Source organism: Paramormyrops kingsleyae, chromosome 5 (assembly GCF_048594095.1).
Source record: "Paramormyrops kingsleyae isolate MSU_618 chromosome 5, PKINGS_0.4, whole genome shotgun sequence".
NCBI classification, from domain to species: Eukaryota; Metazoa; Chordata; class Actinopteri; order Osteoglossiformes; family Mormyridae; genus Paramormyrops; species Paramormyrops kingsleyae.
The window spans coordinates 26,756,931-26,901,109 of record NC_132801.1 but is presented as its reverse complement, the minus strand read 5'-3'; the positions used below and the strand labels follow the sequence as shown (position 1 = coordinate 26,901,109).

The 144,179-nt window shown below is 47.4% G+C and overlaps 1 protein-coding gene and 2 long non-coding RNA genes across 4 annotated transcripts; all 3 read left to right on the top strand.

The window, feature by feature from the left end:
• The first annotated feature begins 16,042 nt into the window (after nucleotides 1–16,042).
• On the top strand, nucleotides 16,043–25,904 carry LOC111850857 (uncharacterized). 2 transcript variants are annotated; one of them, XR_011991796.1, is made up of 6 exons: nucleotides 16,043–16,249; nucleotides 16,980–17,071; nucleotides 17,658–17,758; nucleotides 23,873–23,945; nucleotides 24,556–24,598; nucleotides 24,823–25,904. It is a non-coding gene; the product is annotated as an uncharacterized lncRNA (long non-coding RNA). The 2 variants fall into 2 exon arrangements; XR_002839896.2 differs by lacking the exon at nucleotides 24,556–24,598.
• Nucleotides 25,905–56,310: 30,406 nt separating this feature from the next.
• LOC140590993 (uncharacterized) lies at nucleotides 56,311–90,008 on the top strand. The gene is made up of 3 exons (XR_011991876.1): nucleotides 56,311–56,429; nucleotides 64,839–64,944; nucleotides 89,680–90,008. It is a non-coding gene; the product is annotated as an uncharacterized lncRNA (long non-coding RNA).
• Nucleotides 90,009–102,506: 12,498 nt separating this feature from the next.
• Nucleotides 102,507–142,399, top strand: LOC111850869 (xylosyltransferase 1). The gene is made up of 11 exons (XM_023825215.2): nucleotides 102,507–102,923; nucleotides 123,709–124,252; nucleotides 127,231–127,403; nucleotides 127,989–128,191; nucleotides 131,357–131,437; nucleotides 131,636–131,852; nucleotides 132,087–132,263; nucleotides 134,062–134,327; nucleotides 136,576–136,774; nucleotides 139,789–140,122; nucleotides 141,105–142,399. Exons 1-11 carry the CDS (start codon nucleotides 102,657–102,659, stop codon nucleotides 141,425–141,427), a joined length of 2,784 nt encoding a protein of 927 aa, XP_023680983.2. The 5' UTR covers nucleotides 102,507–102,656; the 3' UTR covers nucleotides 141,428–142,399.
• Nucleotides 142,400–144,179: the final 1,780 nt, after the last annotated feature.

Below are 144,179 nucleotides of genomic sequence, written 5' to 3'. Positions count from 1 at the left end.
AGTTCACCATCAAAACAAGCCCCAAGTTTCACAGTTAGCTCTGGAAACATTGTGCACAGTAACCCTTGAGTTTCCATCTCTTCCTGTACCTCAAAACCAATCGACTCAGCTATTTGGAAGCTGTACCTTTTGCTTTTCCTTTCCCTGCTTTTCCCTTTATCTGTGGAGGTCAGCCTTTTCCCTGCAGTTTTTAGGCAGTTGTTTGCCTTTTGCCATTCTGTTGGCTCACAGTGCTCACTTCTGAACCCTTGGGAAACAGGAAACTGTTGCCAAATGTAAAGTCAACTGACCTAAGCATAGATGCTGATGGAAGTTGCTTAAATTAATTGCTCTTAATATGGTGTTGGTTAATGTAAACTTTATTATTAAGTGTGTGAATAAAAAGGGAAGCGATGGTATATATCCTTCAGAGCTGGTATTTGCCAGTGTATTTCTGAACTTTAAATGAGCAACTAGTTCTCTACCATCGTAAAACTAGCTTACTGGCATATTGTATGACATTTATCAAGACCCTGCTCATCGCTGGTGTTTACCATCACTAAAATGACTCATTTACATGGGGCCCCTGTGGTTTCGGGGCCCCCTGTTGGCCACAAACAGTCACTACACTAGGGATGGCAAGGGTCGGGACACTAAAACGGTTAATGGGAAAAAGCTTAATGTGATCTCATGTACCAAAACAGCAACCAATAATCACCAAATATCTCTCAGACATATCTGGTCATAAAGACTTTCACCTGAAAAAAAAATCAAAACCAAAATGCTAGGAATATGGACTTTATCTCACGTTAAGCGTTTTCCTCTCCATTGATGCCCATTATAGGGAAAAAGAAAGTGTGAAAAAGACAATAATAAATAGACAATGGACTGTAAGATGTTTACATATTTAATTTTTTAAAATTATTTGCAGACGCCCTCTACTGAGTACAGGAACCTCTATGTAGGAACCCCCCCCCCCCTCCCCCGGACTTGTGCTGAGCTACAATCGATACCCCAACTGGCGTCCATCCAAACGCCGTCCTCATTTTGTTATTCTTTGGCTGCGTAGGTGCTTAATTTGGTCCCACGTTAAACCTTTTCCTTATAATGGGAATCAGTGGAGAGAAAAACACGTGAGATAATCCTTATTCCTAGCATTTCGATTTGTTGGAGTGAAATGTGGTGATTATTGGTCGCTGTTTTGGTACATTTAGCCGCATTAAGCTTTTTCACGTTAAGCGTTTTAGAATGTCCCTGAGGGGCCCAAAAGTGACTTCAGTGGGGCCCCATAAACAAGAAGAGCCACCCCAGAGGAGAGTAAGTTGCCGATATCTAAGTCTGTTTACCTAATTTTATAATTATTCCCTTCACTGTGATATAGCTGTTATTAGCACGCTCCTAAATACGGTGCCATGTGTTAATTTGTCATTTAATTCGTATGTTGTCAGGTGATAAGTAATAATTACTGCAAACAGTCCTCCTGGTTTTGAACACCTGTATACACTGAGAAAGCTGTATAGGAATATGGACACAGATGAGTAATTTTTGTTTTTTAGCAAGGTGATCTGTGGCATACTATAGTTACATATTTAGGATTAATGATGAAGGGTTTCCATTTACATCCAAAGACCCAGCTTTTGTATGTAAGAATCACAGCAATAATGTGTAAATGCACAGTGGAACCAAACAAGCACAGCTGCAAGCAGTCAATATCATGCCTCGTCCTGTAGAGGGCACTATTCCCAGAGAGCGATGGCTAGTCTAATAGACGGTTTCGGTAACTGCTGATCTGAGATGGTTTGACGCGTGGGATCGCTACTCCCTAACCCCATTTGCTAGCTAGGAGTGGGAGCTGTGCGTGTGTCCGTGTGTTTGTCCATGTGTGCACGGATGCACGCGTGTGAATACACTGGGGTATCTCTCTGCAAGCAACCAGAGAGGGGAGCTCCAATCCCTTTCGCCGAGCTGCGCAGCAAACGGCCCTAATAAGACAACCTGATGAGTGTCCCCCCCCCACCCCCCGCCCCTCCCACTGCCTCGGCTTCAGCAGTGTCAGAAGGGAAAATCCGCCTTAATTGAATCCCTCTAATTTACATCCTGCAGATGGTGGCTTGTCACACCATACCCCTGAAGTACAAAGCAAATTTATGATTAATTTATATTTACGCTGCGCTCCTAAACAAATAAGGTTGTGTAAATTTGCTGTGGGACCGCGGCCCTGTTTAACGGGCCGAATTGATCATCTGCGCAGAAAGGCGGCTCTTCGGTTATGGGGCCGAGGGCCAAAGCAAAGCGGTTTTCCCGAAGACGGATCCGTGGGTGTAGCTGCATCCTGTGGGGGGGTAGGATACAGAGCCCATTTGTTGGGGGTAATCAGTTTCTTGTAGCCCATTAATCTCATTTCATCCTAAATTCAGAGACTGGTTAAGTGTATGGCAGGGGGGCTGCGTGTGATTGTGATCAGCCCCCGCCCCTCCCCGCCTTCTCTGATGGGCCTCTGTCTGGCTCAGGGTCAGCCCCGCGTGTGAATAATGAGCGCCTGGTTTATTTCCCAGACCCACACTTCCAGCCATTCCTGCTGATGTATGCTTTATATCATTTAGTATATATGCCGTGTGGGTTTGGATGGTGGAATGTGTCACTGTATTGCCAGCCACAGCCTGTCTCACACCTTCTAAGACTCTTGTTTTTGTTTCTTTTCTTCCTCTTTGTATCTCCTGCACCTTCCCCTCTCACTCCTCTCTCTCTCTTCTTGGCTTTCTTCTCCTCCATCCTTCGTTCCAGTCCATTTCTTACCAGTCCGCTCTTCTCAGCTTCACCCTCCTCTCCTGGCTGTATTTCCCCCCTCCCCATGACACCCCCCCCCCCCCATATGAACAGTGTGTTCTATCCCAGTGGCCCCTAAACTCCTCGGCACGGAACGAGGTGTCGCTCGAGTGGTCTGTTACTGTGCTTCTGTAGAAACCGTTAATAACCATTAAAATGCTTTTTAGTCAGGTGTGTGTGTGTGTGTGTGTGGGTTATGTATATATTACATAAAAAACTGAATGTCTCGCATTTTGTTTAATCAAACCATTACTTATGGCTAAGGTTAGGGCTGGGTAGGGGATAAGCTCGTCATGTTGGGATTAGAGTTTTCCCCATAGAAATGAATAGACGATCCCCACAAAATGAGTGTGTGTGTGTGTGTGTGTGTGTGTGTGTGTGTGTGTGTGTGTGTGTGTGAATGAGTGAGTGAGAGAGAGTGAGAGAGAGTAGGCAGTTAATAGGTACAACTCTACAGAATTTCATTTGGGGAATGAATTTGCTGATGATAGGGAAGCTTCTCATGTCAGGTGTAATTTCCCAAAGCTACACACACATCTTTTTGAAAGTAACTATTCTAATTCATTATAAACATTCAAATGTGTGTGACCAGCTCCTTTTATTTAGCTTATGTCAAACTTAATATCAAAAATTGCAAGTGGTCGAAAGCAGTGTTATGCGTTTAATATCATACATAACCAAAGAAATGGTTGCTCCTTTACTCTAAATTGTCTTCACACGCTTGCACTGCAGAGATTTATCCATCAATAAATCGTTGGCTTTGCTTAAAAGAGAAATAACAGGTGTTTGGTCCGGTGAGCACCCAGGGCCCTAACAATCACTGAAAGGAGCGGTAACACAATGGAATGCAGGGTATAGTGCAGCTATGACAGACCTGGGCTGTATGATGTTTATCTCAGGGGGACAGGTGCCAATGCAAGTCTCTCTAAATGTCTGTAAGTGATCCAGCAGGCTGTGGAATCCAAGGTGTTCAGATGATGTCGTCACGCCGCTGTGATTAGACACTCTGCCGCTGAGAGCCACTGATGAACTTGGTGGTTTGATGAGAATTGCGTGGTTCCTCGAGGGTATGCAGGGTCATAACATCTGTCATGGAGCAGCAGGGAGTCGGGAAGGCAGATGGGCAGATGATTCGCAGTTGGGGGATGTTGGCAGGGGGGGGGGACTTTAATAACCAGTCCTCTTAGGCTCCTGTTAAGGGCCTTGTGATGTTATCCTAAAACGCAGCAGGTGCAGATGCCTGCCGACACTGATGGTCAGAGTGGATCCAGGATCACAGGCTGAGAGACAGGAAGCCTCTCGAGTTGAGGCCTCTTGTGTCGTCAGGCGCTGATCGTTCCCAGCTATCGCGCTATTAGGGAAATAATGGCCCAGCACTGACATCACGGAGCAGCTCGTGTGTGTGTGGGCTCTATTACCCCAAAGTGTGATGCCGATGGCTTGCCTTAGCGAGGGGGCCCCCAAGAACAGGCTCTCGCCAAAAGTGCGTCTTCTCCTCAAATGGCCGAGCCCCACACAGCGAATGAGACGCAGCCACCTTTAATATCCCCAGCGGTCCCCGCTAGGCCATTAAGCATAATCCATAACAAAAATATTTCCTCCGGCTATTCCAATGCCGGTCGATATTAGCCTCCGTTCCCCTAAGCGAGGAAAACATCATTCTGTGGGTGAAGGTAACTGGAGAAGGCAACCAGGACCTTCAGCATCCCAGTTAAACCTGTACGACAGCGTTTTTTCTTCTCCCAACAGCTGTGCACGTGTGATATGAACAGAGAACTTTATAATACTGCGTCTTCAGGTTTGAATCCGCATGGATGGCACGGCCGCTCCACGTTTGCTTACGTAATTCTCACGTCGAGATGTCGCTCCTGCCGTGTGTCAGCAGGACCCTGTCTTCAGGACCTCCAGGGTAGGGGTGGGGTTCAGTTAACCCAGGGGAGACCGGAGAGACCATCAGCAGCTTCAAACACATGATCTGATGTTGGTTGGGTTGCATTTAAAGTTGCATGGTGTTAGCATAACATGAAGTGTGTACACGGTGTAAACAAACTCTGTGTGACTCCATCTCCAAGGAGCCTCCATTGATAACCACACACATCCTTAAATTTAGGCCCTTTATTGGTTTTGTGATACATGATATGCAAAGTGCTGGTGATGAAAAGGAGGGAACTGGTTTTGGGAGTAATTTCCTATATTTGTTAGTCCAAAATTCACCATCTCATCTAAATGATATTTTTTTGCAGTGGTCTTCAGTACCATTAAGAGGATTTAATCATTGAAGACTCCTTGATTGTTGCTTAGCATGTATACCTTCTCTCTATAACCCAGCCTGATGTCTGCATTAAAGGAGGTGGCTTGGGGGCGGAGCCTTATTAGTGAGCACTTTGTACCTCAGTGCAAAGGAATTTCTGAGCTGCCTGGGTCCTTCCGGCTGATTTATCCTCCACTGCGGCCTTATCGCAGCGGCATGGCAGCAAGGAGCCTTCGGGCATTAATCAGTGTCGGCGATGTCGATGCCCACAGCAGTGGGTAACGCTGCCCTCTGTGAGTTCCTGCACCTAGGAGACTTTTCATCACACCTCATTTCTGTTCGTTCCAATGTTACGGTGACGGGAAGCCTGACATTGTAATTGCCTGCCAACTTGTGGGAGGCTTCCGGCTAGCAGAAAGACACCGGGAGGGATCCTGCTGGACTGGGAAGGCTCCAGCTAAATGGGAGACAGCTGGAGGGCTCCGGCTAGCTCAGATGAGCCTGAAGGGACTCTGTTGGGAAGGATCTGGCTAGCATGGAGATGCTGGGAGAGCTCTGGCCAGCTTGGATAGGCTGGGGGGGGGATACGGCCAGCGTGGGTAGGCCGTGGGGGGGATACGGCCAGCCTGGGTAGGCCGTGGGGGGGATACGGCCAGCCTGGGTAGGCCGTGGGGGGGAATCGGCCAGCCTGGGTAGGCCGTGGGGGGTGGGGGGATACGGCCAGCGTGGGTAGGCAGGGGCGCGATACAGGTAGCACAGATAGGTAGGCCTGGGGGGGGGACAGCTAGCACAGATAGGTAGGCCTGGGGGGGGGGCAGCTAGCACAGATAGGCTGGGGGGGCTCTGGCATGTTGTGCTGCCGTTTGTTGCTATGGGTGATTTTAAAAACTAATGTGACAATTAAAAAAAAAAAAAAAAAAGGTAAACGGTGTAAATTGAATTAGTGTTAATAGAATGAACAAAAATTGTATTAAGCAAATTGTCTGCTGTATATTGCAGACTGCCACTAGACTGCAGGTGTTTTGTGAGGTAAATTAAGGGGGACCCAGAAGAATGGAAAGCCGACGCTGACAGCCAGTGCGCTCAGAGCCGACCCAGGGGATGTCGGCGGTGTATAAATAAATCCCTTGGGCACGGCGCTTACAAAGCGGCCGGCTGCACAATCAGAGGCAGCTCTCAGCGTGAGTGACAGGCTGCCAGATAGTGGGCCTCCATCCATCAGCGGGGTGGGGGGGGGGGGCATTAGGGGTGGGGGGCAACACCGGCTACCGGTCATGTGATTCTGGTGATTCCTGCTTTCTGTCCTTTCTCAAAACTGGGAGAATTTTCATTAATAACACGTTGCTGTTGAATGCCGCTTCAGTCATCGTCTTCCGTGATGTCAGGTGGACAGAAATCTCCTAAAGCTGCCCAAACACTGGATTTCTCCCCTGAAGAATAAAATGCGTTTTAGACACTGTCAGAAAATGAGGGTACCAGTTTGTTCCTTTTCTTGTCACTGGGGCTGAACTCTCAAGGGTCTGTCAATTGTACCCTAGCTGTAGGTAAATGTACCTTTTAGACTAATTTAAGGTACAGAAATGGGGTTTGAGGAACATCCCTAAGGTACAAACAATATTAATGTACCCCCAATGGCACAGAACTTTTCTTCATAATCAATTTCTGTAACTTAATAAGGTGCATTTACCCTTGAGGGTGCAGTCCCAGTCACAACGAGCAGGCCACTGTAACACTGTCCCAGTCACAACGAGCAGGCCACTGTAACACTGTCCCAGTCGTGTCATGGTGGTGTTATGATTAACAGTGGAACGCAATAATCAGGTCGAACAAAAGAAACAGCACAGTAAGCCATATGAGAAGGTATTTAATATGGTATATAACATAGTATATAACGAGAGTGCATCGCTGTGTACCTCTGGTGGTGTGGTTCACTTCCAGCTCGGGCCGGCGCTGCCGCTTGCCGCGTGAGGGTTTAAAGGGAGTTCACACTATTAAAGATAGATGACACTACATGAGGACTCCTATTGATCGCACCTACACCCCCCGCCCCCACCTGCTCCACAACTCCCCCGGTAATAAACAGGCCTGCGTGGCCTCCCTCCAAAACCAGGCGGACGCCGTATTTCTCCGGAATGAGAAAAGCTGAGAGCGTATGAAGATGAAGCTGCAGCAGAGTGATGCAGCTGCGATGCTTCGCGTCCGCGGCCGGCGCTGACCGAGGTATGACTCAGGCCGGCTTCCTGCACGCTTTGTAGGCCCATTTCCCAGCTCGCGGTTCTTGCGGCTTGTCTTTGCTGTTGTTTGTCCATGAGAAGGAAATCCTTAAGATTCAGTTAATCTTCAGCCGCTGGAAGTTCGGCTGGGACGTTTTTCGCCTCTCCGAACGCTACATTGACCCCGCCCTACTGGCTCTCGAACTAAACTAGGATTTGACTTGTCAGCTAAACAGGAACAAGTGGGCAGGCCATTGGGGGAAATGAGTCCGGGTTCGAATGCCCAAAGTGATGATCAAGTGAACTAATTTAAAGGAAATTATGGGCTCGGGTACAATGAGATTTCCTTACATCAGATTAACAGTAATGGGTTTCTGTCTTTAATCTCAGATATATTGTTTTCAGAGCATGTGGTAATCGTGATGTTGAGATCTTCTGTTTGCTTACTGCATGATTCAGCATACCTCCCGTTTAATCAGATAATTCCTTCCTTTCGTGTCCTGTGATGAATTTCAGAAGTAATTTGGAATTTGCTTAGACAGGTTAATGTCATGCTTCAGTGAGTAAGCAAATCATGATCCTCCGCTGTACAATATATTTATTTCTTTTAACAGATGCTTTTATCCAAAGCGGTGCATAATTGAGAAATCGGGGCCGGCCAGTGCCTGGAGCGGTTGGGCGTTAAGGACTTTGCTCAGGGATTTGAACCGGTGACCTTCTGATTACAGATACAGTGCCCTAACCTGCATAACCACGCACTGCCTCTGCTATGGGCTTCATCACTGAAAGCAGAGTTTGGAGAGTTGAGTGTCACAGGGCAAAATAATCAAATAAGTTGTCATATGTGCCGAGGGAGGGTGGGGGTGGTTGAGGGCTGACTGACCTTAGGCAGTCTGCCCTTAGGCAGTCTGCCCAGAACAGCGAGCCGTCCATTTTCTTTTGTTTTAATCTTGTAACTAAAGAGATTTTCCTGATTGAGCTCTGCTGTACATTAACAGCTGTGATTGACTGTAAGACTTAATTACAATTCTTTGTGGTGGAGGGATTTCATTAAAGGCTTTTACCATTTAATTAGTGTTGTTTTGTTGCAAGGCATTGTTGTACAGAAAATGATTTGCGTTCGAAGAATCACCTGTGTAATTACAATACAGGGTTACTCACATGGAGCATTTCACTTATGTGCAGCAACTAAAATCCATCCATCCTTCTACTCTGGATACTGGTCACACCTAAAATCATAGTTACTACTTTCTTCTTTATATCATAGAATTAGGTTCAAAACTGTTGATCAGCATAATTTTGATGTACTTTAAAGTAGTTTTTCCTCTATGTAGTGAAAAGCCTTAGTTGCTGCTATTATTTGGTAAACAGAAATTTACAACAGTTTATTTGGTGTTTACAGATTTCACCTTCTCTGAAGTTTTACTTTTCTTTTCAGAATCACTGATCCCACCCATTCAGGTCAGCACTTGTTCTAGAAACGCTGTCAATCTTGGGGAGCCTGAATAAAGCAGAACTTGAATGGGTCCCTTTCCCCTTGAGCTGCCTCCTACCACCACACCCCAGTACTACGTCACCACTGCTATCACACTCCGACATGGAGTATTATTATTATTATTATTATTATTATTATTAATATCCTTAAGAAAAATCTGTCGTAGGAGACATTTACAGTATATAGCCACCACTCTGCAGTAACAAATCCATTATTTATTTATTCATTGTAGTTTAAATTGATGCTTTATAGTAATTAAAAATTATTCAAATATCAGCTTCTTTTAAGTACTAACGGAACAGTAACATACGTGCTTCAGTATGTGTGAGTGTGTGGTGCTGTGACTCCCGTGTGTCTGATCGATATGTGTGTGTGTGTGTGTGTGTGTGTGTATGTATATACAGTGTGTATATATATATATATGACACTATGCAGGCTGATCACTGGCCCTGCATTTCCATGGATTCAAACTTTCATGGAAATTTGAAGTGAGGGTTGTCATGGGAACATGCCATCCAGCTGCCAGGTTGCTGGGCGTGAGGTGTGGCAACAGGGCTTGAAGTCATGGATGTGTGACGTTTCACGTTAATCCCACACTGAGTGATGGGTGAGGAGTTTAATGAAAACATCCCTTAAACCTGGACATGTATGTCTTCAGTGTAGTTGTAGAGCAACGTTTCCTGATTGGACAGTCCACGTTTTTGCTGCCTCTCTTTGCAGCCAGACAGTCCACATTGGGAGTTGGGAGGGAGTGATATGTGGACTATCTGCGGGTTTCTGGAGACTGGACCGGGAGACACTGATTTAAGGAGCAGTGCATGGTAACTGGATGTTTTCTGCTCAGGAGCTGGTGCTACCAGCTACTCCTACTTGACTGGCATACTTTGGGTCTTTGGCTAAACTGCCACAATGTTTTTTGTCAAATGACCTAAATCTCATGTTAACCCCAAATTCTAAAATCTCTTATGAACTACATTTTATAAATAATGGTATGTTAAAAAAAAATGCTTGATTTTAAACTCGAGTACTGTCTGTGCATGGGTGGCATTTTCTTATTCTATTTGTGAGGATTGCTTTCTATTTTAATATTTTAACACCAATGTTTTGTGTGCCAGCATCTCAAACAGTCTGATCCTTGTGTGAATCCTGCGCTTTCTGGCAGGAAACTTCTCCGTTCTGTAAGTTGTTATTTCGAGGCCCGCAAGCCTCCGCACTGGCACTGCACATCACAGCCCCCGTCAGGCCGTGTTCCTGGAACCTGGCGCCGCGCCCGCAGCTCTGCGTCTCGCCCGCAGCTCTGCGTCTCGCAGGCTCGGGGTCGCGTCTGGGCCACAGGGGCGGCGGTGGGGCCTGTCCTGATGGGGAAGCCCTCCCCCAGTGGGAATGGGATCTCATCACCGCCCCTGTCACCCGAATCGCCTGTGGATCGATTTCCCACATTGTGAGGCTTCTGCTCTCGGCAGACGGACCCGATCGTGATTGAGCCCGTGTGTGGTGAGAAGGCCATGAACCCCCTCGTTCTCCCTCTGCCTTCTGAGGCCGATATAGCGCCACCTGACACTAATGGGGTTCAGAAACGGTCACATTGGTTATTTTAAAAATGCTATTGATAGGTGTTTCTCACAAAGAGGGCTGTGTGTTTGGGTTGAAGGGTTCTACCCTTGATTTACAGGGTGTTACAGCCAGTAATCACTGTGTTGGAGACATTTATTTTTAAATCTTGCTTTTCTAAGTTTAATGATGGGACAGGAGAACCTGGAAGTTGGGAGTGCTATACCTGTCGTTTTTCGCGCAGTGTGCCGCGACCAATCCCAAGGCGGCGGTTTCCGCCCGATGTGTCGTGGCCAGTCGACCAATCCCAAGACAGTGGTTTTCACATGATGTGCCATGGCCAATCCCAAACTGTCATTTTCCGCCCAATGTGCCGTGGCCAATCCCCAGCCTGCGTTTTATGCCCAGTGTGCTTCAGTCAATCCCAAGCCTGCCTTTTCCGTAGGCAGCAGAATCAATACGGAGATTTAATCCATAGAGTGGCGCAGGCTCTCTGTCACTAAATCTGAAATGTCAATGTCCTTGTAATTAACTGTGATACAGATCAAATTATACACTTCATCTGGGATTCGGAAAGACAACATCCAGTACTGCTGGCACAGACCTTGAAAAGCTGCTGGTCTAAATTTGCAGGATCATCAGAGCCTTTTCCTCGCGACCCTGACCGGGATTAGTGGTTACCTGGTGGATGGATCAAAGGCTTCTGTGATGAGTTCCAGGCCTGCTTGTTTCTTCCTTTAGTTCCAGTGCCTTCTGTTGTTTCATGCATGTGTTTGATTGTGGTTAGCACAGAGCTAATAAGGCCAAGGCGTTGTGGGTTCGCAGTAACTCATCTTGAGAAAATTCTGCCGTATAAATGTGCAGTGTAAAACCCTATTCCCGTCCAGGGTGTACCCCACCTGGCGCCCTCTGCTGCCTGGGAATGGCTCTACGCCACCACCGCGACCCTGTACTGGATAAGCCGCTGGAAGATGGATGGATGTAAAATCCTAAGCCGTTGCTTTCAACGCGTGTTGCTTTCAATATTACATATAAATGATGGTAACATGAATGCAAAGGCATAATTTAATAATTCTGCAAGTCTTAAGGACTTAGAGCCTAATTCCTCTTAAAGTTTGTCAAAGATGCATTCCCTGGATTGTGGGAATGGACAGTTTTTTAATCTGATTTTCCACAAACTACTTACATTCCTATATTTCTGTTTGGTTCAGATTTGCAGTCCATTATCTGGTTAAGTTGTATTTGACCTACTTCTTCCCCTCCAAGCCCCTATTGGGCACAAACCACTGATACATACTTATTTCACATTATTTTATACATTTTATTACCAGTAAAAGGTGTTTCCTCAGCTGGTTCCTCTGGTCTGTGCCTCCGTTCACGGTGCCGTGTGATTTGCTGAGCGTAGTCAGGTGACCAGCCCGTCCCGGGGCAGCTGTTCCTCTTTGGCCATGGGATGGTTAAGTCTAACACTATCCAAGCAACTGAAAGACGTGGAAATAAGAGATCTGATTGTTGGTCCTGCCTCCTCTACTATCTGATTGGTTATCTCTCTGAATCAATCATTTTTTGTTCTGCCCTCAGAACATTTTTGCGTATGTAAAACTCCCATGAGCAATATGGGCCATGCTGTAGTTATTTTAATCAATTAAAATGAGCATTATGATAGCACCCCCCCCCCCCCCCCCCCCCCCCATCCGGCCTCCATGATGTATGGTGACCTTTGTCTGGTGGCTGTTTTACTTACTGAGCTCTCATTCTGGGTACCTATGCCATCTTCCCCACTATTTCCAAATTCAAGAAAACCATTTACTTTCTATTGTTTCATCATTCCAAATAACATTCATGCAGTGTTTTTTAATTACAAATTAAAATTCCAGTGCTGTTCTGCTTAAGATACAAACTTTTTTTTTATTGATTTCTTTGGCAGACAGGAATTTATTGCAGCCTGACTGGAACAAAATCATCCAAACTACAATAAAAATAACAGAAAAGTCTCAGGTTAACTCTTGATTACTCAGGAAGTGTGTGTTTGTCAAAATGGCCTGATTGGATGTGCTCAGTATTACTCACTATAATGTGGTGAATCATGGTAAACAAACCCACGTGGGGAGCATTCATGCTCTGCTATTATCTGCACTGCTAATGGCCCAGCTATTAAAATGTAAACAATCACGCTTACGGCAGAATAAGCCCAACAAACCCATAAAATGCATAGATGTTTCCATCATCTCATTGCTTTGGATGTAAAGGCATTTTATGTCAGGATAATTATACTACTGTCTGCTATTTGTTCTCATACATATTTTACAGAAACAGTGCGTGAGGATGAATTTTCTATATTTTTATTTAATCACGAAAAGGATTTTGAGTGATTTGAAAATAAATGGAAAATAACTCATTGGAGGCAAATAAGATTTCTACAGTTTTTGTAATATTTTGTTTTATTTCAGAATTGTGTCAGCGCTGATATAACGTACACAGCGTAACTTAATGCATATACCCAGATGGTGAGGACCTCGTATTTCCTGTGCCTTCAGGTCTTAGTGATGCTGTGAATTCCAGATGGTAAACAAGCCTATTTTACACATCCCTTATATGCTGAACCCGTAATTTCCTGAATAATTTTGTTTTTTTTTTCCAAACGGGGACATGAATCTCTTTCGGTTAGACCATTCTATCCCAGTTTTCTTACACCCCCTTTCTGCATTTATGGTGCCTCCCTGATATGCCCCAGTCTCCTAAAATGGATGGGGGGATGGAGGGTATGTAGTCTGGCTGGGTGTTGGGCAGCATCAGCACGTAGCTCTGCAGATGGAGAGAGGCAGCGTGGTCAACCAGCTTTACGGTCCAACCACCATAACCCCCCTGATCCAACTCTCCCTTTCCAGATCCTTTTTTTTTTCAGAAAATGAGGTGAAGCTTTGCTTTGACGAGCCGCTGGTGTCACAATGACCCCATCACTGTTCATCAGTCCTGCGTGGTGCCTTGTAGGGATTTCGACCTCTTCCTCTTTTCGGGTCTGCTTTAACTGCTTGACACTCTTGGCTGTCTGATGTGAGCTTCTCGCTTTGGGCTATGTCTCAATATTTGAATTGGTTTAAGTTTGGGGCTTTTGAAAAGGCAAATTCCATCTTCCTCAGCTATTGTGCTGTAGACTTACTTTTGTACTTAGGATCTTTGTCAGGCTGCATGACCCACTTTCTGTTCGCGCCCTGCTAACGGGCAGATCCCCTGACATTCTGCTGCAGATTTCCTTGTTATAATCCACTAGTCATTGTTCCATCAATAGCTGCAAGCTGTTTGCGTCTTGGGGCTGCTAACCATGTGATTCCCATGACCATGTGGCCTGGTTAGAATAAGGTCATTCTGCTGGTTTGTGCACTTTCATTCTTCTGACATTTTTAAATCAATGCCAAAATGTTCCACTTCTATTACATCTATTCAGAAGAGTTCTCCTATAACCCCCTGGATCATCCAGTAGATCTTTTGGGAAATCTCGGCACGAGCGACACTTTTCTCCTGTGGAAGCAGATTTATTTTTCTTTGTTTTTGTTAGTGTGGCGTCTTCATGCTCTTTCACTTGGGCTTCCTCACACTATGCACTTATTTCTGGTGTTTTTTTCATACCTTGCTGGGAATCTTGACCACATTTTTCCAGAATTTTTTAATACTGTAATTTGGTGTTACGACTTAGTGGGTTTGGACCTTCTGTCTGTGTGTCATGGCTTCAAATCCTGTGGTCGCCAGAGAAACCATATCATTGGCCCCTTGATTCGCACCTTTAACCCCTGTTGCTCCAGGGACTGGCTGGCCCTGCTTTCTGAATTGTACATCACTTTGGATAAAGGTGCCTGCTAAATAAATAAATGTGATGTAAATGTGATTTTCCACATCTCTGTGAGCGGTAGCACGCATTATGAAAGCTGGGTGATCATATGGACACTAAGGAAAATATTTTGTTTTTGTTTTGGTACGTAGTTTAGAGAAATGTGCCACAGTGACTGTCCTGTGCAGCCACGCGTGTGACATCATCGGCAGAGGTGTCCTCGCTGTGCCCGATTCCGTGTGACATCATCGGCAGAGGTGTCCTCGCTGTGCCCGATTCCGTGTGACATCATCGGCAGAGGTGTCCTGGGTGTGCCCGATTCCGTGTGACATCATCGGCAGAGGTGTCCTCGGTGTGCCCGATTCCGTGTGACATCATCGGCAGAGGTGTCCTCGGTGTGCCCCATTTCGTGTGACATCATCGGCAGAGGTGTCCTCGCTGTGCCCGATTCCGTGTGACATCATCGGCAGAGGTGTTCTCGCTGTGCCCGATTCCGTGTGACATCATCGGCAGAGGTGTTCTCGCTGTGCCCGATTCGGCTTCGGCACGCTGCGAGAGGCCCTTTGGCTCCTTGAACTTCTCAGCATGTTCATGGCAGACATCAGGAGAGGAAAAGGAGCCGGCAGGGAGCAGAGTGGGGGGTGGGGAGTAATTGGTGCAGCCGACAGTCACTGGCAGGATGGAGGGGGTGCTTAGCTATAGCTCATTAAGTGAAGCCTGTTAGGTCTAAAATAAATTGGGTGAAATTCAGAGCGGCTGAGAGCCGTTTGCTCAATTTCCGCGAAGAATAGATGGTTCGACGAGTGCGAGGGGCTCGCGGTCCGCAGCCAGGCCTAACCTCGCCTCCGAGGTGTGACCCCCCCCCTCCCCGTGCTCTAAGCCCCAGCTCCGGGTCGCACTCCTTCCTGCATCCTGTACTAAATGTGCCCTCCACCGTGCAGAAACACACCCATCTTTTCTTGCTTGGCCGGGAAGGTGAAACGTCTCCGCCCCCATTTTACTGAGACAGTGACATCGCTACCCTGTCAACCCCGGCTTCAGCACCGCAGCCTCGAGGGGGAGACTCTGTCCCGGATGTGCCCACACGGTGAGGCAGGCTGCAGGTCGTCTCGGCAAGCGCTCCCGCACGTGCTGATGCATTCCCGAGGAGCCGGAGCAGATTGGGAGCCCCCGGCGGCAGCAGCCTGGCAGGCGTAGGCTAGCGGCAGCATGCGCTAATTGGATTTGTCAGACATGAGCTGATCTGTGTGGGGAGAGACTGAGTGAAATCTGTGATTTAGTACGCCTCTTTTAGCCTCTCTTCATGCCCTCCTGCAGGGGGTGCTCTTGCCCTTCCGCACTCTGCACTGGTCATCAGGGTATTGGGTTCTCAGCTTTCTCTCAATGCCTTCCTGCTGGGGGCGCTCTTGTCCCTCCTCACTCTGTACTGGCCATTATGGGTCTGGGTCCTCAGTCTTGTGGTCTATGCAGGCTGCAGAAGGTTTAAGGGCTGATGGCTGGAGAAGTGTCACGTTGTGAAGCACACAGGTTCCACATCAGGCTCCCACACGCGTGATGTGCTGTGTTGGGCTCCCACACGCGTGATGTGCTGTGTTGGGCTCCCACACGCGTGATGTGCTGTGTTGGACTCCCACACGCGTGATGTGCTGTGTTGGGCTCCCACACGCGTGCTCGTCTTGCTCTTCTGCATGTGACTCGTCCCCATGAAGCATGAGCTCCCCTGTGCTTAGATCACCTATCAGGACACGGCCTTGCTGCTGCAGAGCTCCTCCCTCCCACGTCTGTCTGCTCCTCACGGACGATAATGGGCGCAAGCTGTCATTAATGAAGAGTGAATGTCTGCTCGCGTTCCTCAGCGGGGATCTTGTAGTTGAACGAATTACACCTGAATTAAAGCTTATCTGATCAGATTTAAGCCCCTTTAAATGAAGAAGTCTGGGCTGCGTACACTGACTGACAGCAAATCTGGCGGTTTAGTTCCTTTCATCTGATCTGGCAAACATTAGGCTTAACTAACAGCAGGAGACAGGGAGGCAATTGGCTTACTTTTAATTAACTGCAATCACTGGAGATATCTATTGAGCTCGCTGGCTGTAAGCGGCACGGAGGTATGCCTGTATCCGGGGCTACTCTGCTGTATATCCTGAAGAGAATCCTGGTTTTTATTGACAGGGTTTGGTCTGATGTTTTGGCACATGGGGATATGAGGGTTAAGGTATTAGAATGGATTTCACCCCCACTTCCATAGCCAGAATGGCTTGCCGTGCTTAATTAGAGAGCTGGTATAATCCATGTGAGGCTTTAGTGCCTCCATGAACTTTGGCAACCTGGTAAATGTAAGCGAGAGAGTGTGCGATCTATAGTAAGGGTCATGAAATGATTCAGGATAAGGAGAGACTGGGCAGGTGACACAGGAAGGGTGTTCATGGCTGATGCCAGCAGGTGTTTTCAACCTGTTTGGCTGAGCGTCTTGTGGAGGAGAAGAAGGGAATGTCCCCCTGATTACTGTAAGCTGACATGATCGGGGGGAATTTTCACATCTCCAGGCCTGATGAATTACTATCCAGCTCTTGCATTTTTGGCTGTCGTTTCCACTTAGCCAAATGCTTTCTGATTTTTTTCACTCCCTCACCTTCATATCACTTTCATCCTTTCTGCATTTTTAGTCTTATTTTAATGAATTACTGATTGATAGGTTTTGTAATTTCTTTTTGTAAGTGGAATTGATATATGATATATTATATAGCAACATATGATAACGTATCACCAGTATTGTCATCTGATTTGTAAAGACAACACACCTATTAATGCTTTTTGTATTTTTTTTTCTCTGGTCAGCTGCTATTATGGGGATGACGCTCTTTTCCAAGCAGTGGTCGTCTATTCTGAGGCAGATTTTTGAACATTTGGTGGTGTGGAACATTTTTCCTGTAAGTAATTTCTCCTATATGGTGTCGGGGAAAAGCATTTTTCATTTACAACTGTTCAGCTTTCAAGTTGGTTTTAGGTCAGGAATTGGGTTCATAAATCGAGTCACAGGTGTACTTGGCTTTTGTTGTCTGTCCCAGTCCTCGTTTTCTCGCCTGCACATTTCCCTGCTGCTAACACCAAACTTGTGACTCTTTTTTTGCTTCCTCCACTCCCTTTTCTCTCAAAACCATTCTTATCTCTCCGGGTGCTTCTGTTTGTAAGCTGAAATGTCCACAGCTAAAAGGAAATAAATATGTATTTATTTCCTGAGGATATATAACATATTTATCTGCAGCCTTGCCTGTTGCTCTTTATTCCATCTTCTGGTCCATAATTGAAGCTCCCGCTTTTGAAAAGCCCATGGGTTTCGGGGAGCTCGGCTTATGCTGGTCCAGAAGGTCATCATTAGAAATTAGATTGAGTGTCAATTATTGCCCTTCAACAAACTGTGATCCAACTTACATTAATAAATAGCCAAGTTTTAGATGTTTAATTTTGAAATAAAATTTAGCGACTGCTTCTGACAGCATGTCTTTCTCTTCTCAGAGCCAAGCATCAAATCCCACCTAAATGTTTTCAGTCTCTGCTAAAGAAAAGAATGAAGTAAAGAAATGCTGTAATGTTTTTGGGGGATTTAGTGGTTTTATGTAAGTATTTGGATTGCTGTAGGTAATTTTACTTGGCTCATTGTAGGTGGGCCTTTGTAAACATGACGTAACTTCGGTGAGGTGTCCCCTGCCCCCTTTGTTTGGTTTTCCGAGGCATGTCCGTGTAGGTCGTCCCCCCCTGATCAGCACACCGTTATGCTGTTGGCCCGGTGCCTCTGGGGGCCGAGCTGGCCCATCTCTGGGGAAGTGGCCTGGGGCAGAGTTGGTGTGAGTGGCCTGCTAATTGCCGGCCGCCGTGGGGGGGGATGCAGGGGAAGGTGGGACAGCTTGATAAGTCACGGCATGCGGTCGGCGCCAAGCCGGCGGAAGGAAGCGGGTTGGGCGCAGCTGCCGCTTTACCGCATCTCCCGACACGCTCCCACGCCCCCACCCCCCCGCCGTCTGTGTCTGTTTGGAGGCCCTCCATGCATTCTCTCTTTAATCTTTGTTTTTGTTTCGAGTTACGGCCCGGAATGGGAAACGCCACGCTAGTGTCTGCCTTAATGGCCGAGGCGGAGGCGCCGCAGCGCGAGTCGGTCCGGCCGTGTGGGGGACGTGCTGATAGAAAAGGCCGCTTTGACTTAATCGCTTTTCCTCGTTCTGAAATGAATGCGCAGTGGGCCTATAAATCACACTATCAGCCTGACTGATCCTGTCTCCTGACAGATACACTCACAGCTCCTAAATCACATGGCATCACCATAAAGAAAATCCACACGTCTTACGTCAACCTTTCAAAATCCTACACTTTCAATCTCAGCAGCCCGGAGTGTGTGTTTGGAATGAGGGATACTTCACTTGCCTGCCGCTTAATGTTTTATTTTAATTATGATCCAAATTAAATTAGATGTTTATTTTTACTTAACTATAGTGATTATTGTTACTGTAATTGATGGACATTAAATTGTTGCTATTTTCTCCGATATCTATTTTCTTTCATATGGATTTGAGTCGGTCGAGTTTGCATAAAAACTGCCAGGACATGATGATATTATAGACGCTAGAAAAAAACTTTTAAAGATAGGATTCATGTTACGTTTCAGTTTATCATCCTGTTCTGTGGCTTAAGACGCCTGCTTGGATGTAAATCATGAAGCTCAGTATTAATTTTTTCAGGGTGATGTGTAAACATGAGGAAAACCTGAAGTGGATTGAACATTCTAAGTATTCCAACATCCATCAAAGCAATGTCTAACTGATTAAGATAGAAAATGAACTTATCAAAAAGCTAACCAAATTCATAATGCAGGTTAATACTTACGTCTGCCTTTTGGTGGTTATTTGTCTTATAGGTTTCATGGGGAAAAATCATATATAGCATGGTGTTCCTGTTGTAACATTTTAAGGTCAAAAAGATGCCAGCTTTATGTTGCTGAAAGTATAGTTCTTATTAGTTTTAGCCTAGAAGCCACTGAAGATTTTAAATACAATGATGAATAATTTCAAATTGATGGATTAAAATGAAAAATTGATTGGAGCAGCAGGGCATTTCAAAACAAAGAAACAAAATGTTCTCATTTTCTGTACTCATGGCATCTTTGCGGCTAAGTTTAACCAAAGTGGTTTATGTTTTTAATTCTCCAGTGTTCTCCGAGATGAAATCAATGCGGTATGTATGGGCAGAAAAGACATCAAATAATAAGGCTGTAAATGTGTGTGCATTATCTTTTAGAGGGAAATACAGTGTCTTGCTGAATTTTATTACACCTTTTCACAACGACATTTATCTTAAATAGAGTGTTTACCCAAAATGGGAGTCATGATCAATGTCAGCCACTGAGTCTCCTTGCATCCTTAACAGTTGGGGCTTCATTAAGGTTTGCATGCATGGATTCAGATGAATGTCTGTGCGTCTGGCAGTGAGGGAGAAAGTGACGCAGCAGGAAGTTTGCGGGAATGAGGCAGGTCTGGATGTCTGTGATCCAACATCAGCCAGGGAAAATGTTTAAGGGAGAGACCATAAGAGGCCATTACGAAGTAGATAAGCCATTCAGTCCATCTTCCACGTCTGCACGTTTCATCTAAAATTCTTCAGTGTTGAAAAAGAGACTCTGATACAACCCCATGAGTGTTATACCAAAACTCCACATATCGCTCTCATATCTACTGGTCTCCAAAGTCTCTCTAGTCATCAGGTTTTTGCAGGTTTGACTTATTTGTTCCTCTCTGAGGTTTTTGCCCTCATCCCAGCGGTTTCCCTAGAACTATAGAGATTTAATGTTTACAATATGCCTGTCCTGCTATCCCAGGGTCCGTGGCTGTTCTTTGTTGAATGTACTTTAAAGCAGTGTTTTGCAAACAGGACTTTTTTTGCAAAATGTGGACTATCTGGCCGGGAGCTGAGAGGGAGCAAAAAGGTGGACCATCGCCTATAGGGGATAACTGTGCCACAAGGCCCCCACCGGGTATGCCGAAGGGCATTCTACAGGGCATGCTGCATGTCACGCGGCATGGCATTCTACAGGACACGCCACAGGGCTCTCTGCCGAGCATCCCACAGGGCACTCTACAAGGGAGCAAAATGATGCACCATTGCCTATAGGAGATAACTGTGCCACAAGGACCCCACAGGGCAGGTCACAGGGCACTCTGCAAGGCATGCCGCAAGGCAATCTACAGGGCACGCCGCATGGCTCTCTGCTGAGCATGCCGCAGGGCAATCTACAGGGCACGCCGCATGGCTCTCTGCTGAGCATGCCGCAGGGCAATCTACAGGGCACGCCGCATGGCTCTCTGCTGAGCATGCCGCAGGGCAATCTACAGGGCACGCCGCATGGCTCTCTGCTGAGCATGCCGCAGGGCAATCTACAGGGCACGCCGCATGGCTCTCTGCTGAGCATGCCGCAGGGCAATCTACAGGGCACGCCGCATGGCTCTCTGCTGAGCATGCCGCAGGGCAATCTACAGGGCACGCCGCATGGCTCTCTGCTGAGCATGCCGCAGGGCAATCTACAGGGCACGCCGCATGGCTCTCTGCTGAGCATGCCGCAGGGCAATCTACAGGGCACGCCGCATGGCTCTCTGCTGAGCATGCCGCAGGGCAATTTACAGGGCACGCCGCATGGCTCTCTGCTGAGCATGCCGCAGGGCAATCTACAGGGCATGCCACAAGGCATAGAGCAGGGCACTCTACTAGGTACGCCACAGAGCATTCTACAGGGCACTCTACTAGGTACGCCACAGAGCATTCTACAGGGCACTCTACTAGGTACGCCACAGAGCATTCTACAGGGCACTCTACTAGGTACGCCACAGAGCATTCTACAGGGCACTCTACTTGGTACGCCACAGAGCATTCTACAGGGCACTCTACTAGGTACGCCACAGAGCATTCTACAGGGCACTCTACTAGGTACGCCACAGAGCATTCTACAGGGCACTCTACTAGGTACGCCACAGAGCATTCTACAGGGCACTCTACTAGGTACGCCACAGAGCATTCTACAGGGCACTCCACAAAGCCATGTCCAGGTATTCAGCTCAGAGTTTGATGTTGTCAGGGATCTGGGGGGGGGGACAGTGAATTGGACAGCGCCACCTGCATCCTGGCATCTCTGCTCATACTATTGATACCTAGAGTCTAGAGTCGAGCAGAAAATGCCAGGTGTGCTGGATCCCAGCAGCTCAGCGGACCGATCCATCAGAGGGACAGAGCGATGCTCGATGGCTGCAGTTGGCGGGCAGGTTGCAGGGCGCGATGGATCGATTCGGGAGAAAAGTGCTGAGCCGGACCTCGGCTCCGGGTCTCTCCAGATCCCTGCCTCTGAAGCCCTGCTGGCTGTCCGACTTTAAAACAAGCGAGATGAAAGCACCGTAATGTAAATGCTCATATCTGAAAGTGAACGTGTCGTCTGCCTGGCCCTCGTGAAAACACTGCAACAGGACCATTCTGTTCAAGATTTCATTTCACTGCTAGAATTCGAAGCTTAAATCCAGCTGTGAAAGGCTACAGACAAAGGGGGCTGAGAACGGCCCCTTATCAGCCTCGTACATCTCAGCCTGCTTTCTTTCAAGACGAATTGTGAGTGATTTTGAAGACGTGACGATTCACCATTATAGCCCTGACCTTTGTCTAGCACTCTGTTATTTCGGGAAAACACATTCTTTGGTTTTTGATTGCTTTTCATATCTCATCTGTCCAAAATGTCAGAAGTGGGCATGAAGTTCACCTGTTCCCTGGTTAACAGTGACCTGATGACCATGCAGGGACCTTGGAGGTCCAGTGATTGCACAATAAAAATACAGTTATTAATGAATATTATACATGTTTACTGACAGTGTGCAGTGTAAAAGTTGTTATAGCAGAGCTACCACAGTATCTTTGAACCAAATGTTTTCTGCAGCGACTTCATTTATATTTTAAAATATATGTATGATCTAGTAAATCAGCTTTACAGAACATGGTGATATTTTATCAATATTAAATATTCTTCCTTCAAATAGCCACAAATTTTTATGTCATATTTATTGCACTAAATGAACAGGGATGGTAACCGAAAGGGTCCATTTCAGACTGAGTCACATCAATCTTAAAAATGATGAATGCCCTCTAATGCAAGAATGAATTTAGTGGTGGGGTTAAAAAAAAAAAAAAAGAAAGAAAGTATCACAGCTATATTTTAGAGCATAGCATTCCGGGGCTGTTCCTTCTGAAAATATTACCTTCATTTTGGAATTTGCTGACATCTTAACGTTTGCAGGCTATAAGAACACATGTTTATGGCTCACAGAGTGGTCCTCCGTTTTAAAACGTATCTTTACGGTGTCTCTGCCTCTCTAAGTGGCTGCTTTTGACTGGAATGTGTCATTTTACATTTATCCTGTTCTCCAGCGAACACATTTTGCCCATAAGTCTAATATAACAGTTTAATCTACACGGTATAAAGGGGGTCAGCGTGGGGGCTGTCCAGGGTGCTACTGTGTTGCCGCAGGATCAGCTTTATTTTAAAGCCAGATTGTAACTTCAGTTTACAGAGCAGGTTTTACTTTTCTATCATTTTAATTTCCGCAGTGGGGAAGGCTGCAGAATTTTAATTAAAAGTGTCCAAACGATGTCTAGTAAATGGATGGTTTTCATCTCTGAGCATTTCTGCATAACATTCAGCAAACTGACAGGTAGGTTAATCCTCTCTGGGAAGAAAAAAAAAAGTGCATTTCCGCAATCATATTCATCCTGAAAGGAACTAAACATGCAATTAGTATTTCAGGTGAGGTGGGGTAAGGAAGGCATGCACAAATGAGGTAAAATGGAATCTGCTCTGGGGGAGAGTTTGGAGCTGTACTGGTGCTCTCTGATGGATGAGATCAGACTTTAAGTTGATTCCTTTTATAGTTCCTCACAGCAGAAAAGAGCTGTCAATATATTAAACTGGTCAAGGTGCTGCTGTTTTACAGCCAGTGAGAATTGGGAGCTAATAGCATAGCCTTTTAGTTTAGTAATCTTAAGTGAAATTGTTAGTAGAGGCATTCTTTGGCAAAAAGTCTTCCTCTCCACAGTGTAATGTGTTAACTGTAATGGCTTATCTGTGACCCTGCTCCTCTTCCAGTATCTACATATACTATGTGGAGCAGAATAGATCTTCTGTCTACAAAACAGCAGTGTTCCCTCTTTGCTCACCCTTTCCTTCCTGCCTGTCTGCTCTAGCACAGTGCAGCTTGTGCATTTGTAGTACATTTATTGTTAGGCAAACAGCACAAAGGACCAGATCTGTTGGTGATCTCTCTGAGAAACGATGTTTGTTCCAGGACAATGCGATGGATTAGGGGTTAGGAAGCTGGAGCCAAAATACAACTGCTACTCTTGTGTTTCTGCTCATCCCCAGCTTCGAGAATATATCCTGAACACCAGTCTTTAGATAGATCAAACAAAAGAGTTATCTTCAAGATCTCTGACTAGGTCTAACTGAAGATTCAATAATCCTTCTGCAAGAGGAATTTCACATCAAAAATACTGATTGATGGAAGGACTGAGCTTACTATTCCAGGAGTGTATGTGTGGAACTGGTGAGACTCTGGGTAAATGGAGCAGTTATTGCATTTGTCACTACATTTGATCTCCGAGGTCTGGTCTTTACGGATCTGAAGCAGCTTTGACGGGTTTGTCTGTAATCTCAGATCCCAGGCTCCAGCATCTGATTCTCCAAGATATGCTCTATACGGAATACAGCACTCGGAGAGGAATCCATGTGTGAGTTACATCTCTCATATCCTTAACACATGTTTCTGCTTTTACTGCATTACTTCATCTGCTTCATGTCTAAAGTTCTGGGTGTTTTTTTGATCCCTAACCGATTTAGGCTTCTCAAAGGCCGGACACAAACCCTGCTCACATGTGCTTTGTGTATATTATGTGGCTGAAACAGGTGTGATAAATATCACTGGGCTCATAGTGACCCCGTGACCTCAACCAGAATCAGAATCATAAAGAAGCCCCCCCCATCAGGATGAGTTAACACCCACCCACTGACTGTGGGCACATGCAGTATGTCACTTCCCATATGGGGCCCATCACTCTTGTATGAAGTTATTTTTCTTTGCATGCTGCGTAATTTACATTCACCATCATGTTTAAACAATAAATTATCAGAAACCACCACTATTCAGTACTACGGGATTTACTGTAGAATCAATACTCTGTATCTGCCATCATGTGCATTTATTTACATGGATTATTCCAAGTACCCAGTATGACAAGTGTGCCAGAATGCTCAGTGAGGCCGGGGTGCACAACTGATGATGTTGTCGTCTTTGATGGGGTGACTTTGATGATGACCAATTAGTGATAATTCAACCAACAGATCACCAACCCAACTGGAAGCAAGTGCTGTGCTGAATTGTCAGGTATCATAACACATAGACCTATTAAGCAAACTGTAACTATCATCTCAGCCATTTAATTGAAAACAATTATGCATAAATTGGTGAAATGGTTGTCAAAATACTTTTTCCATTTGACCATCATACTTTTTATGGTATTTAATGTACTTACTTGATTGTGTGCTGTATTTACCAACTGATGAGTTAGTGTGATGAATAATCCTCATTATTCATGCTGTTTGTTATAGGAGAAGTTGCGGATACTGTATAGTCCAGGTAGAGTGGAAAGGGGAAAAGTGGCTGTGATCGTTTATCAGTCAGGGGAAGCTGAAGACACCCAAAGGTCATTCTGCTTGAGCACGCGGCCCAGAACGCCTTTGTGAAGAAAGCAGCCCTCGGATCAGCCCGACATCAACCTGGTGCTTCATGAATGCACATTCTCTTCCTCTCTCTGTCCGGTCACCAGATCAGTTTGTTTGCGTATTTCATTGTATTGAAGTCTGCCAATGAGTACTGCTAAGGATTTCAGATATCTTATGTGTATTAGATGTGTTCATTCTAGAATATTTTGGCCCTTCTGGGTTACGGGAAGGTGAATATTAACTCTGCCAAGGTCACACGATTACCAGGGTAGGTGTCCATCATTACGTCTGAACCTTGCTCCACTCCACATGTGAACTTCTTGGGGGATAGAGACATGTCAGAGACAGAGACGTCTTGGAGGAAATGATGTGTGGCCCTTATTAGGTGATAACAAAGTTAATGTCATTAAACACTTGACTCCATGTTGTACCAACAAGCTGAACTAAAGGATGTGCGGCAAGGAGCAGATGATGAAGACGGCCCTCTGGGAACAAGGAAGTGTCCTGTCTGCTGTAAAGCCTGCTGTGCATGACCCCTGTGAACCTAGATGAGCCTGTGTGATGAAACAATTCCTGAAAATGCCACCATCTGCTTTCACAGAAAACTGTGCCCTTGAATATTAATCTCTTTCAGGGCTGTTTATTCATTATTGTTTTCCTTCAATTTGGTCACCTCTTTCCATGCTGCGATGAATTTATTTGCTGTCATGGAAACAGTGTGAAATGAATCCAGCCTGTTTATGCCCCCTGCCCCCCTCCCCTTATTTCTTGTTTCCTTTCTCGGATTTAATTGCTATGTTTCTTATCAAGTTTTTGTCTGCAGTTAGATTATTTTGCAATTGCTTTCCTTTCCATTTCCTTGCTTTTCATCTTCCAGGATGTTCCAAATTTGTTTCTCTGGTTGTATTTTACCAATTTGAGAATGTGACTGCGGTAAAGGCTGGTACACTTGATGGCTGGTTTGTGTTGATGGGGAGATGTTTAGTAAAGTATATCTGATCTCATCTTGTGTATTGCAATGTCGTTTCCAGGCTCCTGTATCATCTTAAGTTAAAAATTTAGATCATTTCCAACAAAAACAGTCACCAGACAGCTTACTTCTTGATATCAGAATGAGACAAATCATAAGACATACACTGTAGATGCTGAACCCTGATGTTAAATCAGTACAAGCTTTGTTAAGACATATTTTTGAGTACAGAATTTTCTTTTTTTTTTATTGAGTTAGGTGATCAATTAACCAGAAATTGTAACGTGTGAACTGACATATACCAGAGCAGTGCAGCATCATGGGGATACCCAGGACAGTGTCATGGCCACAAGGGACGCAAGCCAGGGATGAACAGCTAGGCCAGTCCATGGAATCAGGTATCGTTTTATGGAAAACGTGACCCCATTTGCTGGATTTTCTATGGTGGTATTAGTAGATCATACCAGTAACAAGCTGATTCACGTCTTTACACAAACCCCTAGGGGTGGTCCTTCTTGTCCTGGCTGTCGTTAGGAGTCGGACCCCCCACATCTTTGTGCCGCCTGTTATTGTTGTAATTTTATATTTTGTCCTTATAAGAGGCACTAAATGTTCTCTCTCCTCATCCCCCCCCCCCCCTTAGAGCCAGCTGCCCACTTACTTTTAATACATTTCATCACTGTTTCCCCACCAAAAGTGCCTTTGGGAGGGCTGTTTGTGGGATTATTACTACTTTTATTGACGTTGCCTAATTACACGAGTTGTGTCGAGTTATTTTTAACATGCCTGTCTGCTGGGGCTTTCATTTCACGTGGAATGGCTGAACTCGCTAAATTCACAGCTGAAGCAGCTTTTACTGTTAATTACTCTTAATGTTTAATTACTGCGAAGGAGTCACCAGGCTGCTCCGCGCTCGCTACACTAAGCCCGGTTTTTGGCAGATGTGTCCCGGCCGCGGGAGGGAGGCTGCTGCTGTTTTTCATCTGTGCTTCTGACAGTCAGTGGGCTGACCGTTGCTTGGTGGTGAAGGCAGCATCCAGAGATCCCACCAAAGCTGTGCATGATTAGCTTTGCGTTTAGCTGTGAGAATCCCCGGTCTGTGTTGTCTGGAGGTTCCGTGCGAAACAGTTTTCAGGCCCCCCGCTGGTTTCCATGCACGTCACTTTTTGGAAGCGCATCTCGAAACCTGGCATCACGGAGCCTGAAGGCTCTCTGTAGACGTTCATGATATTTCTTCACAGTACCTGTCGAGTACAAAGATCTGGATCTGACTGTACGCATGTCATTGCCTTGTCTAGCTCCACCACAGTTGCCATGTTTGTAATTAGTAGCGGCGGTGTGTAGACTCGCTGTATGCTCTGTGGGTGTAGGTATTGCAGGAGAAGCGGCCGGTGTTGTCCTGCTGCATCGACCGCAAACTCAGTCGATTGAAAAGTTGAGGCTGCTGCTCAGAAAATAGAGGAGGCCTCTTGTCAGGTCGGCTGTTTGATCAGGATTTAGTCGGCTGTGAGAGACGGTTTACTGTGCGCCTCATTATCCCTCCATTGACTCAACCTTCCTTGTGGTATCTTCATCGTGTGGGTGCTTCTCTGTGTGGGTGCGAGTTTCTAAACTTCTTAAATTTCACCCTGGGATGTTTGTTCCCTGTTCTTTCTGTTCTGATGGCAGATTCAGACTTATTCTTCCCTAAGCATCTGCAGGCAAAATTACTTTACAAGGCAAACTTATGTACAGACGCTCCTCTACTTACAAACTTATGGACTTTCAGACATATGAACGAAGAGGACTGTAAGTCCAAATCGTGTTCCTTGGGCTCCCGTGTCCTGTCCGCAAATATTTTTTCTGCCCGCCAATTCCGCCTAGGTCTGCGGAATTGTTAATGTGCCTCTTCAGTCTGAGGAATGTTTCAACCTTCATAAGGTATTTTACTCAATTAATTTAATTCATTTTAATTTGGTTTATTTTTATATAGTGCCTTTCACAACAGAGTGCCCCCAAGGCACTCGAGAAGGGTGTGAGGGAATTCATTATTACATCTTTTATACAGAATAATGGTGCATGAAACGGGGAAAAGGAAAGATATGAAGAGTGACATAACAACGGAGGAGACTTCATTTTAGTTCAGTATGTAATCTGATGAGTCTATACTTCATTTACATTTTAATAAATTCATATCAGAATAGCTGATAAAATGTAAAGAGGTGCATCCATTATCAATAATCACTTAAGAAATAACAGATTCACTTTCATATGGTTGATATGGAGCCTGTTTGTCAAGGGAACTTACACAATCCTACGTCAGCTCTCAGGCTAAGAGCAGTTTGCAGGCCCCTGGACTGAGGACACTCTCCTGAGTTCCTGGCTAAATCCCATGAACAGCCCTGGGACAAACAGCTGGGAGCCAGACCTGAGCATGGGGGTCTGGTGGAGAAGGAGATGATGTCTGCTGAGGGAGCATCGTGCCGCAAGCAAGAAGGTCATCATTATGACTGCATTTCTGCTCTTCATTCAACTGGAAAGTTTGGGTTAAAAAAATATAAATTGTGTTTATTCCAGCAACATTTCTGGCAAAGACTTCTCTGTCATAGCGCTGCATTAATTATAGGAGCGATTTAGCAGTACCATCGACAAAATGTGCAGGTACCTCACTCAACTTTTAGTAAAACATGAAAGTAAACGATTTGTGCATAGACCATATATTTGCATATATATATATATATAAAATTCAAAAATACTGATAACTAATGGAGTTAGATAACAGTTGCACAGAAATGTTTCAAACAATGCAAGACTATTGCAGCTGCAAACCAGCATACAGCATGATTATGCCTTAATGACAATGGATCCGCATCAAAATCCCCACCTCGCAGTAACACAGCAAAACCCCTCTGCCCTCTTCACGGCCGTTCCCACGCATCTGATCTTAATAGTTTATTCTATAGACACGCATGACTAAAGGCACACATCGCATGGTACAGCAAAATAGACTGCATGAAAAGTGTAACAGCACGCCAGCCCTCGTAAGCTGGATAATTGGAAGTGCAGCTGGCTGGCTGCTGTTCGGCTTTGGGGTTATGTACCAATTATTCAACATTAATTAATTTTTAATTTAACATTTATGGGACCTGAAGTGCTGTGCCCCCACCTCTAGGTCCCTTCGGGAAGTGATATAAATGTATATAGGGCAGTGGAACCCACAGCGAAGACCCAGATGATGATCTTTCATCATAATCCTGTTACTGCTGAATAATTCATACCCCCTTCGCCGTCATTCATTTCCTTCCTCACCACTGAGTATTATTAGGATTAATGTAGATTGACCAGGCCTTTCTGGCTGCTGAGGTGGCTTGAGTGAGGCTGGAGCGCATGTACATGTGTGTGGCTCATCCATATTGTGTCACATTAAATTATAGTGCACATTTCTTTGGTTTCAGAGGCATTAGTATAGTTCAGTATAGCTGAGTCACAGGATCTCCGCCATATAGGTGAAGTGTGTCATAAGGATGCACTGTCCATAATTTCAAAGTTCAAACGTTGCACTTCTCATTGCATTATCTTATTAGGTTCTCGCTTTGTTGGTAGTTGTTGTGTAGCTCTTGCTCCAATACTGCTTATGTTTGTACCTGGGCATTCATTGAAAGCTCAATGCAATTATGCCTAAATGACTCCTCAACAGCACATATATTTGTAATGTGCTATTTTCCTCACTTGTGCAGTGCTTTGGACAAAAGTGTCTGCTAAAGAAAAAGAAATGGACACTGTGAACGATTTTGATGAAAGCACATTTTAACGTGTGAAAGTGATACACCTTTTTTTGTTGTTTTTTTTTATTATCTTTTCTGAAATCATTGACAATCAATAGCAATTATTACGTGTGATTTTGTGTGAAGTGTTTCTGAATGCACAGACTTTTCTAACCTGGCTGTTATAGCCTAAAACATCTCATCAGCAATATTTTCTCCTACATGCTCTATGAGAAACGTATCGGTCCATCGCACTTTGATGGTACAGGAGCAACACAAACTCTTTATCAGACCGAGAGGCTCCTGTTGGGGTTAGTCACTCGCCCAAGAGCCCCTACAGTGATTATCAAAGGGATCTTCTGCAGAGGGGACGTGCTGTGATCTTTCACGGAAGGTTATTGTGCGTCATTATTGTCTCTGAGGCAATTGGAAGTTCATGTCTACATCACAATATAGACCGATATCATGCTATGAGACAAGATGAAATAGGTATACAGTTTATTGACCACTACTGAGGACATTCTCATCCCCGAGAGCTCTGTCCATTGGCCTCAGCTCTTCATACCAATGCTGTATGCATTACTCATCTTATTCTGTGACTCTGTTGATTAGTATTGAATGGTACATGGCAGTGGAATAAATAAATTTGATCAGGAATTATTATATCTGGCTCATGTGTGCATGCTTCATATATTGACCTTGTTTCAGTTGCTGTGAAGTTTTATTTTTATATGCTTTCAGTTTCAGGTAATAAATACACCAGCAGTGGTGACGTTGAATGAACATCAGTTTACCTTCACTCTGTCCCTCTAAGGGGAAATAAAGAAAAACTATCCTTGTGCCAAAAAACTCATACATTTTTAATGGTTTTGTAAAAGAATACGTCGTAAATAAATTATAAATCCGATAAATCTAACAACAGAATGAAATGCTGCATTTTCTGTGCTACTGTGCAGTGCTTCACGGGCGTGGAAGGCCAGCTTCCCGGGCATGGACGGCCAGCTTCACAGACGCTCCCTTCATGTGCACCTCTGCTTTTCCTGGGTTTATCTGACGAGCGGCATTTTTGCCTTTTGCTTTTCGGATGAAAGGTTGCATGATGGCTGTTCAAACATTTTACTAAAACGGACCCTGTGAGGTGCATTTGTATAATTTTTTTGACAGATGTACAAATTGCAGCTTTCATGCTCTATGTGGAGAAAGCAAAGTTTGTTTTTTGCCATTAAGGTTTTTCTTATATCAGCATGTAGACAGCCACTCGGTGGAGTCTAAGGCAGGTTTTTAAAAACCCTGAATTTAGTTTTAGTGTTTTTGGTTTTTTTTAATGGTTATATGGTTGTTAGCCATTGAGCGGTGTATGGTTCAGTGATTTGGACTCTATACCTGTGATCAGAAGGTCACCAGTTCAAACCCCTGACTCAACAGAATGATGTCACTGTTGGGGTCCTACGCGAGGCCCCTAACCCCAATCACTCCCATCCCCGGCTGACCCTGTGGGGCCCTAAGCGAGGCCCCTAACCCCAATCACTCCCATCCCCGGCTGACCCTGCGGGGCCCTAAGCGAGGCCCCTAACCCCAATCACTCCCATCTCCGGCTGACCCTGCGGGGCCCTAAGCGAGGCCCCTAACCCCAATCACTCCCATCTCTGGCTGACCCTGCGGGGCCCTAAGCGAGGCCCCTAACCCCAATCACTCCCATCCCCGGCTGACCCTGCGGGGCCCTAAGCGAGGCCCCTAACCCCAATCACTCCCATCTCCGGCTGACCCTGCGGGGCCCTAAGCGAGGCCCCTAACCCCAATCACTCCCATCTCCGGCTGACCCTGCGGGGCCCTAAGCGAGGCCCCTAACTCCAATCACTCCCATTCCCGGCTCCCCCTGCTTTCTCAATTGTATGTTGCTTTGGATAAAAACATCTGATAAATAAATAAATACAAGTTAGCCTCATTTTCTGCTGCTGAATGACACTTGCGCATGACTAATTTGAGAATCAACTTTGGTGTCGCCCTTTATAGAAATGTACGGAGGCTGAGCCCATCACAAGGGACTCTGTCTTAGTGTCAGCCGTTACGCACATGTCCTTCTGATTCTCCAGCTCTTAGTGGTGCCTCACGCTGGCACGTGCTGGCATGGCGCTCACACACACACACACACACGCCCCGGCCTGGTTCTGCATCTGCTCGCTAAGCTGCGCTCATGCCCAGCAGGTCTCAGGGTCACACATTAATGAGCATGGAGCCAAACAGGCCAGTGTCAAATTAGGCCGCTGTCAGCCCGAAGGGCTCCGGAGTCACATTTATAAATGCGGTGGTCACACTGAGGATGACCGTGCTGTGATTAAAGGAACGGGCAAGTCCTGGGGACGACGAAGGTGCCGGAGGGGGGGCGCTAATGAAGAGTCTAAATGGCAATGGCACTGGGTTACCCCCAAAGGTGCAACATGCTAACAGGAGAGGCCCTAGTGCAGCACAACTCCAAGTGGTGCTCAGCTTTAAATATCTGCCCCCATAGGTCTGATGCAGATCAGCTTAGTTGTGAAGCCTGTCGCAGAGAAACAGGAAAGTCAGCGGCCATGTCCCAAACAGCATGTGCCACTAAGCCATTCGGATGTAACGGGTCAGCCTGGTGGATGCAGTACAATCATGTTCTGTATCTCGCACACACAAAAATCAGAGTGTGATGAGAGATACTAGAAGAAGCACTGCAAGGCAAATAAAGGCTGGTGTTAGAGCAAAGCTGACCGTTCTGCATGTTCTTGCCTCTCTACATTTATCCTGATTTGAAGGCCTGTGCCTTTCAGGGACACTGTAAAGCCGCGCCCAATAAAATCTCCATACGAGCAGAAACAGCGTGAGCGGATGGCCAGACCCCCATAGACATCCTGCCTCAGTTCCTCTAGCTCAGGCTCATACCGTGGGCAGCCATTCCCGATCTTCCGTCTCCGCTGAGGATGGCCGGTCATCTCATGAATCCAGGAAATCACAGTCATCTGATATAGCAGCAGAGAATCTATCCGCTATTGGGACGCATATCATCCGGTTTTGGTCCCCGGAGACGGGGTGATTCAGCCCGATTACCACGCCCCACCCTGTGCCCGCCCTCTGTTCGATGCAGGCTGAGGAGTTTATGCAAAGCGTGCGAGAGTCCCTGTCAACATCTTCCAGGTTTGTACCACAGATCTGCTGCTGTTAGAATGAATCTTAAACAAGCACTCTGTAAGCTTTAGCTTTGTTGGAAAAATGACTGTGGTTTGATATTGTAACAGTCGCTGATGCCAAGGGCCAAACGTATCATTCAAATATTAACTTCATATTGAGATGGAGATTCGGACAATGGCGTGATTTACTGGGCCACCTGCCACAGCTAGGCCAAAACCTGAGATCCGCCCCCCCACACACACACGGCTAGGCCACGCCCCATGACCCCCGCTTCAGCCACACCTCAGGGCAGCCCCGTTAGCCCCTGCACACCCCCATGTTGGCAGGCGTGGCGTCGCTCTTCCACCCCCCCTGCAGCACGAGGTGTCGCAGATCGCTTGTGCTGACGCCTGGAAGCTTCTCTGTTTACTCGGGATGGATGTTGAACCGGGCAGATCCCAGCAAGGCTCAGCGCCACGTCGCATCCAGCGACATGCTGGGCCTTTCGTTTTCCCAGGGAGGAAAAAAGGCGTTAGGGTTAGGGGTAGAGTGCCAGGAAGTCGAATGAGACCCATCCAATAAGCTTTACGAGCAGAACCTAGACCCCTTCTTCCTTCTGCAAAGATGGTGTCGAATGAAGATCAACGGAGCGCTGACATCCCTGATGTGATCGCACAGATTCGGTGCCCCTCGTCAGATTAAATGAAACAGCAAAATCATGAGAAATATGACAGTTACACAGAGGCACCCTGCAGGTATATCGCATGTCTGCATTAATAGCCATTCTCCTCAGTTACACATCCACAGAGTCTGCTACCTCCTGGCACATTCAAATGCTAATCCTCGCTTGGCTGTGAAGTATATGGAAATGGTGTGTCATTAGTGGGCCTGATTTCAGACAAGCTGATGTGCAGCTTTCTGCATTGAGGAACGATCGGAAATGTTCTTGCATTGTGGCGGCTTTTCTTATTTTATCCAGTTATTGTGTATAATGATAGTAGCTAATGACAGAAGCTACAATTTGCTGTGCATTTAGTCTCCTTAATCTATACATGTGTTTAATTTTACTATTCTTGTTTTTTTTTTCTTTAAATCCTCAAAATGGGCTTATGTTTGAAGGGTTAACAGAAGCGGTCTGCCCTGGGTCTGGTTATTCCCCCTGGTGGTGGGAGGTGGTACAGCACGATCTCGGTGGTCTGTGGTCATGCTGGCAGCGATGGTGTGAGGCAGGGAGAGTGTTTTCAGCAGCATTGTCCCACAGCGGTGTCTTTTCTATCCCGGATGAATGCCAGATGCCTCATTTGCATATCTGTCTGGCTGGCATGGACGGCCGGCCACCTCGCCGCAATCGCATTGTGTTAAAGCGCGCTGCTATGCATTAAGCCATTTCCCCGAGCGTTATACAGCTCCGTGCTTCGTGCAGGGAGTCCACATCCAAACAAAAGCTTACAGCAGTCTCTGGGAGGCTCTCTGATAACTCGCCATTTCACTGTTGCCCTCCTATTCCATTGTAATGCCAACATTAGACTGCTAATGTGCATTTATTTATTTATTTGTTTGTTCATTCATTTATTTTTAGCTTAGGATCTAGGATCTCAGTATGTCTAAATATGGATAATTAAATAGGAACAACATGTAAAATAATGGTACCTTTGATAAAAGAAGGTATTTTTCCTGGAGAGAGATTGGAAGTTTAACTAATTGCCTTTACACAAAATGAGGTTCTGCGTAAACACAGGTTCTCTGACTATTTTTGTGTTACTCTGCGTGACTCTGTACCAGTGGCTCCTTTAAAAGCTGGCTTCTGTGGAATCTATAGTGAGGCCCCTTGAAGCTCCTTGAGGTGAACATAAAATGATTCATCCTGCTGTGATGGACATTTTGCCTTTGGCTTACTGTTTTTTTTTTTTTCTTGAGTGAACTGAGGAGATGTCAAGATTCAGTGAAAGAAAAACAAGGGAAATCACTCGTTGCCTGTTTTATGTATTGCAAGCACATGATTATCTGTGGAATGAAGAAACACCGGATGTTGTTAGTGTCATGTGAAATAGGAACTCTTTTTAATTGTCTATGGTAATACAATATCCCATATACCAAAGATATCGTAATGCCAGATTAGTGAGCATGCAGGATTTCATAAGTGGACATTTCAGGTCCAGAAAGTAAAAATCCAAACCAGGATTCTGTTTCAAACAACCAGTTGAGTATAAAGAGTCACAGTCACAGAGTACTCAACTGGTTGATTGAAACAAAATCTTTGTCTGAATTTTTACTTTCTGGACCTGAATTGTTCACCTCTGCCTATGGGTAATACAAATAGCTCAATTCTAGTAATTGTTATTATCTATGGCATAACCAGCTGTCCAACTGTTCTCTGATTATTTATCTCCTATTCGCTTATCCAGTACAGGGTCACTGTGAGCAGGGGTGGATAATTCATATCTTAAATGTAAAAATCCAGACCAAGATTTTGTTTCAACCAACCAGCTGAGTACTCTGTGACTGTGACATGTTTTTATCTGGTTGGCTGAAACAAAATCTTGGTCTGGACTTTTACTTTCTAGCCCTGAAATTTCCCCTTTGCCTGCAGGTCTGAAGCCCATGCCAGGCAGCACAGAGCACATGGCAAGGGGCACCTTGGATGGAACGAGAGTCCATCTCACTCACTATGGGCAATCTGCCGATGTGTTTTCCTCCCTGTATGTCTTTGGACTGCAGGAAGAAGCCGGAGTGCCTGAAGGAGACTCACGTAACAAATAGAGGACATGCGAACTCCCCGCACACGCAGAGTGCAGCATTCAGACCTCGGAGGTGTGAGGCAACAGCACATCTCACTGAGCCACAGTGCCGTCTATCAACAACCCTAACTGTTCCCGGATTGCCAATGAATCAACATTTCATTAAATAAATCTGTCCGGACTGCTATGAAATCACTGTAAATTGAAATCGACAACACAGAAAAGATTCACTTTATCTCAGAATAACAGCGACCATTTAAGCTTTCCATAAGTTGATAATATTCTTTCCAATAGTGTTCTATTACCAGAAAAATGCAAGATTTCGTAGAGTAATAATGTTATATGAATGTTAATTTTTTTTTGCTTTGTTAATATATCAGAGGTCACAGCACTTGTAGTTTGCTCTCAAATCATGGTACGGTTTTATTATGTTACAGATGAAGCCGCTGTTAGATGGTGGATCATTTGCTTTCAAAAATCCATAAAATCCTTCCGGTTAATTTCAAACCACAGCTGCTGATAGTGAGTTAATACATATAATGCTAATTTATAAAAAGCACTACACAAAATGTACCATTCAAGCACGTTCCTCTGAAATGACATACAGGTCAGTGCATATGTTAGCGTAGAAAACAAAGTACAGAAACAAATGTCAGCGAGTGCAGTAAACCTTTTTGTGGGATTGCTATAGAAACTAACTGCAGGGAAATGCTGCAGTGTAATATGGGAAAACTACTTTCTATAAAACACCATCTCAATGAATACAGTGAGATGCTCTAAATTAATCTCTGAGCCAAATAGACTTTCTCATCATAAAGCCAATAACAGTAGCTAAGAATGGACTTGCAGGCAAGAGCTCGATGGATTAGACCGGTGAAAATTAATGGATCAGACGCGCATGTGGGCACATGCAGGGGGCGATGGTGAACCCATCCGTAAGTAAGAGTGCGAAGAATCCCTGAATGTGATTGTGGGAGAGCGGCCCCTTGACTGAAATCAGTGCGCAGGCAGGAATCCAGACCTGAAGTGCAATCTGAAGAGATGAGTTTCGAGTCTGTACTTGAGGAGCGGCGGGGGTCCTGCATTTCTGCGGCAGAGGGGAAGCTCATTCCCACTTGCTGGGCCAAGGTCTCAAACAGACAGGCAGCATTTTGATTTCTGAGCTCTCAGAGCTGGAACTGTCAGGCGGTCTGATACGCGGGACTGCTGTGACCTTGGGGGAGTCTGTGACACGATGAAGGCTCCTACGCCTGGTGATGTTCCCTCTGCTTCTGATGTGAAACTGGCTCCGTCTCATAGCATGTAACAAATGCCAAAAGTGCTGGGGAAAGTTAAACAGAACCGGCATAGCCGGGTCATTCTGTCCAACTTGTGCCAGTTTAACGATACCAGCTCGCCTAGATACACAGTGATAATGGGCAGGGGGAGCAGCTGGCTTGACAGGGCAAGACAGGTTGGATATAACGTGATAGGACTCTGCGTACAAACACACAAAGGAAGAGGGGCGACTGGAAGGCAGCCTGAGGGTGCTTCAGAAGAAGCGCGCCGTCAACGACGGAAGACGTCGCGGTGCCATATAACGGCAGCGTGACCTCGAAGCCGAAGCTGCCCACTGCTGCTGAGATGGAGGCTCTCAGTGTCGGGGGAGTCGATGGACACCGCAGAGGAGAAGAGGAGTGTGGCATTCGGCTCTTAAATAATTATTTCCTTCAGCTATTGTATGACAACAGGCAGGTCAAATGAGTCTATAGATTTGGTCTGACTTGATTTACTTTTCAAAGCTGTGACTATGGCACAGTCATCCATCCATCCATCTTGCCGCAGCTTATCCTGATCAGGGCCGTGGGTGGACTGTGTGCAGTATGTGTTACATTCTGATAGACCGATTTTTGCCGTGGTTCTGTTTCGACACTGCAGATGAGCGAATGTAGTAGGGAATGTTGTTTTTCATGTGCTGTTTCTGCTGCCGTGCTGACCCATAAAAGGCACTCAGTAACAGAATTAGAAATTGGGAATAATTCCTCTGCATAAATGGGGACAGAATGTCGCTGATATTATAGCCAACATGCAATTAAAATCCACATCTGAAACCAACACCGAAACTAATATTTTTCAAATTCCTTCAGGAATGAACCTTTTAAGATTTCTGCCCCTCTTGCAAATTGTACATCTTATACTGGTAAGTACATTATTTTACAGTGATTCTTTGGATTTCAAACTGTCCTTGACATATCAGAATCCCTTTCTTTGCCCATTACAAAAACACAACATTTGTTTTTGTGCAGGTACTGGCATGACAATTACAATTAAATATACCATCACCAAAACAATAAATAGAATAATAATAAAATATAGATAGAAGAAAAATGTGCTTCAATAAATAAGCATACAGGCATATAAATAAAGGTGAGTAGGGTGACCAGATAATCCATGTCAGGGAAGACACTCTGAGCTCCTTCAAGTTTTACACAATGAAACTGAAAGGCTCCTGTGCTCAGCTAAATAGTTCAGTTCTTCTTGTGCTTTAACTGATTTGTTTCCTTGATTGAAAGACTCATCCAGCCATTTCATATTAACATTATTGACACATGCATGATTATAGAAGACTCAATCAATACATAGCAAGTACTTAAGTAAAATCCAGGTCCTATTAAGTGAAATGGTAGTTTACAAATCCTGTGCTAGCTCAAAGTGTCCTTCCTGACATGAGTTAGCTGGTCATCCTAAAGATGAGACACCTTCAAGCACAGGAATCTCGGCTTCCCCATAAAATTAGCAAACGAATTGAATGTAAATAAATTTTATTTGTGATTAAAATAGAATTTATCTTACTAACTGAAAATCAGCAGTGATAGTTTTGCAGGCATTGCTTTTAACAAAATATACATGAATTTACCCTTTGAGGCCGGAATAAATACAGCCCAGAGATGCCCACTGATGTCGTGTTTCACTGGAAATCTATGGAAGATTCTTGTACACTTCGTTTACATGGAAAATAGCTTAAAGCTTATTAGTGAATATGCCCTGATTACATGCCTTTGGGGCCTGCCCAGACACCATACTTCACTGGGTGTCTGAGAGCTTCATACATAGTTTTTGTTTAGGCAACATTGATTGCACAGATAGACTTGCAGTCAGATATTTTAGACCCGCCTGGGAGGCAGTCTTCCCTGCATGGTGATTGGGAGACATCTCAACAAGACAGGATTAACTACCAATAATATTGATGCTCATGACATTCACATGGCGCTTGTCTTGTTGGCTTGCAGAAGTCATTGTCAAATGCAGGTATGCAGATGCATTTAATTGAAATGAGTAATGGTTTATCGATTTGTATATTATCTTTAACCATTGGCATTTGTAAATACAGACACTCCTCTACTTAAAAACTTTCAACTTACGAACTTTCAGATATACGAACGAAGAGGACTGTAAGTCCAAATTGTGTTCCTTGGGCTCCCGTTTCCTGTTCGCAGCATAATTTTTTTTTCTGCGTGCCAATTCTGCCTAGTATGACTTCTGGCCGCTACTCCCGCCGCGCAGCAGTGTAGTGTGCGTACTCCCAGCATCCTAGTTCTTTGTACTTGCGTATACCCTTAAAATGATATTGAATACGAACATTTCAAGTTATGAACGGCCGTTCGGAACGTAACTCATTCGTAAGTAGAGGAGCATCTGTATTGTAAATAAAGTCGTTGATATGTTTTGAGTTTGATTGTTCGTTTTAATTTCAGGGATTTATAGTAGACTTGCTTGGTAGTTACCTTGCTAATTAAGTGTTGTGTGTGTATTCAAGCTGAGTTTGTAGCTTTGAAACAACATGGCAGACACTGTAGCTAATATTGCTAACTTCATTCTAAAGAAGCTCTTTGATAAAAGAGAGCAGGATTTAGATATATATAGCTGACTGACTAAAATAAAAAGCCCCCTTTTTAGTCACTATGCCAACTGTCCAGTGTGCTACTCCCGTTTTAAAAAACACCACCCGCCACTGGAGACAACATAAGTAGCTAATGCAGCAGCAACTTTTTTCTATTTATTTTTATTGAAGTCTTGCATTAAGAGTTGAAGGTGTGACCAGAACAAAGGTCCTCTGACAGAGATGGAATAGACGATGACTTATTGAATTTGAGCACTGGAAAGGTCTTGTGAGGGTTAGTGCATCAGGGGGTACCTGCAATGCTCTTGTTCCTTTGACCTCAGTCCAGTAAAACGGAGGAGTGTCTTTGCACACCGTCCTTGTGCTCTGCTCACGTTTATCACCTGATCTTCTCCTTGTCACCACAGGCAGTGGTCACCATAACATAGGGCTGATATAAATCTCTCAGAAATAATTAAAACATCTTCCTCAGACACGTAGCGGACGTGTCCCGCACCACGACCTCCCCCCCTATTCCACTTGGAGAGCTCCTCTACTTCTTGCATGGAAAAAACATGTTAATTACTCCCTGCTGGTGATAAATCTCTTTGCGTTGGGCACCGAGGGAAGCTCTCTTTCCCTCGCCCAATCAAAGTTCTCCCCGGGCTTGTCGGTGCGGCATCGCCTGTTGTGACGGAGCTCAGGCATATCTGCTTATACTGCAGCAACAGGCAAGCATCGCGAATGGCTCCGGCGTGCATTCATTGGGAAGCATCATGTGAAGAATTGAGCACGATTTACTGATCATTCCTGCTCCTAATGACATAGAGCTAATGTCGAACTAATTTCCCGTTCTGGGGGCCAAGAGGAAATGATTCATCATCAGCAGGAGGCGTTTAACTAAACAAGATGAGCTTAATTCTATCTGCCAAGTGAGGAAGCAATAGTGGCGTCCACCCAAGTAAAGCACACGTTGCCCGAAATGGACTCGTTTTATTAATTTAGCAGACACATTTTTCCAAAGTAACATACAACTGACAGAGTAGGGTCAACAGGTCCCTGGAGCAATTGGGATTAAGGGCCTTGTTCAAGAACCCAATGGTTGAATTTGAACCAACACCCTTCCAGTTCCAGACAGACCTTCCCAACCCACAGACTCACACACCATCCCAAAGGACATGCTGCTTATAAGTCATGGTAGCTGTTCTTACAAATCATCAAAAAATAATAACTTGTGTTATTCCGGCATGATGGGTCAGCTTCAAGGTTGGGGGCTTGAGTTGTGGCATTAACGCTATATCCATGTGGGTTTCCCCTCGCTGTCCATGTTGTTAGTAGGTAGAGTATCTGGCTGTGGGTCGGTGTTTGTGCCCCGTGATGAACAGGCATCCCAGTCAGGTAGGGACATGGCTAGAAATTCTGGAACCCCTGACAAAATGTAACCTCGCCATGGTCCCCCTGGTAGATCTTACTGGAAGTGGGTGAAATCAGTACAGTGCTGGGCCCCCTGAATCCGCCAGGGTTTCCATGCCCCTGCAAAGAGGGGTACCCTTTGCTTCCTGAGAAGGAAAGCTGGAAAATGGATGGATCACTGAGGCCTTTTTAAAGTGCACCTCTTCACTTAGTTGGAAGCTGAACGAGGCGCTCATGCCGCCATTAGCTGTAGTCAGGCAGGGTTGAGCTCGCCGGGCACTCAGGTGGGGGACCTTTGGGGAAAAAGGCCGAAGTGCAGCCCCGTGCGGCTGGTGGGAGGTTGGCTGGAGGGGGGCACCTCTCAGGGATGAATGAAAGAGCAGTGTGAAGAGGACACTCTTCCTCACGGGGTGCTTTTACAACATTAAATTATAACAGTTTGTCATAATGCGGACCTGAAGAGTCACTTAAACACATTTAACATGGTGTAAAAAGGCTATAAAATAAATAAATAATACGGCTGGCCTCCATCCAAGCTGTTAGGAGAATCCCTGTTGGGGTTTTTAAGTAAAGTTCATGATGTGCTCCTTTTTACACATACGCATTGTACCCATCCATCTCTCTCAGGTTGCACTGTGGCTGAGTGGATAGTACTATCGCATCATCCGTCCAGGCTCCGAATCCTGCACAGCGTGTGTGAAGTTTGCGTGCTTTTCCCACGTCCCGTGGGTATCCTCTCTGTTCCCCTGGTTCCTCCCACAGTCCTAAGCCATGGAATTAGACTAGCTGGCATATCTACACTGTCTGCATTGTGAACGTGTATGTGTGATGGAGGCGTCCATCTTCCATAACCACCTAGCAAGTCCAGGGTTGTGCTGAGCCTGGAACCTATCTGAAAGACACAGGGTATGAGGCAGAGGACACCCGCAGCATCTGACACAACAAGCAATTCAAAGGCACCTTTTTGGCTAAAATGTACAGCAGCAGTAGCCCAATGCAAACACAGGGAGAGGATGGAAACACGCAGCTAGGGAGGAGAATCTAACCTCCAACGCGGGAGGCGTGAGGCTACTGAAGCACTATCCTGGGCCCTCATAATTATGTACTGTTAATGAATTTAAACATCCAAACATTTGCAAATGTGCTGGTGAATAAAAACATTTGGAATGCAAACAAAAGCTCAGAATGGTGACGACCACTGGACTTTTGCTCAGTCTGCTCTATATGTAACCCTGTGTGATTAAAAAAACACATAACTCAGTTGATCAGATGGATTTTCTGGATGAGAGAAGCCTTGTTGACCAACTAAATCATTTGCAATCCCTTTCAAAGGTAACAGGAATATTTAGCTAACCTAGTGAACTGCTAGAAACATTGAAAAGTATTGTTATGTAATTATGTATTTGTCAATCAAGCACCTGAATTTCTCCCTTCATTTCCCGTACTCAAATTTCATTATATTAGATGCTATTTGACTGACCTGGCAATAAGGTACTACTCATGAATAATTCACAAACAGCCCGTTCCTGTCCCATGAGAAAATATAATGTCTGTAATCTCCTAGGGCACACATGCTGCTGTTTGGTGTGCAAGCTGGGTATATATGAATTACCTACATTTGGCAGATAACGTCACACTTCATTTTGTAGGTGACTGTACGAGACCCTCTGTTAGAAGAGCATACACCATACAGAAATGTATTAAATATGAAAACGCCTTTCCTGCCATGTCTGCATTAAATGGACATTGTGTTCCCTTGGATATGCAGTCCTGATATCGCTTCTCCCCCTGGGGACACAAGCATAGGATCAAATGGAGCGTGCAATTTCAGGGCAGTGGTTTGAAGGTCCAAGTTAAGACATGTACACACAGAGAGGACGTTGCGTCCTGAACACGAGCACATGGAGCCTTTAAATGATTTAACCATTCTTCACACAGTGGAAACTTGCAGAACAGATGGATCATGAGGCCATACGTCGTTTTTTTGCACGGTGCTATGAGGCTGAGTCACCGTACTGTGTCCCTGAGGGATGGCAATGTCATGGAAAGGTGACCAAACATACTGAGAATTGACAACTGCCGTATTTGCTTGGATCTGATAACATTAACTGGGTCATCAGGCAGCCGAGCCTTTTCTGGGCTGTGAAATTTGAAAATGTTCATGTCCTGGTTGGAAATGCATGTTCTCCTGATTTCCTGCTAACGAATGCATTGGCCTCTTCACTGTAGGGTTCAGAATTTCCCCTTTCTTGGTTCCTGTGGTTCCTTGCACGTGTTCCTCTGATTGTGAAACTGCTTTAAGGCACAAAATGGACACATCCTTTCAGATATGGGATATGGAAGAATACTGAAAACTAAAAGAAATCCTCACTGTGGAGTTATATTCCTGCATATGGTTTATTTAAAGGCTGGTAGTCCGGATGTGTCACGAAGTATTAACAGTAAAACATTGCATAGTCTTTGTTGTTGTAGACTTACAGAGACATCAGCGGGAAAATGAGCATCCTTTCTAGGTGATGCCTGAAAACAGCCCACCCTATAGGTGAATGATGTAACCCTAGGTGCTCTGGAAAGCCCTCTCACCCACTGTGTCCTTAGAGTCCATAAACCTCCCTGCAGTCTAGTTAGTTGGTTCATTTCCCCCAGCGTATCCCGTAAACAGAAGCCAAGGTGTAAGGGTTGCTCAGACTAGTTGACAGGTCTACTATATTTCTCTGCGATGATGCTTTAAGTTTGACGTCGACTAGTGGCTGATCACGTCATTATGGCACGAACATCACAGAGAATACCAGTGTAGGGAAAAGAGCAAAAATTGAGCAAATGTAATTGTTTTTATACCTTAATTACATTTTACATTGCATTAATGAATACCTTTTTACTTGCGTCTCCATATTTCTGCCTCGGAAAATTTGATCAATAACAGATATAGTTTTGTCTAATATCGCCGGTGCTGATGGCGAAACTTGCCAGCGCTTATTAGCGGGATAACGTTACATCGTTTTTTTATTCTGTAGAAAATGAAAGTTCGATCTGCGGGCCAGATTTATTACCGAATTATAAACATGTTGCAGGTTGTATAAATGAAATAAAAATAAAGGACTGTGTCCCATTTTGATCGCAATCGATCCACCCATTAACTAACAAATAATTAACACAATGACTTGTTTAGACTCCAATGTGTTGGCCTGGCGGCATAGATTCATATGAAATCACGTGTTTATTTTGCATAACGGTCACAGTTCCTTTTGTGCGGTGGGAAAGCGACACATGAAAGTGCCCGGGAGCTACAAAACCAGGAACTCAGAACCAGGAAGTAGGTTCCTGAACTACGGTGAGAACGCACCGTAGGACGCCGAGGAGCACGTTTACAAGCTGGGTTTCCCGTGAGTTTTTTTCTGCCCAATGTTATAGTGATATTTTAATCGTTCGTCTTTCGCACTGAAATCGTTGTAGCAAGTATCATTGTGGCATAAATTGTTGCTGCAGTCATTTCTACTTGTTCCATTTCGGCGTAAAAGGTATATGTACAGTATAAGCTGTCTGTTATCAGTGTATGCAATAAGTTTTGTGAATGCAGAATGTGGTTGGCTTGGCTTTCATGACATAACAGTCGACTGTAAAAAGTCGTGCAGCCACTAGCTGTACAATTTCATTCCACTTCTGACGACTAGGGGGAAACCTGCCGAGATTCTGCTGAAAAATCCTGAAAAGCTACATGCCGGGTAAGTGGCTCTCTGTGATGTAAACACAGACAGTGTGGACACTCAGCTCCACTCGTCCTGTATCCTATATGGTTTTATCAGGTTAGCTTATAGAACTGCGTGTATTTTTTATAAAACTGCATTCATATAACCCTGGGAGTACTACAGCAAGCCAGCTACAGTATCCTCCTTCTCATACTATGTTATCCCGTCTGCAAGCCCTCCGTGTGCATAACCCCTGCTAATTCCAGCTCAGGGTGAAGCTTGTGTGTCACCAGTATTTAAACTATTAGCTAATTAGTAACTGATGCTTGGACATACAGCACAAATCGGAATTCCCTCAAGTCACCATGCAAAACTTCCTGTTTGATAATAAAACACATTCCAGAGAGAGGAAAACCACAGCAGGCAGAGAAAACCGTAAAGCCGAGTCCTAATGGATGCGAATTAATACAATATTTTGGGAGGATAAGGAGCTGGAGCCGGCTGTGAGATGGACCCCGGACGCATGTTATTCTAATCGTCCTGCAGCAGGCCGGAGACCAGGATGGTTCCACCGTTTGCTGAAATCCATATCGCTTTACATCTCCAGTCTCCGCCTGCTGCTGTTATTTCACGGACACTGATACAGACAGAAAATGCAATTTGCGCTAAAATGACCGACCGTGAATTCTGTTTATGGAAGAATCACCCTTGGGTGGACATTGAAACATCATCGCGTTAAGGTGACAGCGTGTTTGTACCGCAGCAGTCAGTGCAGACCTGCCTACAACCATAGTTATCTGTGCTTTCATATGTCCACTGACAGGGATGGTAGTCATGGAAATTTGAAACCTTTCAGTTTAACCATCTTGTATTTGGCGTGGAGGGGTAGAGACTTGAGTTCTGTGGTTCCTGTTGTCAGGCACGGAGGAGGCAGCGTTAGGGTCTGAGGTTGGTTTGCTGATGACAGATCTGGTGATCTTTCACAAACTTAGGTTAGTGTCACATAGAAGTAACAACCCCATACACACCGCCATATTTAGCATGACCTATGTGGCTAAGGAATGACCTGCCCTGGCCAGTCCCCAGACCTCATTCCCATGGAAGTGAAGAGAAGACTGAAGCAGCGTGGATGTCAGCGTGGAAGGGGGGTTGGGGGATTTTCTGCTGAAACTTGTCAAGCAAATGCGATGTGTTTGTGAAGGTGCCATCAAAACAAATGCTTGCAGAATCTAAGATTTAGAGACATTTTTTCAATTTCCTTGAACACTGCTTTGGTGCGCCTTCCGTTTTACTTTGTATATTGTAATGTGATTTCCTGTCAAGTATTTACAGAAAAATATATGATGAGCAAATTTATGAAAAACCTAGTTTCCAGCAAGTTTACTCATACGTTTGAAAGGTACTGTACATCAGGTCAGGATACATTTAAAAACTTTAAAAAAAATGCAAATAAACACTGGGTTTTTTTTTTTTATCAGCGAAATTGGATCATTATCTGCTGGCAAAAACAGCAGGATAAGACTGGATGACAGAAGAGTTTGTTGGATGCAATCCTGTTTTGTTTGTTTTTTTTCAGCCATCTTTAAACTGCTAACCAGCCCAATAATGATGGCAAAATTAGTTACATTATGAAAATAATGAGTCTGATTAGTGCTTAAGTGCTTTGAAAGACCACAAAGAGCAGCTGTGGGGCTGCAGGCTCTGAACTACTGACCTCTACCTCTCTTTCCTCCTCTACTCACCATTTGCAGAACATCCGAGCTTATTAGGCTCTGAATGGATACCGACTGTGTACTAGACGCTGGTATTTTATTTACTTTTCTCTGTTTCTAAACATAAGCCTCAATGTTCTATAAGAACATCACCAATAAATCCTTCATCTCCATTGGTACAGAAAGTAGAGTTTGTCTTTAATATGCTAATGTGGCATATTAATGTTCTTCATGATAAATTCAACATTTGCCATGACCTGAGTAAATTAGTTTGAAAAGATAATGTTTAAGAGTCTTAAAGTACCCCTCCCCCCCCCCGCCCCCAATGTCACCATCTTCTCTACACACTGCAGATCATTATGGTGACCTTGTAACTTCATCCCAATGTCAATACATCCGTTCCTGACAGATGCTTGGCAAATGTCAGGCAGCGGGAGGTCGGCTGGACGTGCTCTTTAACCGGTCTCTTCCTGCACGACTCGCTGACAGGGCTACGCACACACCGGCCCTTGTTTGTGACTGCAAATAAATGCCCCCTCGCAGACAGAGAGCAGCACTCTCGTCCTTCTCTGGGTATCAGCCTGTGCTGTTTGGGGAATTGAGTGACTTGTAAATAAACTTGCGGCCTAGGGTGGAATTACACTGGGGGAAGTCAGAATGACAACAAGGGTAAACGAGATGGAGCAGGAGACCGCGGGATGGAAGCTGCCAAAGGGGGAGGAGCTAGAGCCATCAGGCAGCCAATGGGGTGTCTGGCTCAGGGATGGTCCTCAGTGGTCCTGCGTGTCCCCTTGGGGGAGTGTGCATTATGTGGCGGCACTTCTTGGAAATGCAGGACTAACAAACAAAAATGGTTTCAACATGAAGACTAATTCTGCAGTCACGCTTTAGGAAGACTTCCCTTCATGGAAAGAAAATGTCAAAAGCAACAAATTTGATATGTGCAGTAGAAAGAGCCTTTTCTGGAAAAAACGTTTTTCTGTATCCATATCCTCAGCAAGCATGTGCTCAGTTTGCTGGAAATTCCAGTTCCTGTTGTAGGAATTAATATTATATATAGCATGAAATATATATATATATATATATATATATATATATATATATTCACACACACACATTTGCCTTATATGTATGCATGTATATATGCAGTATGTGAGAATCAGATTGTATTTAGGAATACACTTACACGTCTGTTCTTCTGGGGTCACTTTTTTTCTCCTAAAGACACCGTTTGCAGGCTGTTCCTTTTGCAATGAAAGACAAAATCATCAATGCTATTGATTTTGAGCCCCGGCTGTGTAATTTGAAAAGTTATAAAATGGTGTTTTGAGAGAGAGAACATTTAGGTAGGTGCACAAAGGAAGACTGAACATCTTATTGACTAACAGACCCAGGAGGAAGCTATTATTAAAAATATATATAGTCAAGATTTAGAGTTACTTGGAGTATATCAGCTTGTTGAAACAGCTGAATGTTTAAGATTTCTGGGGATATAAACTATTCCTTGATGTGTCCTAAATCATTATACTGGAATGTGCCATTTTTCTAGTTACAATTTGAGATAACCAGCGATTTTTAGTTTCAAATTATTGAATGATGTTCATGTACAGGGAATCCAAGTAAATCTTAATAATTTCATGAAACCCCCTCCCCCAAAGTAAACTATCCAAATTTAAGGTAAAAACTTTCTGAATTAGAATTCTTCAAACATACTCAAATACTAAAATGACTATACCCTCACCTCTCACATGTGTCCTGTTAACTGGTCAAAAATGAGCACACAAAACGACCCTGTAGTGCAGGGTTATTCAACTCACGGTCCTCGAGGTCCGAGCACTGCTGGTTTTCCAGCCTTCCTTTACCTGTCAGTCAGTATCTCTGACCAATCAGAATTAGTATTATTAAACAACTACCTGGGAGAACTGAGAACACGGCCTGGATTTGGAATCGAGGTCCAGAGTTGAAGAACCCTGCTGTAGTGGCACTGAAATATCCACAAATATTACTGTGAAAAGAATGTTTTAGCAGGTTTTACGTAAAAACACTCAGCAATTGTGTACATTAAGCTTCAGTTGGGTCTGTCTTAGTTGAACAAATTTGAGTGGATCACACTTATATGTAGCCTTCTTCATTTTTTGGATTTTTGATAGAATTTGTCAAAAATTGGTTGTTTTTAATGGTCCATTCGTCTGTATAGGGTGTCTATTTCTGCTGTGGCTAAAATCCCAGCTTAAGCCTTAAGACTGCCTTCTGCGGCAGAGAGGATAGAGATACCCCATTTTTCATTCCTACCCACAAGTCTGAGAGATCACATGATTTCTAAATTTGGCTCGGCGATCCTTCTCATGGGAGGTCAACCGGCTCATCTCGCTGCTGGCCACTCCGTTGATTTTATGATTCGACTCGTATCACAGCAGTAATTCAGATATCTCCAAGATGGGGTCGTTCACAGGACGCTTTTTCCGAAACTGCGGCTGAGTGGATGAGGTTTCTCGAGGAGTTTGATGGGGGATCGTCTTTACTGGGCATGAGGCCCTTGGATGGTTCTGCCGTGCTGGGATACGTGCCTGCAGGCTTGTGCTGAGCCCGATTCGGCAAATGCACACTTTCTTTGAGGGCTCTTTTTTTATCTTCACGCCAATGTCTATGTCCTTTCAGCCTTTGAAGTGCAGCATGCAATTGGCTGATTTCATTGAACGTATCTGCCAGATAAGCCAACCGTGAAGGGAACAGCGACGGAGCAAACGTCTCGCAAGGAAGCTGGCACCTCACTCAGGCTGCAGACGCGTTCCTGGGCCGGTGGCCACACGTCTCGGTGAAGCCGATCGATTCTCGTGATGAAGCGGTCATGCTAATTTACAGCGACCACTGTAACATGATGCCCCATGGCTCAGAATCGAAAGGAACTGCCCTTTTAAATTTGACAGCCTTCAGGGTAGCAGTGGGACCATCCTGGTGATCCAGGATATGAAGATGTACCGGCAGTGAGCTGTTACTGCCATTAGTGTGACCTGTTATTCAATAATTGGAATAAACCTGGAATCTCAATTACTTTTCAGCGGGACAGCTGTGCAAGACAGTTGGAGTATGGTAGAGAACTAGAGATGTATATTTAATAATGCCGTCTTTACACTAGAATTACTTATTTTTCCATGGATTTAATTGTAATTTAATTATTGTTGATTATTCATTGTACATGAAAAGCTTTTTATTTATTAAGAAAAAGTTGTGCTTACAAAAATATCAGAAAATATTATTAATAATAATTAAACATTTACTTTCTGAAAAAACTGAAAATAATATTATCTATCCATCCATCTGCTGATCTTGTTCCTGGAGGCCAGGAGTCTGTCCCAGGCAGCATAGGGTACAAAGCTGGGGCCTATTCTGGATGAGATGACAGCCAACAAAGGTAAACACTATGATAAATATAAAAACGAACATATGTAAAAGATTTCTTGGAGTGTAACCTGGTGACTGTGTTATATAGAGACTGAGATTAATGGTCCCCAGGACTGTGCTCGTCTGATATAGACAGAATGTTAAAAAGACCCTCAGATCAGTCTGCAGGAAGGCTTGAGGAGACTTGCCAGCCTATTGTCCTCATACTTCTATGCTAGATACCCAAGAGACTTAGAGGATCCTGTGAGACATACAGCATGCAGCAGTGTTTGGGATGCTATAGGTCTGTATCTCTACAGGTCATGAAGCAAGCAACTCACTGCTGTGATTTATTATAGAGGCTATGGCCTAATATATACATATAAATAATACATTTATGTCATTACCGGCATACTTGAAAAGCGTATCCATAACATTCTACAGACTCCATTGCTTTTCCCTTTTCCTCTTCATTGTACGTATTGAAAGATGAAATAAAATTTTAATTGACTCACTTGAAATGGTTTCTGCAATACAATAATGTAGCTTTAGGGCCTGTTGATCGCGAAGCAATTTGAATTTCCATCCCCAGTACCTCTTTATAATTCTAGCTGAACAGTGAACAACGGCAGGTGTTGGTGAAAAGATATATTTATCGCTCCCAAAAATGTATGGCAGTATGACAAGCAAACCTCCCCCCCCCCCCACAGAGGGGGAGATGGATGATTCCACTGAAAGCAAAGCGAGAAGGATTACAGGTCAGCTGTGCCCGAGGGGCCTTGCACAGTTAATAAGACTCCGAGTCAGTGGCATCTTTACATTAACGCATTATGGATGTTCTTTTGGATCAAACTGCTGGCTGCAGTTGGACGAGCGGTTGCTGATCACTGCTTCCGGCACGACGACTCAACAAAAGCAGAAGCTTCGCACAGGAACACCTCTGGTGGTCAGCTGAAGGGTGTCCCGCGAGCCATAGGAGTTCAAAGCTGTTGTTCACGTTATAAAGTGAAAGTGGGACAGGGTTATGGACAATATCCATTTTAGACTACACTGACACCCCAAAATGGCTTTGCTCGGTAAAGGTGCTGCTTTGCTTGATGTTCCTCTATTCTATCGAAGTCACCTGTGGTGATTTCAGATGCTGAGTGAATGTTTGATGGTCTAGACAAGCCGGGGGTTGGTAGTCAGACAGTCCCCATCCTACTGTCGCTGAGATATGTCCCAGGGAGAATTCTGCTTTTATTTTCCCCGTTGCTTCATAAGTCCGTGAGTCCAGTCAGGTAGTGAAGGTAGAGTGGGGAGCAGAGCCTCTGTTTTTCTTTATGAACATGTGCAGTGAGACGCCCGGGGGCAATCGATTCTCCATCTGGCCTTCATCGGCGGGCCAGAGATCAACCCCCTCCCCCCCCCCCCCCGAGCTGCACAATGCTGGCCGTGCCTGGGAGAGAGTAGCATGGCATTGGGGGAGGAGTTCGGCCGATGCTCAGCATCAAGGTGTCTGACAGGTGAAGAGATAAGACAAGGCTTTTATCGTCTCACTTGGGGTTTGACCGAACCCATTTTTCTCCCGAAATGGACCAGTCAGTGCGTTGTTCTCTTGGGGTATCGAGCCGTTAGGGACCTATTACGATCACCCTACGGGCAGGGCTGTAGAGACGTCAGCTCCAATCTCTGCTATCGTCTGTTTGACCTTCTGTTTTAATCAGGCCCGATGATAATGCCTCAGGGCTGTACCCGTGAGAATCCGGCGCTCTGTATTTATGTAATCCGGGCAGCTCCCGGTTGATGCTCACGCCGTCGAGGCAGAGAAATTCCACGGGGGCCCATCAGGTGCTGGTGCTTGTAGGTTTGTGTCAGGTAGCGGTGTGACTGTTCCTGTCTAGTGGCTCCCTGAGCGGTGGGCTCTGTCACAGTGCAGGGAAGCGAGTGGGTCACCAGCGAGAATAATGGGGGGGTTGGTACCACTGAGGTGGAAGTAACACCGAAGCGCTCAATCAATCCACCCTCTAGCCCCCTGGTCCTTAAATTTTACTAACCAAGCGAACAAGTGTGACTTTTTTATTTTCACCCATTTTCACCAAGTATCATTCTCCGAACTTCAGCTACAACAGGGGTGAAAATGGAAAGAGAAAGGGAAGGTCGAAAAAAAAGCCTTATTCACGAAGTCTTTACATTACCATTAAACATGGTTCTGAAAACAGCATTTATATACCGGCTTAGTGAAAAGGCAGACCCATAGTGCACGTCAAAGAAGGAAACAGTCTGAAAATAAAATCCATATTTAGTCCAACGCCATCTTCATAATCTCCTCTTTGGTGCCAGCTCTAATGTTAGAGTTAATTTGAGTGTCAGGCTTCATTGAAGAAGCCGACGTATAATTTCCGGCGGGTGCTAAATCACACCATTAAAATGCCATTGATTTCAGCTTAATTCTCCCTCAACCATTTCCTTAGCAATAGGAACAATATTTATGGAAGTGATGAATAAATGGATTTTGGTGCTCCACCGGAAGACTTGAAGTTTAATTCAATATTGCAACTTGTTATTAAATTAGTTATTACTCAAAGAGCAACAAGGGAAATGGGAAAAGAATATCTACTGTGACGGAATATACTCATACAAGGTAAAGATGTCGAAATTTCCTCGTGCATTTAGAGATGTACTTCTGTGCAAATAACTGTGTAAATGGGTCTTTGGTAAATTTAAGGTATCGCTGTTGGAATGATGACAGACCTGTCTCTATCAGTCTTTCAAATACATTACTCCTTAAATGAGAATACAGTTTTGCTACAGGGCAAGAATAAGCTACTAACATGTCTATGTAATATTGAAATTGTTAAGAGCTCCATCCATTTCATATTCTGTGTGTCCAGTTAAATGAAACTCATGGTTATATGATAAATAGAATAACTGTTAATTAATCATGCTAATGAACGACATAGAGTTCATAATTGCATATTGTAGATACAGCCCAGTCATTCACACTCTTGGTTGTATTTACAATATTTTAATAACGCTAGTTTCTGCTTGACTACCTGCACTTAGTCCCGCTTTTTATGTTTGCCGTGCAAGCATTTAATTCCAACAGAATGTGTATCCAAAGCCCATCCTGCTGATCATAGCATATTTAAGCAGGTCACTTCCTGGTCGGAATGCCAGTCTATATTGGGAAAGCATCTGAAAAGGTGTCAAATAAAGGCCCTTAATTTATTTTTGATAGTTTGTACATAGAAGGTAGCAGGAAACACACATATACAGAAAGAATATGTAAGGGCTGGATTCGATGCTCCGAATAGCAGGACTTGCTCATGCTTTAAGTCTATTATAAGTCATTCCAATTTATTGCTGTGATCTCAGTTGCAGTTTTATTCAGTTGGTGTGTGGTTCCTCAAGGCTCTATGTCTGGCCCACTGTATTCTCTGCATGCTGCCCTTTGGCATGTCACTCACAAACATGGCAGGAAATAGGACTGCTATACTGGTGGCACACGGCTTCATGTAGCTGTCAAACAGACTGAGATACTTAAGCTTGAAGCTGTAAGAAGGTCATTAGGAACTTCATCCTGCCAAACTCTTGTAATTCAGAAATGACATTCGTTACTCAGCCGTTGATCCTTAGACTAAATCTCAGTCTGACTCTGGACTGATGAGGAGCCAGGAGGCGACACTCACAGTGTATCTAAAGTGACTTTATTTCATCCTTGGAGTGCAGCCAAGGCCAAGAAAACGCTGCAAGTGTCTATGAATGATGCTGCAAAGCTTATCCATGCATTCATTATGTTGGAGCTAGATAACACTCTGCTATCTGACTATCTGACACGGTTCCCTGAAGTGTCTTCAGCTGCTATAAAATATAGCTACAGAAGTACTTTATAGAACTAAAATACATATACATATTAGTCGTATAGCCTCACCACTCCTGACCAGCATTGAAATTTAGTGTAGAATATAAAGTAATGCTTCTCACCTTAAAGCCCCATACAGACCTGCAACCATGTATCTCAGAGATCTACCTCTCCCATAAAACCGAGCCCCATTACTTTATCCACAAGATGCTGCTCATCTTATTGTACAAAAATTACAATCAGAGGAGGCACCAGAACTGAGCTCCTATTTCAGGGACTAGCATCAGGAATCTAAACGCACCCTTTGCATTTTGGTCTAGAGTAAAAGCCGGAGTCTTTCTTGTAGCTCAAGGTGCTGAGGAGAGGATTGGTTCTGAGCACACAGTTGTTGTCCCATGATGTGACACTATGATTTGGTGTTTAAAGGTCCCAGTTGTCACGGTCTGTATGTCCTCACCACATTCTTATGCTGCTGTCCTTCACTGAGGCAATTTCCTATTACATCTCATTACCTCCACTTCTGTAGAGCTTAGGTATTTATTAAGAGAGTAGCCAGTGAACACTGCAAACACCCAGCCCTTTTAACCTCCCCCCCCTCCCTTCTGCCTCCTGCTCTGGTCCATCTGTCCCCAAACTGAGAGATAATCAGCTGGACCCAGACAGTCAGCCTCCCGCAATCTTTCAAAAGTCAGTCCATGTATTGCCTAGATCCAGTGAAGTGATGCAGGCATCTGCAACAGTTGGATCATCAGATCTACTACTGGCTTGCCTCAGTGAGTCAGCTGTTATATATTCTCCTTACTTTGGTATTTGTGGTTTGAATACTACTCAATCACCTTCTATAATGAAATTTTTTTTTTCTGTTTTTCATAGAAAAAAATTAAGACACCTAAAAGGGAAATTACATAAAAAATTTTGAGATTAAAGTCAAAAGTTCTGAGATTAAAGACGAAGTAAACTTTCAAGAAAAAAGTCGAAAGTTAAACAGGCGACACCTGTCAGTGACTGTGAGGTGTAAGTGACTGTAGGAGGTAAATCGTCTTACACGTCGACACCATACAGATACCTCACATTCAACTGCTTCCTGGGTTCATTCTGCACAAGAGTTTATTTTCACTTTATTCTTGCAACTTTATTCTCAAAATGTTGTATATTTTTTCGTTTTAGGTGGTCCTAATGCTCGTCCGTAAAAATTACTTGAAAATGAAATGCACGTTTCCGTGTGTGTGTGTGTGTGTGCACATGTCTGCATGCGTTGTTCTCTCAAGAATAAGAAATGGAGACAGTGGCCTTGCATATAGACATGACAAATTTGGACCAACATTAGGCATTATTAAATTAGTTTTAATACATTTATTTTTCAAATTTATTGTGCAATAAATAAATCAATAATGAAGGGGCAGCTGTGTGTGGTACCAGTCAAGGAACTGGGTTTTTGCATTTATTAATTACATGTACAGTGGTACCTCAGAACTCGAACTTAATCCGTTCAGAAGTCAGGTTCGAATCCAAAAAAGTTTGAGTTCTGATCGAATTTTCCCCATAAGAAATAATGGAAAACCAATTAATTGGTTCCCGGCCACAAAAAATTACACCTAAATATGGTTTTGTTTAAACACAAAATGCACAGGATAAAACAAGAAGATCATATACTGTACTAAAGACATCTAAGCACATTTATCAAAACAGTAATTTATTAAGTAAGAAAATAGATGTATCCAAACAATGTGTAAAGTTGAAAAAAAAAAAACAATGTGTCCTGCCCCGATCGTCCACTCCTTCCGTGTGCCACACCCCCTCGTTAACCCCGCGTGGAATCCCTGTGTGATCAGCTGTTTCTGGTTGTTGTCATTAGTCCTATGTATTTCGTCCGCGTTTCAGTTTGCTTCCCCAGTCCGGTAATTTTATTGTCCATCTGCGTTTTGCCTGACTTACCTGTAATTAAACCCCGTATTCCCCGATACCCTGACATCTGCGCCTTTGTCTCTGTTCCGCTCCCACTGGGCACGACAATATTATTATAATTAAATGTATTAATGGTTTATTATTAATGATATTAAAATAATTAATAAGAAATCTTAATTTTTAAATGTATTATATAATAATAATTACTGTTACTGTCAATCATTGTCTAAATGTATTTTTACTATCTAAATATATGTATTCAGCTAGTGTAAACATGCACGATGCTATCACAGCGAATGCGAGGCCGAGACTGAAGCGTTACCCTTTGTTTCCGCTGAGAGACTTGCCGCGTGACTCATTTCCCCGCGCGTACAAGTTATCTTAGGTTGGCGTTCACGGTTCAACTTCTGAGATTCAGATCGAGTTCTAGGTCATTTTTTTCGAACTGGTTGGTTCGACTTTTAAGAAATTCGAGTTCTAATGAGTTCGAGAACTGAGGTACCACTGTATTACAAAACATGCACTATAAATCACATCAAATTCGTAGTGTAGTGTGACAGTATTGTAGTGCCATGTGTTATGATAATAAGTGATTCTAATTTCATAATGAGATCAGTACACAAGCATAGAAGTCTTTCAAATGAGCAGCAAGACTTGTTAACTGAAAAATATCGCCTTCACTGAGTAACGTTCAAAGAAAGTGTGTAAAGCTGAAGTGTGTGGAGATGTACAGTCTGCAGAAAGCTCAGTGTGAGCCCTGAAAGTGCATTTTATTATTTTACAGAAGGCTGTGCACGCTGTAGGCTAATGGCACAGCTGCTCCTGCTGTCCCGTTACTCATTGTACTAATTATTCTCCTTAATACTCTGATATCTGTACTGTCTTCTGAAATGCATTAAATAAGCGACCACCAGGAGGAGCACACCGTCATTGCCCAGGACAACTAATAAAAAAAAAAGTCTGTCCACTTCGAAGTAACAAACACAAACTTTTCAGGCATGAAGAGTTGAATGGATTAATTGTTAGTAGTTATCGAGTCTGTGTCCAAAGCCAGCACTGGAGCTTCTGTCTCCGCACTGCATGTAAGTGAGATGAATGTTTCTCACGGTAAGTCTGGTAATGTTATGATTATTTAGTTATTTCTTAGGAAACTGTTTTTGTGTGGTTTAATTGTCCCATTTCTCTCTGGTATTAGTTCTCTAATGGGCAGGTCCAAAGCATTCATAAATCAGTTTTATTGTATCGTTTATGGTACTGCAATAGTCTGCACTTAGTAGTTCTTCAGCTACTTAAAATTATGCCAAATATCTTATCAGTTTATTTTGAGGTACCTGGCTAATGCTGTGTTTCATTTACCTTGGAGGTTGGAGGTCCAAGCTGGGAATGATTTCATATCTGAGTTAACCGTGTTCTAGTACAAGTCAGAAACCCATTTAGGAATACCAGTTCCAGCCAGGTTCACTGTTAGCCATTGTTAGCAATACCAGTTGATAACAATGCATTATGCAGTATTTGGTGCATGCGGACTCCATAGGAACATGTCCATAGATAGTGGTTGGACATTACTGTGTGTACGAGTGATTTAATGAGACACAAGTAAGACATAAGTGCTATTGAACAGTAGGCTATTTAACCACAGCTTTCACTTCCATTAATGAAGGGTGCAGCCATCTTGGATTCTGAGGTCGGGGTTGCAGAGGTTCCTCCGAATGTCTGAGCCAGAACTCCGACTTCTGGGGTGTTCCAGTTGAAATTTCCGACTAGCAACTTGTAAATTCTGTCTTCCCAGTTCAAATGGAACACAGCACAAGTCTCCTTCTGCTAAGGCTATTTGATAAGCTATCGGCCACTTAAGTCAAAGTTCGAAAGATAAGGCATAACTCTACCCCTGAATCTCAGAATGCTCATTTCTTATTGAAGGTATCATCATACTGCGTATCGTTGTCGGTTTGAAGCACAGATCTCCTGTTTGTCCAGCTCACATCAACATTCACATTGATTATCTCGGCTTGTCAGAATCACCAATGGCAGGGAACACCTTTTTATATAAAGACTAAACATGTGTTTTTGGTGATATATTTAGTCATGACAGAACTGGGAATGAGTTGAATAAGCTGTCTATTTATGCAGCTTAATGTGTGCAGTGTAATCCATCTTCGTAACTGTCACTTATGTATGCAGTAATGTGCACAACACACATTTATCAGTAAAAAACAAATGAGGTCCTTGTTTCATGTAAGTTTATATTGGTCATATCGGAGACAATATTAAAAATCTGGTCAGAATCAATGGGTATTGTTTACTGAAAACAGAGTTGGCAGAACTTTCCTCCATTGAGTCTGGAATATTCCAAGCCTGCCTTCCAGCCTCTGCTCATCCACATCAGCACTTTCACGCCTCCGTGTGCCCCAGTGCTCTGACCTCTCCTAATAGTCAAACAGGAATGAGGCAGTAGCACTGATTCACAAAGCGGGGGCGCCGTAGAGTACATCACACGCTGTTTGTAGTAAGAGACAGCCAGGGCCTTGGCACTCCTGCCGTGATGTAACGTGATGAGATGGGTCAGCGGTGGTTGTCTTTCAGTTGGTAAAGCAGATAAGTCTCGCCTGTTGTTCTCATTAACAGTGACTGTTTGTCACAATTAGGTAAAAGAAAAACCATCAATCATACCCTGAACACTGCGGCTGGCCACAGCAGTAAGATGGAGGAAGTGATCTGTGGCATGTCGCAAAAACAGAAACACTTGTTCTTTTCCAGCCAAACAATCCAAAAATCTTTCCAGTGTCAAAATACCTCTTTGTGCCAATTACTTGTGGCGGCTCAGTGCGTAGCAGTGCTGCTGTTCGCCTGCAGGGTTGATGATTCAAAATCCCATCACCAATGTGTGTGTGGAGTTTGCATGGTCCCCTTCCTGGGTTTCCTCACGCAGTTAGGTGTGTTGGGACTGTAGTGTCTGGGTGTGTGTCCCCAAACTGTGATAAAAACCTGTAATCTTCCCATTGTAGGGACCATTTTTTCAGTCCCCACAAGACAAAACTGAATTTTCTAAAAATGTGTGACTGCAATAAAAAAAATGCCAAAAGACTTGTATTTTGTTTGGTTACTTATAGTTAAGGTTATTGCTGGGTATGGGGAAAGGTTGTCATTGTTGGGATTAGAGTTTTTCCCGTAGAAATGAATGGAGGGTCCCCACAAAGCCATGAATGCAAATGTGTGTGCATGTGTGTGTATGTGCGTGCGTGTGTGTGCGTGCATGTGTGTATGCATGTGTGCGTGTGTATGTGTGCGTGTGTGTGCGTGCATGTGTGTATGCGTATGTGTGCATGTGTATGTGCGCGCATGTGTGTGTGCCTTGCAATGGAGTACAACCCATCTGGAACACCAGCAATGTGCTGTTTGTTATGCTAAATCATAGTAGTTTTATAAAGTAGTCTCCTTATAAAGTTCACATGTGTCATATGAGATCCCATGCGGAAAGAGAAGTAGTAGAGAAAAAAAAACACATTTGGAATGAATCGCGGCTCATTCTAACAAGCAGCCGTTCAGATCCTTGCTGGCTTGTGGCTTCCTGCTTCCAATTCCCTGAGGGTCTGGCCCTGTCAACCACCATGTATACTAGTGTGCACATTACAAGTGAAAATCTCTGTGAAGGGGGTGACTCGCACGCTGGTTTATTTGTAAGCTAATTAAATAGACCCAACACAGAGTGGCTTTGCAGAATGCAATTTAGCAGGATCTAAAACTATAAAGCCATCTCCAGAGCCGAAGGTGAGCAAAAGGCTAAGGGCCTGCTGCAGATCACAAGTCGCTTCTGGGTGTGGAAAGACACGGTCAGGATTACAAACCAAATATCCTGTGGGGAATGTGTTAAATCTCCAAACGGAATGATATTGCCAGCGTATTAAGAGAACAGCCTCATTGGCTTACAGGGTTTATGGAAGCAGGGGGAGATGGATAGACAGACGGGATGATGGATGGTGTTGACAGAAGGGGATTATTAATGAGCGATCTGTGGATCGCAGCACTGATTGGTGGCTTTGGATGGCATAAAGACGAAAGGTCAGGTGAACAAGACAGAACGGCTGATTGGCCATCGGCTCCAGCGAGGAGAAGAGAACTAACGAGGTTAGGCATGGTTACGCAGGAACATGGTGTTCATTGTCCCCTGAGAAAATCACCGCATGGGTTGTGCTGTAAAGTCATAGTGTTTTCTCTCACCAGTAGGTGGCGATGTTCTGGGGCTTGACATGACAATGATGTCGCCGAAGGGTCATGTCTCACTTTTACTATCTTCACCATCTGCTATGAGAAAGTGAACATACTTGCGCCTTTAGAGTTAAACCACACCTGCAGCGGCTGGGAGTCACGAGAGACTTTAAACAGACGGGGATTGACTTCTGTGCCACATTCACCTTCGTGTCAAAGCACAAAAGGAGGATGGGAGGGGATGCTGGGGCCTAAAGAGCCTAAGACACCCTAACCCCAATAATGAATCTTTGAATTACCAGAAGGACCATTACAAGGCTTCTGCGAGCCTCTGTGTGTGTGTGTGTGTGTGTGTGTGTGTGTGTGTGTGTGTGTACAGGCTGTGTGCTCCTCCGCACGTTCCTGCTGGTGTTTACGGTGCAATGAGTCGCAGTGTGGGGGTGTCTCATGGCGAGCGATTCCCTGCTGAACCACATGTGTGAGAGTAACTCGAGTCGCACTCAGTCATGCTAAGGCTCGGTTGCCGTAGAAACCATAACGAAACCATAAATCATACTAATGGAGCCTCTGGTAGTATCTCCATCATGATCGAATTCGGGAGCGAGGCTGTACTCCACCCCCAGTGTCCCCGTCACACTGCGATCAGATAAGTCTCGGCTTTGGCGAGTCGTGGAAAACACAGTATATGTTTCGGGGCTCTTTTCCTCCAGATATTTAAGGAGGTTTTTCTGGAGTATCGCTTGATCATCTTAACCCCCCAGATCCCCACGCTGTCTGTACTGATAGGGAGACTTTTTGACTTCCTGTAGAATGATTTGCTGAAAGTATATTATGAAAAACAGACTGATTTAGAAGTTAATAGTTGAGAATGTTAATATTAATTTTAAGGGTAGGTTGGTGGAAATCCCTGTTCAGATTTCATCTCTATGCCACACACAAAGTGCGGATTTCCTGTGAAGTGATGATGTTGCTGAGCCCAGCGGCATGTCACCCATCTGCAGATGTAGGTGTGCAGTGTGCTGGAATGAAGCTGTCAGTCTCTGAACCCGCGGGGTCGCCTGAAGAGCCAGGCAGACAGGAAGAGCAGCACCGCCGTGTTTCGGACCTGACAGACGCGGCGGGCCCGCACAGCCGGGACTCTCCGTTTGCCTCGTATGGAACCTTTCTGGTCACACATTCTTTTAATAATCTCTCAAACTAGACCCTTATACACTAAACAAAAAAAAAAAAGGTATTGATTGATGTGTTTTTCTGAAGGCAAAATTTGTTTTCCTAAGATATAAGATGACCTCTGTGTGTGCTTTTTTGAGAGTTTAGATGATGAGATTAGAGTTATCTGTTTGGGGGGGGGGGGTTCCGTGGGCTGAGCTTGTCTGCCGCTTTTCAGATATGCCCTGCACCTCCCAGAATATGGCACCTGCCATTCCCAACACCGCTTCTCAGTAAGCGTGACAACACTGAGGCTCCTGGCTTCACAACCCGGGTGACACAACTTAAAGGCAGTGTGTGTGTCTGTGCCTTAAAGGGCAAAATGTAATGTGCATTTAGATGAGCACCTTGAAAAGTTAAACAAAACAAACTTTGAAAATAGGATAGGGATCACCGAATACATACAGCCCTGAATTCCCAAGGCACTCGCCTTGCTGGGGTATAATTTCTGAGGTTTAGTTTGAGCTATGCTTCCCAGCGCACAGGCTGTATAAAGCAATGCTGAAACGTGACCCCCCCCCCCCTCCCCCCTCCCCCCTCCCCCATCACCGAACAGCAGCAGTGCTGGAGAAATGGACCGTGAATCAGGAGCTGCATGAGCAGAATTTAAGGGAAGGAATGCGTGGATATCATAGAGCAAAATGATTTATGCGCAGCCCCTGCCCGGTGGCTGGGGAGGAGCATGGCAGAAATCGATAGGTAATTACAGACATCCACCCGGAGCACTACCCCCTCCCCCACCCCCGCCTGCTCAAAACAAATGTCAAAATGCTTGTTTGCCTGCAAAACAAACAGAGGTAAGTAAAGACCCTTTGGGGGCTCTCGCTCGCAGCCAGGACACCGGTTGGCTTTATTTTCTCACCCCCCCCCTGTGGCTCCCCCTGGTTGGGGTGTCCCCAACCCTCTGAAAGCTTCCCCCTGTCATTCATGGCCCGTACCAGGATGATGTCCCGGGTCCTGGAGCAGGACAGCACTGGCTGGGAGGTGCGCTGCATGCAGTTGGGGGTGTGAAGCCTGGAAGGGCCTTCCTGTGTAATAGGGAGGGTATACTTGGCAGGGGGAAAGGTGGGGGAGGGTTGACGGCTCAGCCTGCAGTGTCTGTCACTTTGATAAACAGCCGTAAGTGGGTCAGGTCCGTACGCTGCCCTGAGACGCGACCGGCACGAATCAGGCGAGTCCCGGGAGACTCGGAATTCCCAGCCCTTATCCGTGTAGACAGTTTAAGGCTGACCCCGTGTAGGCCTCTGTAACACACCAATCCATCTGGCTGAGCGGTCAGGCCGCGGCCTTGCTGAGAAGCTCTCCAGTGCCGGCCGAAGTCCCTCTTCACAGACACCACCAGATAGGATCTTGGGAAGACTCACCTGTTGATTCGACGCTGAGCGTAGGTGCAGATTGATATATACTGTATGCGCTCGGTGAGCATAGCACACGCCTTACATTCATGGACTATTAACAAAGCAGGAGCAAGAGCAAAGGAAACACGATTTCAGGCTTCACACTGCATCCTGGTTACTATCACATGACACTGCGTGGGGACACTGCATATACAGTGATGGGGAGGAAATCATGTACACTGATGGAAAAACTACAATTTTTTGTTGTGAGCAAGCTGGAAATTTCAGTCCTTCTCCAATAACAGACTTCAGAATAAGGCAGCCTGTACCACGTTATGACCTTTCGTAGTTTTCTTGTTGATTTAACATGACATAACCTAGGGAAATATCCTTTCCTCCCTACATTGGAAAATTCTGTGAAAGGCTTCATTGCAGGGTCATTTCTAGACTCTCCCAGCTTCACTCTTGAAGCTGGTATCTTTCTGTGTTCATTGTGCAGTGTGTAAAAGCATCAAATTATATTTCCTTTTCAGATATGCAAGTGGATATTTTCTCAAACATGTTTCCTCAGCTACTGAATTGGCTCGATCGCCTTTTGTGACATTATCAAAGGTTTGGGCAGGCAAACGGACATCAGCTGGATCTCACACCTCTACCTGTGATCTGTGCTTTCATCTCACCTGTCCCACTGGGATTGCTGTGGTTGGTTGTTTTTTTCTGAGGATGGAGTTGTGACCTGGGGGACGGGACTGCAGCCAGAACTTTGATGCTGGGGTTCGAATCACGCAACCCTGCATTGGGGGAAGACAGCTCCTCCCTCATTATCATGCGCCACTGTGCTGTTCACTGCCAGCTCTCTCTCTATCAGATACACTCACACACATGCTCTCTCTCACCCACTGTGGAAGTTCTTGCCCTGAGAAAAAAAGCTTTAAAATGCTGCTAGCGGAGCGACTGAGACCCGTTTCAGAGACGAGTTTCCTCCTGTCCCCAGCCTGAGGTACTGGGGGGGGGGGGGCTTTGCCAGAATACATAATCACTGAATTCTGCTTTGAGGTGAGGTGGCCTATACGATTCTTCCTCTTAATAGTGGGGTGACTGAACACTTTGTCCACAAACAGCATCAGTCATGTGTGGGATGGGGCTGATAAAGGCATAGAACCAGCAGCACTGCAGTTCCTGACACACTCATAGCTCAGCACTGCCCCATCAAAAACACCAGTCACCTAATTCTATGTGGTGTACCTGAAATGCCAGAACCGTCACCCTTGTGTGAAACTGACAACCGAAAGACCTGCCCCTTTGAGCCCCTGGTTGTTGGACGCCTTGGTAAACAAGGTCTCCACTGGGGGTTTGCACTGAGCGTTAGGGATGCCGGCTTCTCCCCTGAGACAGACTGACCTGATAAATCCTTAATGAAAGCCATGAACACTAGTCGATTTCACCTATTAGATCCACTTTGATTAGTGTAGTTTCAGGGAAGCTGGCATATTTATTTATAAGGTTCGTGTCAGGGGTAATTCTAGGATTTGACCCTCAGGGTGACTCTGCACCCTGATGAAATACTGCCCCCCACCCCCAACCGCAGGTCCACCAGTGATTCATGACTGGGGGTGATACAGGGGTGTCGGAGCGCAAGAACGGGGTCAAAATCGGTGGTGCCAGGTATGTTGGTTATGTTGGTTTGGGTATTTCAATACCCACACTGGATTTTCAAACTCAGCAGTGTTGCTAGAATGGTCCAGAAAATGGTCCAGCTGGAAGTCAATGAAGGCCAGCATCCCTGTGGAGCATTTTTGGACTGTCAGTTGAATCCCTACCTGACGAACTGAAGCTGTAATGTGGGCAGAAGGGATTTCAGTGCGATATTCAATAAGAGTACAGTTGTAGTGTGGAGTCTTAACTGTCACAGACAGGCTAAAGATGTGGCGGATTGCTTTGTGTGAATTTTCTATTGTAAACCCAGCTGCGGAGAAAAGAAACAGGCTGCGGTTTTTATGGAACAGCTAGTGGTGCCAGTGAATTGGTTTCCAAACCAAAGATGCATATTACAGATTACGAATCCCACATACAGACATCTAACTGACAGTCGCACCCAGCAAGACTTTATTGTGAAGTAAGTCTAAAAATATATCTATTGTTTTTTAACAAAAACATGTTTTTTAAATTTATTTTTATTTTAGTGGATTGTATTGAATGTACTCTGGGGCTAAGGGTGCTGAACAATCGTACTGTTTATCTTGACATTACATACAGTGTACTTTCAATGCAGACACATGTGCTGAATAAGAGATTGTTATTCGGAGATTTATGAATCTGAAAACCATTTATCTTCTAGACTGAATGTAAGAATGAGGAATGAAACTTCTGTTAAATTTAAAACAGACGAGCTGTGCTGTGGTCACAACTCTGCTGTCTGGCTGACTCACGTTGCTTTGGACAAAATACATGTAAATGCACTGGCTGTTTGAGATCAGCTACAATTAGACATGATTTGTGCTGTGATTAATATTATGGTCATACAAAAACAATATTAAATATTCAAGATTGCATAGTACATAATATACTGATGAACTAGGACTATATATTATAGTGACATAAAAATGCAACAATTCTATACATATCTCAGTGGCTGCAGTTGTACCAAAAATAGATTTATCAGACATTATAAATCAAACCAGACAATAGCCTTAACAAATCCTAATCTGTTGTTTCATGATATATAATCACGAACCTGGCTCTGTTGCTTTGCCCTGTTTTTCAGGACATGGAGCGGAAGGATGGATGGCGCCATCCAGAGCAGCTGCCATAATTTTGTGGACAGAGTCGATGATTACGGAGGAATCGTTGGGACACCATCGATAAAACTGGTAACGCACTGCCTGTTTTGCGTGAACTCAGTAGGCATTTATTTATTGCCACACGATGAATATTTATTAAAATCCATCAGGCATGGCAGTGGGCAGCCTTGCCGGTTTGAATCCTACCCTGCGTGTCAGGAGCTCGGAAGTTATCACTCCACCCATGTAGCTTTGGTCTTGGTGCGCAGTTTGAATTGTTCTGGAGGCCCCATTCACCTGAGTCCTCATGTCCCCACCACATGGACCAGCATGTCCCATGTCCTCACCAGGTGCACTAGGTATCCCTTTGGAATATTAATAAAATTGGTTGGACTTGCCTGACAGAGACATCTCCCTTATTTAATATTTTGGATTCTCTTTTCGTTTCGGATGGCCTGTACTATTTGGTTTTCTTTAACATTCCAGCCTTTTATTTCCTATTTATATATGATTAACTTTCTTCGTCTTACTTCATGACTGTCACTTACGGTTGCTATGTGCCACAGCTGGAGAGAGATGTAGGTAATTAAAGACCCTGACAGCTCCTTCCCATAGACGCAAACCAATTTTGCAAAGAAACAGCAGAGCAAGTATATTAAACTGTAAGTTATTTTTATCGCAGCAGGTTATACAGAAATGTAAGAATGTTGTGCTGCAGTAAGAGAAGCAGAGTGTGATGCGATACAGGAGCATGCTGATGACAAACTGCCTTCGTTGGTCATGTCATTGCATTACAAATAAAAATCATTTTGCAGGTTTGTTTTTAAATTCACAAAAAGGTTAAATTGATGACTGAGAAAGCTGGGAGAGGAGTGACAAGTATGTGACACATAAGTGAAAAATCATTTACATACTGTTATTAAACGTACCCACTGCACCTACAGTGATTCTCTGTTCCCTTCCTTCGGGCTCGAATACTTAGTTCAGCTTGTTTGCATGTCTCTGTTATAATACCATGCAGGACATTTCTGAGAGACAAGTGACTGGCCCACTACCGCTGGAGAATCACTTCATTCCTCTCTCACATTACAGTGAAAGAATGGCTGTATAATTAGCCATGTATTTTATAACTTTAGTTCTGGAAAATAATTTTTTAACGGTTAGAGAAAGCTCAGAATTTTACTCCCCTCAGCCCACTTTGTTTCTACCTTTGCAAACGAGCCTTAAGATGCCTTCGCTACGTTACTGTGAGGACGTCTGTCTGTTTTTGTTTGGCTCTTTCATGCTGCGTGTGGCTCAGCAGGTTAGAACTCCATCCCTCTGATGAGAAGGTCATTGGTTCAAATCCTGTGGTTAGCAGAACTGCCTCCCCTTTGGGCACTTAAGCAGGACCCTTAATGCCAATATATACAAGGACTGGCTGACACTGCTCTCTCAGTTGTATATAGTAGAACCTTGGAATTCTCAACTCAACCAGCTCGGTCATCAAACGGGTCTGTTGTTTTTTTCCCGACTTGTACCTCAACCGAAATATTGGAACTCGACGGTTCTTGCTAAAACTTGTATGGGTCGAGATGCATTCAGTTCTACCAATACAGACCTCGAACAGGTCTGTTGAGAAAAATCTAACCTGAACTCGACCGAAAACTCAGAAAACAACAAAACAAAACAGACCTGCTAAAACTTGTACGTATTGAGAGGTGTCTCTGATGGGCTGAAACAAAGGCACACCAACCTACTGGGATGTTGATGCCTATGGGCCGCTGTCAGTGTCACTGTACCTCTCCACTGAGTTCGCCGTGCGAAAGCCGTGTTCAGTGTGAATTTTTGTTGCTTTATTTACAGTATATTTAGTGATACAGTAATCATGGCCCCTAAGAAAGTGAACAGTGATAGCAGCAAACCAAAGAGTAAAAGTGAGAGTAACTGTAGAACTTAAAAAGGAAATTATAGCGAGACTTGAAGGTGGTGCACGTGTGTCTGATCTTGCTTCAGAGTATGGGATTGTCATTTATTTCATGTTTATTGCTTTTTCATGTGTGTATTCGTTTTATATTGACTGTTAATACTTTTCGTCATCGGTCAGGTAGGCTTAAAAGGTTTAAATGGGCAGTCATTTTGGGGTCTGGAACAGATTAAATTCATTTACATTATTTCTTATGGGTAAATATGACTTGGACCTCGACCAAATTGCAACTCGATAAGCCTTCTGGAAAGAATTAAGTTTGTGTTCCAAGGTACCACTGTATTGCTTTGGGTAAAATTGTTTGCTAGATAAATGCAATTGGGGGTAGGGGGGAGGGACTGTAGTGACTAGAAATAACACAGTATGATGGTGACCAAAATTTATGCAGTATTGTTAAAATGTTCAAAAAGCATCGATACACAAACTGAAATGATTTCACCAAGTTTTATATTGAAAACCACAAATAAAATTAGCAGCATTACACAGTTACACAGTTTTTGTTTGCATAAATTTTAACAATAACATAGCTAACACCTTATATAAATATAACAAAAGCCGTATCAAATGTGCAGTAACATTAAAAATCTGTGGAGCGCTGTTACTGTGTTGTTACTGCGCTGTTACTGTGCCGTTACTGCGCTGTTACGGCTTTCCGCCATGTTTTCATGGACACAAACCCATGTTGCATACTGCATCTGTGCACCTACATCTGGGAGACTGTTGCTAACTTTGGTTGATGCTGAACAGTATGTAACGCGTGTGTCACGCCCCGCTCCGTCCGCTCCTAATGTGTGCCACGCCCACCTCATTACCTCGTGTTCATCCCTGCTTGTTCTCACCTGTTGCCTATTTCGTTTGCCTTGTCTTGTGCTTTTAGTCCGTGTCTCAGTCAGTGTACCCCAGATCGGTCATTGACGTTTGTCAGTGTGTTTTCCCCGGTCCTGTTTCCCCAATTAAAACCCCGTTATTTTGACTTCCCGGCTCCATTTCCCTGCTTCCCTGCTCACCTACGGCACTGAACGTGACAGAATGACCGATCTCCGAAACAAGCTCAGCGCTACCGGGGAAGTCCTCCCCATGGAGGACGAAGTGATCGCCTGGACGAACCGGCTTGATCGCCATCCGGATCCCGTAGCCCGCCGGCTGGTGGATAGCTGCTGGGAGCTCCTCGACAGGAGGTTCCACACCGGCGAGGAGCAGCTGCTCGAACAGGTGGGCGAACACCTGCGGCAGCTGAGGGTGAGAGCAGCGGTTTGGCTACCGCACCCGGGGTATGCCGCCCGGGAACCGCCCCCCGACTCGTTACCAGCCACCTTCCCGGTCTCAAAAAGGGCTGAAAATAAAACGCGCAACCCTGAGCTTCACGCGGCTACGGCCGCTCCGCTTCCCCGCTGTGGGGAGCTGCCCTGGGTCCCAGAGGGCTCCGCACTTCCCCACACCAAAAAGAGACGCCGTGGAAAAGGGAAGAAAGCCCACCCGGCGACGCTCTTCTTGAGAGCGTGCTCACTTCTCCCCGCCTTGGAGGACGTCGCGGATGCCGTCCTTGAAGGGATAGACCCAGGCGTATCCATGCCGGACCTGCTGGCTCCAGATCCGGCTACTTCGGACCTGTCAGCAGCACCGGCTGCTGCTGCGGCCGATCTGCCCGCGGCTGCGCTGCCTGCTGCCGCCGCCGATCTGCCCGCGGCTGCGCTGCCTGCTGCCGCCGCCGATCTGCCCGCGGCTGCGCTGCCTGCTGCCGCCGCCGATCTGCCTGCAGCACCGCCTGCTGCAGCTGCCGCGATGCCCGCAGCACCGCCCGACCTGCCCGTCCTGCCTGTCCTCCCTGCTGCAGCTGCCACCGCTCTGCCCGCGGCACCGCCTGCTGCAGCTTCCGCCGCTTTGTCAGCGGAACCGCCTGTCCTGCCTGTCCCACCAGACCCGGCCGTCCTGCCTGCTCTGCCTGCAGTCCCTGCAGCTGCCACCACTCTGGCTGCGGCACCCGCCGCGGCGCCCCCTGCTGGCCGCGTGATGGCGGCGCCCGCGACGGCGCCCCCTGCTGGCCGCACGATGGAGGTGCCCGCGACGGCGCCCCCTGCTGGCCACGTGATGGCGGCGCCCATCCTGCCGGCTCTTGACCTGCCTGTCTCGCCTGTCCTGCCGGCTCTTGACCTGCCTGTCTCGCCTGTCCTGCCGGCTCTTGACCTGCCTGTCCTGCCGGCTCTTGACCTGCCTGTCCTGCCGGCTCTTGACCTGCCTGTCTCGCCTGTCCTGCCGGCTCTTGACCTGCCTGTCTCGCCTGTCCTGCCGGCTCTTGACCTGCCTGTCTCGCCTGTCCTGCCGGCTCTTGAACTGCCTGTCTCGCCTGTCCTGCCGGCTCCTGAACTGCCTGTCTCGCCTGTCCTGCCGGCTCCTGAACTGCCTGGGGTGGCCGCTGTGGCGCTCCCTGCTGGCCGCGTGATGGCGGCGCCCGCTGTGGCGCTCCCTGCTGGTCGCCTGCTGGCGGCGCTCGCTGAGGCGCCCTCTGCTGACCGTACGCCTGAGGCGCCTGCCCAGGCGGCCCCTGCTGGTCGCACGCCTGCAGTTACCTCCCCCTTGACTCCCTCGCCCTTACCCCGGCAAGGCCGACGCCCCCCAGGACCCCGCCTTTCGGTGTCCCGTAAGGGACGGGGACATAGGCGTCGGGCCCGGGTCCCGCCCGCCCTGCCCCCTGGCTCGCCCGTTCGGCCCCTGGCTGTGGCTCGGTGGCTGCCTGCGGGTCCTCCGGCTCGGGGTCGGCGGTCGCCTCCGGGTCCCCCCCTGGATCCTCGGTGCCGGTCCTCGGTCCCGCCTCCGGGTCCGTGTCGGCCGCCTCCGGGCCCCCCTGCTCCGGCTGGGCGTCGGACGGCGCCTTCGCCGGCTCCGGCTGCGCCTCCGCCTGCCGCGGCTTCCCCCTCCTGCCCGCCTGCACTGGTGTTCCCTCCTGCTCCCTCCGTGTCCCCTCCGTCACTCCCTCGTCCCGTTCCCTTGGCCCCTGGGTGGTCCCCTTCAGCTCCCTTCTCCCTCCCGCCTGCGGCCCCTCCGGCCGCTGCCCGTCGCCCGCCTGGGCTCCCTCGTGCTCCCCTTTTTCCGCCTCCCTTTCCTTTGGTCCCGCCTGTTTCTGCTCCTCGTCCCTTTGTTCCTCCTCCGTTCACTCCTGGCCCTTTTGTTCCGCCTTTCTCCCCTTCTGTGTCTCCCTTCTTGGTTTGTCTGTCCGCGTTCCCCGTCCTTTGTCAGGTCCTGTCTTTCTTTTCGTCCCTGTTCCTGTTCTGTTTCTCTGTCTTGTTTCCTGTGTCCCGTTGATGTCTTGCTTTTGTCTTGCAGGTCCTGTTCCCTCGTCCCGTCCGTCGCCTCCTCTCGGGCGCGCCCGGTGTGCGCGCCTTTGGGGGGGGGTTATGTCACGCCCCGCTCCGTCCGCTCCTAATGTGTGCCACGCCCACCTCATTACCTCGTGTTCATCCCTGCTTGTTCTCACCTGTTGCCTATTTCGTTTGCCTTGTCTTGTGCTTTTAGTCCGTGTCTCAGTCAGTGTACCCCAGATCGGTCATTGACGTTTGTCAGTGTGTTTTCCCCGGTCCTGTTTCCCCAATTAAAACCCCGTTATTTTGACTTCCCGGCTCCGTTTCCCTGCTTCCCTGCTCACCTACGGCACTGAACGTGACAGCGTGTTAATCAGCGACAATTTTACTGATAATTTCAATTTCAAACGATAATACTAACCCTTGGAAATTTTACTGTGGTTTACCATGAAACTAGCAACCGTTTCATCCCTAGTAGTAGGGATAGGATATTAGGTGAGATCTGTAATCTGTCACTCACATAACAGGAAAAACCTGGACGTATGGTAACCCTACCTAGTTGTGACATGAATGTGTCACATTTCTTTGTTACTGAAGGCGTACCTTTATCCAGATAAAAATGAGAGGGCAGGCCTATCTGCGCACACCGACCTGGTCAGGCCCAGTACAGGCTGTGACTGGTCAGAGAACCATCAAGGACGGAGACTTTAAGCATGGGACTCCTGCGGCACTGTGTTCCTGGCCCTGCTAGTGTAATTACACACCATGAATCTATCTATCTCCTAGCTGCTTACCCAGTACAGGGTCAGATGGAGCTCATGGCGGCAGGAGAGGCACACGAGGCAGGGAACACGCTGGCCAGTCCATCACAGGGTATTTAGAGATCAGTAGGGCCCTAATCCTCAGTGTAGTTTATCTTACTGGGTAATCTGCTTGTGAGAGCTGCGCTATGTACACTTACAGCTGCGGTATTAGAGTCATTTTTTAGCATAAACCAGGAAGTCTGGCCGCTGATAAAATAGGACATGGGAAGGTGTTCATATTTTATATGTTGAAAAATGATGGGAACTGTGCAAGGTGTCAGCTTGCACGCTTCCCTGGGAGAGGGTCACATTCAAGGGAAAGGAAACATTTAGGTCAAAGGGCACTTGCAGGAACCATGTGACTTCCTCCTGAACGGCTGGCCTCCTTCCAATAAGATGCTAGGTTAGAGAATAACACATTTCCTTACATCTCACTCTATTCACCTGATGATTGTTACTGGGGTAGAAATGTTGTGTTGGAGATTTCCTGTCACTTGGAAAGGTTCTAAATAGGAAAAGTGTGACATTGCGTGATTTTCCAAAAGGTAAATGAGTCGCTGTTTTTACTGTAGCACATTTTCATAGGATACCATAACCAAGAAAAAAAAGACATAAATTCAAATCCGGTAGCAGACACCTCAAGGAGTTTTTGTAATTATGATAGAAAACAAAGACATCCATGTTCATTCTGACAAGATGACAGTAACTACAATTCCTTTGTTTGGTTTGTAAAACGGTATATAAGACTCCAGCAGAAATAATTCCCAGGCAGAGAGATTATCATACGGCTTATCAAAGAGGCCTCTGGGTTCACCGTCACACCTGCCACCGATGGCAGCACTGTACCATGGCCTATCTGCTTTTATTTGAATTATTTTTATTATTATTTTAAAACCAGGCAGCCGGTCAGGCAGCTTGTAGAATTTCTATTGCTTAATAATATACTGCTTTGTATAATTTTAATGCTGCATTTTAATTTTAAACAGTCCTATTTTACTACAACATTATTCAGCTGATGTTCATCACCTGGAGGACAAGTCCGGGGACAGTTTACCATTTTAAGGTGGAAATGATTGATTTTTGCAGACAAAAAAAACTTGCAGTAAGGTAACGTTGTATTTTCACTAGTGTGTCAAGCTGGCCTCATATAAGAAAAGACAAGAATGCAGGACATAATGTTTGTTGAAGTATAATGACATTAACCAGAGATTAACCAGGGTGTGTATGTGCCCAGTGATGGACTGGCATCCCCTCCAGGGTGTACCCCAGCTCCTTGCCCTGTGCTGCCTAGGCTAGGCTACGGGGCCCCCACAACTTAGAAGACAGATGTATGGACGCTTATTGATTGTAGTCGGTGCATTTATACTGGTTTAGGGTTAGCCCAGTTCTGAACCTTTGGAGCCGGCTGATGTTCCATCTGGCCCAAACTGGAGCTGCTAAGTAGGCCTGAGAATGTGAGCAGGGGAGCAGGCCTCTTCTTTGTAGGCCACTCTGGCGTAATGCACTTTATAGGAATTTTCCAGAATAATACATTATAAACCCAAGCTAGATTGAGCTATAAATAAAAAACGCCTTTGCTGCTAGGCGTTGAAATGTGCACAGTAGAGAAAAATCCAGCAAGGGGACTTCAGAGTAAATGTAGAGTAGGATACTGACACAGGAAAAGTATAGCATCTATACATCATGTTCAGCTCATATTCATTCATTGGGGGGGCATTGAGGGGTACTGGGACACCCACACGGCCTGGGAAACAGTAATTCTGTTGAATGGTACACGGTGGATGTGGCTTGCCCCAGTTACCCCCGGAAGTGCCATCTTGGGACCTTCGTGCTGCAGTGGGTGTTCGCCCAGGTTTTAGGAACTTGTAAGGGTTTGTGGCCAGGTTAGGCTGGATGGGAGAGGGGGCATCTTTAAATTACAGCACTCCTAGCAGCAGTGATACGCTTTCTAAGGGACGGAAACCAAGCTTGGGTCAGTTTTAAACGGTTAGGAAGCACCTTCGTCTGGATCTCACTGGCTACAGGGAAACTCTGTCTCTCCCCTAAAAGCTGCTCACGAAAAACACAAATGAAAGAGGAAAATAAATTTTCCTGGGAGAGGAAAATAAAACTCTGTGCTTATAAACATGAGAAAGCTGGCACATTCAAGGCGAGCACGAGTGTGGGAAAAGGAAGAATGCGGCGGTGAAATGCGTGGTAAAGCATGGGTCGCAGTGAGGTAAGCCTGCCTCTGACTTCCGCCAGGGGAACTCAAGTTTACTTACACCTTCAGGGGCCAACAATTCCTGTCTGAACGACACAGATTCCTGCCCCTGCGATTAGTTTACAAGTTTTTTTTTTTCTGGTGAATGAGAGCAAACATCAAGGGAGATCCAGGGGGTCAAGTAGCTGTGTGCTCAGGAGGTCTGCAGGTGGAGTATGAAATACGCTCCGCTTCATGCTCTAGCGTGTCTCAGTGTCCTTCCTCATGTAGTGTTTGCCCTTCTAAGGCCCCGTGCCCATCTAAGCCCTCAGTGGGTCTCCCATACCGTGTACTGAAAAATAAATGCCTACTGAGTGGGTTCCTTGGGGACCACATTGGTATGGACATTGGTATGGTCTCTGTGTGTGGGGGCTGGGAGGCTTTACATGGACTAGCTGGCTGAAAGCCTGGGCCCTCCCACATGCCCGGACCTCACCTCCACATTAGTCTATGGGGTGTTAGCGCTCTATGCTAACCACAGTTACATATGTGCTTTGAGCCACAGCTCCGCATTAGTCTCTGGGGTGTTAACACTCTGTGCCAACTGCAGTTACGTACCTGCTCTTAGCCTCACCCCCACGTTACTCTCTGGGGTGTTAGCGCTCTGTACTAAATGCAGTTACATACCTGCTCTGAGCCTCACCTTCCCATTAGTCTCTGGGGTGTTAGCGCTCTGTGCTAACCGCAGTTACATACCTGCTCTGAGCCTCACCTCCCCCTTAGTCTCTGGGGTGTTAGCGCTCTGTGTTAACTGCAGTTACATACCTGCTCTGAGCCTCACCTCCCCGTTAGTCTCTGGGGTGTTAGCGCTCTGTGCTAACCGCAGTTACATACCTGCTCTGAGCCTCACCTCCCCATTAGTCTCTGGGGTGTTAGCGCTCTGTGCTAACCGCAGTTACATACCTGCTCTGAGCCTCACCTCCTCATTAGTCTCTGGGGTGTTAGCGCACTGTGCTAACCGCAGTTACATACCTGCTCTGAGCCTCACCTCCCCATTAGTCTCTGGGGTGTTAGCGCTCTGTGCTAACCGCAGTTACATACCTGCTCTGAGCCTCACCTCCCCATTAGTCTCTGGGGTGTTAGTGCTCTGTGCTAACCGCAGTTACATACCTGCTCTGAGCCTCACCTCCTCGTTAGTCTCTGGGGTGTTAGCGCTCTGTGCTAAACGCAGTTATGCATACAGAGCGCCGGCTTCCTCCAGTCAGCTTCCCAGTATCTACCAGGGAAATCAACCATTGCTCATTTATAGGAGCACATGCTGAACACTAATTAGCCAGGGTTTGTTCATTCCCATATAAGGTTATTGTTTGCGCTAATTACAATTTTTTAAAAAAGCAAAAGGAACACGTTCTTCTGTTCAAGAGTGCCTCACCGCCATGTTGCCTCGTTCCTTATGCCTGCCGTATTAGTGATGGACTCTGGATGTGTGTGGCAGGACAAGAGGAGGTGCCCGTGACGACCTTCCCCCTCAGACTGCCTGCTGCCAGACATCCGTCTCCCCCGCCTTATGCTGGAGGGATCTCACTAGCTTCCATGTGGGCCTCCTGGAGGAACCAGAGCGACAGGCCCCCGCCCTTCAGCAGCCCTACTTCTGAGTGGCCCATTAATTTGTTGTCACCGTTTTGATTAATTGTGATGTTGTGAGTCCTCCCCCGATTGAATCCGTTTAGAGCTGAATGAGTCAGTCTCTGGGAATTAGCTAATTGTGTTTTGTCGAGAGTGCTTACGTGCCACGCCGCTCTGAGTGTACGGCAGAGCATGATCACTCTGTTATCACTCTTGATGACACTTGCCAGTGGCCTTTAGTGTCTAACGAGGATACGTCCCCTCTCCGGGAAAGTGGGCTAGACCGTGTTATTTATCCACCTGAAATATCTTTCCAACCTACATTTTAGAAATCTCTATGAGAAATGCAACATTATCAATGTAGCTCTAAAAACACCATGATATGTTAATTGTACCTGTCCCCTTCATGGAACTTTATTTGTTTATAATATAAAATCATGTCAGTAAATCTAGTACAACTTCACCAAAGGCTATCTAAGGTATAAAATCTTAATACAACTTCAGTAGAATATAAACTGCAGCCGTCCTATCGTGCACATTCCACATTATAGGGGTGGGAGAGGGTCCTGCTGCCAGCACAGGGTGTCCCCTGAACAAAGTGCCAGCTCATCGCTGGGCACATACTCACGCCCACATTTAAGTGGCAATATAGAGACACCGATTAGCCTGAACACATGCTTTTGGGCTCCAGGAAGAAATTGGAGCATCCAATAGAAGCCCACACAGCACAGGGGAGATAAAATTAATTCATGGTTTTAATTAGAGCAAAGTTGTGTTTTGGAAGGTTGCTTACTAAGTTACAATGAATTGCTGTTTTTGGGTTGCATAACTGAAAATGTCCACTGAAACATAATAGAGGCAAGTATTTTGTAGGATTGGGAATCAATTAAAAATTTAACTAATTAATTGCACAGTTTTCTGTGATTAATCATGATTAATCGCTCCAAATATTAAAACTTATTATAATAAATATTTATACATTGAATCCCCAAATTAAGCTAATTAAGACAAAGGGGAGACATGGGTCATTGTTATGAACTCAATACTATTTTAATTTTCTCTCATTTTTAAAATTAGTTTGAATATGCCATTGTTTACAGACTATGTCATTGTCTAAGCTGTCGATTTTGCCTCTGGGTTAGTTAATCATTTTTATGTTACCATTTATTTCAGCAATAAACGAAACTATTTCATCAAATCCATAACAAAAATTACTGAGATCAGAAAAAAAATTATGAAACCGAAATGGTGTAAAGCATACCTGTCAAGTTTTGGATTTGAAAATAAGGGAAATTTTCCGGCACCCACCGCGAGCCACCCCACCACCCCAACCAGCAAGCTCCAGTATCCCTTACATTTTAAGACAGGTGTACAAGAAATCTAAAATAACCACTTGTTATTTACATTTTTTTTTCATTACACATTTTCTTTTAATTTCTCATGTTTATTCATGTGGCTCTCTGGCATTCACTAATGACTTATTATACAGATTTGTTGCAGACTTTGTATCCTTGTTGAAGTCGTCACAGAAGGTGAAAGTAACGTTGTTTTTGGCACACAGAATTGCCATTTTAACCTCCGCATTTATGACCTGGTTAATGTTGTAAATGACCTGCAGACTACTGCAGGTGGCAGTTCTCGCGAGGCTACTGGCAGTTCATTTTGGAGAGGCAGAGGAATTTTTTTTAAATTATATTATAATATGGGAGATTTACGGGAAAATACTAATACGGGAGGACGGCGGGAAAGAGGGGTAAAATACGGTAGTTTCCCGGCCAAAACGGGAGACTTGACAGCTATGGTGTAAAGTGAAGAAGCAATTGGCATTAATTTATAAAAAATAAAACATTTTTGAACATTCCCACACCAAAAACATAACCTACCAAATCATACTGAATGACACATGAAACCTAAAGTAGCACTAGCATATACTAAAAGCAGGAATGATGAATACACAGTCGATATAAAATATAAATAATCTATCTACAGTGTAGTTTTACTTGCCAGAATTAATATTTACGTGTCACTTAACAACAAGGGTTTAATTCCAAGAAATGCGTCGTTAGGCAATTCTGCATTGAGAGAACATGTTTTCTCTTTTCTTCTTTTACTGTAAAAATGAAAATCCTCCTCGGACTTCTTTTGGAGAGCATATTACTGGTGCTAATGTAGGTCTTTCGTAAAAGTGAAGTGGCGCAAAATGAACATTCATAAAGGGGAGAAACTCGTAAAGCAGGGGCTTGTCTGACAAAGCGAGATTTGTTAGTTAGCTGGAAAACCTGTCGGATTAAAGTACCCCAGTCTTATGCATAAGAAAATACTGCACTTAATGCAATCAAAGAAATACTAATGCATCGTTAGAGCAAAATCAACACATGATAAAGACGTGATAAAATTCCCAGCCCTATATTTTTCTGATGAGAATAGAATATAAAAGCCACCCAGTGTTATAGTTACCCCCCGTCGATATTTCCACTCTGGTACCCGTGACCTACGATAGAAAATTGTAGAAATTGGTCACAATTTTTTTTTGAAAACTTGTAGGACAGAAAAGAATTTCACAAATGGACGAGAACTTTTCGGACAATGGGCAGAGAGTTTTCATCGTTTTTTCCGCCCGCCAGGATGAATGCCATTTTCCCATTCCCCAAATGGCATTGGATAGCAATGCCATTTGTTAAAATCCCGTCACATTCAACAGTGCCACTGTCCTCTTTCTGGGGTGAAATTCCTAGAGTCCTGTGTAGCTGCCATGTCATTCATTACTGGCTTAGTCATATATTGTGTGGTAAAGGCACTCAGGAGATGCATAATTATCATTATCATTATGCAGAAGGGTGGATAGAGGGATGGGGAGAGGTGGATAAAGGGATGGATGGGGTGATAGAGGAACGGAGGGAGTGAATGGAGGGATGGAATGGGGTGGGTAGAGACATGAAGAGGAGTGGACAGAGGGATAGCATGGGGTAGAGGGAGTGAATAGAAGAATGAAGGAGGATAGAAAGGAGGGGGAACAGATGGAGTGGATAGAGGGATGAAGAAGGGTGGATAGAGAGAAAGAGAGGAGTGGATAGAGGGATAGCATGGGGTGGAGGGAGTGGATAGAAGAATGAAGGAGGATAGAAAGGAGGGGGGAACAGATGGAGTGGATAGAGGGATGAAGAAGGGTGGATAGAGAGAAAGAGAGGAGTGGATAGAGGGATAGCATGGGGTGGAGGGAGTGGATAGAAGAATGAAGGAGGATAGAAAGGAGGGGGGAACAGATGGAGTGGAAAGAGAGATGAAGAAGGGTGGATAGAGAAAAGGAGAGGAGTGGATAGAGGGATGGAGAGGAGTGTATAAAAGGATGGACAGGAGTGGATAGAGGGGTGGAGGGAGTGGATAGAAAGATGGAGAGGGTGGATAGAAAGGTGGGAGGGAAAGATGTAGTGGATAGATGGATAAAGAAGGGTTGATAGAGATGTAGTAGGGTGTCTAGAGGGATGGAGGGGTGGATACGGGATAGAGAGGAGTGGACAGAGGGATGGAGGCAAGTGGATAGAGGGATGGAGAAGGGGGTAGGAGGGGGTGGATTTTTGGCAACGGAGCTGATTTACAGGCTTGCATTACAGAGCATGTCTCTCTGAAAATGGAGAATGCTCACAGAAATCCATTCCTGTTCTGTGCTACGCTGTGTGGCTCAGTGGGGTCGGCTGTGGTGCCTGTGATTGGACAATCACTGGTTCAAGTCCCATGGCCCACAGCTTGATGCCACCACAGGGCCCTTGCGTTAGGCTCTTAACCCCAGTTGCTCCAGGGACTGGCTGAGCTGGCTTTCTCAATTATATGTTGCTTTGCATAAAGCATCTGCTAAATAAATAAAATGTAAATTTCCCCGCTTCAAATCTGTAGCATGGGCTCAGATCAGGTTAGTGGGCAATGACATCATCTGCCGTAATGTCTGGTGACCAAACATTCTCATAAATGAGCCACTTCTGTCATGGAGACCATATCAGACAGAGGTACCTGAATGACTTTGAATCTGACAGCAATAACAATATTAAGTCAACATTAAGGAACAAATCTGATCTACAATGATCTCTAATGACACCCCGCCCCGGTTCTGGGCTTGCAGAATCTTGCTGTCTGTAATGGGCTTTGTTCTCAGAGGCTGTGGGCCGGTATTTGGCTTGGCCCGTCTCTTCCGCAGCCTCTGGACATCCCTGTGACTGCTTACTCTGGGTTTTATCGGTTGTGAGAGAACACCACCTGCGTCTATAATTCACTGTGCCACCTCGATCGAAATAATTCCAAGCGACATGCACATCCTTCGAATCTGCAGGATCAAGTCCACAGAAAAACGCCCTTTGCAAGTAGGTCCTCAGGCGCCCCTGGTGATCTGTCACGTTTCCTTTGAGGTGCTCGGTGCTCAGTGATGTTAGAAGCCAAGCGAAACGTTGTCGCGAAATCCACATGCGGGCTGTAAGACATGAGTGAACAAACCGTGACCTAACAAGACGACTCTCACGTACAGCCGGATTCCAGCAGACTCCCCATGAAGCTTTCCGAGGCAGGTCTGCCCTCATTAAATACAAATGACTCTCATTCGCTAATTCATGCATCCATCCACCTATCACATACTGGAGTGCTGTGAGCCTGGAGCCTATAGAGGGAGCCTCAGGGGATGCAGGTCCAGCAGGGGGTGCTCACATGCTGTGGGCAATTTAGAGAAACCTGTAGCGAACATGCAGAGCACTGCACCACCCATCATCAGCTGTGCAGCTGAGCCATGCCACTTCTTGCCTCTTGTGCCCCACCTTCTATGCCTCACCTACCAAGCCCCACCTACCATGCTCTGTCCCCTATGCCACGCCTCCCAGCACTGTCTCTCATGCCCCGCCTCCCACACGCTGTCTCCTATGCCCCGCCTCCCGCACGCTTTCTCCTATGCCCCGCCTTCCGTGCGCTGTGTCCTATGCCCCACCTTCCACACGCTGTCTCCTATGCCCCGCCTCCCGTGTGCTTTCTCCTATGCCCCGCCTTCCACACGCTGTCTCCTATGCCCCGCCTCCCGCGCGCTTTCTCCTATGCCCCGCCTTCCGTGCGCTGTGTCCTATGCCCCACCTTCCACACGCTGTCTCCTATGCCCCGCCTCCCGCGTGCTTTCTCCTATGCCCCGCCTTCCACACGCTGTCTCCTATGCCCCGCCTCCCGCGCGCTTTCTCCTATGCCCCGCCTTCCGTGCGCTGTGTCCTATGCCCCACCTCCCACGCGCTGTCTTCTATGCCCCACCTCCCGTGCACTGTCTCTTATGCCCCGCCGTCCACACTCTGTCTCCTATGCCCCAGCTACCATGCGCTGTCTCCTATGCCCCGCCTACCACACTTTGTCTTCTATGCCCCGCCTCCCACACGCTGTCTCTTATGCCCCAGCTACCATGCACTGTCTCCTATGCCCCACCTCCCATGCACTGTCTCCTATGCCTCGCCTCCCATGCGCTGTCTCATATGCCCCGCCTACCACACGCTGTCTCATATGCCCCGCCTACCACACTTTGTCTTCTATGCCCCGCCTCCCACACGCTGTCTCTTATGCCCCAGCTACCATGCACTGTCTCCTATGCCCCACCTCCCACGCGCTGTCTCATATGCCCCGCCTACCACACTTTGTCTTCTATGCCCCGCCTACCACACTCTGTCTCCTATGTCCTGCCTCCCGCGCTTCTGTCTCCTATGCCCCGCCTCCCACGTGCTGTCTCCTATGCCCCGCCTACCACATGCCATCTGCTATGCCCCGCCTACCACACTTTGTCTTCTATGCCCCGCCTCCCACACGCTGTCTCTTATGCCCCAGCTACCATGCACTGTCTCCTATGCCCCACCTCCCACGCGCTGTCTCATATGCCCCGCCTACCACACTTTGTCTTCTATGCCCCGCCTACCACACTCTGTCTCCTATGTCCTGCCTCCCGCGCTTCTGTCTCCTATGCCCCGCCTCCCACGTGCTGTCTCCTATGCCCCGCCTACCACATGCCATCTCCTATGCCCCGCCTACCACACTTTGTCTTCTAAGCCCCGCCTACCACATGCCATCTCCTATGCCCCGCCTACCACATGCCATCTCCTATGCCCCGCCTACCACACTCTGTCTCCTATGTCCCGCCTCCCACTCTCTGTCTCCTATTCCCCGCCTACCCCACTCTGTCTCCTATGCCATGCCTCCCATGCGTTGTCTCCTATGCCCTGCCTTCCATGCCTCCACTTCCAAGCCCCGCCTCCCACCCACCCCTCAGCCCGTCGAGATCAGCACCCCACCTTGTTTCAGCCATTCGCGGCCTGTGTTCGTTTTCTGGGCCACTCCACTGGTTTCACAGTACATTTCCCCTTGATCGCTTAATACACTATCGAGTCCCAGAGAGAGTCATCCGCAGAGCCGGGTAATTTGATTTTGAGTGATGTCAGTGTCATTACGTTGCTTCAAAGTCAGCAACAACAACATGTTAATAAGACACACTTAACTTCCCCTGCCAATGTGTAGTTGAAAGACCCTCCACTTAAGCAGAGAGCAGCTCCTAACATCATTGCCACAAAGCCGCTCGTTTCAGACAGATCGTTACAAGCGAGGGGCCAGAAGAGAATTGTCTTGATAGTCAGTGTTGTTTAGGCCAGGACTGCTTAAAAAAACGGGCCACCCTTTTATAGGGAACGAAAATCTCTTCTCCATATTACATATATAGCTTTGGAAAAAATTAAGAGACAGCTGCATCTGCATAATTTTTTGCTACCCATTTCTCAATTTATGGGTGTGCATCGGTTAATAACACTGGGTAACAAGTTTTTATGAAAGGTCTGTTTCATTGCAATTTTTGATGTTTCATAGTCAAGAGATAAACTAAATTTTATGTACAGTTGTGGCCAAAAGTTTATATACACTTGTAAAGAACATTATATCATGGCTCTCTTGAGTTTCCCGTTATTTCTACAACTTTTTCTCTGATAGAGTGATTGGAACAGATACTTATTTGTCACAAAAAACATTCATGAAGTTTGGTTCTTTTATGACTTTATTATGGCTTAACAGAAAAAAGTGATCACATCTACTGGGTCAAAAATATACATACAGCAACATGAATTAGCAATTTTGGTGACTTAGAAAGTTGTGTCAGTGAAATGAGCTTCACAGCATGGCCTCTTAACTTCTTGTGAGTGATTATGAGTGACTTCAGCTGGTGACTTCTCTGAGGCCATTTAAGTAGGGCTCATTGGATACAAACGCCCACAAACGCTACAATGGGAAAGTCAAAGGAGCTCAGCATGGATCTGAAAAAGCGAATTATTGACTTGAACAAGTCAGGAAAGTCACTTGGAGCCATTTCAAAGCAGCTGCAGGTCCCAAGAGCAACAGTGCAAACAATTGTTTGTAAGTATAAAGTGTATGGCACTGTTTTGTCACTGTCACGATCCGGAAGAAAACGCAAGCTATCACCTGCTGCTGAGAGAAAATTGGTCAGGAGGGTGAAGAGTCAACTGAGAACCACCAAAAAGCAGATCTGCCAAGAATTAGAAGCTGCTGGAACACAGGTGTCATTGTCCACAGTCAAGTGTGCTTTGCATCTCCATGGACTGAGAGGCTGCCGTGCAAGAAGGAAGCCCTTGCTCCAAAAGCGGCACCTTAAGGCTCGACTGAAGTTTGCTGCTGATCACATGGACAAAGATAAGACCTTCTGGAGGAAAGTTCTGTGGTCAGACGAAACAAAAATCGAGCTTTTTGGCCACAATGCCCAGCAATATGTTTGGAGGAGAAAAGGTGAGGCCTTTAACCCCAAGAACACCATGCCTACCATCAAGCACGGTGGTGGTAGTATTATGCTGTGGGGCTGTTTTGCTGCCAATGGAACTGGTGCTTTACAGAGAGTAAATGGGATAATGAAGAAGGAGGATTACCTTCAAATTCTTCAAAATAATCTAAAATCATCAGCCCGAAGGTTTGGTCTTGGGCGCAGTTGGGTGTTCCAACAGGACAATGACCCCAAACACACATCAAAAGTGGTAAAGGAATGGCTAAATCAGGCTAGAAATAGGGTTTTAGAATGGCCTCCCCAAAGTCCTGACTTAAACCCCATTGAAAACATGTGGACAATGCTGAAGAAACAAATCCATGTCAGAAAGCCATCAAATTTAACTGAACTGCACCAATTCTGTCAAGAGGAGTGGTCAAAGATTCAACCAGAAGCTTGCCAGAAGCTTGTGGATGGCTACCAAAAGCACCTAATTGAAGTGAAAATGGCTAAGGGACATGTAACCAAATATTAGCACTGCTGTATGTATATTTTTGACCCAGCAGATGTGATCACTTTTTTCACTTAACCCATAATAAAGTCATAAAAGAACCAAACTTCATGAATGTTTTTTGTGACAAAGAAGTATCTGTTCCAATCACTCTATCAGAGAAAAATCAGAGTTGTAGAAATAACGGGAAACTCAAGAGAGCCATGATATAATGTTCTTTACAAGTGTATGTAAACTTTGGCCACAACTGTATATTTAGCATATACGAGCAATCCGCTTTAACCAGCATGCATGGAATTTGCAAAATATTAACACCACTGGAAGCAAAAGTTTCTTTTGCATGCACAAATAAAGTAACAATGCAAATAACCCTCAAAGCTTTAAAAGTGTGAGTTGAGTCATCAGTACGAGCCAAACTCCAGATTTGGTCACCCATCATGGCTTTATCCCATCGTCCATGGCACCGCTTCTCCATCACCTGGATGTCTCGCTGAAATCTCTCTCCATGTTCTTCACTTACAGCACCAAGATTTGGTCGAAAAAAATCAGGATGAGAGTGCCAATAGTGCAGCTTGGGTGACGTTCTGCAACCCAACTCCCGGTAGCTGTTGAGCAGTTCTTCAACCAGTTCCATGTAATTTTCTGCCCTTTTGTTGCCAAGAAAATTAGAAACAACATGTTTGAATGCAGTCCAGGCTCTTTTTTCTTTCTTCTTCATTTTGCACTCCAGACTTTCTGATGCAAACATCTGTCTCGCCTATGGCCCAATGAACACACCTGCTGAAACTTTAGTATCGGATAGCTTAGGAAACAATGATCTGATCTCTTTAAATGTTTCACCACTAGGATCTAGTGCCATGACAAAAAGCTTTATTAACCCCAGTTTTATATGCAGTGGAGGCAGAAGAATTTTGTCTGCAGGTACAAGAGCAGCATTTTTCACATTGTAGGCACCTGGCTGCAAGTCGTGTTTTTCAGGCCATTGTCTTTGGACATAGTGATTTGCCTTATCTCTGCTGTCCCACAAGCACAGAAAACAATGGAACTTGGTGAATCCGCCTTGCAGTCCAAGAAGAGAACCAATCATCTTGAAATCTCCACACACATCCCACTTGTAGCTATCGTAGTTGATCTTCTGTAGCAAAGTCTTAACATTGTTATAGTCTCCTTTCAAGTGTACACTGTGCCTGACTGATATGGAAGGATGCTGATTTCCATTATGAAGTGGTACAGCCTTCAAACTCCTTGTAGAGCTGTCCATAAACAGTCGCCATTGGTCCGGTTGATGTGTGACACCAATTGCTTCAAACAGTCCCATCATGTCTGAACAGAAGCAGAGTGATTCATCAACTGTAAAGTACTGAGCATACTTAGTATGTCTCTTTCGGTACTTTAAAATTCTCACACTTGGATCCAAAAGATTCCATTCTTTCAATCTGGATGCAAGCAGTTTTGCACCTGCTTTAGGAAGGTTCAGATCTCTGACTAGATCATCAAGTTCCTGCTGGTTTGGAAAGTGAGGTTCACTAGATTGTCAAGCTTCTCCCGCTTCTTCATACTCATCGTCCTGATCCAACACTTCCATGTTGGCTTCATCTCTTGTTTGTGGGACTGGAATAGGCAAATGTTCATCATGTGGCACTGGCGCAATAGAAGATGGTATATCAGGATAGACTAGCTTCTTCTTGTCCTGTGGCTTCATATAAACAGCAATGTCCACCATGCAGAAGTAGCAGTCATTCAGGTGGTTTGTTGGCTCTTTCCAAATTCTAGGGACTGCAAATGGCATACTTTTCCTGGTGCCTCTTAACCACCCTTCCAATGTTGATTTGCAGCAGCCACATATAACATGAGGAGCCCAGGATTTGTCATGGTCCCCAAGGGGCATTCCAAAATACTTCTCATAATCTTGGTAATACTTTGTGTCCCTTGATATCGTACATTTCACTTGAGCAGGACCAATATCCATCCATCCACTAACTACCGCTTGTCCGGTGTTCGGGTCGCAGGGGTAGCAGCTTCAGGAGAGATACCCAGACCTCCCTCTCCCCAGCTACCTCTGCGAGCTCCTCGGGGAGGACGACGAGGCGTTCCCAGGCCAGCCGAGAGATATATTCCCTCCAGCGAGTCCTGGGCCTGCCCCAGGGCCTCCTCCCTGTAGGACACGCACGGAAAACCTCTCCGGGTAGCCGCCCAGGAAGCATCCGCACCAGATGTCCAGACCACCTCAACTGGCTCCTTTCGACGTGGAGAAGCAGCGGTTCTACTCTGAGACCCTCCCGGATATCTGAACTTCTCACCCTATCCCTAAGGGAGAGCCCAGACACCCTCCGGAGAAACCTCATTTCAGCCGCCTGTATCCATAGGTTAGGGTAGGGATGAACATGGAACAATAGATCGAGAGCTTTGCTTTCCGGCTCAGTTCTTTCTTAGCCACGACGAACCGGTTATGCGCCAGCAAAACTGTAGACGCTGCTTCGATTCGTCTGTCCAGCTCTCGATCTCGCCTTCCCTCACTCGTGAACGAGACCCCGAGATACTTGAACTCCTCCACCTGAGGCAGTACCTATAACCAGTATAACAAAAGATCATGTCAGCGGAGCAGCCAAGTTTAGTTTTTTCTAAAAATGATGTTTCTAACTAAACCCTTGAAGCTACATGAAAATAAACGTTACCACCGAAATCAGCGTGCCGAAATTGTATAGGAAACACTACAAAATGTAATGAAACAAATTTTTGTTGCCTAGTGTAATATATACATTTTTTTTCTCTGAAAAGCCCTGTTCTTGTTGATGTGTGTGAACCAAGACAGCGGGACTGTCAGGCTCTCAGCTCCATTCAGTCCCTAGGGCCTTATTCATAAAACATGATCACGCAGAGGTTTGATCTTAGGATGTGTGCATGGTCAAATTCACGCCAAAGTTGACATTTATAAAAATGATCTTTTACTTGGAAAAGTCCTGACATCCAGGTCAGGTTCAGGCTTGGCGTATGCGCGTTTTCTTAGTGTCGATTTTGGAGTACAGCAGGCATGTCGTCAGATGGTATGATTCCGCATATTTTTTAAATGCTAATTACTCTTGAACCACTTGTACTGTTTGTCAACCTGATCTGGTTCTAATCCTGACAGTCAAGAAATGTTAACAGATCACAAATCAATTTCTAAAAGTGCTGCTTATACAGATAAAAATACTCTTATCTGACCTACAAGTTACTGACCTACAGTACATTACAATTCATTTTAAACTTGCTGCAATTGGTGATGTAATCACTTTTTCGCATTAGATTTTCCCACAGCCCATCTTGATAACCCTAAATAAACGTGTAAATAAATGCTACCTGTGTTTTTTTGTTCTTTTATTTCTTCTACTTTAAATTTATGGCTTAATATCATACTTTTAGAAAGTATTTTTTTTGTAACACTTCACTTGAGGGGACACAAATGCTTAGTAATAACTCAGTTAATACTGAAGTACAAATCATGAACAAATCATAAGCTAATATAGTTGCTACTTAAGATGAAAGATGTATTATGGTTCATTAATGATGAATAAACATTACATCAGTATTGTGCTTGTGTTATTCACTAGTTCCATCAATAGTTTCCTAGTAGTTCCTTCAGTAGGTCCTTCAGTAGTTCACTAAAATTTAAATAAGCAATGTATCAGCACTGAAGCAGCACAAAGGACAGTTTTAAAGGCACAAATGCAGCACACACGATTGCGTTCGGTTTGGTTGAAATCAGGCACAAATGGGGGGCTAACTTCACTCTGATGACGTCACCATGTAAACAAACATTTATATCTCAGAAACTAAAACAGCACAAACAAAAATTTTAACGACACAATACGGCACAAACGCGTCACATACGATTGAGACGAGTTTGGTTGAAATCTGAAACATATGGGGGGGGCCAACTTCACGCAGGTTAATTACAGTTAAGGCAGTCAAAACGCAGACAGATAATACAATGACTGAACTGGGGAAACAAATTGAAATGCGGACTAAATACAGAGGACTTATGACAACAACCAGAAACAGCTGATCCCACAGGGACTCCACACGAGGTTAATGAGGGGGCGTGGCACATGGAAGGAGCGGACGATCGGGGCAGGACACATTTTTTTTTTTTACTTTACACATTGTTTGGATACATTTATTTTCTTATTTTACAAATTACTGTTTTGATAAATGTGCTTAGATGTGTTTAGTACAGTATATGCTCTTCTTGTTTTATACTGTTCATTTTGTGTTTAAATGTTAAAAAAAAACATATTGTCATGTTCACTCGGGGAATCAGGATACGGGAGACGAAGGTTCCGGGAATATAAGGTTTAATGGGGAGAAACGACAAGGCAGGGTACGAAACGGTATACAACGTCAATGACAGACCTGGGGAAACAAGAACGCAGACTCAAATACACAAAAATAAGCCAAAAATAACAGGAAACAGGTGATCACAATAGGGGCAGCACACGTGGTCAATGAGGGGGCGTGGCACACACGAGGATCGGACGAGCAGGGCGTGACAGGTGTAATCTTTTGCGGCCGGGAAACAATTAATTGGTTTTCCATTATTTCTTAGGGGAAAAATTCGATTAGAACTCAAACTTTTTAGGATTCAAACCAGAGTTCTGAACGGATTAAGTTCGAGTTCTCAGGTACCACTGTACTGCAAAATTTGTATCCCCTCAAGTAAAGTGTTTCTGAAATATTAATAGTTGTTTCATTTTATTCTTCTTTTTTTCTTTCCATACTTTTCCTCTTGATTTAGCTGGGTACTGCAACCATAGTGCTGTGCCATAAAAAGTTGATTTGTATTTTAAGTTTGCATTTTAAGTGGTGTACTGTTTTTTTGTAATTCTTGAAGGCTATATGTCACTGTTCACTAGTATTGGTATCGACTACTACATTTCTAGTATTCTGACATCCCTAGTAGTAACACCACTGGAAAGGCTTCCAAAGGCTCCCGAACAGTGTCCCTGCATGCATTTGCACCTCTGCCAGCAGGCCCTCCTCGGATCAGGTTTCCCACCCCTGAAGTACTGTAGGCTTCAGGGATGGGGAGAGGGGCATTTGCGCGTAGTTTTTGTGCGAACATTCATTTTCTCTGAATGACACGCACTTTTCAGAAATGATCTTAGATGGAATATCGGATGGTTTCTACTCAGCTTTTTTGTAAATGAGGTCCTTTGCCTTTTCTGCATCCCTCCACCAATCTTTCAGTAAATTATCCTGATTATGGTCATGGGTTGGTGGTGGTAGTGGTGGTGGGGGGGTGGGGTAATAGTTTTGAAAGCACATATTACCAGATAAACAGCTAGTTTAGCTAGAAACTGAACGTTCCACAGAGATCTGTAAGAGTGCAGCGAATTCTGATGGTAAAAAAATCACAAGTACAGTCGTCCATTGACTTACATCCTTTTGAATAACATCTGTTCATAGTTACGTTTGGGGTTTCATAGAAGCCTTAATAAAAAAAAAGAATGCAGCATGTGGTAAGAACCAAAATAAACCCATCGCACTGCCATTATACAGGTTTACTTAAATGTGTGTGATATTGTATCTTAGGTTGTACAGTATATTTGACCTCTCCCCTATAATGATCAAGATACGTCCAGATTGGCTTGTGTCCTAATGTCCGAGATGAAACCTGGACAAAAGTAGATGGATACCTGTGCTCAAAGCATTGACCTTACGAACCTCTTCTTTTTAAGTGAAGGTCTCTCAAAGCCTTCAAATAAGCTCGCATCACATGTACTGTTACAATGTTTTTGCCTTGATATCCTTGCTGTTGCAAATCATCTTTTAGGGGATTTGCATAGTTAACATTTTTAATCTCATCAGACAGCGGGACAGCGAACATCCTGTAGCGTGGGCTGAGGGGAGCAGGACCTCGTCATCGCCATCATCAGCGTCTGTGGCAGCTTTCAGTAGTGGTGTTTTAGAGTCGTCTACGGGGCTTTTCATCGTCTGTTTGAATGCCTGTCTCACAGGGGGCTAAGGAGGGCAGGAGAATAGGCCAGTGCAGAAAGGTGTCTGCTGGTACCAAGGAAGAGATAGGGCATACTGCCCAGAGCGTGCCAGCTCGGATGCCCGCATGCATCCCTCTCGGTGCCTGTGTTTCCTGATCCATCTTGGCATCATTGGCTGAGACAGACATCGACAATTACTTCACGGCACCTCCACAGCCCCACAGAGAACGAGGACCGTCACATATTCTCGCTAAAACTCTAAATACCGAACAGCTAAAAATATATGGTGTATATTATTAAAAGCCTAGTGCAGAATGGACACGGTTCATTACCGCAGCTGATCAGAGTTTACCAGCCCAATAGAGAGCATACGACCCAAGCTGGGAGATATTTCATGTTACACGTAGGAGGCGGCTTGTGGGTTCAAGAGAAGGGATTAGATTTCTGCATCTCAACACGCTTTGGGTGATTTTAATTTTATGTGAGAATGCGATTACCACTGAAGAATTAATTACAATTGCAGCTACACCCCAGTAACAGTGAAAATTGGAGTTATCTTCACTATTTTCTCGTGCCTAATTGTGCTGAGGATGTTTCAGTGGCTAGGATCCGGTATGCAATGAATGAATGTGCCTACTGTAGCAATCTGTCCTGGACCCATCAATTGTTGCAAAATTGGAACTAATTGTTTCTCTGCATCTCCCTGCCAGGGTTACACCGTCGTCAAGCATGTGGATGCTGCCAGTTACCAGGGAGACGACATCTCTTTCAGATGGAGACTTATTATAAAGTTGGTCCTGAGAGATGGAGGCTGTCCTGATGGGGCAGGCCTGGACATTGGGGCTTTGGCCGCACCGGATGCATAACACGGATCATGGAACCCTGCGTATGCAAATACCGCCATTAAGCAAGCCCTGCTCCACCAGTAGAGTGTGCAGGAGAGTACATATAAACATTTAAATAGTGATAACCTTAGAATTGCTTTGAAATAATAATACCCCTAAAAATGATTATAAATGCTTCCCATACAAGCTGTGAATGTTGGTCTGCAGAAAGCCAAAACAAGGAGGTACGGTGCAATAAATAAATAAATACCAAAAAATTGACACAGACTCCCTACGGTTACCTTCTCACTTCCTTACACTCCAATCTCTCCACAGCTCATGGAGGCACAGACCCCAGCCTGTGTGCTGGGTGATGGACATGAAATAATGGGCTTCTGTTTAATTACACTGCCTCAGTGTGTTGTCCCTCTGCAACAAGCTTCAGCAGAAACCGCAAGACTCGTTTTAGTTACTTCGGCTAAGGTCATACACAAAGACCAGTTTCCCTGAAAAGTTTCTCCGAAAGGAAGAATAAGGATTTATGTTTGTGTGTAAATGAGTGACCTCCAGATTCAGGCACCTGAATCAGCAAAGCAGCATTTGGGGTTTGGTGTCACTCGCTTGCACACCTTGATGAGCAGACTCTCAGAATCATAATCAGCCTACGCCAGATTCACCTTGTCAATGGAAGGGGGGCTGTATGTTTGGGGTGGAAGCCATCAGGTGACAGACTACTCCACTATAAAGCAAAGCCACTGTATGTTAATCACCTGGGAAACAACGGTCTGGCCATCCTTCATGATTACCCTAGAGGGCAGGAAGGTGTATGGCTTGCAATTGCGAAGATACCAATGAAAATCACCCCACTGCACCCTCCCATAGATCGGCTGGCCATTTGAAGAACCTGGAAAATTCTGCAAAATTCTGAAAATTCATTTTTTCTTTCTTAGTCGTAAAGTGAAGAAAATAACATCTCCTGTATTTCTGCTTTAACCAGACTGGATGTCTGCTGAAAGAGAGGCCAGAGAGTTAAGAAAAGCACCCTGGAAGGTCGATGGCTTACTCAAGAGGAGAAGTGGATGTAGCTTTGGGAGGACTGGCTTAGGTTGAGGGTTAGGGGGAGGGTTAGGGTGGATTAAGCCTAAGGCAGAAGAGGTCAATGGCATGCTGCAGAGGCACCGCGGGATGCAGGCTGCCGGTTTAGACCCATTCTGATGTTCATGCTGTGCTAAACTTTGTTCTGCCAGCTCATGGGAGTCTTACACAAAAATGTTCTGAGGTCAGAACAAAAAATGGTAGGGGAAGTGGGTACAAGCAACTAGAGGATATGGGACCAACCAATCGGATGTCTTAGTCCAGCCTCCTCTACAATCTGATTTGGTATCTCTCTGAACCAATCATTTTTTGTTCAGCCCTCAGAACATTTTTCAGTAAGTAAAACTCCCATGAGTGTTCTGCCCCTCTAGCTATTGTACACAGGTATACTGTATTCATAGATATACTTAGTAGCAAAAAATACATTAGATCTCTGGCAGTTCAGTTAAGGGGCAAGACCCATCACAATACACTGCACTTAATTCAGCAAATCAACAAAGGCACGGGTTTATACAGCATTACCCAGGATGCAAAAATACAGTAATAATGGGCACAGGTACATGCTAGTGGTGTCACCAACATCAGAGAACAGAGATTCATCAGCATTGTGGCTGTTTGCAGGGCAGTTGTGAAACGTAACTGAAGCTGACAGGACTGAGTGCACGAATAATTTACACGTGTAATTAGCTTTCTGACCCCTGGTTCCTCACTCGGGGATAAATCTTACAGTCAGCTCACGCAGCATATAACGGAGCCACGTTTAGCAATATTTACCGGGATGTGATCTCATGGGCTGCTTGGCCAGCAAGGCAGTATAGTAGAGGGGATTTCTTTGGAAAGGACAGCATCTAAACAATAAACACAGTATTTCCAGGAATTTGCCGGATGCGAGCGAGTGTTGATATCCTTGCTCTGATGATCAGCTTAACAGTGTGTGTGTGTGGGGGGGGGGGGTCTCCTTGGGGTAATTAACTGCGTTCTCACTGCCTCCATGCATCGTCAGCTTGTAAAGCACATGTTTGGATTTACTGAGCAGCGAGGAGACAAGAGGCAGCCGCTCCGCTGTACATGTCCTCCCTGTCTCGGCAGTGACTGGCACCGCGGGCAACAGAGTGGGACACGCCCATGGGAAGGTGCTCTGGTCACCTTGGCCCAAAACGTGACAAGGAGAAGATCTAACCTTGGTGTTTAGAAGCAAATGAGTGTTAGCCTCCCTGAGATGTAATGAAAGCGGCTCTACTGCGCTATATGAGGAGTCCAAATAGCCTATTTGAATAGAAGGGTGTGATGATTGCATGGTAAGGTATCGGTCTCATAAACCTAAGGTTGCAGGTTCAAATCCTGTCTGCACCAGAGTTTCTCCTTGGGGATGAATGAGGTGTGTCCATCCCCTGTAGTAGTACTTTCTCTTGGCGGTAGCTAATGCAAGGAGGATGGCTATGTTTCCTCACACTGAAGGTGGAGTTGATGTTTCATTAGCAGCAAGCAAAACCCCCAAGTGAGGCTGCTGGCTTTTGTCCCCGGCTGTTTAAAATGCATGTGCATCACATGACATCCATTCAGTTCTTCCTCCATCGGGGGCAGTGGGTGGCTCAGTGGGTTAGGACACTCTGCCTATTACTGAAAGGTTACCAGTTCAAATCCCAAGGTTGGCGGAGTGGCTTCCCTATTGTGCCCCTAAACCCCAAATTTCACATGCTTCCTCTCTGAAAATAAAGGCTAAAGAAGTGAAAATGTAAGCAAAAGCAGAGATTTGAACGTAGTCACTCCAGCAGGGACCAGATCCAGGAATAGACAAACTGGACAGCTGTGGGCTGATCAGCACATGCGGCCCAGACGAAGTCATTAAGACATACATGTTCCAATAATTTGTAAATAAGAATAACTACACAAAATTAAAACTAACAAAAAAAAAAACCCATAGTCAACAAATTAAAATGTTTATGTGCAGGCAGAAACATGGCCGGCTCTAGCAATAGGGTGAACTGGCAGTTGCTGAGGGCCCCCAAATTACCTGCATTGCAGAGAAAGTGAAATGATCATCAGTTTTCTTGGTAGAAGGGCCTCCCAAGTGAAGCTTTGCCTAGGGGCCCTGAGAAGGTAGAGCCAGCCCAGACTCCTCTTTATCCGTAATGGAGGGGTGCACACATACCTTCATCCATCCAACCTTTGTCTTGAATTGATGCCAACAGGTATCATTCCAGTTAATGTAAAGGTGCAGAACACTGCTTGCAGGGATTCAGTTTTTGGAGTCCAGATTTTTATTTTCCCCCCATGTTTCAGAGGAGACGATGCTGTGGGGCACGTCCGCCCCTGGTTCTGTGTGGGATTTGGATGGAGCGACTGGCCGGTCAGCACCAGGCCGGCGCCGAAAGCGGAGGAGACTCTCCGGATCTGATTAGCATTGCTGCCAACATGCCGTGCTTTTTTTAATAATGGCATATGTGGCTGTCAGATTTAGATAAATCTCGGCAGCGCTGCCAAATATTAAATGAGACGTTTCCTTGGGCGGGGGGGAGGCAGGGATGGAGTGAGGGTGGGGGCAGCATCTCGTCCGACCGCATCGCGACGCTCCCTCATTCATCAGAGCCCATCTTGTGAGCTGTAAGTTCAGCTACATAAGCGTCTGCTCCGCATTTAATAAAACGGAGTTACCGGCATGTGGCACGTAAAACATTAGTGATATGGAATAAAAATATATGCAGGCTGTGACCCAGGGTGTCTGGGTCTCTCTCATATACTCTCAGCTGCTCCTGTGCAGCAGCTGCAGCTCCGAGGACCGCAGAGCCCCGCAGAGGGTGATACGATGTGCCAACCGAATCCGCAGGACAAAGCTGCCCACCCTGCACGACATCTACATCCAGCCATGTAGATCCAGGACACAAGGCGATATAGAGCCACTCAGCAGCCATGCCATAAACCAGGGGGGCCCAAATTCAGTCCTGGGGAGCTACAGCTATGTGCAGTTTATAGTTGTTTCCCTGATGAGCCACACCTGACTGAGCTCTGTGGTAATTAGCAAAGGAGTTGAATTAGGTGTGTTAAATGAGGGGAAACCCCAAAATGTGCAGGGCTCCGCCCCTCAGGACTGGATTTAAGCACCCCTTTCATAAACTGTTCAAGTGGCTGCGCTCAGGCAGGCAGGCGGATCCGGAGCCTTATAACCAGGACTGGGAAGCTAGGGAGAAGCTTCTACCTCCAGGCCATTAGGATCATTAACAGCAGAGGTGGATAGTTAAAGTCCAGAAGGTCTAAATCCAGACCAAGACTACAGTTGAGTCCCATGTGGCTGTAATTATTCTCCACTTGATGTGTATATTCTTAGCGAAAAAACAAAAACGTGCGTGAAAACATTAGTGAAATCTCTTGCTTCCATAAAACTGACTTTTACCAATAAAAAAGGGCATGTGTAATGATGTAATATCCGGGGAAAATCTGTGTCACATAAGTTTTGCCTTATCGCCAAAAACAGACTCTTTCTGGCACATTTCCATCCAAAACTGCACATATATCGGTAAAATGTTTGACTACTCTTATTTCCATATCCAAATAAAGGGTGACAGGACAAAATGGGAAGGATATATGGGGAATTAATGTGTATTGGGCATGTTTAAATTATTTTATTAGCTCAGTTAGTCAAAACTGTATTTATTGTCCAAAAAATACAATACAGACGCTCCTCTTACGAATGAGATACGTTCCGAACAGCGGTTCATAACTTGAAATGTTCATAAGTCATTATTCAACATCATTTTAAGGGTATAAGCAAGTACAAAGAACTAGGATGCTGGGAGTACGTACGCTACACTGCTGCGCGGTGGGAGCAGCAGCCAGAAGTCGCACTAGGCGGAATTGGCGCACAGAAAAAAAAATTGATGTTGCGGACAGTGAGACCAAGTTAAAGTGTTTTCGCGCATAAAATCTCTTGGCTGGAAACCTGCCTCATGACTCTTTATGCTGAACTGGTTGGTTGAAACAAAATCCTTGTCTGGATTTTACTTTCTGGACCTGAACTATCCACCACTGATTAACACCATCAAGTAAAATAAAGTATGGCTGCATTTTAAGTGATTTCTCAAATGTTTTCTGAGAACCTTTTATATACTTTTTGCATATTAGAGGCATCTCCTGGAGCACAGGGCCCTCTGGATGAGACGTCTGTGCATCATGAGGGACACACACTCACAAACAGGAGATTTTAAAGGCACCAGCCCTTTCTGTAGGAGGAACCACAAATAATCTCTAAAGGGAGGAGCTGGATATTGACCTTGCAGTCCAGGAGGTGTGAGTACACAGTCTTACGTACGTGGCACCACATCTCTCGCATACATCATTGAGCAGTGCCGTATAGAAGCTCACGTCTCACTAACATGTACAGGATGAATGACACATGAAAGGGTTAAGAGCACTCAGAAGAAGTAGAGGCTTGTGTGCCATAAATGGCACCATTTGGCTTGCAGGCCGATGCATTTGTTACTGTTGTCATGGCCACACATCTCCAAGTACCTTGGCATTTAATAAAGTGATCAGGTGCACTCATACTTTAACTGCCAGCATCAGGCTGCATTGAATATGAAATGTTTCCTTTATTGGAGAAAGCAAACTGATTTGGGCATTAGCTGCACTGTGTCACAAGTCAACAGTAACCCAACAGTAACCCTATACACTACAGGGTAAATAACAGGATCCTGTTAGCTATGTACTCCATTAAAACTGGGATCCCAAACGCAGATACATAGATCAGAGGGAATGAGACTAATACCCACCAGTCAGCCACACTGTACATTCAATTATATAAACAATAAAAGCTAGTAAATGTATTTAACAGTAGCGCTCAAAAAGTGTTACCTTGAAGCACTTGATTATAGTTTGAATAATGTGTTAGGTTTATTATGTAACTGATACAGATGGAATATGACATTCAGTCAAACACTTTGATAGAAGGCGTTTTTATATAAAAAAGGAAAATAAGAGGAAGTAAGCCAGGCTGTCTCAAGAAAAGTCACAAAGGATTAAATCAGCAAAATCCCCGGTTGACTATAAATGTTTGTCTTTGCAGTCATGGAGTTAGCCAAGGTTGCTGGTTATTTGTAAAGGCTACTCAGCAGGAGATAAAATCTGACCAGGGCAATTACCACAGTTAGGTTTCACTTTCACTCTTACAAACCAAGAGGAATCAAACCAAGAGGAGAAGAAACAGTTTTCTGATGTGTGTTGTATTGTTAGCCTTTTTTTTTTTTGGGGGGGGGGGGGGGGGGGGTGATAGGAAAACACTACAGTATCTGCAGAAACTCAGATCTGGAGATAGTGGGGGCTGTCATTCAGCTACCCGCACTTTTTCCTCGGTAGGCTAATATAACCATTTGTACGGTAATCATAATGTATTTTTTATTTCCAGAGACCCATGTTTCCTGTTTTGGGTGTGACCTTGTGACATACATGTGTTACCTGACCCGTCTCAGGGAGCTGCCGGCTCCGAGAGCATCCCGCTGGGAAGCGGCTGTGCTGGGATCGGACAGATCCCTCTAGCCATGCCGGGGAGCCTCACTCTGCCCTGTGGGATAGGCTGTTACCCTCAGTTTCCTCAGGAAGACGATAAGCCCTGGAATGGTCTCACCCCAGATATGGTCTATTCAATCTTTTGCAATCAGATAAAAGACACAGGACTAGACATGCCCGCTCAGGCAGACTGAGAAACAGCTTCTACCCCAGAGCTGTTACTAGGCTGAACCGCACCGGTCATCACCAGGCCCACCTGCTACGGGTCACACTGCCTCACACCCCATCCCTCTGAACACCGAATGCTGCTGCACCGACTGACCTTTTTATTTTGTACTACTATAATTACATTTTGCATCAAGAATGCAAGACTCTTTCTCATTTTTATATTAGAATGTTACAGGTTGTACTCATATATGTACAATACACACAATATACACAAGTTGGTCTTCCTGTCTAAATGGGGACCGTCCATTCATTTCTATGGGAAAAACCCTAATCCCAATCACGACACCCTTAACCTCTACCCAGCCCTAACCTTAACCATAAGTAACCAACCCAAATACTTTTTTGATTGCATTCACAGATTTTTATAAAACTGAGGTTATCCAAATGGGGACCTCAAAAGATGTCCCCAAAAGTAGGGAAATTTCAGGTTTTACTACACTTTGGGGACAATTTGGTCCTCAAATGTGATCTATGCAAACTCACACACACACACACACACATACACACAGGTTTGTGATTATATCTTTGTAGGGACTGCCCATTCATTTCTATGGGAAAAACCCTAATCCCAACATGATGACCAATACCCAGCCCTAACCTTAACCATTAGTAACCAGACAAAATACGAGACTTTTGGTATTATAACTTTTTTGATTGCATTCACAGATCTTTGTGGGGACCTGAAAACACACAGACGCATACACACACAAAATATATATCTAAGAATATAACATAGTTTTTCATTGTTGTGTTATGTATGTATAAAATTTATTTGCATGAATGTGCGTTATTTATGTTACAGAAACTGCTACTAAATTTCCTTGGACTTGTGTAACCCACTTGAGCACAAAATCCGTGATCCTTAATTTGTGATCCTCAGAAGATTGTTTAGAGCTGCTAGCACACATGAAGATAATACCGGAAGCAGCCTCCAATGGCTCTGGACCAGTGATTCCCAATCCGGTCCTCGAGGTCCCAGAGCCAGTCCATGTTTTTGCTCCCTCTGAGCTTCCTAACAGACAGCCCACATTTTTGCTCCTTCCCAGCTTGCGATAGGGAGCAAAATCATGGACTCTCTATGGGTCCCTGAGGACCGGATTGGGAAACACTGCTATAGATCTCTATTCCTCATATTTTAGGGATTCTTCGTAACGTATGAAGGCCACTGCTGGATCTCCATGTGTCCCATTTTGATGTCTGGGGGAATCAGGTCAGGCAGCATTTGGACCTGAGATCACAATGATTTGTGTAAGTGGAGCTTGATGCTGACAGATCCTTCTGGAAAATCTATTATATTTCTTGCCGGGGTATCCCAGGCGGAGCAAACCTGTTGTTGTAGCACCATTATTTTCAGTTGTCATTAATTTTACTTAGAGCGGTTTTATACGAGTCCCTGGATCAGGACACGACGGGAGGTCACCGCAGGTTCACCTCTTGGCTTTAGGATACATCAGGGGTTTGACAGCGTGTTAGCCAAAGAGGAGGATGCCTTACAACAGTGTTTCCCAATTCGGTCCTTGGGAACCCGCAGACATTTTTGCTAAAATGTGGACTGTCTAGCAGGGAGCGGGACGGGAGCAGAAACTCAAGAACCGGATTGGAAACACGGTCTGACAAGATATAACTCTGTCCTTGTAGCATGTAACTACATGTTAGATCGCCATGGAGATCGTCACACCCACCTCATTTCCCTGTGCTCATCTACAAGTTTCCAAAGTTCAAATAACACAGCGTAAAGTTCTCAACTAATAGCAATGAAGAGTCACTCTGTAAGAGAAACGTTTGTGAATTCCTAGTATCTAAAACATACATAAACTCTGTGTGTGTGTGTGTGTGTGTATGTGTGTGTGTGTATATATATATATATATATATATATATATATATATATATAAAAATTATGATCTAGATGAAGTTGAAAATGGAACGTTTATACTATAGACCCTATGCACACCCCATAATATGGCATGTGGGTTTCTCATAAGGTTTCTGAAACCCTGCAGCCCTATACTGGAGAAGTGCTTATGAAGAATGCATGAATCTATGATATATCACACGGTGATTACATTTTATACTAACAGTGTGAAGAGATCAATGTGCAAAGTTTACTTTTACTGCTTGGGTTGTGCTAAACAGAGGCACTGACCGGGTGTCTGTTATTTGAAAAGTAGTCTGCAATAAAGACCTTTTCAGGTGCACAGGTATATTCATGTTATTTGTCCTGGTGCTCCCTGTCTCGCTGTATGGCTGTGAGACATGGACACTATCCAGTGATCTGAGACGAAGACTGGACTCCTTCCGTACTGTGTCTCTTCGGAGAATCCTTGGAAACCGCTGGTTTGACTTTGTGTCGAATGAGCGGTTGCTAGAGTCCTGAATGAGGCACATTACCTGCATTGTGAGGGAGCGTCAGTTACGGCACTACGGCCATGTGGCGCGATTCCCTGACGATGATCCGGCTCGCAGGATCCTCACTGCTGAGGACCCAAGCTGCTGGACCAGGCCAAGGGGACGCCCACGTACCTGTAACTCCTGGCTGCGGCAGATAGATGGTCTCTTCCGGAGGGTGGGACTGGACTGCGTGTCTGCTTGGGGGGTCGCCAACCAGGACCTCAAGGTGTTTCGTTGTGTGGTGGGTGTGGCAATGTGCTGTACCAGTGCGTGCTCCCCAACCTGACCTGACCTGGACTGGGCTGGACTGAACTGGATGGAAATAAAGTTCAAACACTGAAATCATAAATGGGTTACATTTGAATCATGAGATCAGGTTGTGCAAATGTTTATTTCCTTAATATTCTTAAACCAGTGTTTCCAAAACCAATCCTGTCAGTGGATCCCAGGACATTTGTATGGAATTTAGAGCTCCTGATTGCTTGAGTTAGATGTTCTGGGAACTGGGATAAAACTAAAATGTGGATCTGTCCAGTCTGCCTCAAGGACTGGTTTGGCAAACACTGTCTTAAACTGTGATGTTAAATCAACTCTTTAGAACTCTATTAAAATTATTGTTATAGATTATATAAAAAAGTATAAGTAAAAGTATAAGTATAAAAAAACAAAACTAGAATCCAGAAAGTATATGCACGGAAAATACATTCTAGATACCAATAGCCTTTTAAAATAGCCTTTTGCAGACCGTGGCAGTGCATTTGGCTTTGGTTTGTCACCCGAAAATGACTTTTCCCACAGGTGAACAGCCTGATGAGTCCGTAGGGTCAGACAGCAGTGCCCGTCACTTTGGGTGAGGGAAAATATTTTATACCAAAGGAGGAGGCTTAGGGTGAAAAGCCGACGGCAGCATCCGTCACGCCTTTGAGATTCCCCCCCCTGCTGGGGGGGGGGGGGGGGGGGTTTGCTGGGAACAGGTGGATCACAAGTGAAGCGTCTTCATATTCCACTGACAGAGTTATCTGCACCCATTACATCATTCATCGGCTGGTGAAGGACATGCGGCCAGTCTGCAGGACCGGCCGCAAAGCCGCTGTGGGCAGTAACGCAGCTGGTTAATGACAGCCGATTCATCTGTGCACCATGTCCGTCACCGCAAACAGAGCATGCGGATATTGGCGGCAGGTATGGCGTTCGCTCCGCGCGCAGGGCATGCATGACTGCCCCGCCACGATGATCCAGGTGGCATACAGACATGCCACCTCGTTAATCACGTCCCTGCCTCTGTTGCAACAACAGCCTGCAATCCATGAGTCTGAGTAACCTTTCTTACAGCTAGACTGGTTTGTCCACATTTTCTATTTGTTGATGCAGCAGTCAAAATACCGAGTCTCAGAAAGAATAGAAAGAGGTTTATCTTGCTGTAGTCGCCGTATTAAGATCATTCATATATGTGGTTTGCCAGTGGTAATCTACATTTTGTCAGGGTGCTGTGCCTCTGACCGTGAGGTTGCTGAGGTCCCAGAGTCAGCAGAGTGATTTCTCTATTTAACCCTTGAGCTAGACCTTTAACCTCCAATAGTTCCCAGGTTTTACAAAAAAATATACGTCCCTTTTGATAAAAGTGAAATCAAGGTTTGAATGATCATCAATGACAGGAAAATATCAAAGTCAAGTATATTTGTCTCCTGGCAAGTCTCAGTCTTTGTTAATTAGTTACGTGTCTTAAAAAAAAATACCCAGCGTGTGCGACAGAGTAACACTGAGTGTTCTGAGACATTGAAGCTGAGTTATTTCTTTGTTATTCTCCTGGGGCCAAAGAGGACAACACTCAGAAAGACAGCCTGACACTGTCGAACACCATCAGCCTGGCGAGAGGAGCCGGTCGCGGCACTAATCCTGCTGCCGTCGCCGTCTTGTGAGGCTCTTCGCGAGCAGAGTAATGGGGCTTTTGCTCATTACCCCCGACAGCTGGATGGAGAGTGAGAAGAAGCCAAATCAGAATGTCGCTTAATCACCACCAGGCTTTGTTGCCAAACGCGGGAGTCGTGCTCCTCATTTTGCTAAGATACTAACATTTTTTCCACATGTTTTCACATCATCACTCTATCTTCCATCTGCTTACCCAGTGCGGGGTCACGGGGAACCTGGAGCTCATGCCAGGAAGCACAGGGCACCAGGCAGAAGGGCACCCTGGACGGCATGCCAGTCCATCGCACGGCAAATACACACAACCACATAGTACAGGCAATACAAAAGCACCAGTTTGTCTAATTAGAAATTGAAGAAAGTGGAGTAGCTGGAGGTAACCCACAAAACATGGAATTGAGGTGGGATTTTGAGATGTAAGCTTTGCACCTTGTGTTGCTCTTGTGTTGCCCCGTTTTATCCCACTCATGAAAATAGCCCTTGGCTTCTCTAAATGCCAGCTAACATGGCCTGTACAGTGGCTCTGCCCTCCATACAGTGCGGCCAGCTGACATATGATAAGAATCAGGGCTTCAGATAAAATGACCAATTTCCTTGTTTGATTCCTAACCACAATGTCAGAGGTCTGTGCAAAAATGCTCCTTCTAGTAAGAGTGCCATTGTGGTTTAGTACCACTCAGATATTTTTGTTTTCGTTGTTACTGTACTGCTGGAGTGATTCATGTTGAATACCTTGTTCAAAGACACGCCTATAGGAAGTGTCCTCCTGGTATTTGAACCAGCAGGCTTTGGTTATAGAAGGCCATGGCCCCACCCTTAACGAATCAGGGATGAGTCTGTCAGCTCTGGTGAAAATGATGGGAAGTTAATGGTTGTTGGTGTTAATATTGTGCCATGACCGTGACTGCATGTCGAGCAATGTGATGTGTCACAAGGAAAGTAAGCCCTCAGACCTCACATGAACTTTCCATGAATTTTTCTTCATGAAGAAAGTCATGTTGATTTGCTCAGATCAGTCAATAGCAATTAACACTCACCACATTGATTTACATGGAGTATCTTGAAGTTCTCAAAACGGCTTAATGGAAACCATAACCTGATTCGGTCTGTCCAGCATCCTCCTAAACTAACCAGTGAGGCTGTGACAGGGCTGCCAACTCGATCAGCTGGCTGGAATGAGATTTTCAATTCAAGACAAGTCTGCACATACATGCACACACATTTACATGTATGTAACAGTTTTAATACCTTGTACATAATCTATAGGGTCTGCAAACTGCCACATTTTTTTTTTCCATATAGCTAATGTTAGGACTGTAATGGAATAATATAGGTTTTCCGTAAGATGTCTGACAACGTGACTGTCACGCCAGATGCCTGAGTTGGCAACCCTATTATGCTGCATATTACTTTTTAAAGTCATTATTATATATATATAAAAAAAAGGGCTGTAAACGTTTAACCATTTTAATTCCAGATGGGAATTAAAGAATTACAGAGCTGCGTGTCTTTAAGGTAAAAGTTGCCCTGGTTTTTGTGCCCAAGGCGCCCATTCGGACTGTGCAGGAATGCACCGAGCCGCCTGCCGGCTGCCGCGCTTTGCCACACGGGGGCTCTGCCTCTCCTCGCGGCGTCCCCGTCTCTCTCCAGTCAGCCTCATCCAGCACGATCATCCCCCTCTACTCGCCACACAGCAGCACACAGCCGGCCGTGCTTCAGTGCGAACATGGTGGGCGCTTCGTGCGCTCGCAAGCTGGCCCGGCGCTCCCGCTCAGCCCTGATCGCTGCTTTGACGGTGCTGCTGCTTCAGACGCTCATCGTCTGGAACTTCAGCAGCCTGGACCCGGGCGAGGGAGCGGCCAGCGCCGGCTCCAGCGTCCGGGAGAAGCGGGGAGCCGCGGGCGCCGGCAACGTCGCCGGAGACTCGCTGAAAGGCGGGCAGCATCGCCCGCTGCCGCCGGGAAAGGGGAGCGATCGGCGCGGACAGCAGCCGGTAAGGTGCCAGCCGGCCGCGGCGTGAGCGTCTCCCTGTTAATGTTAGCGACTCGTCTTGCTTATCGGCAGCATTACATTTCATCTCTTTTTCATCCTCCGGTTTCGCACGCCGGCTGAATGTATCGATCGCGCATCCGGTCTTGCCAAATGTATCCACAGTTTGTACGGCCGGGCACGGTAAGTCCCACTCATTTTAACGAGCCGCTCCTTCTGCGATCTCCTGCCTCATTTGGGTTTGGACCGGGACCATGCCTCCTGCCCCCTGCCTTCCCCGGACCCGGTACATACGTGGTGCGTTTCCCCCGCGGCGATCTCACTGTGTTTTTTACAGTATACAGTAACACTGACGGGATAAAACCGATGCCGACTGCAGTCTGACCCCGCATAAACGGCGGTCTGTTCCGTCTCCAGAGCCCTGGTTCGAGCGGGTTATGGGTGCTGGCTTGCTGGGTCAGGGGACGCCGGCGTTCGCGGCTTGTCCGGAGACGGAACCGCGGTGCGCGTCACCGACCGAACCGGAGAAAAATACGTGGTGTCTAGTGGAAACGGCAAAATTTGGGACCCATTTATTTTTCACTCTACAACTTGGTCTTCCGCGACATAGAAGTTATTTTCAGCATTCTGGTGAAACTGTTCATTTTTAAATCCATTTGTGCTCAATGAAACACCCCGGAAAATGTGGGCTCTAACTGGCGGACAACTTCCGAAAAGGTGGCAGGGAAAGTGTCCCATAAAACATAGGTATTGGGGGCGCACAGATGTGCTCTTAATGTTATTAGTGATGACCAGTGATTTTTACAGTCACCTCGGCTGATAGAAACGGCAGAGATTGAACAGGGAAACCACCTCAAGGGCCACAAGATAAAATTAGTAGAGATGTCTCTGCTGTGTGAATTTCCTGTAATGGTGGTTGGGGGGGGGGGGGGGGGGGTTACATTCGGAGATTAGTACTGTATGTTGTAACTGGTACTAAAGTCTCGTCCCTAGAAGAGATTCAGATAATGTGGGCTTTAGTACCACAGCAACGGTGCATGATGCTGTTTCATCTTCTTTAAACCAGACCTCAGTTATCCCAGGACTTGGGGATGTGTGGTCCTCTTACTTACAAAGCGATTACGAGTGTTTCTTTTTAACATAAACCAAACCACAAAGTGTTTCAATGGAGGGTTTAGTTGTTGTTTAATAACTGCTGATTCTGTGGTGCGTGGTACTTGTTTCTTAATCTAACCAGTACCACATTTGTCTGTTTACTCGTATGTAAGTTTAGTCATTTCGGTATTTTTTAAATTGTCTTTCAGAGAGTTAGATGCCGTTTGTTAATTGTTGCTCCCAGTAAAATAGTTTTATTTTAAAGTCAATCCATTACGAAAGCCATACATTGTTTGACAGGCGATTCTACACAAAGTGCTTTTTAGGTTTGGCTGACAAAGGAAAACATAGATGGACTGAAGGTTTAATGAAACAAAATAGTGTGTTTTATTTGAAACACTCATTTTGTGCCCGTAGCGTTTTGAGCCCCCAAGGAAGTGACTGTTATGATCCTCTCTGTGAGAGGGCTTTGGAAGTCAGTAAATGGGATTTCAGCTGAGTACACGCAGGATGGCTGTGATCTTTTACTACAGAAAGAGCACAATGATACCGTCCCTCAGATGCCATAACAGACCCCATAACCCAGTCCCTGGGAGGCAAATGACACATATGGAGAGTCACCCCAAAGGCGAAAGTGGTGAAATTGATAAGATCTAGTTCTGGTGGTGTCCACACAGTCGCTTCCTATCTGAACGCATCAGTGTGAGGTATTCTTTCAGCATGGATGGTTCGGTGGAAATCAGCTCCCGTTGTTCCTCTATCTGCCCCCGAGGGGCGTCTCTGGTGATCAGACCCAGTGAGAAACTGAGAGGGTAAGCTTGTGGCGAGTGGGTTTTGTCTGAGCTCGTGATCCCCAGGCTCCCGGCTAGGAGGTGTGTCCGTGGAGGGGAGCGGAGCGGGGGGGGGGGCGGCATGCGTAAGGTAACCTGACACCACACCGCCGGGGAGATAATGGCCATTCAATCAGCTGTCTTTTAAGGGCGACAATGAAAGCGTCTTATTTAAAGATGTGGACGTTTGAGGCTCAGGGCTGCTGTGGAAATAATAAAGACTGTGGTGGGGGTGAAAGAAGGTGGTGTTACTCGGCTGTGCCGAACTGCCATCAGCGACCCCCAGTCCTGAGTGATCTGTGGGAGACGCACTTCAGTGTTTAAATGTGGGGCTCTGCTCCACTATAAAGGCGCCTTGCGGTGGAGCTCAGACAGGTGATGAATGGCCATGACGTCGGGATGAAGGCTCCTCCCCGTAACGTGAGTCAGACTTTAAACACCCGACAGGATGCCTCACCTCAGGGTAAAGTGCTGGCTACTTGGGCTTTCTTTGTTTTCTCGAAACGTCCATCTGTTCCTGCGATATGGGCCGGATTCAGCATGCGATGCCGGCAGATTCCTGGGTCAGGTTCTGGATCGGGTTGGGTCAGGTTCTGGATCGGGTTGGGCTCTGAAAGATGCATCTCCCCAGCTGTTAAGGTGACTGAGATGCTCCTCATATGGTCCTCAAACCTGTTGCCTTGGAGGATTTTTAAAAAACTATTTTTATGCTTGTCTGTTCTCTGCCTTGGCTGTTCGAGTTTGTGGCTCTGTAGCACACAAGGATTACACCCCCCCCCCCCCCCCCAAGTGGCCAGAGAAGAAGGAGGTATCATAACCCTGATCTACATGTGTGAGACGGGGTACTCCCCAGAAATCTCCCAGAAGGGCCGGCGTTCCCACCGGCCAAGTCAGGCGCCGTGTTCCCGAACCCCGCACCGATCTTCCAGAGAGGGGTCCGCCTGCTGTGGTCTGCGTGTCTGCATGTCTGCGTGTCTGCACGCCCTCATTGTCGACAGTGTCCCAGCCCGAAACAGCTGACGAGGGAACCAAAGCTTGTTTTAGCAACGAAATTGAAAAGCATCAAGCCGGCAACTACCAGTTAACATTTCATTTCTCTCTTCATGGAGAAAAATGAACCCAGTTCCTCTTGGCTTTGCTGCTGGGGCAGAACAAATAAACACTGTTTACTGATTCGGCATTCCTTGTTGTTGTTTTTTTAAGCAGCCACTTTCCTGCTTGGCTGGCACCCTTCTGAAGTGCTTCTAGAAGCACCTTCATGGTAAATGGCCTCTCGACGAAGGTCTAAACCTCACCAGCTTTGGTTACGTGTTTGTGGGATGGTGGCCAGTTCTGGCAACTAGAGACCCTCCGACCCTCCTTGGGCTATGAGGTTCAGTGTCGATCTGCACATGAAATGGATCATAGACATTTAGAGACCATTCTGAGATCGGGCTGGTGGGCTCACAGCGTCACCTAATCCAGTGTCTCTTAACCCAGTCCTTAGGGACCCCCAGACTATCCTCATTTTTGCCCCCTCCCAGCTTATGGTACACCCGAACCAGGTATGTGGTGGTGTTGATGCTTGAATGTCGGGTTTCAGTGCACAAGTATAGAAGTAGAAGTACATCGTAATTCCCTTTGTCAAGGTTTCAAAATGACTAACGGGACTGTGACATATATATATATTGAGGTTTTTGCTATAAAATTATTAGGAAAAGAGATGAGTGATGGATAAATATGGCGTCTTGAGTGTCAGATGTAGGGTGAGTATTGTTAAAGTGGGGCACTTTCTGGAAATTCGCTTTCTGGAAAAATTTACAGAATCATCTCCGTGTCCTGAATCCCAAATTGATAGCATTCTAAATGCATTTATGCCCCTTTAACGCTACATAGAAGAAAAGATGAACCATTACTAAACACATATATTTACTGCAAAGTGTAACTGTCCCATTTTTGCTAGGTGTCCTACTTTAACAATACTCACTGTAGTTTGGGGGGGGGGGAGGGGAGGGGCATTGACTTCACATCATATACAACCTCAGAAAGTGGCTTATGTGTCCTTACACTTTCAGGAAAGCAGACCTTGTATTCTGGACTTTATGTACACTAATATGAGTCCTATGTATAGCTGAGAAGGTTTTCTTTAGAATGAGCAACAGCCATTGGTCACATGTCCTTGGGCTGATTGGGGTAATTGATCATGCCTCTTCGCATCCTTCTCTGACACCTTACCAGCCTTGCTCGGGGGGGGGGGGTTCACATAGGAACAGGGCACAGCGTGAACCTTTTGTGTCTGGCTAAGATGTGGGGAAATATACTAACTGTAGGAAAGCGTAGGAAAGGCTTATCCTCAAAATAAATGAGAGAACGCTCCATGTAAACCATTCACTTTCCAAACGGAGGTCTTCTGTGCATTAGTGCAGTGATGGGCGATCTCCAGTGTGCGCCTGTCTATCGTTTTAGGGCCTTTTGTTTCTCCCCTTTATAGGTATAAATAGGTCATATTGTGGTCGTGTTTTTGTTATGCAACTCGGGTTTTGACCAGAAGTTTCAGGTTTACGTCCTTGGAGGGAGAATCGCTTGCTGTACTCCAATAGGATGCTGTGCATCACCTAAATATCTTTATTTATGCTGCTGTAAATGTGTGTGTGTCTGTGTGCACGAGCGGGTTTACCTATTTACACAATGTCCCCATAACGTGATAAATATCCGTTTTTTTCCCTTATGGGGACCGGTTTCCTGGTCCCCATAAGGGAAAACTCTATTTTATAAAAATCGGTGACTGCTATGAAAAAACTAAAAATGCAAAAACTCTTGCATTTTGTTTGGTTATTTATGGTTATGGTTAGGGCAGGGTAGGGGTTAAGGTTGTCATAGTTAGTGGTAGCATTTTTCCCATTGAAATGAATGAGCGGTCCCCATAAGGATATGTTTACCCTACATGTGTGTGCGTGTGTGTGTGTGTGTGCGTGCGTGTATGTGTGTGCGCGTGTGTGCGTGCGTGTATGTGTGTGCGCGTGTGTGCGTGCATGTATGTGTGTGCCTCTTACTGCACCATTTAATTATTGTGCTAAACGTTGACACCAAAATTTTCTAGAAAAAACTGCATGGCTATCAAACCGGGGGGGGGGGGGGGGTATGACAAGGATGGACAAATGGCTTCTAACTTGGAAAGGGAGTGACTCCATTCTTCATCAGTGGGGAGGAGAGGCGTGCTCTCATATGCGTGATGTATAGGTGTGCTGCCGGGAGCATTGGGGGAGGACGTCACTGTGTCTCCGTCTAAGAGCCAGGGCACGTCAGCGTGATTTACAGCATTATTTACTGATTTCCACAGGGGGGCCACATGCTTCTCACGCCTCTCTTGCCCATGACTAATTTCAGCTGCCGACGGCCCCGTGATTAGCGTCCTGTCGCTGGCTGTCGGCGGCTGACCCTCACTGTACCGCAGACCCGAGATCTGGTCCCGCCCCCCCTCATCCTCCATATGGGTGATGCCCAATTTGCCAGCTCTCTGTTACCACTGGAAAGGCATGAGCTGGGGGGTTTGTAAGGACTATCTAAGTTAATGCACCCCCTTGCCCTCCCCGGCTCTCAGTCACCATGAATCAGACTGGATGCACATAACCTCAGTGAAGCCATTCACAGATCACCCCCCCGGCCCTGTACGCCTGGGGGAGGGTGTTTGTTTATTCTTTTTCTTTTTTCCCCCCTGGTCCCTTGTGGGGGTCAGGGGGTGCTTAAATTCTGGATTATAAACAGAGGGTGGTGTGAGATGGGTTGTGGGGGGGGGGGGGGGGGGGGGGGGGGGGGGGGGGGGGGCATGGTTTAGCCTCCGCCCTGTGGATAAACACTGCGTCCTCGCCACGCACGAGTTTACGCGGCATTTGTGATGCAAGTTTGTCTCACCTGGTTTATAAATGTCACAAAATGTCACCTTAGAAGGAGTCCGGAGTTCCCTTCTGGGAGCCCAGAGAGATTCCTGGGACCCCGTTACATCGCCGAATCGGGCGTTCCCCACTGACGGGGTCCTTCAGAGGTGCTCTGTGTGCGTCACGCTCCACGTCAGCATGAATGGCCCCCGCTGTCTGCTCTACGCTCTGCCGCATCGAATGTAAATAACCGCGACGTGGCGCTATGGGCTGGGCCCAGTGCGCGGGGGGGGGGGGGGGGGGGGGTGTCAGACATACAAGTACCCCTGCTCTGTGTTTACATTACAAAAACACTGCTCTTTCTGTTCGAGACAGATGGGTGAGGGTCAGACAGAAGGGTGTGGGCCCAGGAAAATATGGGTGGGGGCAGCTTAGTGCTTGGTCTTATTTCCAGTATCTGTGTCACTTTGTACGCAGTGTTTCCTGTAGCCATGTGTGTTTCTCTTCATCATGGGGGGGGGGGGGGGGGGGGGGGCTTTGTGGACTTCAACAGGCCAGTCGCCCCCCTTGCTGGGAATCCGGTGTTAGGGTTAGTGACGTGTGGTAGGTGGATCCCCCGCCCCCAGCCCTGACTAGGATAAGCATGAGGATGAGTGGATGGATGGATGGATGGATGGATGGCAGATAAATGAAGGTAATGAAGGTATTTAAATCCTCGCTAAGGGTCCACACCACTGTTCCCACTGTTTCTTGATTCTGAAGGCCCCTTAAAATGGTGCCAGCATTTGAATTGTTCTCCCGGGTATTTATTTCTGCGTCTCCGGTGGGTGACATGAACGTTACCAGAGTGCGTGGGAGGGGGAGGCATTGTCTCTCCACCGAGGACTTCACGCTCACTGCGTTATTTTGGTCCTTTGAATGAGTTATTTCCATCCTGCGTATGAACGCGCATCCAGACTGTCACGCTAGCGCCCCCTCCCGCCGCACTTCCTCCTCGTGACGGACGCCCTTCACCAACCTCTTCACTTTTGGCCGTGATCCTGATTTTTTTTTCCTGTCTGTTTCCTGTTTTCCTGTGGGGACGTCTATGCAGAGTGGTGACAGACTGCGGTAGACATTGTTGTGCCCCGGAGGCGGTTATCTGACAGGTGTCCCTCCGTCCGGCTGGCCAGCGCCCCCCCTTGCCCCCTGTCCGCCTTGCACTGCGCAGGGTCTTATGCCTACATTGTTTCTCCTGACGAGGATGCGTGCGGCGACACGGCAGAGGCGGCTGCAGGTTTGATTTCGTGTTATATCCTTAAATCCGACATCTACTTAAATCCCTGGCGTAATCCCCTCCAATCCCCTGGATTTTTAGGCTACTTAGGGAGCCGCTGGCGAGTCCTCATCAGTGCAGGGTGACCTCCACTCGGTGACGATCCAGTTTACTGACACGTCTGTGTGACCATGTAACCGTGTTCATCGCCCCCTGGCTACGTGTTGTTTAGCATGTCCTGTTATTACCGGCTACCAGAGTAGGTTGCATATTCAGTCCATACAGTTAGTTCTCATTTTATTTATCCATCCATCCATCCATCCATCCATCCATCCACCCTCTAAAGCAGTGTTTCTCAACCAGTGGGTCGTGACCCAAAAGTGGGTCACAAAACCATTTTCAGTTGGCCACAGAATGTGTGGGTTAAATAAAAATTTTTTACCAGCACCCCTCGCCCTCCTGGTCGCCAACTTGCACCATCCCCACCCCTCCTGGTTGACCACTTTTTGCCATCACCCATCAATCCACCCCACCATCCCATTATAAATTTGGGTCACGCGTTACAGACCCAGGGAATAGTGTATGTAGTAAGGCTAGACCAGTTTGCGAACCACTGCTGTAATAGCTTATGCTGCTCAGACTTGTGGGGGGCATGCGGCCTGTCCCAGGCAGGCAGGGTGGGGTTCTGGCTGGGCCTAAGGTGGTATTAAGGGCTGACAGACCCAGGGCCTAAGGTGTTCCAGGGAGCTGCAGAGGAGATACGGGGTTATCTGAAGTAGGGAGTTGTTGGGGTTTTGGACACGCGTAGGATGTAAAGGGCAACTGCTGCCTGTTTTCGTAGACAGCCCAGTCATGGGGTCCATCTTAAATAAAGGTTTCATTTCTGGAGGCGTCTTCTGATAATCCAAGGACATGGTAGGTGATGAAGTGAGTGGTGTGCTGATTAAAGCTGCCAGCTCCGCTCTTTTTCACTTATTATTTTTTCCTTCCAGTAGGTTGAAGTTGAAAGTGCCCTTGTGAGGCTTCTCAGCGGAGCGGCCAGTAAATGAGACTCGGGGCCCGCGGTCGACGCAGGCCTCGGCTTTCTCAGAACCGCACGCTAACTGAGCTGCGCGGTAATGATCTGCCGTCTCGCCACTTCGGCCCGGGTTGTTTGATTAACCGTAAGTGAATCACGGTGCTTCTACCGCGCAACGTCACTGCAGGTTTTAGCATCCGGCGTTTGAGGTTAGGGCCTTTAAGGGAAAATCGGGCTGGTTAATGGGGACACTGGAATGGTTTACTGCTGTCCTGCTCGGCTGTGCCTCGTTTTTGGCTCCGTGGGCAGCACTGCTGGCTCACACTTCCTGGGTTTGGGGGTTTGAATCCCACATCCATTGTGTGTGTGTGTGTGTATCCGTGTGTGTGTGTTGTGAGGGTTTTATCCTGGTTCTCTGGTTTTCGCTGGCAGTGCAAAGACGTGCATTTAGGTGAATCGGTATCTCTAAAATGCTCAAATACTGCTTATGTCCTGTGATGGTCTGCCTTTCCATCCAGGGTGTCCTCTCCCTGTGCATCCTGGGATAGGTTCCAGGCTCACTGTTAACCCGTACTCGATAAACAGTTGTGGGAGATGAACCAATGTAATCGTTTACTATAAGTTTAGAAGCACACACAATGGTAATTGTGAAGTACACTTCTCCTGACACAAGCAGAGATAGCTGATGGTCAGAAATGCTCTTGGCACCTGGATCTCGCACTCCTGCGTGTACAATCTACAAAGAGCTGCTCTGTGCCGGCCTAAAGCCGGCTGAAAAGGCCCCTTTGAGGCGAGCGTGCGATTCAGGGAAGGTGGGCAAGCGTCCGGGCTCACACGGACTTTAACGGCGCCCAGGAGAGCGAGCGGCGATGAGGGAGTCACCGACGTGCCATGTTTGTGACGCCGGGGCACTCAGCCTGAAACAATGTGCCATTGTTGTGTTTTTATTTTTATTTTGTAAGCGCTTGTTTAGAGTCACCAATTTGATTTTTCTAGGTTTCTTTGTGCTGCTGTAACAGATCCATAGGGAGGACTTTTGTATGGCTCAGGCTAATCTCTGGAAAATATTTCCAGGCAAGTTCCAGCTGAATGTGAATTTTTTTTTTTATAGTCTCCCGAAATCATAACGGTTTGGCGAATGTGGAGTCGGCTCCGTGCTTCACTTGAAGCAGGACCGGTCCCGGAGCAGCTGACTCATGGTGGCATGCAGAAAACTACAGCCATGTGGACACCGGACGCATACACCCCCCCCTTCCCCCCCCACCCAGGGAGCCTTGTGAGGGCCACAGGCTGGGGGGGATTTTTGCCTCCCCCAGCAACAAAATCATAGACTGACTGTGGGTCCTGGAACACCGGATTGGGAAACGCTGTTTTATAGAAATGGTTTTTCAGGTTCAGCCCATTTGTTACTAGAGGTGTGTTTTTCTTTAAGTGCTATCTGATATTATTGCAGGGTTGTCTGTATAGTATGACTTGTGCTTCAGTCTGAGCCGGGGGAGCCTTACTATCGAACTGTTGGTGTGTCCTCGCTGGTGGATCTGTCACAGCACTCGCTGCAATTTGCATTATTTAAACTTCAGACTAATTAGACTCCCAGGGTTTTCAGTAATTATTAGACATATTTATTTTTTTTAAAAAAGCTCGCCGTCGAAAAATAAATGACAAAACAGCGAATTGCAGTAATGAGAGTAAAAGAGTCATTACGGTAATGATGATAGCGGCTGTTATGTTCATTAGCGGCGATGCTGCCGCGGCTGCCCCCGTTCGGTCCTCCTGGTGAGGTTCCGCCCGGCGTCTGCAGCTATTTACAGCTCAATGCGGCCGCTTTGAAAGCACCACGCCGTCCTGTGGAGTGCTGACGCAGCCGCTGGCCGCCGCTCCCTCCCCACCAGCCGCTGATTTGGGAGCCAGTGCTCGATTGCCTAGCTGCCTGGCCTAGGAGATTATAATAACACCTCTGGTCAATGGCGACTCGCGTCCCTGTCGCATGACCTGGATGGGCACAGCCTTAGTGGGTTTTTTTTTAGGGTGAATCGTCCCTTGACACAGGTCTGCATTCTGGAGGATGGCAGTCACCTTTGGAGGTAATAGGGGAAAGGGTCCGATCCGGCTTCTGGTTCCCCAGCCCAGTTGGCACTTAATAACGGAAGCGGGAATTGAACTCGAAGGTGAGTGATCAAGAAACACATCCATGTTTGTGCCTGGATGTGTGCTGTCAGGTAGGTATGTCAGGCAGCTTTTGCGGGAGGTGCTCAGGGGCTCCCCCTACAGGCTGATAAGGAACTCAGCCAAATAAACTCACTGTACTGGAGCCTTCCCAGCTCGTTTTACTGAAATCTGTTTGCAGTGATAGCAGCATAGGAGTTTTTAAAATATGGCTGTCCACATCACGTCTGTGTTTCAAATTAAGATGGATCCCCTGCTCCCTTAAGCGCATGTCTTGGCTGTGATAGCTGGAGCTGCACACTCCCCTCTCCTCCTCCCTCCCTCTCTGCTCCTGGTCTAATTGCTTTTTTGCTGATTAAACTCTGTGAATGATGGAATAGAGTAAGGTTATCATTACCAAGGTTATCAACAGCAGGGCTATCATCACTAAGGCTAACATTGGCAGGGCTATCATTATTAAGGTTATCAACAACAGGACTATCATGACTAAGGCTAATATCGGTAGGGCTATCATCACTTAGGGAAGCGTCAGCAGGGGAATCAAGTGGGGCTATTTTCACTGAGCCCACCATCAGCAGGGTTGTCATTTCAAAGGTTGTCAACAGCAAGGCTAGCACCAGCAGGGTAATCATCACTACGGCTAGCATCAGCAGGGCTATCTTCACTAAGGCTAGCGTCAGCAGGGCTATCATCACTAAGGCTAGCATGAGCAGGGCTATCATCACTATGGCTAGCGTCAGCAGGGCTATCATCACTAAGGATAGCGTCGGCAGGGCTATCATCACTAAGGCTAGCGTCAGCAGGGCTATCATCACTAAGGCTAGCGTCAGCAGGGCTATCATCACTAAGGCTAGCGTCAGCAGGGCTATCATCACTAAGGCTAGCATCAGCAGGGCAATCATCACTAAGGCTAGTGTCAGTCGGACTGTTATCACTAAAGGTTGGCGTATATATAAACAAAATCAACCGAATTAACATCGTTTTAGCAGTGCACTGTGGTATGAGCTATAATGACTACAGCGGTCACCGTTTCGGTGCACCCCCCTGTGCAGGGTCCCTAAGCTGAACTTTTTGTTTTTTTTTGGTCCCACCAATGATTTGCTGTCAAACTCCAGTCCTGGAGGGCCGGAGCCCTGCATATTTTTAGGTTTCCTCTCATTTAACACACCTTATTCAAATTTTCAATTACTTGTGCTAATTACCACACAGCTCTTGAGTTGAATCATTTGTGGTGAAACAGGGAAAGGATTAAGCTACACAGGGCTCCTGCCCCCCAGGACTGAAGTTTGACACCCCTGGTGTACACAAACATTAATACAAACATTACATAAAATTAACATTAAATTAATATGTGTATTTGTGTATTTCTGTAAATAGTAAATGTCATAATTATGTGTTGTTTGCTGCAGATTGTGTTTTGTTAGCGTGTAACAGTAAGTGTTGTGTAAATCGTTAGCTTCCCTGTGTGTAGTATTAAACTAATAGTGGCTTTCAGTGTTGGGAATTTCAGGTGCAGAAACTACAAATCCAGACCAGGATTTTGTTTCTACCAACCAGTTGTACATAAAGAGTCATAGTCACAGAGTACTCAACTGGTTGGTAGGAACAAAGTCTTGGTCTGGAGTTGTAGTTTCTGGACCGGAAACACCAAACACTTGCAGCTTTTAATATAAAGGCCAACTTGTTGTGTGACATGGAACGAACTCGGCGGCAGCTCCATTTTAGACAGATTGGTCTTGCCAACGTATTCGATTTCGTTTTGTCCAGATGTAGCTTGAAGTATACAGCCACCTTAAGGCTATCGTCACCAGAACTGGTCTCAGTAAGGTTACCTTGACTTCCGTAGCGCCTAGTCGGACCCGATACCTTCAGATGTGTCTGAGTTTCACGGAGTGTGAAACCGTCCAGCCCACCAACATGCTCTTGAAATCAAGCGTGGACAGCTTAAAGAATACGCCAGAAGTTTCCGTAAACTTTGTTTTTTACCCTTTGACATATTCAGCGGTGATATACTGTTAGCAACTCGCCTGCAAGCCATTGAAACTAACTTCTGGTTGTGCTTGTAATGGATGCTGTCTGGCAGCTCAGTTGCTTTGCTGTTTCTGACATACTTTGACATAGTCTTTGCTGAAATTACAGGTGCAAACCCGCGTATTTCTAATCTCATCTAATGTGTGGAAGGGAGGGGGGATTGTAGAGAATCGTTAGACACAATGCTGGCATGGCAACCCTCATGGACGGCGGCCAGCAAGATGTTTAAACAGACTCAGGATGTGTGGCCAGGATGTGGAGCAAAAATATTTATTTCTCCAGTAAATATTTGTGGTCTGGTAGTTTGATTAGGATTTACACTTAGGTCTGTTGTATTGTCACTGTGCCCTACGACGTTGCGAGGCTCGCAGGTTTGTAGTGCCATTATGGACATGGTGTGCATCTTCCTAAAGCTCCCCGTTGCTCGTTTGGTGGTCGCTCGGCCCCCTGCTGGCCCCGTGTGTGTGGTGCGTGCCTGGATAAGTGAGTGGCCCCCTTTTCAACAACCCCCGTGCAGATGATCCTCAGCCTTGAGCTTTTGTGCAGATGTTAGGGAAACGCATCTGTGTGGCACTTCGTGCCTCTAGCCCCTCACTTCCTTTTAAAACAGGAAGTGTGACGTGCTACACATCGCCCACGGTCTTCCTGAACACGCGACGTGCCGTGTGTTTGTTTCTGCTGTGTTTTGTTCTCCAGGTGAGCGGGGGGGGGTCTGTCTTTTCTTTACAAATGCCTCACACAGTTTCTGGCCCAAGGCCAGCCGTCTGATGTGGTCTCACCCCACTGCGCTCCTGCGCCCCCTGTCTCTGCTCTCTTCTGGGTGGCCGGGCCGCAGAACCGCGGCGGTCTCCAGTACAGTGGGAACGGCAGGCGTAGCTGCCGGCGGTTCCAGCCGGAACGTTCCCGAGCGGTCATGGTAAACCGGAAAGTTGCATGAAGGCTACGGGCTGCCTACGCGTGTCCCTGGGAAGGTGAGGGACTGAGGAATTACCCATTTTGAATTCCCTTTAAGAGAGAGAACGGCAAGCACTTTGTGAAAAGAAAAGGTTGGCTTGTAGGAGCAGAGAGATAATGTTAAAAATAAAAATCGTCAACTTCTAAAAGGGCTGTGAGTGGGAGCGTTTAAAGTGACCTAATTAAAATGTTCAGACTGAGACGAACAGGCAAATTAAGTAGGAGTCGGGTTGGCCTGACCGAGGCAGAATTAAAATCTCAGCTGGGCTCATGCTTCTTCCTGAGCTCCTGTGCCTGATCCTGCGGTTGGGCCCCTCTGCCCTGGCAGTGAACGTATCTCCGTGTTGTCAGCTTGGACTGGATTTGTTCCCTAGAATCACAAAAAATTCCTAAATTTAACACTTTTAACGTTATTTAGACAAGACGTTCTCTGCTATGCCTGTAAATTTACACTTTATCTTTTCATTTATCTAATATGTGTTCTTTAGTATGTATTGTTAGTGTATTTTTTGGCTTAAGTGTTTTTTGCTGGGTCTTGAATGGTGTGTAACTTAAATAAAATTTGACTGACTTAAGAGTTTGAGGAACGGTTTATTTATTTATATACTAGCTGTATACCACTGCCAGATCAACAAGAGTTCATTGGCGATCAAACCTGAACACACAGTAGCGTTAAGGAGGTTATCTGGTGCTTTGCAGAGAGTCACTCCTATAAAAGGAGTAAATCCAGATAATTATTATGAAATGTGTGATTGTGCAGAGGGATCATGATCAGCAGTCGGCTAATCACAGAGAGAGAGAGGCCTGCATGGGAATTTTGGCGTGTTTCTGAGGTATCCAACACTTTTTGTTGCATCATTTGAGACTCCTTTGAACCAAAAGGTCTGGATAATGGAAAGTTTTGTTCTGATTCTTCAGCCGTGGATAACTGAACGCCTGGATCATGAATGTCCCAGAATAGAGTGACAGGTGTAAAGCCACGCTGTTGGAATCGCTCCCCGGAGACCTGCCAAGGCCGTGCCGAACGGACCGTCTCTCTGGTGCCCGGCGGCCAGCCGGCCGGCCCACTCGGCAAGCGCGGCGTGGTCGTGGAAGGAAGCTCCCGCGTCAGGTGTGACTAATGGCAGACGGCGCGGCCGCCATTATCCCCGCAGTGAGTTTAATTAGCGTATTAGACACGCTCGGCGCCGGCCCGGTTAGACATGGAAACGTGTGGATAATGGGAAAGCAGGACGCAGTAATCTGTGGGGTGGAGCGGGGCACGGATATCCCGCATACTTTAATGTCGTTTAAAAACCGCCAAGGATTTCCCACGGTTAGCATCGAGCCAGGACAAGTTAGCAAGCGACGCTGGATCTGGCCAGGCTCGAACAGATGCATGATGGGAAACGAGCTGGCAGCCTAGCTGGGGGGGAGGGGGGGGGGTGCTGGGATGGAAATGATGAAGCTGATGCATCCCCTCTGGCTCCAGCGCGCTCGTGCGTGGGTCTGGATGCCGGGATACACCGGCGGGTCCAATTCAGAGGTTGTGGTGGTCAGCTTGGAGGCAGCCGTGACAAATATAATCCCCCCCCCCCCCACTCACCTGTGTCAGGCTGAGCACCAGAACCCCTGAAACGGTTGGTGTTTCAGTCCCAGAAATCCCAGCCCACGGGTTCCACTGATGGACAGCTGCGCTAATTACACACCGGACCGCGGAGCCTGTGTTTGAAGTCTGGTCCAAATCGGGTGGGGGGGGGGAGGGGGGTGCTATAATGAGGTCCTCTATTAGCCACTGTCCCGGTGCTGCTCCCGCCATAGACTAATTACAGCCCCAAACTGCTCGCTGCCTGGCTGCCCCCCCCCACACACACTCTATCCTCCCTGACACAAGTCCGTTCCAGCCAGCAAGGAAATGACCGCTCAGCATTTCAGCCCGCGCTCGTTCCCCGGGAGGGACACGGATGGTTGCGCCCCCCCCAGGTTTCCAGAAACTTCCGCCTCATCGCTTATCCGTTTGTTTGTCTGTCCTGAGAGACGTGCAGGTGCTCTGCCGCTCCCACCAGCCCGCCCCCCCCCCCCCCCTCGGGTGTCTGGCAGAGGGCCCAGGTCGCGCCTGCACCCGTCCCCATGATGATTAAGACAATTCACTTAGCAGTGCCGGGCTGTCGCCGTGGCGAGGAGCCTGCTGGCCGCGGTCAAGCGGCCTCGTTATTTTAGAGGCGGGAGGCGCCGGCCTTCTGCTGAGCCTTGCCTTTTCCTCAGCAGCCACAGTCCTGTGCACCACAGCGCCCCCCACTGGCAGCTCTAACGTGGCGGATGGTGCAGTGCCAACAGCCCATTAGGTGATGCCATCTTCTGAGCACCAAATTAGCAAACCTCCAGAGCCCCCCACCCCCACCCCCACCCCCACCCCCACCCCCACCCCCAGCACATACTGTCAGCTGAATTAAGTTCTGAGGCCTGCCCAGGGCTCCATGTGGGCTTTCACTGGCGCTGGTCACAGGCATGAAGATCTTCTCCACACCTCCGTTAGATATCACTCGGTATCATCTGTAGACTCTGAGATAATATTGTAAGTGTTCTAAAAATAGCGAGTTAAACCAACATTTCGCCGTATAAGTGAAGAGAACCGGCGCCGTTTCGCAGGGAGACGTGTAACTTCATTGCAGAGCGTCCATGTGAATTATCCGCGCGGCTCGCCGGACCCACGGCTCTATGAATAGACGCGGTGGAGGCAGCTGTATTTTCCGAGACACCGTCCAGAGCTGTGGCCCAGCTGCAGCCTGACAACTGGCTGAGATGAGATGGCCTTCTGGTGGAGCTGTCCCATCCCCCACAGGTGCTGTCCGCTGCAGAGTGACCAGGGGGCTCCCTCGCTCCCAGATCCCCCCCCACCCCGGTCCCCTGGATGTGACGCCATACCTTTTTGTTCAGTTCTTTTGTTTCATCCCACTCCTAATTACTACAGCACATTTCTGGCCTCACAGAAAATAAGTGCTGTCTTTAAGCATGAGTTCCGTTATCTAATTTGTGTCACGCTGCGGACTGTAATTTTTCAACATTCAAAAAATATTTAAAAACTTCTTTCTTTTTTTCCTTTCTCTAACTTTGCCAACAGTGGCTCTTTGGCTTCTGTCGTCGCGATGAAGTTTCACAGATAATGCTTCCAGGGATTTGTGAGGATGCCGAAGAAGTCTTTCCTTTTACGACGTGCTGTGAGACTTCTCACCTGTGACCAGATGGACTATGGAGGGGTTACGGTTAAGCTTATCGTTCCCTGTTTTTAATGAACGGGGTTAGAGTTAGGCTCTGTGATATCTGACCTCATGATGTTCCCCTTTATACTCCCTCTTCATCTAAAAAGGAATAAGACACTATGTGAGGCAGTTTTTGCCATTGGGGAGTGTAACCCTAGATAATCCGTGCCGGGCTGCTCCGGTAAACATGTCCCTATCGGTACCATGCCCGCCTTGCACCTCCCTGGCACGCTGCCCGCTGCCCACTGCCCGCCCCCCCGGCTGCTGAATGCACACTTCCCAGCCTTTTTGGTTAATGCCGCTCACACACTTCTTAAATTGGCGATTTCTACTGAAGGTTTTTTTCTGTTTTGCTTTTAAATAAATGTATCCGTGTGCGGACACACGGCACTAAGCGTGTTCCCCCTCTGCCTCCCCATGCCGCAACCCCATGTGAGGACACACGGCACTAAGCGTGTTCCCCCTCTGCCTCCCCACGCCGCAACCCCATGTGAGGACACACGGCACTAAGCGTGTTCCCCCTCTGCCTCCCCATGCCGCAACCCCATGTGAGGACACACGGCACTAAGCGTGTTTCCCCTCTGCCTCCCCACGCCGCAGCCCCGTGTGCGGACACACGGCACTAAGCGTGTTCCCCCTCTGCCTCCCCACGCCGCAGCCCCGTGTGAGGACACACGGCACGAAGCGTGTTCCCCCTCTGCCTCCCCACGCCGCAGCCCCGTGTGAGGACACACGGCACGAAGCGTGTTCCCCCTCTGCCTCCCCACGCCGACCTCCAGGTGTCTTCATGGCAGGGGTGGGTGCTGGTGTGCTCCCTGCCTTTTGGGGGAGGAACAGAGTGTATGGTGGGAGGGGGCTGGCGGGACGCCCAGAGCGAGCCACAGCTCGGTGGGGGGGGGGGGGGGGAGGCATGAGCTTCGGTGGGGGAGTCCCTGGGACATTTTCGTTTATTTTATTTATGATGATGCCGCCTGCGGGTGTCAGACACATGTGCTGATCCGGCGAGTCACTAAGTGACCCAGTGCCCCGACACCGTGCCGCGCCAGTGAGGTGCTGACCGCTGATCCTGGGTAGCTGTGCCCCCCCCCCCCCCACCCCCCCAAGTGATTCATTTCCATCCCTCTGCTGACCCCCTCCAACCCGCTCTCTCTCTCTCTCTCTCTCTCTCTCTCTCTCGCGCTTTCACCAGCTTGCTCCCCCAAGTGAGGGACTCCAAACCACTTCGCTTCTCTTTTGTCCTGTTTTTGTCCCCCCCCAGCTAGGGGAGGGGGTCTCCAAAATATGCTTATAGATTTTTTTTTGTACTTAAATGAAACCAGTATTGGCCAATCATGGGGGGAGGGGGGCCTTTAAGGGGCCAGTGAGATCCAGCTGTTTTTCAGACACGAAGAAACCGCTAGAATTACTGCGGGGGTCCTCTTCCCATCCCAGATCCTGCCTCCCCCCCACCCCCCACATTAGTATGGTTGTGGGGGGGGGGGGGGTCCTTTCTTTCCATTCCACTCTGAGTGTGATCCCAATGTCATTCATGCACCCCAACAGCAGAAATTACTCTATAGTAACGTGGCCCCCTGTTTACACCCCCGCTGTGTGGGGGCCCAGGGGGTGGGGGGGGGTGGAGTGAGATCGTCACCCTGCAATTTAGGAAAGGAAGCTTGCTGTGACAAAGGAGCTCAGTGCCGGGGGGCCGTGACTGACGGCTCTCTATAGAGCAGCCCCCCCGCATACCAAAGCCCCATGGCTCATTCACAGCGGCCTCCAGCTTGGAGCACATTCCCAGGGACAAAGACAGCGTGCGGGTGGGGGTGGGGGTGGGGCCGTCTTGGTAATGGGGTGGCCTTTCGTTTGGCTCCGCCCTTGGGGGGGGGGGGCACAAAGTAGGGCACATGGTTAGCTGAGAGGAGTGAAATAGGAACCTGCTGGAACCTGCAGGATTAATAAGGCCATCATTCTTCTTGTTTGTGCTCCTTAAACAGACCCAGGTTTGAGTATTTGAGAAGATCAAAGCCTTTGAGGTAGCGGGGGCCTCATTTCAGGGACTGGCCCTGCTGTCCCCGCTGTCCATCTCAGGTCAGATCCTGGATCCATGGGCCATGCACAGGGTCAGCCGCCAGCAGGGGGCGCCAGCAGGTGTGCTGGCCAGCAGTGAGCGAGGAGGCCGGAGGTGGCTTTTCGGTTACTGCCGCTTAATGCCCTGTGGGCTTGTGTCCGGTGCTTATCCACAGCCCGCAGCTGTGCAGGCCGTCACGCTGTGAAAGAGCGCCTCCTGTGTATTTCGTTCCTCATCCTGGTGTCCGGAAGATGGACCGGAACCAGCTGGGTTTGGGGGCTGCACCTTCTGGGGTTTTTAGTTGGATGGCCATTATTAAGCATATTTGCGGGCCCTGGTGGGGGGTGGGGGGGGGCGCTCGCACATCTGGCTCTGTTGTCACCCCCTCCGCTCTTGGCTGCCCTTGCCAGCAGAATCTCCCTATGTCCCGCCCCCCAGTAATGACAAGGCACTCAGGTCACAGAGAGACTTTTTCCATCTAGAGGGTCACTGGGACTAGCTGCTACTGGTTCGAATCCCTGGGGAGGATTGACATGTACCCTTCAGTCAGGAACTTTAGAAGTAATAAAATATAATAACGCACAGTAATGATGATGATTCTGATGGGATGACACTTTATATGGGATTCACAGAATACCGGAATGCACCCCCCCAGCCAAACCCCCAGGCTACTCCCAGCTTGAGTACTTTATTAATTCCTTAGAGGGAAATTTTCTCAATCCTGCAGCATTAACAACAACATGTATCATCATATAACATACATCACGTTTACAAACATGTTTATAAAAAACATGAAATAGGCAAATAAACAAAAATTTCATAATATGCAAGGATAAAATAGTTGCTTACAGGGATGGTATCTCCACTTGGGCAGATGATCCATGTCAGGGAAGGCACTTTGACCTACTGTAGGACAGGATTTGTAAATGATCATTATTCATTCAGAAGGACCAGGATTTCACTTAAGCATTCAGTTCTTGCTGTGTGCTGATAGGCCAGTCTCCTTTGTTCACTAATGTCAATGTGAAGCAGCTGGATGAGTCTTTCAATGAAGGAAACAAACAAGTAAAGGCACAAGAAGAACTAAACTATTTAGCTGAGCACAGGAGCCTTTCAGTTTCAGTGTGTAAAACCTGATGGAGCTCAGTATGTCCTCCCTGACATGAATTATCTGGTCACCCTAGCAACAATGACATGAACAGTTGTACAGTGCATTGGTGGTTGGTAGGAGTGATTTCTGGAAGTGGAGCTGGGTGAGTTTGCTCCTGCAGGTGTTTAAGCAGAAGATCTTTTAGCAGAAGATCGTGCAGGTGACAGGTTTTCCTGGTGACACAACCGGACCCAGACTGGCCCCTTTCCCCATGTGCCGTTTCGTCCGCAGTGGGATTTATCTGAGCCGGGGCCCCATGGGGAGGAGCCAAAGCAGGAGCCGATTCGGGGGGCCAATCGCCGCGTGAGATATTTATACCCGTGGTCGGCAGGCATCTTGTGTGCCAGGACATCCGGAGCTGTCTCCCGAGGCTCTGTGGGAAGAGAGCGCTCCCCGCAGGCGATCGATACTGCCTCACCTACATCGCTTTCCCAGGCTATTAATCCAGTGCGCTGTAATTTTCCCCTAAAAGCCCCCGTTTGTCCCTGCAGAGAGGAGGCCAGACAGCACATGAACGAGCTGCTGGTGTGGGCCTCCGGGAAGGGTCCGGCGAAGAGCCTTTGTGTGGGGGGGCATGGTTTACTCCCCCCCCCCCCCCCCCCCCAGCTCTGGCTTCCATACAAGTGACGTGAACTTTAGGCTTGCCATGACAATTTTACATGCGGGGGGTTGTACCATGTGCCCCCCAAATCCTCTTTCCCAGGCATCTCCACCTGGCTCTCTGTTCATTCTCTCTCTGGTGCCTGATTGGCTGAGCTACTGTTTGAGGGGCGGGGCTGTCCTCAGGTCCAGGATGCACTTTGTCAGTCTGGGTTTTAATAGAAATATGTAATAATTGCTTATCCTTTTGATAATAAGTGACATTCAGTCATATATTATTATAGCCCTGCTCCAGATTCTCTGAGCGTTTCCTGTTTTTGACACAGCTCAGTTGTGTGGTAATGGAGCGAAGGTTCATCACACCCAGTAGTGATGTCAGACCCCCAGCTGTCGCCGCTGTTTCGTTAGGCTGGGACATGCCGAGCCCGACTTCCCGGGTTCTAAAGCTGAGATCGGTTTGGGAGATGGCTTCTGCCGCGTTCCGTGGAAAGCAGTTCTGGCTCGGTGATGTGCAGTGACAGCTGGTGTCCGTGTCCCTCCTTCACAGGATGGCTTCCGCTCTCACCGGCCTAAGGAGAAAATACGGGTGGACAGCAACAACGAGAACTCCGTGCCCAAGGACTTTGAGAACATTGACAACAGCAACTTCGGGGCGCGTTCGCAACCACAGAGGCGGACGGCCGGCCATGGACGGGGACGGCTCGGTGAGGGGGCAGCACCGCCCCCCCGCGGCACGGGCAAGGCCTCCGACGAGGTCATCCACTACGACGGTGCTGAGGCTGCCTCACCCGCCTCGCCAGCCTCTCCGGGTCCCAACCGCACACACTCTGCGAGCACCGGCCGGGCAGGAGGCCTGCAGCGGACAGAGGAAAGGCACCGGGGCGTCCAGCCGGCCGGCAAGCCAGCCCCCTCCGCCTCGCAGATCACGTACGAGCAGCCGCCCAAGTGCGAGATCGGTGGCAAAGAGGCCATCTCAGCGCTGTCCCGCGCCAAGAGCAAGGAGTGCCGGCAGCAGATCGCCGAGGTGTACTGCCGTCACAAGGAGGGCCGGCTTATGCCGGAGAAGGTGACTCGCTACTGCCCCCTGGAGGGTGAGTGCTCTACATTTTGTCCATCAAAATCTGTTTGATGAATTAGTTCTTGGACGCAGTCCTGGTAACCATACTTGGACAGAACACGTTTGCTGAAGGCAGAGATGACTGAAAATGATGAGTGTGTTCTGTAATCCCCAGCCTGCTGGGGGTAAGTATGAGTGAGCCCTTCCCACGCGGCTTGCGCACATTGCTTTGTGAGCTGAGATCACTGTGTCTCCTCTACCGTCCAGCATCATGCCCGTCTGCCTCGTGGCCCCCGCTCTGGTCCTTCTGCGGTCCGGTGGAGCCCCACACCGCTTCAGGGCCCGTAGGTGCGACCCAGAGCGTTATCGGGGTTCCATCTGTTAGCGATTAGTGCGCCGCTGTTTTACTGAGCTCCGATGTTGAGCAGCAAGGGCTGTTTGCATGCTGTTTTCTTAAGAACTGGACAAAAGCTTGCTAAAGAGTTTTACTGTGGTTTTTATATGGCTCTTTGCCTCACATAAGCCCTGCTGTTATACGCTTATACTACAGGGGTGTACTCTCTTTGAAACTATACCCTAAAGGTACAGTAATGCATTTTCTTATAGTATAACTAATTGTGATTGTTTGTAACTGCTAATGTGTGCAGAAGTATAATGTGATTCTGTCTGCACTAAGCAGCGCTGCCTTCATGCTCCCTGTCACAGGGGGTGTTACCCGCCGGTCAGTTAGCTGCGTGTTAGTTTCAGGGTTTCTGACAGTGAGTCATGTGACCGCTAGCCGGAGCACACGGCAACACTTTGCCTTTGATCTTCTGCTCATTCTCTCATGATCCCACACTGAAGATCGCTTCATAATACGCAACCATGCTCATTACTTAAAGGATACCCCCCCCCCCACACACATACAAGCTGAGTTAGGATTGTCAGAAATCCCATCCCCCCACCACGTGCGGGTAGTGCCCCGCCTTTGGGGGCCGTGAGCGCAGCAGAGAGGCCCAGACCAGATGTGTGCCAGACCAGTCACGCACAGCGTTTCTGATTTCTGCCACGTTTGCTAACCCTCATCATACTCTCGGGTTAAAGGTGAAAATGTGCTGTGAGCTTGTAGCCATGTTTATGCCCCTCAGCTGTCCACAACTCTACCCCCAGCAGGGGTAATCGATGCTGTTTGGCGGGTGTAACCCTGCTGTGCTGTCTCTCCGGTCCCCTATAACAGAGCCCCCACCCTCCGCTATCCTTGTGGGGGGGCTTCAGTTTTCCGAGAGCGAGGGATATGCCACGCAGCCCAGGCCTGGCTCATGTCCACGCCACCGTGTGAGCTGTAACAGCTGGGGGGTGAGGGGGGGGGGGGGTGCTAAGTGCTCAGATCATCTGGGCTGGATTACTTACTGCTGTGAGTCAGGCCCCCAGCAGGTTCACAAGGGCCACGTTGAGGCGTTGAAACACCATCTCGATGGTGGTAACTTTCTTGTAAACAGAAAGTGTGTATCAAGCCCTCACCTCTTTCACTCAGCCTGCCAAGCTGTTTCATGGCGCGGGTCCTAGCCTGGCGCTGACGCCCCCCCACTGTGGCCCACACTCCACTCTGGGCCTGGCGCTGCTGCTGTCTCGCACTAGTGTTGTTAGCGCACAGTCATTTGTGTCCGTGACCCGAAATGCAAGTCACCATAAGATCGATAGCTGCGGTTTAGAGGTACAAGCATAACGTTAGAGAATTAGAAAGGCAAATACTTTCAAATCTATTGTTTTTCTCTTGTTTTCTCCAATATAATTGTGTCCCATCTGTCAGGCGTGTAGAGCTATACCTCTGTCACCATGGTGTGTACAGCTATGCCTTTCTCACATCCCCGTCTATCAGGTGTGTAGAGCCACGCCTGTCTCACATATGTTTATCACGTGTGTAGACCTACACCTTTCTCACATCCCCATTTATCAGGTGTGTAGAGCTACGCCTGTCTCACATCCCCGTTTATGAAGTGTGTAGACCTACACCTTTCTCACATCCATGTGTCCTGGGCATGTAGCGCTATGCCTCTCACACATCACTGTCTCCTGGGCATGTAGAGCTATGCCTCTCACACATCACTGTCTCCTGGGCATGTAGAGCTATGCCTCTCACACATCACTGTCTCCTGGGCATGTAGAGCTATGCCTCTCACACATCACTGTCTCCTGGGCATGTAGAGCTATGCCTCTCACACATCACTGTCTCCTGGGTGTGTAGAGCTATGCCTTTCTCACATCCCCGTTTATCAGGTGTGTAGACCTATGCCTGTCTTACATTCTAGTCTATCGGATGTGTAAAGCTATGCCTGTCTCACATCCCCGTTTATCAGGTGTGTAGGGCTACACCTTTCTCACATCCATGTGTCCTAGGCATGTAGAGCTACGCCTTTCTCACATCCCCGTTGCCAGGCATGTAGAGCTCTGCCTTTCTCACATCTCTGTCTGGTACAGTCCCACAGGATCTCGCCGGGAGAAGCCCATGGAAGGATCTGGCCTCCTTCCAGCATGACATGGCTTCCCGCGGCTTTCCGTCCCAGAGTCACAGTGCACTCGGGGGGCCACGTAACCTCCATCGGCCTCATGCCTATAAAAACACAGCCCTCACAGAAATTATATTCATTATGTGCCCAGGTCCCGTCCCTTCAGCTAAAATGCCTCACTGGCTGACACAGTGGTGCCACGGCTTCCCTGTAATTGTGTATGCCCTCATTAGCGCCCCCTGCAGCCAGGAAATGTAACCTCCCTGTCCTTGTTTAGAGGGATGCCTTGGCCTGGTGTACAAGGGCATGCCCTTTATTTACACTCCACCCTGGCTGGTCTTCATAATTAACAGGCTGCTTGTGCCATAGTGCGGTGGAGGTGCTCACTGCGGTGGAGGCGCTCACTGGATTTACATGCCGCCCGAATGGGCAGACAGCAGTGCCTATGTGGCATACAGCTTTGGGTGTTGCTGTGTTTGCTTTGTGTCATTTCCCCTGAAGAATGCGCCTCTCTCCCATGAGCCAGGCAAAGCCAATGTCAACGTGCACTGGGAGGACGAGTCATGGGAGGGGGCACCGCTGAACCCCGTCCGCATCGCCTTCATGCTGGTGATCCACGGCCGGGCTGCCCGCCAGTTCCAGCGCCTCTTCAAAGCCATTTACCACTCGGCCCATTTCTATTACGTCCACGTTGACGAGGTACCGACCCCCCCCCCCACCCCTTCCCGTGGGTGGCGTCATGTCTCCCACTGCTGGAGGAATTTGCCTCTGGGCCCAGGTCCAATCCAAAGCCAAGCGGCACAGTTGTTTTGAACCGACCCTATTTCAGATAAATTATTAATCAGATTATATCTATTTGTCAAGTGAAAGAAAACAGGCGTCAGAATAAAGTGTCACTCGCATGGAGAGGCGAGATCTCAATGGCGGGGTGGGGGGGGGCGGGGGGTGTAGTGTTTAAAAGTGGCCCTAAGAGGAGCATTTGTTGTGAAAAGCGGGCCCTGTGCTTGGAGCCTGTAATTAACCATTTATCGGGGTTATTTGAGTGATGTTTCCTGCTATTAGATGTCAGTTGGTCAGGTGCTCATCCTGTTTATGTTCAACTGTGAACCTAGAAGTTCGTTCAGTCCCTTGTTATATCACAGAAACTTCATGTTTTGGCAGGAGACGTATGTTAAATGTATTTAAAGTAAGAAATGTGGTCATCATGCTGTTTATTGCACGATTCAGGATTTTGCCATCATTTTCGTGTTTCCCTCGAACTTCTTCCTTCCACGTGCCTTGTAGCGTTCCAGCTACCTGCACCGCCAAGTGGTGACCCTCTTGAGGCAGTATCCCAATGTGCGGGTGACGCCTTGGCGCATGTCCACCATCTGGGGCGGAGCCAGCCTGCTCACTATGTACTTGCGGAGCATGAAGGACCTCCTGGCCATGAGCGACTGGAGCTGGGACTTCTTCATCAACCTCAGCGCTGCTGACTATCCAATCAGGTGAGGGCGCTGAGCTGTGCAGCGAATCGTGGGGTGGGGCTGATGAGCAGGGGCGGGTCTTACCTTACAGGCTGCTTGAGACTTTGGGGAAATGGGCTAGTTAGCCACGTAGCTCACGGTGAATGAATCCGGGCTCAGAATAAACACTAACGATGGGTGAAATCGTTAACTCCTTTAATAAGCAGCGTTAATAACAGAGGCAAGACTCTCTTCTGGCCGAGGGCCACTCAGAGTTTGTTCCAGCTGGTGCTTTCATGATGCTATTGAATAGTTTACATGGGTAATTGATTACTAAATTGTTCTTGCTCTGTATATCGACGTTTCTGGGGTCCTGGTGTAAAAGCTGCTGGCATGTTTACTTACTCGTCTCGAGATAAAAATCGGGTGCTGAAGGTAAACTTTGGACCAAAGACGTCGGGGAGGGTGCAAATTCCCATAATGCCCCGCCAGCTCCGAGCTACCCTTACCTGTCCTAAATACTCAAGGTCAAGCTCCTCATGCCCTCATTATCCTGGAAGCTTACAGATTCCCCAGGTCAGTTCTTTAAAGGTGCCTTGACGTCATGAAGTGCAGCCCACTGTCTGGTATAACTGCACGTTCCTCTGGGTGGCACCATTGAGCTGGAACAGATCCCTGGGAGGCCTGTTGTGACCTGGACTTGCCCTTTCTGCTCCAATCGTCCCGTTAAGGGGTCTCCCCCTGCTGGATTTCTGACCTGGGGAGGTGTGTGGCCCTTGGTTACTCTAGGGACTGTCTGCCCTTGCTGTCTCAGTTGTGCATCATGCTAAATGCATTCATTTATGTACGAATCTCTGGACCAGAGAGAGCTGACAGCTCTGTTTGGCTGTCAGCCGGGTCAAAGGTCATTCTGCTCTCTAATGGCACCAAAAGCGAGCGCTTCGCGCTCTCATCTCCCCTCTGTGGGTTTCTGTACGTTCCTGCTGATGGTTTGGTAGCAGGATGCCGGGTGCTAACTGCCACTTCCTGTTTCATTTCTTGCTGTGGTGTTTTTTTTTTTTTTTCCGCGTGGTTTTCTTTCTGCAGCTTCGCCGTTTAACCGTAATCGCTGTCTGAGAGCTGGTTACAAACAAACCAGCCTGCCTCAGCATCTTAACCCTGCCTGGGTGGGGGACCATCAGGCTGTTACCATAACCGTCACACGGTCAGTGGTTTTTATGGCGCTGGCGGGGTGACCAATCAGAAATGCCGTAAGAGGAGGAGTGTTATGTGTAACACAGTGTTGTTCTGTAGCTTTTCGGAGGCCCAGCAGACGTTGTTTGAGATAAAGTCTGCACTTCTGCTTCGGTTACTCTGACAGGGCCGTTCCTGGAGGGCTGTGTGCATGGTTATGGGGGACATGCCCTAGACCCCCACATCGCGCTCACCCTGTTCCTGCGCCCCCTCGGCGCTCTGCACACCCATGTGGGGGCCTGGCCGTCAGAGCAGAAGGCACTGTGCATCCATTTAAAGGGGCACCCCACACAGGCTACACCTCCATCGGGATATTCCTCAAATGCAGCCTCATTTTTCTGTGTGGGAGGGAGGGAGGCAGGCGGGCAGTGAGGGAGGGAGGGAGGCAGGCGGGCAGTGAGGGAGGCAGGCGGTCAGTGAGGGAGGGAGGGAGGGAGGCAGTGAGGGAGGGTAGGAGGCAGGCAGTGAGGGAGGGAGGGAGGGAGGCAGGCGGGCAGTGAGGGAGGGAGAGAGGGAGGCGGGCAGTGAGGGAGGGAGGCGGGCAGTGAGGGAGGGAGGGAGGCAGTGAGGGAGGGAGGGAGGCAGGCGGGCAGTGAGGGAGGGAGGGAGGCAGGCGGGCAGTGAGGGAGGGAGGGAGGCAGGCAGTGAGGGAGGGTGGCAGGCGGGCAGTGAGGGAGGGAGGCAGGCAGTGAGGGAGGGAGGGAGGGAGGCAGGCGGTGAGGGAGGGAGGGAGGGAGGCAGGCGGTCAGTGAGGGAGGGAGGGAGGCAGTGAGGGAGGGAGGCAGGCAGTGAGGGAGGGAGGGAATCAGGCGGGCAGTGAGGGAGGGAGGGAGGCAGGCGGTCAGTGAGGGAGGCAGGCGGTCAGTGAGGGAGGCAGGCAGTGAGGGAGGGAGGGAGGCAGGCGGGCAGTGAGGGAGGGAGGGAGGCAGGCGGGCAGTGAGGGAGGGAGGGAGGCGGGCAGTGAGGGAGGGTGGCAGGCGGGCAGTGAGGGAGGGAGGCAGGCGGGCAGTGAGGGAGGGAGGCGGGCAGTGAGGGAGGGAGGCAGGTGAGTAGTGAGGGAGGCAGACAGGGAGGGAGGGAGGCAGGCGGGCAGTGAGGGAGGGAGGGAGGCAGGCAGTGAGGGAGGGAGGGAGGGAGGCAGGGAGGGAGGGTGGCAGGCGGGCAGTGAGGGAGGGAGGCAGGCAGGCGGGCAGTGAGGGAGGGAGGCGGGCAGTGAGGGAGGGAGGGAGGCAGGCAGTGAGGGAGGGAGGGAGGGAGAGTGGCAGGCGGGCAGTGAGGGAGGGAGGCAGGCGGGCAGTGAGGGAGGGAGTGAGGGAGGGAGGCGGATAGTGAGGGAGGGAGGCAGGCGGGCAGTGAGGGAGGGAGGCAGGCGGGCAGTGAGGGAGGGAGGCGGGCAGTGAGGGAGGGAGGCAGGCTGCGACCCTCAGGCAGACAATCAGCCGGCAGCGAGTAGGGTGCAGAGTGCAGGGTGTGACCCAACTGCTAGATCCATCAGTGTCTGCCATGGAGAAACGGCCCTGAAAAAACACCTTCTGTGAAAAAGGCCCCCTCTGCCCCCATTGTTAATCTTTTCTTTTACTAAAGCCTCCAGGAAAATATCTGCTTAGGACTCCAGCGCTGAAGAGGCAGTTTTCCACTAACGTGGGAAATAACACATTGTCTCTGTCTGTCTGTCTCTCTCTCTCTCTCTCTCTCTGTCTGTCTGTCTCTCTCTCTCTCTCTCTCTCTGTCTGTCTCTCTCTGTCTGTCTGTCGCTCATCCTTTCTGTCTATCTGTGTGTGTCTGTTTGTGTGTGAATAAAACATGAAGAAAATGTGTCTGAACCATAAAGGGGCATTTGCCCACAGGAAACTGATTTCACCGACACCCGAAAAATGTGATTCAGCTCACTTGCTTTCGTCAGGTTCAGCAGCATGTCTCACCCCGCCCTTTTCCCCGCCCCTTCCCTGATCTCCACCCCTCTGCTGTCCACAGGACCAATGATCAGCTGGTAGCCTTCCTGACCAAATACCGCGACATGAATTTCATCAAGTCCCACGGGAGAGACAACGCCCGGTGAGTGTGCACGCCTCCGTCTTGTGACGTACGTGTTACAGCCTGTGACACACCCCCTCTCCTCAAGCCCCTTCCTGTGACCCTCTCTATGTCGGCCTGCTACCCTCCCAAATGGACAGCATGGGCTTAGTTTGAGATTGATTCTGCTTAGTCTGGGTCCAGTCAGCTTAGCTTCCATCTCTGCCCCCCCCCTCACAGGTTTATCCGCAAGCAGGGCCTGGACCGCCTCTTCTATGAATGCGACACCCACATGTGGAGGTTGGGGGACCGCAAGATCCCCGAGGGCATCTCCGTGGACGGGGGCTCTGATTGGTTCCTGCTCAACCACGCCTTCGTGGAGTATGTGGTCACCTCCCGTGACGACCTAGTCACCAGCATGAAACGCTTCTACTCCTATACCCTGCTGCCCGCAGAGGTGAGTTCTGGGGCCAGGGGGCTGACAGCGCCTCCTGCAGGCTATGAGCATTTCAGCTTCCCTCTCAAACACAGACTCATCTCTATGGTTAACAAGAAAGTGACCTTCTGATGCACCACAGCAATTATGCTCCTGGGTCATGTGATTTTAACCTGGTCCCCCGTCATGGCAGACATGCCGCTCTAACGTGACGGCTCCCTCTCCCCCTCCCCCGCGCCCCCAACCCACCCCCAGTCTTTCTTCCACACGGTCCTGGAGAACAGCGCCCACTGCGGGAGCATGGTGGACAACAACCTGCGCATCACCAACTGGAACCGCAAGCTGGGCTGCAAGTGCCAGTACAAGCACATCGTGGACTGGTGCGGCTGCTCGCCCAACGACTTCAAGCCGGCCGACTTCCACCGCTTCCAGGTGAGTGGAGACTGACCTCCATGTGATAACCCCAAAGCCGCTAATGCCCCCATTCAAGCCAGTTTATTTTTATATGGCACACTTCCCATCATGCCTTGTTCTTGCAAAGCTTAGAAATAACAGAGCAATGCATTAGAACTAACTTCAGGAGGGCTTTAAGGGGGGAGCAGTCCAGGCCCCCCGCCCGTTTCGTCCTCGTTCATGACAATGAGCCTGAACGGCAGATCCCAGGGGGCCCGGGTGACGGATGGGCCCCTCCCTCCTCATCATTAGCGAGGCATTGGTAATTAACAGTGAGGGAGGCCGGCACTGATCTGGGCAGGGGAGGTCTTTCATCGATACTGCATTGTACGTGGTGGGAGAGGGCGACAGTGTGGTTTATTAAGAAGGGTCCTCCAAAAGCCAGAAGCTAGTTCAGCAGAGGTTTCCCGAAGTGAAACGTCCCGGAGTCCGAATATGGAACGGCAATGGCCACCCGGTTCTTTCTGTGTGGAAAACTACAGCCTCCTTCCCCAGAATAGCACGGCCGACTCCCAGTCAGATCGCGGCCACATGCCTTGTGATTTCTGAGTGTGTCCCATTACCAAACATCCCGTCCTTAAGGACGTGTGCCGGTCAGGACTGATCGATGCTCAGTCCTGCTGCCTCTCAAACTGCTTTTCAGGTCAGTGTTTCAGCAAGTCATCCCCTTCCCATAATCCTCTGGGGCCCCTGCATGACAAAGAGAGTTCCTACTTTCTGCCGCTCAAAGGGAGTCATCGTGCAGTAATCGCAGCTTGCGTGTGAGCCTGAATCAGAAGACGACTCACACAAATTTCCTGGATAAGCAGCCATTAAGAAGCTCTAGGTCCCCATCCATAAATACCTCATAGATTCTTACGTAATTGCAGTTAGGCCACGTTTTTGGAGCTGTCAAAAGCGTTTGAGAAATCCTCGTCTAAAAATCCTGCTGGCAGACGGCTCTCTGGCGTTATATATATATAAAGCCAGTGACTAAGGGCTCGATCAGGCAGTCACATGCGAAGGATGTGCAGCTCCGAGGTTTACGGGAGGCCTAGTGGGTGAGGCAGAAGCTGGATAGCGGATTTGGGATGAGCAGCATCATTACGGATGAAGAGCAGCCGTCTCAGCTGAATGTCTTTGAAGGATCCTCTCTTCAGCTGGCGTTTTGGCCGCTTCGCCCTCGTCCGTCTGTAAATTCCCGTGCCGTGGCTTCAGAGGGAGGTGTGTGTGCGGCAGGAGGTGCACAGGAAATATTTCTCAGAAGCCTCCGTTGACTCCAAACCCTCCCTGAAACAGCCGTTGTGTATATAGCCATGACGCCCCCCCCCTCGCCACCTCTCCAGACAGCTCAGCGCAGACGGCGCGTCTCACGGCGTTAGCTATTAATAACGTGCTTTCTCTGCTATGAGTGCAGGGCCGGTGGTAGCCGTGGCTGAAATGCACGGTGACAACCTGCTCTGTCACTAAGCCCTGTTCCCCCACTGGGAAAACACAGCTGAACGGGGCACTGCTCATATAGCACCCCCTTTGCCCCCCCTCCCCTTTTAAGACTCTTTTAAACCCTCCATCATGGTAGTGGACGGTAATCCTTATCATTAAATACGTCTGTAAGCCGCGTTCATGTGGCTGTCAGCGAGTTGCTTTGTAGACGGAGGACACTGAGGGGAGAGATGGCCCTAATACACGCAGGTCTTCTGCTCCACACAGTCGGCGCTCTCGCTTCCATCTTACCAGGGAGAGGTAAACGCTCCGTGTGAAATCAGTGCATCACCATCCCTATCTCTCCCCCAAACAGCAGACAGCCAGGCCCACCTTCTTCGCCCGCAAGTTCGAGGCGAGCGTGAACCAGGAGGTGGTGAACCAGCTGGACGCCTTCCTGTTTGGCGCGGTGCCCGCCGACACGCCAGGCCTCAAGGCGTACTGGGAGAACGTCTTCGACGAGGCCGACGGCGTGCACAGCCTGAAGGACGCCCAGCTCACGCACTACCACGCCTTCGGCCGCATGGGGCTGGCCCGCGCCGCCAGCTCGCTGCAGGGGGATGGCCGCGACCGCAGCTGCAGGTGGGACCCCCGCCGGCCTCCCCAGCACCCCCTGTCTCTGTACACGCCATTCTGTCTGTTGGTACATATGGCTGCTCATCTCCTTTCCAGCCATACTGTGTTTTGGAGCTCAGCTGTGAAACCCAGTGTTATTCAGCAGGTGCTCATGGGACATTTTACCTACAGTGCTTCCTGTGATGGTTGTGGTTAATTTGATGCTTGTGGTCCTTGATCAGTCACATCTTCCTTCAAAAAAAGCCTTTGGATAGAATGACTGGCTCACCATCCTGGGTGTCCCCTCTGCCCTGGGTGTCCCCTGTCCAAGGGTCTCTTCTCTGGCCTGGATATCCACTGTACCCTGGGTGTCCCCTCTGCCCTGGGTGTCCCCTCTGCCCTGGGTGTTCCCTCTGCCCTGGGTGTCCCCTATCCCCATGCTGTCTCCTCTGCCCTGGGTGTCCCCACTGCCCTAGGTGTCTCCTCTGCCCTGGGTGTCCCCTGTCCCCATGGTGTCCCCTCTGCCCTGGGTGTCCCCTGTCCCCATGCTGTCTCCTCTGCCCTGGGTGTCCCCTGTTCCCATGGTGTCCCGTCTGCCCAGGATGTCTGGGGTGTCCCCTGTCCCTGGAGTGTCTCCTCTTCCCTGGGGGTCCCCTGTCTCCATGGTGTCCCCTGTCCCTGGGGGTGTCCCCTGTCCCTGGGGGTGTCTCCTCTTCCCTGGGGGTCCCCTGTCTCCATGGTGTCTCCTGTGTCTGGGGTGTTTCCTGTGCCCAGGTTGTCCTCTCTGCCCTGGGGGTCCCCTGTCCTCAGGCTGTCCTCTGCCTCTTGCCCTCTGCTCAGTGTTACTCTGCATTAGCAAAGATGGATTAGTGTGCATAAGTCCCTCTCTTGATACAGTTTGGAAGGGAACAATGTCTCTGTTAATATCCACATTCTGATATGGCGCTGCCCTTGTGGATGCTGGAGCAGAGACGTAAACACCCCCGGGGGTGTTGAGTGACGGATGGCTCTGTCGGCTGGTTTGTGTGCTGAGCCGCCCCCTCACACCCCCGGGTGTGTTTTGGGGCAGCCAGGAGTAAAGGTGTGTTGTTTTGCAGCCCTATGAGAGTGGTGGAGGTTTCTGTCCTTCATGGCTTCCTGGAGAGCCTGCAGGGCACGGCTGATCGTCTACCCGGGCTCTCCTGGGGAGGGCCGGTGGGGTGGGGGGGGGGGTTGGAGAACCGGCATAAATATTGGCTGTTCTGCTTGTCAGAGCCGCCTTGCCAGGACGAGCCATCTTCTGGGTCCTTTGAATACAGATGAACCAGGCAGGGGGGTAGGAGTCAGCCTGTTTGGCTGTACTGCACCCATTCACCTCTAGGGGGGCACACTTACAGATACACTTACATAAGGATGACCGACCCTAAGAAGTGATGGGGATTTTTAACCTCCAGTAACTAGCCCAGCATCCCCCCCCACCACAACCTCACCACCCCCCACCCCCCATTACCACCCAGCGCTGCTCTTTTCACATGTAAATGCATGTTTTTGTTGAAGAACTAGGCACAGTGTTGGGGGAAGCACAGGCTAAGCTGTGAAGGTGTCCGGGGATGGGAGAGGAGGAGGGTCTGTCAGTTGCCATCTACGGAAACGCCCCTGATGGCCTATCGCTCGTTTAATCTCGTTAGCTCCCCCCGGCGCACAGCTGTTTCTCACGCTGCCATTTTTTACGGCTTAGTCCTAATTTGCATGTGTAAATTACGGCCGCAGAGGCGGAGCTCAGATCGCACCAGGGCTCATTGTCCCCAGCGTCATGCCACTTATGGGATTTACATTTTGTTTTTTTGTGCCCTTAATATAAACACAGCTTCCTCTTCGCTAGGTAATGGCAGCTTTATCGACTTTTATGCCCTAAAGTCCGCGTTTCGCTTCGTGAGGTTGGTGTTCTGGTTCACAGCCCTCCAGCCCCTCGCCTGATGACATCACTGGGCTGTACAGTGGCCGGCAGTCCGGAATGGTGCCCTCCTCTCTGGTCTTCCAGCCCAGCTCGCTGCCAAGAAATTTTAAAGAAAGAAAAATAAAACTTCATAGCATATGGGAGCCATTATAGAGTTATTTTAAAACAAACACAGGGAGCGTACAGCGTGTGGGGCTATCAGAGCGTGTTCTGCTGCATTACTGCTAGTGTGGATCTTTCCCAGTGTCTCTGGGAAACTAGAAGTACTCATTTTACACCCCTGTCCTTCCCAAGGACGCTGACTATTCTCATTATTGAAATACTCTCTTCCCCATTCAGGTATTCCCCAACGGGCCACCCAGCCTCCGTCCACCTCTACTTTTTGTCCGACCAATTCCAGGGCTACCTGGTGAGGCATCGTGCCACCAACCTGGCCACTGGGAAGCTGGAGACACTAGAGACCTGGGTCATGCCCAGAAAGGTCTTCAAGATGGCCAGCAAACCCAATGGTGGCGTGAGCAGGCTGCAGTTTGCTGAGGTGAGTGCATGAGAGGCCATGAGGTTTACAGCCTCAGGGCAAGCTCAGTATAGCTTCAGCATAGCCTCAGTGCAGTCTCAGGGCAAGCTCAGTATAGCCTCGGGGCAGGCTCAGTATAGCCTCAGTGCAGTCTCAGGGCAAGCTCAGTACAGCCTCGGGGCAGGCTCAGTATAGCCTCAGTGCAGTCTCAGGGCAAGCTCAGTATAGCCTCGGGGCAGGCTCAGTATAGCCTCAGTGCAGTCTCCAGGCAAGCTCAGTATAGCCTCGGGGCAGGCTCAGTATAGCCTCGGGGCAGGCTCAGTATAGCCTCAGTGCAGTCTCAGGGCAAGCTCAGTATAGCCTCGGCGCAGGCTCAGTATAGCCTCAGTGCAGTCTCTAGGCAAGCTCAGTATAGCCACTGGGCTATAGTTCAATATAGTCTCAGTATAACCTCAGGGCAGCCTCACTATAGCCTCAGGACAGGCTCAGTGTAGCCTCTGAGCAGGTTCAGTAAAACACCTAAATTGGTCTGAAATTATTGTTGTTCTAACAAATAAAATTTCATAGTTAGAGGGCCGCAGTGAAGTGACCTTTGTGTGAGACCGTTTGCTCTGAAGCTGCGTGCAGATTGAATTAATTCCCCGCAATGGAAGGCTGCTCTGTTTGTTCAGTCTGTGTGCTTGTAATGTGTTTCACCTTCCCTGACCTTACAGCGAGCGGCAGCTGTATCACGAGCAGGACCCTCAGCGTGCCGTTTGCCTCGCTCGCATCTCCAAAGCGCCGCTTTAGCATGAGGGAAAGGCAGCCTTAAATCGCGATAATTAAGCCAGGAGAGAGTCGAGATGCCGTCGTCTTTCACGCTTGAGTCAGCCTCCCTGGCGGGCGGAATGATCTGGAATGTCGGTGTGAGGTGTGTTGGATAAGTTGATCCTGCGCCTCGCCTTCAGGAGCACGTCACTCACACGTGGGAGTGGGGGCTGCCTTCCTGCACCCATTAACCCATCTCTCGGTGCCTCGGTCTGTTTACCCAGCCCTGGCCAGACTCTGGCTGGGGGGGGACCAAATGAGGCGACACATCACACCGGGGTAGCCAGGAGTCACCCACCCTCAGACGTGCTGCTCATGGCTTTGTCTGAGGTGCGAGAGTGAGGGGAGGCATTTAGCGACGAAAGTCATACTGTGAGTTTTAGTTGGGAGCATTACTGCCCCTAGTGGCCAAATGGAGGAACGCATTGGACATCCCAAGAAAGGAACTCAAGCCTGGGAACCCCATCTGTCTCTTAGGAAATTACCCACCATTAAAGAGCCCCAAGCAGGACCCCAAGTTTCTGCCTCACAGCCGTGAAACACCCCTGATAGACTCCAGCTGTGACTCATTCTGCTTCATAATCGGGTTACTGGTCGGTAACTGGTTGGATTTTAAGAGGATGCTTTGTAGTGTAAGTCCCAGGCTGATTGAGTGGGCCCACAGAGGGGGTCGACGCCACCCCCAGCCCAGAGCTGAGTCACAGCCGTGACAGGCCGCCCTCTGTCTGACTCTCCTCTAATTTCTTGATTATTATATGTGAACAAAAGGTTTAGTGTGGATGAGTGCAGCAGGCAGAGGTGAATTTTCTGGGCTTATAAACATGATCCTCTGATTGTCTGCTTATTCCTGGCAAATGCCTCCGAAATGTGCTGACTGCAGAGTATAATTATGGCGAAGACGTGCACGTTCATGTCCTTTATAGTGGCTGCGTGCGGTTAAATCGGTGCTAAAGCTGGCAGATGAAGGCAGGCCCGTTCTGGTCTGACGTCCACCATGCTGTTGCCCATGGGCCTCTGTCTGTCCCTGTGGTCCCACTCTGCTTTCAGTCCTTCCTCTCATATCAGTCACCAGTCTGATTTTAAAGCACGTCCTTCTTGTGCCGGTCTGGCTCTCTGCCAGACAGGACCGCCATCATGCAGACCGCGGCCTCATAACCTTTTGCTTGAGCACGTGGGACGCTGTCTCTCCTTGAACCTCAGAGCGGGGTCCGGCAGACCCCCTGACCCGTGCAGGAAGCCACACACCTGCCTGACACGCCTTGGTCCTCCGAACCGAGACGCGCTTCTTATCATCGTCGTCGTTCGTCTCTTTACAGCCGCGTGGAGTCTGGAGTGGCCGCGTTACGCCCTGTTAAATACGCGCCCTGCCTTTACACACCTCTGTAGGCGTGTGAACTTGCGAGCATCGTCATTGTACGCTGCAATTTAGGCCGGCAACATGGGTTCCAGCCATCAGTCTGGCCTGTGTGGTGGATTTCAGAGATGGGTGCGCGTGTGCAGGACGTGTAAAGATCTACGTTAGGGGTTCCGTGAAACACTGACAGTTTGGGGGAGGGGTTGGGCAATAAAAAAAAAAAACACTGTATTTTCAAGCCATGCCTTTTTTTATGATCACATCTGGGCAAAAAAAAAAAGCTCCAGTGCACCAGTTGCTCCCCCCCCCCCCCCGAATGGTTTTAATGAATGTGATTACTTGTCATTGTTGACACACCACAGCACACAATGAAATAAAGGTGTCCCATATGCGGCATAGCAGGGGGCAGCTAATTCAGCACCCAGGGTGTAGTGTGTAGGGGCGGTACCTTGCTCAGGGTACTTCAGTGGTAGGGGATTCAAACCAGCAACCTTTCGATTTGGAAGTGCACTTCCCTAACCGTCAGGCCAGCCCTGCAGTTTAATCGCATCACCTGATATTCCTCTCCATCAAACGACTGGTAGACATTAGAGCCTAATTCAATCTCTCTCTGTCTCTATCAGTGGAAGCATCTGGCTAATTTGGCGTTTTGTTTAACGTTGCTAATAATGGCTAATAACACTGTTGATTGTCTTTAATTGTCGGTTGGGTGTTTTTAATTGGGTAATGGCCTTATGCCTCAAAGAATATTTAATTCATTATCTGGGGGTGGTGTTTTATCCCTATCTGATGTACGTTAATTTTGAAAAGCTTGTGTTTTTTTTGTATTATTTGCTTAATTTTAGCCCTGGTGGGCTCACTTCTTCCCCCGCAGATCGGAACAGACTGGGACGCCAAGGAGAGGATGTTCCGCAACTTTGGGGGCCTGATGGGGCCCTTGGATGAGCCCATCGGGATGCAGAAGTGGGGCAAAGGGCCGAATGTGACGGTGACGGTGGTCTGGATCGACCCCACCAACGTCATCGCCGCCACCTACGACATCCTGGTGGACGCCGGTGCCGAGTTCACGCACTACAGGCCCCCGCTGAACCTGCCGCTGCGGCCCGGCGTCTGGACCGTGCGCGTGCTGCACCACTGGAACCCCGTGGCTGAGACGCGTTTCCTGATCACGCCGCTGACCTACAGCCGACAACAGCCTATCCAGCAAGGTGAGCCCATCCGCAAAATGGCGGGCTGGAGTTTTGTATGGGAAAGTAGGCATTTAAATAAAAACATTCAGAGCTCGGTTAGTTACGTACTAACTCCCTTTTTCGCAAGAGAAAGACACTCATCCTGACAGAAGGATGCCCACGGCACCAAGTCTGCCTGCTGATTGTCTCTGATTCATCACCTTGCTCATTTCCTGCATCCCGACGCTTTAGCTGTGATGGTGCTTTCGGACCAGCGTGTGCCTGCATGCTGCCTGAGCCTTTCCCCGCGGCCTGTCCGCAGTGTACTCTGTCACGACCGCACTGTAGACGCTGCACTGCACCGCCTCGCACCTGTATGTAGTCGGCAGCCATCACTGAATGTGCTGCGAACCCGAGGCCCAGAGTCTAGGGGCTTCCGCAAACTGCCCCCCCCCCATGCATTTAGCTGAGCAGCCCCTGACTCGGAGTGACGGGGGAGTGCGAGACGGTTGAGGCTGGCTGCCACACAATGGGGGCTCTGAGGAGGTCGATTGGAGGGGAGGTGTGAGGCTGCCTGCGGAATTTACATCTTTACCTCCATGACGGGCGGCAGCCCTCTGATCCCTCCGTCCCCGTTTATGTAGCCTGGCTGCCGAGATACAAGCTCATGGCCCACGGCTGTATGCAGAACTGCATTGCCGTGCTTGACTCTGCTCTGGCTATACGCCGCAAAAACAGGCCTGCGGATGAGCTCACAGAGAGGCCTGCAGATGAGCTCACAGAGAGGCCTGCAGATGAGCTCACAGAGAGGCCTGCAGATGAGCTCACAGAGAGGCCTGCAGACGATCCTGCAGACAGGCCTGTAGACGAACTTGTTGATAAGCCTGCAGAATGGTGTGTTTTACTACACATCTGCATAACAAAACGGATTTAAAGCCAAAGAATAGCACCCATCCCTCTTCAGCCTTTTTATACTCCTCCAAATGTAGCGCTCTATCGCTCCTCTCTCTCCCTCCCCCAGGCGACACCCTGAAGCTCCACAACGGCCCCACCAAGAACAGCTACATGGAGCAGAGCTTTCATGGCCTGAACCCCGTGCTGAACATCCCCGTGCACCTGGGCCAGGTGGAGGCGGCCAAGAGGAACGCCGCACTGACGGGGCCCGAGCTGGAGCGCTGGGTGGACGGCCTGGTGGGGGCGCTGTGGGCCGCGGCAGACGTCTGTACCGTTGGGTCCAGTGCCTGTCCCGTCACACAGGCGTGCCGGAAGACGGCCTGGAGTTCCCTTAGTCCTGACCCCAAATCCCAACTGGGACCGCCTCGGGCTGACGGCCGCATCAGGTAGCGCTCCCATCTGGCCGAACAGATCCATAGCGCTCCTTAATTAAACTTTTCCCTAGTAAATGTAAGTGCGTTACTCCTAATCCCACAAATGGGATTCAGAGGTGTGTTAGGAAGTGGCTCCTATGATTTCAGCGGAGGTCTGCGGGTTTTCGGTCTGGAAGATTCTCTTTTATTTAACTGAATGGTTTTACTGTGATTCTTTGTTTGACGTATCAAATTGGGACAGACAGAGCTTGACAGAATGTCTCCAAATTTTACTACTGAGTTATACGGTTAATCGGAGCACACCGCTGAGTACGCAGACCTCCAGTGGGTCCTCAGAGCAGCGACGCTGCCTCGTTTACCCGGCCCGGACCCCTGAACCGGACCCTACAGTGCGTGATTGGGTCTGGCCCAGACCTTTTTTAAATATTATTATTTTATTTTTAATTGAAGCTGCACCAGTAAAAGCCAGACACGCTGTGGTGTCTCCAAGGTGGGGGGAGGGGGGGTTTGTATTTATTATTTTTATATTACGTTATACGTTTCACTGTCAGACTCTGTCCAAAACTTGAAGTACCGACTTGCTGGCTCTTAAGGGTCTTAAATTTACTTTCTGTTTCTACATAATCTTTCTGTTGCAATGAGAAAAATAAGAAGGACACCATGTAGGAAGAGTCGGTTAAAAGTTAGCTATTTATTGATAAGTTTATATATATAAATAGACATATTTTAGTCAGTGACTAATGACTGCGTGCTGCGTTGGCAGCTTGGAGAGTTTTTTTTGTAAACGAGCCTTTATTTACAAAGGCCTTGGCTCAAGCCTGCCCCCGCAGGCTGACGCCTTTGTCTCGACAGTCCAGTCTACGTAGACGTCCTCGTCCTGATTCGCATAGACGTCCTCGTCCCGATTCGCATGGGCGTCCTCCATTCAGTCACTGACTGGCCGCTTTACAAGCACGTCACGTGTGATCTTTGTGTTCGGGGGGGGGCAGGCGGGGCGGGGGGGGGCAGGCGGGGCGGGGGGGGGGGGCGGTGGTGACTTTAGCCAAGCCACCCTTGCTCAGTTAGAAATTTAAATAAAGGAAGGGAGGGAGGGAGGAAGGAGAAATGAAGTTTAATGCTGTTTGGTGTAGAGTAACAGTGGGAGAGCTGATGCTGGTTCCCAGATGCGACGTTAACGCTGTGGTGGCATTACCTAAAGATCACGCTTCCTGCTTCAGCTCAAACGAGCCGGGAAAGACAGGTCAGCCGGGTCGGCTCTGGTGCCGCTGACCTTCCCCGTGTGTGTGTGTGGCCCTTAGCACCGTGGCCAGGAGGACAAGATGAGTCATCGTGACCCAGTGTCACCTTTAAAAGCAGGAAACGCCTGCTTACAAACCGTGTTATCAGTGACGTCTGCCAGCGTCGGTTTAGCTTGAACAGAGAAGCTCTGGGGTCAGCGCCCTGTCATTTTCAATCTGTACACACTTATCGCTGCCCAGCGCCTGTTCTTCATTCATTAGCTATTTTTATTTTTTTATAATAGTATATTTATTATGTAGGCACCTCACACACTGCGTGTAGCATCCGGCCGATGCTCATACTGGCTATGGGAGTCCCCTCCTTCATTTAGGGTTTTGGAGGCATAGTGCTGATGTTTCTGCATTAATCGGAGCAGCCAAACAAAGCGGCCTCTTACCGTCCTTGGCATTTGCGAAAGGTCAGCTGGCGAGTATAATTGATGACCCCCAGTGCTGTGCAGAGCACGTTATCATAGCTGCCCGTCAGTGGCGAGAAAAGCTTCATTGTCCCCAGAGCAGGAAAGGAAAAGAATAAAAGCAAAGTTTCCAGCATCTGTGGCCAGTAATCAAGGAATCTCATTGCATCGTAACCTCATTGTCATCTGATGGATGTTGTCAATTCTCTGGATGATTATTTTAAAGAATTACACCTGTTACTGTTAAACTATTTTGTCATAAATGATATTCATGAAGAAAATGTACATAATTATTTTCTAAAGGGAAAACTATTGTAAATAACATATGCATAAAGAAAAGATTTAAGAGTCGTGGTACTTGGCTAAAGAAATGTTTTCCTTTTAACAGCTCTGTGAGGAATATGGCAAGTTTGGCTTTTTTCCTTTTCTTTTATAATTATTCTTTCTGAGAGTCTCATGCCAAATCGTGCTCTTTGCTGGAATGTTGCTTTGAGCCACCGTTGCACAAACTGGTTTGACTCCGATGTTCCCTCTGTCGCCGGCAGAACCTGTGCCTTAGCCTTTCTGTTTAGGGGAACCCTGACTTTCTCTTTCATGTAAATAAATTTGCTTAGTTTTACAGAAAGAGGGAAATGACCATATTAAATATAAGGAAAATTGTAACATACCAAAAAGTATGTATGCTGTTGTAAATATGGCTTCTGTTTTTCTTTTTGTCTCCTTCTGTTGAATTTTAAAAGTAAAAAAAAATATCCAATAATGTCAGCTAATTCTGTGTCTCATTCTTTGATACCTGCGTCTGCGATCCAGTGTAAAACGTGACTCAAAAGCTTGGCGGTATAACAGGAAATGCAGCCTGACCCTCTTTCGAGGTAGAACTCCCCAGGACATTTCATGAAGCTTTCCTTCTTGTCAACAAATCCTGTTTTTTTTTTCAGGGGGGAAAAGAAAATGTCCCCCTCACGTTATCTGATGATTGATGGCGGGCTGTGGCAGCCCATCAGTCATCTCGCTCTGGGCTTCTGACTGCAGTGTCTCTCGTAATAGTGCGCAAGCGAGCTTAGCCCGATCACCC

Bases quoted from the DNA above. Each gene is read 5' to 3' on its own strand.
- LOC111850869 (XM_023825215.2), top strand. From the start codon at position 102,657: ATGGTGGGCGCTTCGTGCGCTCGCAAGCTGGCCCGGCGCTCCCGCTCA. The intron at 124,253-127,230 runs GTGAGTGCTCTA...CCCATGAGCCAG, and splicing joins TCGCTACTGCCCCCTGGAGG to GCAAAGCCAATGTCAACGTG. The intron at 132,264-134,061 runs GTGAGTGGAGAC...TCCCCCAAACAG, and splicing joins CCGACTTCCACCGCTTCCAG to CAGACAGCCAGGCCCACCTT.